The following is a 144,179-nucleotide window of genomic DNA, read 5'->3' as shown; positions in this document are numbered from 1 at the left end:
ATAGTTGGGAGTGTTATTATCATTTTTATTGTTATTGGGGGATTTTATACCTGAATTAGAGGCTGATAACCTCCTAGCTTGACTGGGGCTCGATCTTGTTTTAGGGGTTTCTGTGGGTCTATTGTAAAAATGGTTAAGAGATTGTATTAATCCATCCATCCTAGCTAGGTTGCTAGAATTGTTTTTATTAGAATTATAGTTGTGGTGCTTCTCTGTAATGCCATATTGGTTAAAACCAAGACGAAGAGTTTTTGACGAGGAGATGTGAAAAAAAGAGGGAACGATAGGATCGTATGGATTAATACTCATCAGTGCAGGTGGGGTCTGCCTGAAGGGTTTGTTGGTGGTTGGGTGGATTTTATTATTTCGGGTCGGGATTACTGGCTTGAGAGCGGAGAGGCCTAATTTAGGGGCATCGGGTACTGATAGCCCATGGCTACTTTGGTGGTTCCAGGAAAAAAATACGATTCGTATTATAATCGTCTAAATCCCGTTTAAATTTACCTATTTTGGTGGAAATGAGATCATTCTCTTGGTTCTTTGTATTTTTCTTTAAAATATCCAACCAGGATGCTGGAATTTTTTCTGAATGGTGTAGGATTTCCTCTACAATTTTTTGGATCTGTGTAATCAATTGATTATATTTCTCGATCCTATGAGATACAAGTATTCCCATCCATTTTGTTGTGCAAAAGTCTGCCACCCCTACCCATTCTTTTTTTCCCCCATCATTTAGGAAGAGGGGAGGGTTTTTCCTAACTCGTAATCCCCTAGGGGAGATCTTAGTTTCTATGTATTTTTCTAGAAAGAACCTATCTCACCATTGTGAGTTGGTCATGTGGATGGTCCTTTCTAGTTGTTTAAATTTTCCACAAAGAGTGTGGCGGATTCTTCCATTGAGATTAACTACAATGGAAAAATCCAAAGGTGATAGGTTAGAATATAGTTGATCAAGTGTGGTGTATCTATGGTGTGTAATGGCTGAAATGATATCCATTATTAACAAGAACTACAACACCACCACCAAAACATAACAAAAAAAAAAAAAAATGATATGTATAAGTGTATACGTAGACAACAGTAGTAATATTATTTGATATGCAGCACAACGGTTCCACATATATAGTACACAACAAGTAAAGGCGCAAAAATCAAGTCCCAGGAAAGTGCATTTCGTTCCTTGGATAGGAATTCAACATACAGGGCTGCCACCGCAGGGAGCTGAAACCAGGCTCCTAGACTGTTACAGAGATATAAAAGAAGAAGAAGGGGGCGCCTCTGGGTGTAGATTTTTTTAAAAGCAATTTATTCACAAGTCTAAAACAGAGATTTTGCACTCACATTTTCCATAAAATAAATGGGCATGTATAATAAGAGGGGTCATCTGATTTGTCCGTCACTTCTTCAGATGACCCCTCTTATTCTACATGCCCATTTATTTTATGGAAAATGTGAGTGCAAAATCTCTCTGTTTTAGACTTGTGAATAAATTGCTTTTAAAAAAATCTACACCCAGAGGCGCCCCCTTCTTCTTCTTCTTTTATATCTCCGTAACAGTGTAGGAGCCTGGTTTCAGCTCCCTGCGGTGGCAGCCCTGTATGTTGAATTCCTATCCAAGGAACGAAAGGCACTTTCCTGGGACTTGATAACCAAAAGATCTCATATGTACTATCATCTTATATAACTTTATACAGACAGCCTCTTTGAGTATATTATTATGTGATTTTTGCGCCTTTACTTGTTGTGTAGTTAGCTACATAGGTGGATATAGCAGTGTATGCTGGGTTCAGAGCACGCAGACAGCACGCACAATCTCCTACAACTAACTGCAAGCTCTATTTAAAAAGAGCAAGATAGTTAGCTACATAGGTGGATATAGAGGTGTATGCTGGGTTAAGAGCACGCACAATCTCCTACAACTGACTGCAAGCTCTATTTAAAAAAGAGCAAGATAGTTAGCTACATAGGTGGATATAGCGGTGTATGCTGGGGTCAGAGCATGCAGACAGCACGCAAAATCTCTTACAACTGACTGCAAGCTCTATTTAAAAAGAGCAAGATAGTTAGCTACATAGGTGGATATAGCGGTGTATGCTGGGTTCAGAGCACGCAGACAGCACGCACAATGTCCTACAACTGACTGCAAGCTCTATTTAAAAAGAGCAAGATAGTTAGCTACATAGGTGGATATAGCGGTGTATGCTGGGTTCAGAGCACGTAGACAGCACGCACAATCTCCTACAACTGACTGCAAGCTCTATTTAAAAAGAGCAAGATAGTTAGCTACATAGGTGGATATAGCGGTGTATACTGGGTTCAGAGCACGCACAATCTCCTACAACTGACTGCAAACTCTATTTAAAAAGAGCAAGATAGTTAGCTATGTAGGTGGATATAGCGGTGTATACTGGGTTCAGAGCATGCACACAGCACGCACAATCTCCTACAACTGGCTGCAAGCTCTATTTAAAAAGAGCAAGATAGTTAGCTATATGGGTGGATATAGCGGTGTATACTGGGTTCAGAGCACGCAGACAGCACGCAGAATCTCCTACAACTGATAGCAAGCTCTATTAAAAAAGAGAAATATCGCTAGCTATATAGGTGGATATTTTTTTTAATGGTTATCTGCTACCGAACATACAAATTTTTCATTACAAATCAAATATCAGTTAACATACACTTTGCAATTTAACAGATAATAAACTATACAAACAACAGGGAAAAAACAACTTACATGTCATCTTCCCCCTCCTCCTCCCCAGAAGAAAAATTTATAAGTAGAGCATCACCCCTACTGCTAGGCCCTTCTGGTGGCCCAGGATCCACCTCAGGTAACGGGGCCCTTTTTTTCTTCTTCTTCCCCTGCTTTTTCCTAATCGTGACCCAAGCCACTTCACCCTCCTCATCCGATACTTCTTTTGGGCGTTTCTGAGCCCCCTTAACCGAGACTTCCATCTCCTCCTCCCCAGACCTGTCATCCCCAGCCGAAGAATCGGATGAGGAGACAGTGACCAGACGTCTGCCCGGCCTACATCTCCGAGGAAGGGGAGTGGGAGCAGTAACCTGGGAAACAGAACCCTGTGCCCCCCCCTTATCCAAAAAGGGAGGCCCAACTACCTCCACCTGACCAATATCTGGACCGGGCACCTGAACTTCAGTGACAGGGGCCTGGGCAACATCTGCAGGCCGTACCCCCTTTTCTCTTTGAGGGACCCTACTTGCCTTTTGGGTTCGAGGTGCACCCTGTGGCTCCGCCGTAGGAGCGCTTCCCTGCCTTTCCCCTCCAGAACTCTGCCCAGCAGGAGGAGGTGCACTATCCCCTCCTGGCCCACCACCTGCTGCAGCTTCACCCCTGTAGGCTCTGGGGCATCTGCTAAAGGGATGCCCCATTTGACCGCAAAGGTTGCAGCAGATCAACCCACACGTGTCACCTGAGTGTCCAAACTTATTGCACTTAGTGCAGCGCACAACTGTGCAATCTGCACTCATGTGGGTTGGACACCCACACCTGAAACACCTACGGGGCTGGCCTGGGTAGAACACCAGGATTCTATCTCGTCCCAGGAAAGCACTTCCTGGGACATGTGCAACCGTGTTGCCAGATCTTCTCAAACGAATCCTGGTGTTCCATGCTCCAGTCCATACCCCACGCTCGTCTAAGCATTTATTTAGAGGACACTGCAACTGGCCGTGTCTCCCCAGCCAAGTTGCTATGTCCTCCGGGGGCAGGCTCTCGTTCCTTACTAACACCGTCAGGTTTTTAATCTCCTCCTGCCTACTCAAAGGAATCAGGCGGAACCCTTTCCAGGGATCAGCCCCTTTAACCAACCCAAAAGCGGTTATAAAACGCTCCATAGTCACAGCGTTGGTGAAACTGACATCAAAGTCAGGGGTGCCAGCTGGGTGGATCACAGCAAATAGCTCAGCCACCCTGAACCCCAACGCCAGGACCATGTCAACCACTTGGCCCCTCGTGGGGCACTGACCTTCACCCTCCCATCTCAGCTGGACCACATTCCTACGCTTGCGCTCCGGACCACCTGTCCCCCTAGACCAAGTACTGGCCCCAGGGGTCTGACCAGCCGGGGGTACCCGAAAGTTACTGGCCCCAAACTGGTGGTACAGGTGGTCCAGAGGCACACTGGACCCAGCCACATTGGCGTAGGAACGCCTTTCACCAAGTGCCGTCAGCAACTTTACCTCCGGTGTCCCCCTTAGTACGGGTCCCGGAGGAGGAGCCTCTGCCACAGACACTGGGGGTACAACATGAGAAGCAGCCCCCCCACTCACGGCATGGGAAGTCACACTCCCCACATCGTTTACCCCAGCCTGAACTTTAGGATAGGTCTCATCCTCAGAGCTATAAAGCAAAGCCTCCCAGGCTTCCTGCCACTCCACCTCCATATGGGCCCCGCAGGAATCCACTGACACTTGGCTCGGCCCTGATTGAGAACCCTCCAAGCCGCGAATGAACGTCATTGCAGGGTTCTCACCATCAAGCTCGCCCATTGGGCAGTCACCCCAGGCCGTAGCTTGTTCTGGCACTATACAATTAGACATTTCAACATTACTGTTACTGTTACTGTTTACACTCTCTTGACCAGAAAGCAGACCGGAAGTCCTTTGAAAACGACCCTCGGGGTCAACTTCCGGACCCGCCACCGTCACTTCCGGCCGCGGGCTATTCTCGCCATGAACCAGCTCGCGCACCGGAAGTGCGTCATCACCCCTTCCCGCGCTACTATTGGCCTCGCGGTCAGTAGCACCACCCCTCCTCCCGCGGGAAGACGGCGTTCTCTTATTCACGGCCGCCATTCCCGAACTGTCAGATGCCATGCCGCCGGCCGACACTGCACCGCTGCCCACAGCGGCAGCCAAGCTGGCTTGACTCTCATATACCCTAGTCCCCTTACCCTGAGACCGGCTTGCAGCAGTGGCAGCCGACAACGCAACTGACGGCGTGCCCTGCTTGCAACCACCGGCTGGGATCACTGGGGACTGTACAGGTAAGTCCATTTTTCCTTTGCTTACTATCCTTGCAAGCTGCACCACTGGTATCTTCTTAACAACACTCCTGTCTTTAATGTCCTTTTGCTGCCTCCTTCCCACTTCACCGGGGTCTAACCTGCCCTCTGGGGACACAGCCTCATTCATAGGCTGGCAACCCTTAGGCTTACCTGACCCCTCTGCAGGATTAGTGGAGTTAGCAGGGCTAGCAGTCTTTTCACCAGGAATGCTCTTCACATTTTCAGCCTTCACAGCACTCTCTCTCTCCAAAACTGTTTCTTTACACACCGCTGGCTTTCTTTCCACCACAGTCTTTCCCTCTGGTTTGTCACTGGCCACCTTTCTTTCCACCGCACTTTCCTTTTCTTCATGGCTGGCTTCCACAGAGGGACCCGCCATTTCCTCCTCCTGCGTTGTGTTCGGGGCTGGATACAGTCTACGGCGTCTCCCTGCCTGGGTCCCCTCGTCACACGCAATTCTCATCGCTTTGTCCACGTTAGATAGAAAGTCTTTCTCACCAGAAGCACTGTCAATCAGGTTGGATAACAGCTCACCCAATATGTTGCACTGCTTCTTCAATCCGTCTATCACCGTCTTATACTCCTGTCTCTTTACAACGCCTGATCTGTCTCTCCGGTTCCTTAGCTCCGCCAGGACCTTCATTTTCTCGCAGTAGCTGCGGGAAGCCTTTACAATTAAGCTTTTAGCTTTCTTTCTTCTGTCTGCAGATTTCTCCACATCCTCTCCTGGCTGTCTCAGAGACCAATCTGCAAGATCCAGCTGGTTCTCCAAAAACAACCTCTCCTCCTTGACGAGCTCCAGGAGCTTAGGGGCTCCACGTCCTTCATTAGGCTGAGAAACAGGCACCTGGCCTGGGCTGACTGAAGTCATCAGCTCCCTCTCTTTCTCCACCACTCTGGAAGTCCTCAGAGATCAGAGCACACAGCCAGCACGCAGAATCTCCTACAACTGATAGCAAGCTCTATTAAAAAAGAGAAATATCGCTAGCTATATAGGTGGATATAATGGTGTATACTGCGGTCAGGGCACGCAGACAACAGCCACTACAGAAGAGCAAGAACGCAAAATCGGCCGATAACGATCGGTGTATACTGTGCTTAAGGTACACAGAACACCCACTAACTCCTACAGACGCTAACATACTACACAAGGCCGCCGCGCTGGCGGCCTTATATAGTGTGGGGCATGTACTACACAGCCTGAGCTATGATTGGCCACAGGCATCCTGCCTGTGGCCAATCATGGCTCTCCTCGCTGCCGGCACTGTGATTGGTCAAGCATGCGGGGTCACAGTTCATGCTTGGTGCACGAATTTGGCGCGAACGGCCCATAACGTTCGGAATTTTCTTAACGGGTGAACAGCCGATGTTCGACTCTCGAACACGAAGCTCATCCCTAGTGAGGGGTGGGTCTGTGGGGGGGCAGCACAGCATAGTACATTACACGGGGGGGGGGGGGATGGAACAGTACATTACATGGTTGGCACAACACATTACATGGTGGATACATGGATACAGCACATTTAATGGTGGGCAAAGCACAGCAAATTACATAGTGGGCACAGCACGTTACATGGTTGGCACTGCCCAATACAGCACATTACAAGGTAGGCACAGCACATGACATGGTTGGCACAGCACTTGACATGGTTGGTACTGCACAACACAGATAATGCACAAAGTGGGCATAGGACCTAATATGGTGGGCACAGCACATGACATGGCGGGCACAGCTAAGCACATTACATGGTGGGCACTGCACATTAAAAGTTCATGGTGGGCAATGCAACTGCACATTACATGTTAGGAATGGCATATTACATGGTGGGCACTGCTGAACAGCACAGCACATTACACAGTGGGCACAACACACTACATTCTGAGCACAACACATGGCAGGGTGGGCACAGAACAGCACATGACAAGGTGGGAACTGCACATGATGTGGTGGGCACTGCATGGAACAGCACATTACATGGTGGGATCACTGCATGGCACAGCACATGACATGGTGGACACGGCAAATTATATAGTGGGCAGTGCAAGGCGCAGCATATGACATGGTGGGCACTGAATGGCACAGCACATGATATGGTGGGCATTGCACATGACATGGTGGGCACTGGGTGGCACATCACATGACATGGTGGGCACTGCATATTACATGGCAGGCACTGCATGGCACAGTACATGACATGGCGGGCACTGCATGGTACATCACATGACATGGCGGGCACAGCACATTACATAGTGGGAACAGCACATGACATGGTGGGTACTGCAAGGCACAGCACAACATAGTGGGCACTGCACATCACATGAAGAGCAATGAAATGCACAGCACATTACATGGAGGGCACTGCAATGTACAGCACATGGCATGGTGGGCACTGCTCATTACATTGTGAGCATGGCAATGCACAGCAAATTACATACTGGGCACAGCACATTACATGGGGGCACTGCAATGCACATGACATGGTGGGCACAGCATGACATGGTGGGCACTGCACATGACAAGGTGAGCAGTGCACATGACAAGGTGAGCAGTGCACATGACATGGTGGGCACTGCACATTACATAGTGGGCACTGCATTGCACAGCACATGACATGGTGGGAACTGGGTACAGGAGAGCACATGACATGGGGGGAATCAGCAGTGTATCCCCTAGCACAGTGATGGCGAACCTTTTTGAGCCCGAGTGCCCAAACTGCAAACCAAAACGACTTATTTTTTTCAAAGTGCCAACACTGCAATTAAACCTGAATAACAAGGTTTTAGTTTAGAAAAAACAATTCGTACAGTTGTCCAAACTAATTAATAGCTTTTGTTTAAAAAGAAAAACACAATAAGGCCGCGTACACACGGGCGGACTGTTCGCCCAACCTTGTTCCTCAAACAGTACGACCAACAGTCCGCTCAAAATTTGCATGAGCGGACTTGACCACACACGATGAACGAACAGTCCACTGAAAGCGTGCGCGATGACGTACGTCACGTACGACGGGACTAGAAATAGGAAGTCCAAGACACAGCAAAGCACCCTTTGGGCTCCTTCTGCTGACTTTGCGTTAGTAGAAGTTTGGTTAGAGACGATTCGCGCTTTTCAGACTTCAGCTTAATTTGTCCGTTCACTGCGGCGCAGTCTACCTGTGAGGTTTGTATCTGTCTTTCGGTACGCGTGGATCAGTTGTACCTGTTATTAGGCGCTTCTGGTCCGCTCGTTTCTGGGTTTCAGGTCGTTCTTCATAGGTCTGGCTGTTCTTCAGTGCGTTCAGTTGAGCTTGTCTGTCCAGCCGACCGTTTCAAAGCCATGGAGTGTGGACGTACTCGGGAACGAGTTCGTGCTATATTGGGGCTTGGTGTTGGGGTTAATACTTTGACCCGAGCCCAGTCTGTGAACAGGGTGAGGAGGAGTTCATGGACAAAGAATTGGTTGCGCCAGCGTGACCAATTCTCGCATATGCCTTTACTCCGTGAGATCCGTGAGAATAATCCTGATGATTTCAGGAATTATCTCAGGATGACGGACCCCGTTTTTCACCGTCTGCTGGCTTTGCTGACCCCTTATATCAGCAGACAGGATACCTGCATGCGGCAAGCCATCACTCCGGAGCAGAGGCTCGTCGCCACGTTTCGCTACTTGGCGACAGGGAGAAGCCTTCAGGACCTCAAGTTCTCGACAGGCATCTCCCCCCAGGCTCTGGGGATCATTATTCCAGAGACCTGTTCTGCCATTATTCGGGTCCTGCAGAAGGAATATATGAAGGTAAGTTTGTTCTTTTAATATTGCATTATATGCATTATATGCATTGTATGTTTGTATTCATTTCATCATGACTTTTAATATCCATGACAGGAATATGATGTGAATGTCCCCTTTATATGAATGCATGCATGCATTTTTTTTTTTTTTTTAAATGTTTTTATTTATTTTTTTATTTTTTTTTGTGTCATTTTTTTTTGAGCTTTTTACCTTTTTGTGTCCCACATGCATATTTGCTTTCATTAACGTCCTCAGCATTTTATTTCTTATCAATTTCTTGAGTTTTATTTCTTATCAATTGTTTTTATTCAATGACTAATTTTTTTTTTCCTGTGTTTGACTCCCCAGTGTCCTTCCACGCCACAGGAATGGCAGACTGTGGCTTCCCAGTTCGCTGCCCGTTGGGACTTCCCCAACTGCGGAGGGGCGATCGACGGGAAACATGTGAGGTTTGTGCACCCACCCTATTCGGGGTCCTACTATTGGAATTATAAGGGGTTCCATAGTGTGGTGCTAATGGCGGTTGTGTCGGCACAATGTGACTTTCTTTATGTGGATGTGGGGAAGAACGACCGGATGTCTGACGGAGGAGTCTTTAGGCAGACCGAGTTCTGCCACCGTCTTATCACTGGTGGCCTGGACTTGCCACCAGATGCCGAGAATGTGGAGGGGCTACCGTTTGTTTTTCTGGCTGATGAAGCGTTCGGTCTGAGTGAACATCTTATGAGACCCTTCCCCCAAAGGACCCTCACCCCGGAGAGGAGGGTTTTTAATTACCGGCTGGCCAGAGCAAGAAGGGTTGTGGAGAGTGCCTTTGGCATTATGGCCAGCCGGTTCCGTCTGTTATTGACAGCCATCAACCTTGCAGAATATAAACTGAACTATGTGATTCTGTGCTGCTGCATTCTGCACAATTTTCTACGGAAATTTTCAGATAACCAGTACCTGCAGCCTATTGGGCCTGAGGCCGGACTCATATTTCCAGAACTGACAGGGCTGGATCATGCCCTTCCTGGCTTAGCCCCCCAAACAGCACGTGAGGTGCGTGACCGCTATGTCAGCTATTTTAATGGTAGGGGGGCTATTCCAATGCCAGCTGAGCAATAAAAATTTATTTTTCTTGAAATATGTCTTGTCTGTTCAAATTTTTAAGTTTGGTTCTTGTTTGCTTTTCACGTTGCTTGTCTCCTACATTGTCCTAATTCAGGGATATGCAATTGGCATATATTGGCTCCAGCTGGTGCAAAACTACAAGTCAATCATGCCTCTGGGTCTCATGCTTGTGGCTGTCAGTCTTGCTATGCTTCATGGGACTTGTAGTTCTGCAACAGCTGGATTTCCACTAATTGCATATTCCTGTCCTAGTGCATTTGTATAGCAAAGTGGTTTTTGACAATAGGAAATAAGGCCCTTTGTGACAGAAAACACAAAATGACTTCCCAAACTGGTATTGAGTATTGAAAGAAGTAGACACACACACACACATCTTTTTTTTGATTTTTTAATAGTGCATATTCCCAGAGGCGGCCCTTTAATTAGGCAAATTAGGCAATTGCCTTAGGCCTCGCCCACAGAAAGGGCCTCGCCGTCGCGCGATTGCCTAATTTGCATTTACGGTTGTTGTGTGTGTGTTGACTCACTGACTGTCATCATAAATATGTGACTGGGCTGGCACTGGGACTCGCAAGCGGCAGGGTGAGCGGGCGGCGTGCGCTCTGCGCATGGAGAGCTGACTGATGCTTTGCCTGCCCTGGTGTGCCACCGCCGCGATCCGCGGCGGAAGACGAGGCGGGACTACAATCGATCATGGTGGATGGGTGGTGCTGGGCATGGCTCAGGCTGCCTGCATCCAATAGCAGGCTCCACTGCCACAGCACCGTCCTCTAGCCTTTCCCCAAGTCGGCGACGGCGGCCCCAATGCATGGCGGGAGTTGTAGTTCTCCAACAGAGCACAGCACACAGACTTCAATAGGGCCATCTGGTGCCTGTGCTCTGCAGAGACAGTGAGACTACAACTCCCAGATTGCACTGCAGGCAGAGAGAGAGAACATTGTGCATTGCTCCTCCCTGTCCTGCTGGCTTTAGCAGTGGACCGAGGCGAGGAGCAGGAGCAGGTGCAGGTATTCTACTATAACTATAAATTAATATTAATATATATATATATATATATATATATATATATATAGAAAGGCCAGTATGGTGGCCTGAAATTATGGGAGGAGCCCGGTGGAGTATATAACCAGCCGTCCGCCCGTCTTCCTCGTCGGTTCCGGTGCGCGATATCTGATACGTCAGAAATCAAGGGCCGACTATCCTCGAGACCTTTCAGTGAGCCGGGTTCGTGAGTTCCACGCTGTTCCGTCCGCCTTCGTGTCGACAAAGCCTTGTCGTTCGTCAGCGTCCGTCTGATTGCCGTCTGAGTCGCTATACTCAAATCGAAATTTTCCGTTGTCGTACAACACGTCTGGGCCGGCTGTCGCGGGTAGGGCTTCGGCACCCATTTCATGTCATGTGTTACAAAGTCACGTAAACTAGATTCCTGAACTCACGAACCACTCACTCTAGATTGCACGAACGTCTTAACTGTGGCACTCGTATTCGTTACTTCATGTCACTACCCCTTCTTCGAAAGAAGCCGTTATCACTTTTCGGTACATGCCGTTCGTGCCACCAGGCACTTCGTTTCGTAGCACGTCGTTGCTAAACCGAACGACTCCCCCGATCATTTCTATGTTCGAATCGATCAAACCGTTTCGAAATTACAGCCGTCTGCTTGTCACGTTAAACTGAGCACTCCGGCCAATGGCAATCTCATGTTGTTCAAAATCATGAAACGGTCGGACCGTTTCAAATCCGAATAAGTTTAAGCATTTCAATCATTTCATGCCGTTTGTACTATGTCTGTCATTTCGTTTCATTTCATTTCAATCATTTCAGTCATTTCAATCATTTCGAGTCATTTCAATCATTTCAGTCTGTTATGTCGGATCATTTCATTTCTACCATTTCTAAAGTCATTTCATCATTTCTGTCACTTACCGCGCTCCGATGCGAATCCCGTCGCATCTCCAATGCACCGGTTCGCTTCGAAGTGCCCCAGGGTTCGGCCTCATTTCTGTACATGCTCCAGAGACTGAGTCACTCGCAGGTTCAAGCACGGTCCTTGATTCTAGTCTTTGTCATGGCTTTCATTTCTGTCACTTATTACACGCCAATTCGAATCCTGTCGCATGCTGCTATGCACCGATTCGTCCTGGCGTGCCCAGCTGCTACGCCTCATTTCAGTACATGCTCCAGAGACGGATTCTTTTGTTGTAACCATCAGTCCAGTCGTTGAATCTTGTCTCTGTCATGGCATATCATTTCTGTCACTTATTACGCGCCAATTCGAATCCTGTCGCATTCTGCTATGCACCGATTCGTCCTGGCGTGCCCAGCTGCTACGCCTCATTTCGGTACATGCTCCAGAGACGGTTTCTCTGTTGCAACCATCAGTCTAGTCGTTGAAACTTGTCTCTCTCATGGCATATCATTTCTGTCACTTATTACGCGCCAAAGCGAATCCTGTCGCATTCCGTTATGCACCGATTCGTTCTGGTGTGCCCAGCTGCTACGCCTCATTTCAGTACATGCTCCAGAGACGGGTTCTTTATTGTAAACCATCAGTCCAGTCATTGAATCTTGTCTCTGTCATGGCTTATCATTTCTGTCACTTATTACGCTCCAATTCGAATCCCATCGCATTCCTTATGCATCGATTCGTTCTGGTGCGCCCAGCTGCTACGCCTCATTTCAGTACATGCTCCAGAGACGGATTCTTTTTAGTAACCATCTGTCCAGTCGTTGAAACTTGTCTCTGTCATGGGATATCATTTCAGTCACTTATTACGCTCCGATTCGAATCCTGTTGCATTTGGTTATGTACCGATTCGTTCCGGTGCGCCCAGCTGTTACGCCTCATTTCGGTACATGCTCCAAAGACAGGATTCTTCTGTTGGGTTCATGGGCTCGTCCTTTGATTCATGTCTTTGTCATGGGTTTTCATTTCATTTCACTTATCACGTTCCGGTACGAATAGTCACATCCGTGTACTAAATTCGTATCGGCGTGCCCCAGGAATGGCCTCATTTCAGTACATGCTCCAGAATCCGTTTCGTGCTCGGTCGCAAGTTGTGGCATGGCGATCCGGATCTCTGTCATGGCAGGTTCTCTCATTTCACTGTCACATACCGCTTCCCGGCTTGGGTCCAGTTGATTCTTCAATGTTTGGATGCCTGCCGGGGGGCCTTGCTCCTCGGCCTCATTTCATTATAGTTTGCCTTCAAAAGGGAAACACAGCTTCGTTTAGGCGTGTCTCGCTGTTTTCTCCACATACAAGCGTAGACTTCTTGCAATCGTTGCAAACACACATCCAAGCGTAGACTTCTTGCAATCGTTGCAAGCACGCATCCAGACATAGACTTCTCGCAATCATTACAAGCACGCATTCGAGCATAGACCTCTTGCACTTATTACTAGCACGCATTCGAGCATAGACCTCTTGCAATCATTGCAAGCACGCATTCGAGCATAGACCTCTTGCAATCATTGCAAGCACGCATTTGAGCATAGACCTTTTGCATTCATTACAAGCATGCATTCGGGCATAGACCTCTTGCAATCGCTGCAAGCACGCATTCGAGCATAGACCTCTCGCGGTCATTACAAGCACGCATTCGAGCATAGACCTCTTACACTCATTACAAGCATGCATTCAAGCATAGACCTCTTGCAATCGTTGCATGCAGGCATTCGAGCATAGACCTCTGGCGATCATTGCAAGCACGCATTCGAGCATAGACCTCTTGCACTCATTACAAGCACGCATTCGAGCATAGTTCTCTTGCAATCATGGCAAGCACGCATTTGAGCATAGACCTCTTGCAATCGTTGCAAGCAGGTGTCCAGGCACAACTTGTTGCAATCATTGCTGGCAGGCACTTCTGGCTTGCTCAATAGATTGCTTTGGGGAAGACCTGGATACCTTCCTAAATGTACGTTGTATTACGGGGTACTTATATTTATAGGTATAGTTGATCCAGGGAAAAATCCGATTGCCTCTCGAGGGGTCAGGAAGGAATTTTTTCCCCGGCTGTAGCAAATTGGCCTATGCTCTGTTGGGGTTTTTTTTCCTTCCTCTGGATCAGCTGCGGGCGTAGAATTGGGTGTGTCGGGTTGTGTGATACCTTATTTATTTTGGTTTGGTTGGACCGGATGGACTTCTGTCTTTTCCGGCCTGGCTACCCATGAAGCCTACCATAATTCCTTGCAGTCGTTGCAGGCACGAGTCCTGGCACAACTCCTTGCATTAGTTGCAGGCACGCATCCTAGCATAACATCTTGCAGTCATGGCAAGCACGCATCCTGGGTAACATCTTGCAATGCATTCAAGCACAACTCCTGTAGTCTTCGCAGTGCACATGCGGTAACACGAATGGCTCACAGTCACTACGTATACATCTCCAGTGACAAACTCCCAGGCAATTGTCGCAAGCACATGTTTAAACACAACTTTTAGTCACGCCAAGGCTCGTGACTTAGCATAACTTCTTGCAATCATTCGTTGGCAAGCACGTTCTCAGTGGCACACAAACTGGCTACACGTCATTTTCAGCAGCACTTAATTGGCCTCTCGTCTCCCGTGGCTTTCTTACAAACCACTCACTGTTGTCTGTCTATCCGTCTCTTCCTTAGGACAGTTGAGTTCAGCTTCCGTCCCGCACCAGGATCATGTTGGCACACGCAACTGGCTTCTCCCTGTAGCACGCCCAGGCTATTTCTAGCCAGCGTTCGGCATTTCTTATCCTTACAGTGCACGGAGAGCCATCTGTCGTTACGGCCCATACAGCAAGATCCCCACCTCGGGGCATCCAGAGGCATCAGCCCATAGCCAACGGCAAACGCTCGCCATCACAACTGCCATCTTTAGGGGCATATTATATCCTCGCATATTCTCCAGTCTAGTCGTCCAAAAGACACCTACAGTCCCTACACGGCATGTTGAGTTCGCTATGTGCATCATCCCTCAGGGTCGCGCCTTGTGTCGCGCCTATTGGATTTACTGTCCCTCTCACAGGATCCAGAGCAAGTCCTCAGCCTGGATCCCGCGGCAATAGCAGTCCTTGCTATGCGGGAGGAATTCCTATCGTCTGGGAATGGCATCTCCCTGTTCATTCCCTCCGTGTCTTCCCTTTCGCCCCAGGTGATGACCGACGCAGCGGCCTCCACGGGCTTGCAGCTGTTTTTTGGCCACCTCCGGCTCGCAGCTCCCTGGCCTCCCCAGTTACTGGCAATTCCTGGCTGCGCCAAGGCGTCCTCTCTGTTGATTATGTCCTTCCTACGTCAACTGGTCCAGCTCTTGTTGTTGTTTCAGTTCAACATCTATTGTTCCTTTATCCACGGTAAGTCCAATCAGGCAGCGGACGCCCTCTCCCGCTGTAACCTTGTCTCTTTTCCGATCAGGTACCCGGAGCCGGACCAACATCAGCAGCTATCCCGGACTGGTCTCAACTAACCCTGGATTAGCCCCTCACCTCCTAGCGGCTACCCAACTTATCGATCACTCCCTTTCCCGCAATACCCTCAAGGCCTATCAGTCAGCCTGGAGGGCCTTTAACCGCTTCATCACGTATCACAGCACAGTGACGTCCCGTGTCAAGCGAGTCGTAGCCTTCATTTCCTACTGCCACTCGCAGTTGGTGTTATCCGTTAATACGATCCGGCTATACCTGACCGGTGTACAACATTTCACGTCCCTCCAGGACCCTACCGTACCCTCCTTATTTTCTTACCACACCGTTCGGGCTGTTATGCGCAGTGTCCAGAAGCGCCAGCCGATGGCCGGCACCAAACCACCGCCTTTCACAGGAGACGTTCTAGAACTATGTCAGATATCCTGGCCACTTCACCTTTCGGTCTCCACATGAGTGGCATTTACAAGCAGCCATACACCTGGCCTTCTACGGCTTCTTACGGCCAAGCCAGTTTACTTGTAGTAGCCTCACAGCACGCATGCTGTACAAGCACCACCTGGTCCGATACGAAGACCATTTCATCTTACACTTAGCAGTCTCCAAAACGCAGCAGCTTGGCTCGGGTATGGACACACACTTCTATAAAACCAACAACCGCTGGTGCCCGGTCACTGTTCTCATCCGCGTGTTGACCCTTTTGGCCAACCAACCAGGAACTGGCCCGCTTCTGCCTTTTCACACGAAACCTCTCGACGCAGCCCAGTTCATGGAGCATGTCAGGATACTCCTGGGCATCCTTCACCTCAATCCTGCTCACTACTCCGGACATTCATTCCGTATCGAAGCAGCTTCTACTGCCTCCCGCCAAGGGGTCCCGGTCCATGTTATCAAGAAATTGGGTAGATGGAAGTCCTCCTGTTTTGCCCGTTACATACCCAAACTGCAAATAGAGATGGCCCAGGCCTTTGTCAAACTCACCCAGTGACAGTCTTGTCTCAACAAAGTGCAACCCCTACCTGGATGTTTTGCCCCCTTATTTTGGCATACCGTACGTTAGACCAGGGCACACTTTCAGGTCCATTTCAAGGAAGCGAGTTTATGTTAACCTTGTTTGTCATCCTTATCCGTATCGGTCTGAGGGCTCTGGACCATAAATAGAAAGGCCAGTATGGTGGCCTGAAATTATGGGAGGAGCCCGGTGGAGTATATAACCAGCCGTCCGCCCGTCTTCCTCGTCGGTTCCGGTGCGCGATACCCGCCCACCCATCCCCTTTATCAGGGCATTTCTCTAAGCATACTCCTCAAGTGAGTACTCATTTCACCCATTTCATATTCATTTCATTTTAAGGTATGCCCCCTTATTTTGGCATACCGTACGTTAGACCAGGGCACACTTTCAGGTCCATTTCAAGGAAGCGAGTTTATGTTAACCTTGTTTGTCATCCTTATCCGTATCGGTCTGAGGGCTCTGGACCATAAATATATATATATATATATATATATATATATATATATATATATATATATATATATATATAAGGAAGCACTTTGCCATGAATGCAGAAAACTATTTAAACTCCTCCAATAATTCATAATAGGACTTGTGGATTCATTGCTGTAGTTTTTTTCACACACACACACACATATATATATATATATATATATATATATATATATATATATATATATATATATATATATATATGTGTGTGTGTGTGAAAAAAACTACAGCAATGAATCCACAAGTCCTATTATGAATTATTGGAGGAGTTTAAATAGTTTTCTGCATTCATGGCAAAGTGCTTCTTTTCTGAAATGAATCATTTGAAAATGTTGACCTATTCATTCATGTATCTTTAACCACTTGAGGACCTGCTTTGCCGGGACCACGTCTATTGACGTCGTCCCGTGCACGAGTGGCCTGCGTGCCCCCTGAGGGGCGGGCGTGGCGAGCTCTGTGATCAGCAAGTCTATGAGACTCGCCTGATCACGGATCGGAGCAAGGGGTCGATCCCGACCCCTTACCACGTGATCAGCTGTCAGCCAATGACAGCTGATCATGTGATCACAACAGAGCCAGTAATCGGCTATTTTTCAGCGCGAGGAAAAAAAAAAAAAGCCGATCACCGGCAGCCGTGATCGGGACATCAGCCCTGATCACGGCCAAGTCATCAGTGCCCACCTGCCAGTGCAACCTAATTAAAGTAAAAGTGCCACCCATCAGTACCACCCCTTAGTGCCTGTAGTGCCACCCATCAGTGCCCATAGTGCAACCTAATTAAAGTAAAAGTGCCACCCATCAGTACCACCCCTTAGTGCCTGTAGTGCCACCCATCAGTGCCCATAGTGCCACCTATCAGTGCCCATAGTGCCACCTATCAGTGCTCATCAGTCCCATCTATCAGTGGTACCTATCCGTGCCCATCCGTGCCACCCATCCGTGCCATCTTATCTGTACCCATCTTTGCCCATCAGTGCCGCCTTATCTGTGCCCATTAGTGCTGCCTTTTCTGTGCCTATCAGTATCGCCTTATCTGTGCCTATCGGTGCCACCTTAACCGTGCCTATCAGTGCCCACCAGTGCAGCCTATCAGTGTCCACCAGTGCCGCCTCATCAGCGCATTTCAATGAAGGAGAAAAATGACCTGTTTGCAAAATTTTATAACAAACTATTAAACATGATTTTTTATTTATTTTTATTTAGCATTTTTTTGTTCGTTAAAAAATAAAACTCCCAGCTGTAATTAAATACCACCAAAAGAAAGCTCTATTTGTGGGAAAAAAAATTATAAAAATGTCATTTGGGTACAGTGTTGTATGCCCGCGCAATTGTCATTCAAAGCGCATCAGCGCTGAAATCTGAAAATTGGTCTGGGCAGGAGGGGGGTTTAAGTGCCCAGTAAGCAAGTGGTTAACAAGACAGTTTTATTTCCCCCCAAAAAAAAAAAAAAAATAACTTGTCATCTGCTTTACTGAGGTTTTGGTATGCCTTTTGCTAGATCAATAGAATTAGCCCTGGTGTTGCATACACACGGTCGGACAAAGTTGTTGGAAAATCTGATTGTTCAGAACGTGATGACGTTCGATCGTTGCAACAGGACTACGTTGCGGCTAGTAGCCAATAGCTTTGATCTCGTAATTTGATCTGGGCACTTTGTCCAAACGGAATTCTCTACAAACGATCGGACAAAGTCCGATCGGATCATGTTGTCGGAAAATTTTATATCCAGCTGTTAAACTTTGTTGGTTGGACATTCCGACAGAAAATCTCAGATGAAACCCACACACGGTCGGATTATCCAACAACGCAGTCCGATCGGATATTTTTAGTCGGTGTGTACAGGGGCTTAGAATAGTTCCACCATACTGAAGGTTGGTTCTCTATGAACCTTAGTAGCTAATGGGCCCATCATGGTACAAGCCATATCTTTATCCATTTCCTGTAACATGATCCACAATGTGCGAGTCAGCAAAAGCTTAGTATTAGGCCGCGTACACACGCGCGGACTGTTTGCCCAACCTTGTTCGTCAAACAGTTTCGGCAAACAGTCCGCTCAAAATTTGCATGAGCGGACTTGCCCACACACGAGCGGACTGTTTGAGCGAACTGTTTGCCAAACAGTTCGGTCAACTTTTGAAATGAACGGACTCGCCCACGTAAGGAGGAGGCAAATCCGCCCATTTCGAGCGCGTGTACAGGTAGGCGGGGCCCGCGAAGGAGACGTCGCGGGCTCCGCCGCCTGGAATGGGCTTAAAGGGGAACCCCCACGCCGAAAAAAATCGGCGTGGGGGTTCCCCCAAAGTCCACACCAGACCCTTGTCCGAGCACGCTACCCGGCCGGCCAGGAAAGGGGGGCGAGCGAGCGCGCCCCCCCTCCTGAGCCGTACCAGGCCGCGTGCCCTCAACATGGGGGGGTGCCTTGGGGAAGGGGGGGCCGCGCGGCCCCCCCACCCCAAAGCACCTTGTCCCCATGTTGATGAGGACAAGGGCCTCTTCCCGACAACCCTGGCCGTTGGTTGTCGGGGTCTGCGGGCGGGGGGCTTATCGGAATCCGGGAGCCCCCTTTAAGAAGGGGGCCCCCGGATACCGGCCCCCCACCCTATGTGAATGAGTATGGGGTACAATGTACCCCTACCCATTCACCTGTGAAATAAAGTACAAAAAAAAACACAACACAGGAAAAACATATTTTATTGCACAGCTCCGGGGGTCTTCCGTCTTCGGGGGTCTTCTCGCCGGACTCCTCCGCTATCTGTGTGTAGCTCTTTTACTAGCGGAGGAGTCCGGCTTTCTTCCTCCCCGCCGCCGGCCTCTTCTCCCGACTTCGGGGGTCTTGTCCCCCTCTTCGGTTCTTCTGCCGGGCCACCGCGCCTTCTTGTAGCTCTTTTACAGGCGGTGGCCCGGTCTTCTGTCGCCGCCGCCGCCGCCTTCCGTTCTTATTCTTCTTCTTGTTCTTCTTCTTCTTCTCCTGGAGATGTTGACTCGACAAGCTCTCCGGCCGGAATGCCAGAGCCGCGCTGTGCGGTCACTTATATAGTGACAATGGGGCGGTGTCACATGGTATATGTCACATGGGTTGGTCACATGGTGACCCCGCCCCCTTACGATGTCATAGTCCCCATGTGACATCAACCCATGTGACCAACCCATGTGACATATACCATGTGACACCGCCCCATTGTCACTATATAAGTGACCGCACAGCGCGGCTCTGGCATTCCGGCCGGAGAGCTCGTCGAGTCAACATCTCCAGGAGAAGAAGAAGAAGAACAAGAAGAAGAATAAGAACGGAAGGCGGCGGCGGCGGCGACAGAAGACCGGGCCACCGCCTGTAAAAGAGCTACAAGAAGGCGCGGTGGCCCGGCAGAAGAACCGAAGGCGGCGACAGAAGAACGGAAGGCAGCGGCGACAGAAGACCGGGCCACCGCCTGCAAAAGAGCTACAAGAAGGCGCGGTGGCCCGGCAGAAGAACCGAAGAGGGGGACAAGACCCCCGAAGTCGGGAGAAGAGGCCGGCGGCGGGGAGGAAGAAAGCCGGACTCCTCCGCTAGTAAAAGAGCTACACACAGATAGCGGAGGAGTCCGGCGAGAAGACCCCCGAAGACGGAAGACCCCCGGAGCTGTGCAATAAAATATTTTTTCCCTGTGTTGTGTTTTTTTTTGTACTTTATTTCACAGGTGAATGGGTAGGGGTACATTGTACCCCATACTCATTCACATAGGGTGGGGGGCCGGTATCCGGGGGCCCCCTTCTTAAAGGGCGCTCCCGGATTCCGATAAGCCCCCCGCCCGCAGACCCCGACAACCAACGGCCAGGGTTGTCGGGAAGAGGCCCTTGTCCTCATCAACATGGGGACAAGGTGCTTTGGGGTGGGGGGGCCGCGCGGCCCCCCCTTCCCCAAGGCACCCCCCCATGTTGAGGGCACGCGGCCTGGTACGGCTCAGGAGGGGGGGCGCGCTCGCTCGCCCCCCTTTCCTGGCCGGCCGGGTAGCGTGCTCGGACAAGGGTCTGGTGTGGACTTTGGGGGAACCCCCACGCCGATTTTTTTCGGCGTGGGGGTTCCCCTTTAAGCCCATTCCAGGCGGCGGAGCCCGCGACGTCTCCTTCGCGGGCCCCGCCTACCTGTACACGCGCTCGAAATGGGCGGACTTTCCGAGCGGGAACAGTTTGCTCATTTCGAAAGTAGCCTACACACGGGCGGACTGTTCGCTCAAACACAGTTTCAGCGGACAGTTTTTCGGAATTTCCGAAAGACTTTGTCCGTCCAACTGTCCGCTGAAACTGTCCGCTGAAAGCCCACACACGGGCGGACTGTCCGCCCAAACACTGTTCAGCGGACAAGGTTGGGCGAACAGTCCGCCCGTGTGTACGCGGCCTTATGGGTGACTCTTCCTTTCAGGATCATATTCACCTTTTCCTAACTTTCCTATCCAATACTTCCATTACTTTTTATTAACTTCCATTACACTCCATCCTTTCCGTCTTAGACATGCTGTCTGTCTGTACTGTACCCAATCTCTGTCTATTGGTCTCATCATCATTGTCTGTACTGTACCCTGTCACAGTGACAACTATTGATGGGCTCAGTGGCTGCGTTTTATGGCACAGTGGCTGCATTTGATGGCACAGTGGCTGCAATTGATGGCACAGTGGCTGCAATTGATGGCACAGTGGCTGCAATTGATGGGCACAGTGAGCCTGCAATTGCTGTTTTTTTTTCAGTTTGCGCCCCCCCCCAAAAAAAATTTTTGAGCACCAGCCACCACTGGATGGGATCATAATTGTGCCCTTCTCCTTAGGCCTCATGCACACGAGACGCAGTTAAACGCGCGTTCAGATGCAGTTGGACAGTTTTTTCAACTGCCCCTGAACTCATTCAATGTTATCCTATGTGTCTATGCACACAGTCTCGTTTTTTTCCGTTTTTATGCAGTTGCGTTTAATCTCGTTTTTCCAGAAGCAAAAAAATGCGTTCAGAAGCAAAAATTTCCACGTTTCAGACGCAAAACGCGGCAAAACGCGGTAAAACGCGGCAAAACGCTGCTACCGCGTTTAGCCGCGTTTGCGTTTATATGCGTTTTTAAAGGTGACCTTTTTTTTTACATTAAAAATCTCAAAAATGATTGCAAATGATGAAAAACCATTAGAAAAATATTTTAAACAATTGCAATTGCAAGTGGACAATCCACAACTTGTGGCAAGTGACATGGCAGGTGGCAAGTGACGTGGCAAGTGGACAATCCACAACTTGTGGCAAGTGACATGGCAGGTGGCAAGTGATGTGGCAAGTGGACAATCCACAACTTGTGGCAAGTGACGTGGCAGGTGAAGTGGCAAGTGACGTGGAAAGTGGACAATCCACAACTTGTGGCAGGTGATGTGGCAAGTGACCTGGCAGGTGACGCGGCAAGTGACCTGGCAGGTGACGTGGCAAGTGGAAAATCAACAACTTGTGGCAGGTGACTGGCATGTGACGTGGCAAGTGGACAATCCATAACTTGTGGCAAGTGACGTGGCAAGTGGACAATCCACTTGTGGCAGGGGACGTGGCAAGTGATGTAGCAAGTGGACAATCCACTTGTGGCAGGGGATGTGGCAAGTGACGTGGCGAGTGGACAATCCACAACTTGTGTCAGGTGACGTGGCAAGTGGACAATCCACAACTTGTGGCAGGTGATGTGGCAAGTGATGTGGCAAGTGGACAATCCACTTGTGGCAGGTGACGTGGCAGGGGACGTGGCAAGGGACGTGGCAAGTGGACAATCCACAACTTGTGGCAGGTGACGTGGCAGGTGACGTGGAAAGTGATGTGGCAAGTGGACAATCCACAACTTGTGGCAGGTGATGTGGCTGGTGACGTGGCAAGTGGACAATCCACATCTTGTGGCAGGTGACGTGGCAGGTGACGTGGAAAGTGGTGTGGCAAGTGGACAATCCACAACTTGTGGCAGGTGATGTGGCTGGTGACGTGGCAAGTGGACAATCCACAACTTGTGGCAGGTGGCATGGCAGGTGACGTGGAAAGTGGACAATCCACATCTTGTGGCAAGTGACGTGGCAGGTGATGTGGCAAGTGACGTGGCAAGTAGACAATCCACAACTTGTGGCAGGTGATTTGGCAAGTGACGTGGCAGGTGATGTGGCAAGTCACGTGGTAAGTGGACAATCCACAACTTGTGGCAGGTGATGTGGCTGGTGACGTGGCAAGTGGACAATCCACAGCTTGTGGCAGGTGATGTGGCAAGTGGACAATCCACTTGTGGCAGGTGACGTGGCAGGGGACGTGGCAAGGGACGTGGCAAGTGGACAATCCACAACTTGTGGCAGGTGACGTGGCAGGTGACGTGGCAAGTGGACAATCCACAACTTGTGGCAGGTGGCATGGCAGGTGACGTGGAAAGTGGACAATCCACATCTCGTGGCAAGTGACGTGGCAGGTGTTGTGGCAAGTGACGTGGCAAGTAGACAATCCACAACTTGTGGCAGGTGATGTGGCAAGTGATGTGGCAGGTGATGTGGCAAGTGACGTGGCAAGTGGACAATCCACAACTTGTGGCAGGTGATGTGGCTGGTGACGTGGCAAGTGGACAATCCACAGCTTGTGGCAGGTGGCATGGCAGATGACGTGGAAAGTGGACAATCCACATCTCGTGGCAAGTGACGTGGCAGGTGATGTGGCAAGTGACGTGGCAAGTGGACAATCCACAACTTGTGGCAGGTGACGTGGCAGGTGATGTGGCAAGTGATGTGGCAGGTGATGTGACAAGTGGACAATCCACATCTTGTGGCAAGTGACGTGGCAGCTGACGTGGCAAGTGACGTGGCAAGTGGACAATCCAAAACTTGTGGCAGGTGACGTGGCAGGTGACGTGGCAAGTGACGTGGCAAGTGGACAATCCACAGCTTGTGGCAAGTGACATGGCAGGTGGCAAGTGATGTGGCAAGTGGACAATCCACAACTTGTGACAGGTGACGTGGCAAGTGATGTGGCAGGTGATGTGGCAAGTCACGTGGCAAGTGGAAATCCACAACTTGTGGCAGGTGATGTGGCTGGTGACGTGGCAAGTGAACAATCCACAACTTGTGGCAGGTGGCATGGCAGGTGACATGGAAAGTGGACAATCCACATCTTGTGGCAAGTGACGTGGCAGGTGATGTGGCAAGTGACGTGGCAAGTGGACAATCCACAACTTGTGGCAGGTGATGTGGCAAGTGACGTGGCAGGTGATGTGGACAATCCCCAACTTGGGGCAGGTGACGTGGCAAGTGACGTGGCAAGTGGACAATCCACAACTTGTGGCAGGTGACATGGCAAGTGGACAATCCACAGCTTGTGGCAGGTGGCATGGCAGATGACGTGGAAAGTGGACAATCCACATCTCGTGGCAAGTGACGTGGCAGGTGATGTGGCAAGTGACGTGGCAAGTGGACAATCCACAACTTGTGGCAGGTGACGTGGCAGGTGATGTGGCAAGTGGACAATCCCCAACTTGTGGCAAGTGACGTGGCAAGTGACGTGGCAAGTGGACAATCCAAAACTTGTGGCAGGTGACGTGGCAAGTGACGTGGCAGGTGATGTGGCAAGTCACGTGGCAAGTGGACAATCCACAACTTGTGGCAGGTGACGTGGCAGTTGGACAATCCACAACTTGTGGCAGATGACGTGGCAAGTGACGTGGCAAGTGACGTGGCAAGTGGACAATCCACAACTTGTGGCAGGTGATGTGGCAAGTGACGTGGCAGGTGATGTGGCAAGTGACGTGGCAAGTGGACAATCCACAACTTGTGGCAGGTGATGTGGCTGGTGACGTGGCAAGTGGACAATCCACAGCTTGTGGCAGGTGGCATGGCAGATGACGTGGAAAGTGGACAATCCACATCTCGTGGCAAGTGACGTGGCAGGTGATGTGGCAAGTGGACAATCCACAACTTGTGGCAGGTGACGTGGCAGGTGATGTGGCAAGTGGACAATCCCTAACTTGTGGCAAGTGACGTGGCAAGTGACGTGGCAAGTGGACAATCCAAAACTTGTGGCAGGTGACGTGGCAAGTGACGTGGCAGGTGATGTGGCAAGTCACGTGGCAAGTGGACAATCCACAACTTGTGGCAGGTGACGTGGCAGTTGGACAATCCACAACTTGTGGCAGATGACGTGGCAAGTGACGTGGCAAGTGACGTGGCAAGTGGACAATCCACAACTTGTGGCAGGTGCCGTGGCAAGTGACACGCTAAATACAAGTACACTGCAGCTCTCACAGCTGCTGCTACTCACTCTGGTCTCACAAAATTGCTGAAATAGTTAATAATACAGTTTTTTTGAGCTGGGGAGGGTCTATGATGTTAGCTTAACTAAACGCTTCTAGACGCAAACGCGGTAAAACGCGGTAAAACGCCGCTAAATCGCGGTAAAAATCGCGGCAAAACGCGCGTTTCTAAACGCCGGTTTCAACATGTGTCCAGCAGCGTTTGCATCTGTGTCTCGTGTGCATGAAGCCTAACTTGTTAAATGACAGGCTGAGGGCATGTACATTCCAGTTGAATGCCGTTGAATGAGGCTGGCTGTCATTCAAACTGGAGGGATTATTTTCTTTTTCATTTTAATTATTTTAATTCATTATCTTGCTGCAGTTCTGCTTTCACACACATATTCACACACATATGTGAAATGTTTCCTCCACCAAAAGATTTATAATTCTGTGCAGCTATTTTTGTGATTCATCTTCCTCTGCCAGACAGTACACTTAGAATGGTGTGACAGTACCACCTTTTGTATTACAGTTAAGTAATACAGCAGTTTTATTTACCCTCTCCCTAAACCTGCTGACGATGAAGAAGCATTACACTGATAAGTTATCAATTATGCTCATTCTGTTATCATAGCCGCGCAGTCTCTGACCGTCTCCTGTATCATTGTCCGCACAGTCTCTGACCATTTCCTGTATCTTTGTGGCGTGATTGTCTGTCAGCTCCCTGTCTGTGGCTCCAACTTTTCATACTGTGTTGGCAAGGTAAGAGTTTGCTTGTCATTACCATAATAAAACTGTCTCCTGTAACATTTTCTGCACAGTCTCTGACCGTCTCCTGTATCATGGCCACACAGTCTCTGACTGTCTCCTGTATCATGGCCACACAGTCTCTGACCGTCTCCTGTATCATGGCCACACAGTCTCTGACCGTCTCCTGTATCATGGCCGCACAGTCTCTGACCGTCTCCTGTATCATGGCCGCACAGTCTCTGACCGTCTCCTGTATCATGGCCGCACAGTCACTGACCGTCTCCTGTATCATGGCCGCACAGTCAATGACCGTCTCCTGTATCATGGCCGCACAGTCTCTGACCATCTCCTGTATCATTGTCCACATACAGTCTCTGACCATCTCCTGTATCATGGCCGCACAGTCTCTGACCATCTCCTGTATCATTGTCCACATACAGTCTCTGACCATCTCCTGTATCATGGCTGCGCAGTCTCTGACCATCTCCTGTATCATTGTCCACATACAGTCTCTGACCATCTCCTGTATCATGGCTGCGCAGTCTCTGACCATCTCCTGTATCATTGTCCACATACAGTCTCTGACCATCTCCTGTATCATGGCCGCACAGTCTCTGACCATCTCCTGTATCATTGTCCACATACAGTCTCTGACCATCTCCTGTATCATGGCTGCGCAGTCTCTGACCATCTCCTGTATCATTGTCCACATACAGTCTCTGACCATCTCCTGTATCATGGCTGCGCAGTCTCTGACCATCTCCTGTATCATTGTCCACATACAGTCTCTGACCATCTCCTGTATCATGGCCGTACAGTCTCTGACCATCTCCTGTATCATTGTCCACATACAGTCTCTGACCATCTCCTGTATCATGGTTGCGCAGTCTCTGACCATCTCCTGTATAATTTTACACACAGTCTATGACCATCTCCTGCATCTTTCTGGGGTGATTGTCTGTCAGCTCCCTGTCTGTGGCTCCAACGTTTGATATTGTGTTAACCAGGTAAGAGTTTGCTTGTCATTACCATAATAATACCATCTCCTGTATCATTGTCCGCACTGACCATCGCCTGTAGCGCTGTCTGCTAAAAAATCACTTGTTGCATCCTTGTTGCATTAAACAGGTTATGTGCAAGAATAAGTTGTAAAATTTCTTTTTTTGGTTTCATAGTTTGTTGACAAATTTATTTTACATTTACAAGACAGACAACACATAGGATAATGAGTAGACAGCTGCACAATTTGATCTATATCTGTGTGCGTCCAACATTTATATATATATATATATATATATATATATATATAAAAATATAATCTATCATACCTACCCACCCACCCTATGTTTAACCACTTGCCGACCGCCGCACGACGATATACGTCGGCAGAATGGCACGGGCAGGCATAAGGGCGTATATATAAGTCCCTGCCTTCCCGCGGGTGGGGGGCCCGATCGGGCCCCCCCCCCCCGGTGCCTGCGGCAGTCGGCATTCGTTCGGGAGCGATCCCGGACGAGGGGACGGCCATTCATTCATGGCCACCCCCTCGCGATCGCTCCCGACGAATGAAAATCCTCCGTGACATCACTTCCTCTCCTGTAATGTAAACACAGGAGAGGAAGTGATGTAATCTCTCCTCCGTGTCGGTATTTTTCGTTCCGGCACCGAGGAGAGAGCATCGGTGAGTTGCACCAACACACCACACATACAGTAGAACATGCCAGGCACACTCACACCCCCCTTTTACCCCCCGATTACCCCCCCAATTACCCCTGCCCCCCCCCAGTCACAGTGACACCAATTGCATTTTTATTTTTTTTGCATTGGTGTCATTTGTGACTGTAATAACTGTTAGGGCAGTTAGGGTTAGCCCCCTTTAGTTCTAATGTACCCCCCTAACCCCCCCAATAAAGGTTTAACCCCGTGATCACCCCCCGTCGCCAGTGTCACTAAGGCTGGGTTCACATTGCAGCGGTTTATGAGAACGGATGTGATTCGCACCGCACTGCAGTGCAAATCACATCCGATCTCTGTGCGATTCGAGTTCAGCCATACAGATAGTATGGCTGAATTCGCATCACACCCGCCGCACCCGCCGCAAATTCGCACGGGACCCTTTTTTTGGTCCGCAGCAGAGTTTGCAGATTGCACTGCGATATGCGAACTGATCTGGGGGTGTCATTAACATTTCACTGACACTCCCAGCAGTTCGCATAGGGCAGTGTGAACTGCCGCCGGGAGGCATGCGATGCGGGAACCCGCCGCGGATTCGTGGCGTTCCCGCATCGCTCCAGTGTGAGCCCAGCCTAATAAGCGGTCATTTTTCTGATCGCTGTATTAGTGTCACAGGTGACGCTAGTTAGGCAGGTAGGTATTTAGGTTCGCCGCAACTTTTTATAGCGCCAGGGACCCCCATATACTACTACCCCTGATTGCCCCCTAGTTAACCCTTTCACCAGTGATCACCATATAACTGTTACAGGTGACGCTGGTTGGTTAGTTATTTTTTTATAGTTTCAGGGCACCCGCCATTTATTACCTAATAAAGGTTTAACCCCTTGACCACCCGGCGGGTGTCATTTGTGACTGTAATAACTGTTAGGGCAGTTAGGGATAGCCCCCTTTAGTTCTAAGGTACCCCCCTAACCCCCCCAATAAAGGTTTAACCCCGTGATCACCCCCCGTCGCCAATGTCACTAAGGCTGGGTTCACATTGCAGCGGTTTGAGAACGGATGTGATTCGCACCGCACTGCAGTGCAAATCACATCCGATCTCTGTGCGATTCGAGTTCAGCCATACAGATAGTATGGCTGAATTCGTGTCGCACCCGCCGCACCCGTCGCAAACTCGCACGGGACCTTTTTTGGTCCTCAGCAGAATCGGATCGCATGGGTGTTCACACCATGCGATCCGAGTTTGCAGATCGCACTGCGATATGCGAACTGATCTGGGGATGTCATTAACATTTCACTGACACTCCCAGCAGTTCGCATAGGGCAGTGTGAACTGCCGCCGGGAGGCATGCGATGCGGGAACCCGCCGCGGATTCGTGGCGTTCCTGCATCGCTCCAGTGTGAACCCAGCCTAATAAGCGATCATTTTTCTGATCGCTGTATTAGTGTCACAGGTGACGCTAGTTAGGCAGGTAGGTATTTAGGTTCGCCGCAGCTTTTTATAGCGCCAGGGACCCCCATATACTACCGCATAAAGCCCCCTGATTGCCCCCTAGTTAACCCTTTCACCAGTGATCACCATATAACGGTTACAGGTGACACTGGTTGGTTAGTTATTTTTTTATAGTTTCAGGGCACCCACCATTTATTACCTAGTCCCACTAGTGTACCCCTAAATTTAGGGGTGTCTACTTTCCAAAATGGGGTCATTTGGGGGGGGGGGGTTTGTGCCATCTTGGCATTTTATGGCCTTCAAAACTGTAACGCCCTTAGAAAGCCTGAAGGCGGTGCTTGGTTTTCGGGGCCCTGTATGCGGCTAGGCTCCCAAAAAGTCCCACATATGTGGTATCCCCGTACTCAGGAGAAGCAGCAGAATTTATTTTGGGGTGTCATTTCACATATGCCCATGGCATGCGTGAGCAATATATCATTTAGTGACAACTTTGTGAAAAAAATAAATAAAAAAAAAAGTTTGTAATTTTCCCGCAACTTGGGGCAAAATATAAAATATTCCATGGACTCAACATGCCTCTCAGCAAATAGCTTGGGGTGTCTACTTTCTAAAATGGGGTCATTTGTGGGGGTTTTGTGCCATCTTGGCATTTTATGGCCTTCAAAACTGTAATAGGTAGTGAGGAGTGAAGTCAAATATTTACGCCCTTAGAAAACCTGAAGGCGGTTCTTGGCTTTCGGGGCCCCGTACGCGGCTAGGCTCCCAAAAAATCCCACACATGTGGTATCCTCGTACTCAGGAGAAGCAGCAGAATTTATTTTGGGGTGTCATTTCACATATGCCCATGGCATGTGTGAGCAATATATCATTTAGTGACAACTTTGTGAAAAAAAAATAAAAAATTAAAGTTTGTAATTTTCCCGCAACTTGCGGCAAAATATAAAATATTCCATGGACTCAACATGCCTCTCAGCAAATAGCTTGGGGTGTCTACTTTCTAAAATGGGGTCATTTGTGGGGGTTTTGTGCCATCTTGGCATTTTATGGCCTTCAAAACTGTAATAGGTAGTGAGGAGTGAAGTCAAATATTTACGCCCTTAGAAAACCTGAAGGCGGTTCTTGGCTTTCGGGGCCCCGTACGCGGCTAGGCTCCCAAAAAATCCCACACATGTGGTATCCCCATACTCAGGAGAAGCAGCAGAATTTATTTTGGTGTGTCATTTCACATATACCCATGGCATGTGTGAGCAATATATCATTTAGTGACAACTTTGTGAAAAAAAATAAAAAAAAATTAAAGTTTGTAATTTTCCCGCAACTTGTGGCAAAATATAAAATATTCCATGGACTCAACATGCCTCTCAGCAAATAGCTTGGGGTGTCTACTTTCTAAAATGGGGTCATTTGTGGGGGTTTTGTGCCATCTTGGCATTTTATGGCCTTCAAAACTGTAATAGGTAGTGAGGAGTGAAGTCAAATATTTACGCCCTTAGAAAACCTGAAGGCGGTGCTTGGCTTTCGGGGCCCCGTACGCGGCTAGGCTCCCAAAAAATCCCACACGTGTGGTATCCCCGTACTCAGGAGAAGCAGCAGAAATTATTTTGGGGTGTCATTTCACATATGCCCATAGCATGTGTGAGCAATATATCATTTAGTGACAACTTTGTGTAAAAAAATAAAAATAATTTTTTTTTTGTCATTATTCAATCGCTTGAGGCAAAAAAATAAAATATTCAATGGGCTCAACATGCCACTTATCAATTTCCTTAGGGGGTCTACTTTCCAAAATGGGGTCATTTGGGGGGGTTTTGTACTGCCCTGCCATTTTAGCACCTCAAGAAATGAGATAGGCAGTCGTAAACTAAAAGCTGCGTAAATTCCAGAAAACGTACCTTAGTTTGTAGATGTGACAACTTTTGCGCAAACCAATAAATATACAGTTATTGACTTTTTTTTTACCAAAGACATGTGGCTGAATACATTTTGGCCTAAATGTATGACTAAAATTGAGTTTATTGGATTTTTCTAATAACAAAAAGTAGAAAATATCATTTTTTTTCAAAATTTGCGGTCTTTTTCCATTTATATCGCAAAAAATAAAAATCGCAGAGGCAATCAAATACCATCAAAAGAAAGCTCTATTTGTGGGAAGAAAAGGACGCAAATTTTGTTTGGGTACAACATTGCATGACCGCGCAATTACCAGTTAAAGCAGCGCAGTGCCAAATTGTAAAAAGACCTCTGGTCATTTACCAGCAAAATGGTCCGGTCTGAAAGTGGTTAATGATAGTTGATTAAAAAATAATTGGTTAGAGAAATTTATAGAAACTGTGAATTCATAGGATTAAAGTTAATATATGCATTTATACAGTTAATTTTTTATAGTTTTTTAAAATATTTTTGCCATTATGGGTGTGAGTGGGGCCTCATGTCTAAGTTTTGCCTAAGGCCTCACAAAGTCTAGAGCCGCCTCTGCATATTCCAACCAGTGCCTCTTTTTTAGATCGTTTTTTTTTTTTGTGTTTATATATATTTTTTTTTTTATTGTTTTTTTTTTTTTTATTGTTTTTTTTTTTTTGTAAACATAGAAATATATAGATATATCTAAAATACAATTATCACAAAAAAATAAAATAAAATAAAAGCATATTTTTAACTATTTACATAAAACAAGGGGTAAAGCCAAATTTTGAAGTTGCACACCAAAAATTGGTAATGTCAACATGTGCTATGTACCATCATGAGTGATCAATGGACGTGTTTGGTGTGTGCAATCCCTTCCTCTCACATACTAGAATGAGGAAGGGTTTGCAAACACCAAATGCGTCCATTGCGATCCTCTGATGGCACATAGCACATGTTGACACACCGTGTGCATCTTCAAAATTTGGCCTCTAAAAACTCTGTTTTTAAAACATTAAAAACGTTTTTACAAGGGAATGAAGAACATGATCGATTGGGTTTTAGGGAAAAGGGGCTTAGATTCTCCCTAAAACATCGATCATGTTCTCCATTCTCTGCCTCATAGTGACCAGTTCTCTTTGGATGTTGAGAATCTGGTTCTCCATCCGGTCAATCTGCCCATTCCAGGCCATGATGTCACCAATTAGCCTCTGGGCACTGTCCGCTGAAAATGGCTCCGCGGCTTCTCCTACCACAACCAGATCATCACCTAAAAACATGTGTAGATAAAAAATTGGTTAAAATATACAGCCATTAATTGTTTACCTTAAGCTGGGTTGTCAGACACTCACTTTGTGGGGTGTGTAACTCCACCAGCTCTTCCTCCTCCACATCTAGCCCTAGGCTCGGCTCATCCAGTGGAGCTACGGAGCTTGGTCCAGCGGAGGATACCGAGCTTGGCTGCTCCCTCTCGGACACTGGGCTGGGCAGCTCCAATACCGACGTGGGGCTGGGGCTAAGTGCCCAATCAGGCTGGCGAGGTCGGGGGGTCCTGGGCTGCTCCGCCTCTTGTCTGAGTCTTTGTTCCCCTATGAGAATGAAAAAAAAAAAAAAGATACTTTTAAGCATAGTGATATTTGAGTTCAGAAATTTGAATATGAAACATTGGTTTGAAGTGGTGTACAATTATTAGCTGGTTATTACAAGATCCTAGTTTAATACATCCTTAAAATGACTTTTTTTTAGTTAGGCTGTGTTCAGACTGCTGCGATGTGCGAACGCTGCAAATCTACTGTGGTTTCACGCATCGCATGCGCAGTTCGAACTGCCCTATGTGACCTGCTGGGAGTATCATCAGTGTAAAGTTTTATTGACACCTCCAAATTAGTTCTCATTTCACAGTGCAATCTTTAAACTCGGACAGGAATCGGACCACATGGTGTGAACACCCATGTGATCCGATTCGGCTGTGGACTAAAAAAAGGGCCATGTACAAGTTTGGGCCGGATGCGATGCGAATTCAGCCATACTATATGTATGGCTGAAATCGCATCACACAGAGATCACATGTGATTTGCACTGCAGTGCGGTGCAAATCACATTTGATCTCGTACATTGCAGCAATGTGAACCTAGCCTTTAACCAAACTGTGATACTTTATATCTTTTGTCCAAGTTTCACAGACGGACACACTCGAATCATCCCCTGGAGTACTTGTGTGTGATTATGTCAAAAAATGTTCTATGATGTCCCAAACTACACTTAAATGTTTCCCAGTCCAGATGTTGAACCAGCATTTTATCTATCTATCTCATTTTTTTAATTGAGTCTACATTGCACTGAATAAATTTATGAAACTTTAGTAAAAATGTATATCCTATAAACTGAGCGTGACAATTCAGTTTATCATGAACAATACAAAAAAATTAATAACTAATTAAAATCTAATCCAACACCAGATAAATTTACACCATACACAAATTCATGCTATTTACGCCCACATATACGAACAACCATATGCGCTCATTACATGAACTATTAACTACACGAACGATCAAATCCGCCAGATTTACATTCAATACCTACACGAACGATTACGAGCAAATCCGCCAGATTTACATACAATACCTACACGAACGATTACGAACAAATCCGCCAGATTTACATACAATACCTACACGAACGATTACGAACAAATCCGCCATATTTACATATAATACCTACACGAACGATTATGTCCGACAGTCACGAGAAACGCGGAGTTTACTCACTTTTTTTCAGGGCCTTTTTGATGCGGTGATATTGGTCCGGCTCCCTGGACTTGATGTCGGACCATCGTTTCCGGAGCTGGTCCTTGCCTCTTTGTACCCCAAATTTGTTCTGCAACGATGTCACGACCTTATCCAATATGGCGCTTTTCCGGACGTTAGGTTTGGGGTACGGGCCATGTTCCCCATCATAGTCCTCCCTTCTTAATATAGCCACCATCTCCACCATCTCTTCAAAGGCCATATTGGTGGCCTTATATCTCCTCCTTGCTCCGGAAGCATGGGGTCCATGGCTTTCCTCCGCGCTGCTCACGCTGCTAATAGAATTTGCGTCCGCCATTTTCTCCTATCATTCACCCACAGCGGAACGAGGGTAAAAGGGGCGGGGAAATACGGTCACAAGGAACGTCAGGGGCGGGCGACGCAGGCGGAGCCTGAGCGCATGCGCTGTATATAAAGCGTTACTGCGAGGCCGTACGCTTGTCCGAACGGAAGCAGCGAGTGCTACACGCGACGGTAAGATAGTTATCGTTTTATTTTCGTTTAATTTAAAGCCTGCGTTAGGAATGTGTATATTGAAATTTAATCTTATTGATGTTTAATTGATTTTTATGTGGGTTGGTGGTTGAGTGGGGTTGGTGTTTTGTGTGGTAGTGTGGGGGTGGAGGTGGGTGTATAGGGGGGTGGGGGTAGTGTGTGTGTGTGTGTGGGGGGGGTAGTGTGTGTGTGTGTGTGTGTGTGTGTGTGGGGGGGTAGTGTTTGTGTGTGTGTGTGTGTGTGGGAGGGGTAGTGTGTGTGTGGGGGGGTAGTGTTTGTGTGTGTGGGAGGGGTAGTGTGTGTGTGGGGGGTAGTGTGTGTGTGGGGGGGGGGTAGCGTGTGTGTGTGTGTGGGGGGGTAGTGTTTGTGTGTGTGGGAGGGGTAGTGTGTGTGTGTGAGGGGTAGTGTGTGTGTGGGGGGTAGTGTGTGTGTGGGGGGGTAGTGTGTGTGTGTGTGTGTGGGGGGGGGGTAGTGTTTGTGTGTGTGGGAGGGGTAGTGTGTGTGCAGGAGGGGTAGTGTGTGTGTGGGGGGTAGTGTGTGTGTGGGGGGGTAGCGTGTGTGGTAGTGTGTGTCTCGCCTACATTGTCACAATATAGTGTGCATTTGGTCTGACTTTTTTTATTTTTTTTTCAGAAAATGCAAAGGTATACCCCAGACCCCTTTAAGGAGGAGGCCTTCCTCTCAACATTTCTGGATTTAGTTGAGTCGCACAGTAGTCTTTGGGATTCAAAACACCCCCAATATTCAAGCCGTGCTGCCCGGAAGAAGACACTGGAGACAGTTTTGACGTTTGTGAAAACCCGACTCCCCCAGGCAGACACTGACTTTGTGAATGCCAAAATTAAGAACCTGCGTAGCGTGTATAGGCGGCAGCGCAGAAAGATCCTAGAGTCCCAAACATCAGGATCAGCAGCAGGTCAGGTCTATGTACCTAAGCTGTGGTATTATGACAGGCTGCGTTTTCTGGATGACACGTCAGAAGCCAGGCAGTCACTTTCGACTCTTCCGTCTACCCGTCCCTCCACCCTTCCCTCCGCCTCAGGTGAGCCATCCCTGGAAGATCCAGACCCTTCCTTGCTGGACGAAGTTGATGCGCCCAGCTGGAGCCAGGTATATTTTAGTTTCTAAAGTTTGGATTGCTCAAATATTAATGATGTAAAGTTCAATGTTTGAATTGCTTCCAAATCTAGGATTTCATCACAAATTAAATTAGATAGAAGGATACAGTAGTTTACACAAATGTGGCTCAAATCTTGGTGAACTGATGGAAAAATGATGGTGTCAAAATAATAGCCTTTTGTATTTCAACACAAATGTATTTGCAAGTGAGAACTGTAAAATTGTTAGTGATTGATGATTTCAAAATATAGACATATTTTATTTATTGATTTCTTTGTTTTTTACACAGGATGAGCTCACCCAGGAGGAGGCCGGGACCAGTGGTATGGAGGAGGAGGCCGGGACCAGCCACACACAAGAGCTAGCTGGGCCCAGCAGGAGTCGGACTGAAAGCCAGGTCCCTCCCCTCCGCCTAGCCAGCAAAAGGCCCAGGAGGATGACCCGTACAGAGGAGGAGTCCTTGGCGCTTATACGCCAAGCCACACAAGTTCTGTCCAAACCCCCCAATCCGGAGGAGGCCTATGCCACTTATCTGGCTAGTAAGCTACTTGAAATGGACAAACCACAGCGCAACTTGTGTGAAGCAATATTTTTTGATGCCATCCAACGGGGTCTGAAGGGTGAGCTCACACCCACCACCAAGCTTTACAACACAGACCCTACTGCTCCTCCTCCTCCTCCTCCTCCTACCACAACTCCACCACCAGAGGCACAGCCTCCAGCGACGCGTGGAGGGAAGGCTAGACGGAAGAGTCGCAAGTGACTGCCTGGCTTCAGTCTGCTCTGAAAGAAGACGCAGGCTGTTGTAGTACCACAGTCTGGGGACATAGATCTCATCTGCTGCTGTTCCTGGTCTTTGGGATTCTAGGACCTGGTTGTGCTCCCTATTTACATGCTACACAGGTTCGGAATTTTGGTGGCCACTCACTTGATGTGTGCCTGGGGGACAAAAGGCTTCACAAACGTCAAAATTGTCTCCAGTGTTGCCTCCCTCTTGATTTATTTTTGTTCTGAGGAAAAATAAAAATTTATTATTTCAAAAAAATCTTGTATGTTTTTTTTATTTTATTTTTTATTTATTTTTTTAATTTTGGCTTAAAAAACAAAGTTTATTTGTGAGTAGGCAGATACATGTCAAAAGACTCTGGGGGTTATTTACAAAACACACGTTCATGTAAATATGCTAACTTCAAGTGCAATTTTTAAAGCACTGCAAGTGCACTTGGAAGTGCAGTCGCTGTAAATTTGAGGCTTAACATTTGAAATGAGGGGAAGCTCTGCTGATTTTGAACATGCAATCATGTGTAAGCTAAAATGCTGGTTTGGGTATCTATCTATCTATCTATCTATCTATCTCTACTTGCATAGTCCTGCTTGGCCAAAAAAAATGCAAGTCCATCTTGTTTCAACCAAGATCCAAAAATATATAGTAATAGATAAATTCTATATTTCTTTTAAGAAGTAAATAAATAAATATATATATATATATATATATATATATATATATATATATATATATATATATATATACATTTTTGGGGGGGTTTTTATTTTATATTTTTTTTAATATATATATATATATATATATATATATATATATATTTTTTTTTTTTTTTTTATTCTTTTTTTTAGGGTTTTTTTTTATTTTTATTTTGAATATATTTTTTCGATAATTGGAAGATTAATCATAGGATGAGGATGAATAAAAACATGTGGTATAACTCTGTGTGAATATAAGCAGCAAAGCTACTTCACTTTTCTTGCATTACGAAGAAGAAAAGAACGGGCTATATTAAAAAAACACAAAATTAGCAGCATGACGAATATGCTAGCTTCAATACGAACACTAGTTTTACAAGACCGAGCGCTTCCGCCCTGTCCGCCCTGTAAATTCTTTCTGAGCATGCGCGAGACTTAGTTTGACGAACAAGCCTACACACGAGCGGACTGTCCGCTCAAACCAAGTTTCAGCGGACTGTCTAACGGGAATTCCGAAAAACTTTGTTCGTCAGACTGTCCGCTGAAACTGTCCGCTGAAGCCCACACACGAGCGGACTGTCCGCTGAAACACTGTTCAGCGGACAAAGTTGGGCGAACAGTCCGCCCGTGTGTACGCGGCCTTACAGAGCTTTCCATTAAACATTTAGTTTTTATTGAAAAAACAGTCCTACTTTTGAATGAACGGACTTGACTACACACGATGAGCAGACAGTCCGCCGAAAGCTTGCGCGATGACGTGTACGGCACGTACGACGGGACTAGAAATTCGACGTCCAATACACTGCAATGCAACCTTCGGCGTGTAAATCCTTTCTGAGCATGCGCCATACTTAGTCCGTCCAACTTGCCTACACACGAGCGGACTGTCCGCTGAAACCAAGTTTGGACGGACAAAATTACGGAAATTCCGAAAGACTTAGTCCGCCAGACTGTCCGCTGAAAAAGTCCGCTGAAGCCCACACACGAGCGGATTGTCCGCTGAAACACGTTTCAGCGGACTAAGTTGGGCAGACAATCCGCCCGTGTGTACGCGGCCTAAGGCTGAGTTCCCATCTATGCATGTTGCTTTTGAGCGTTTCTGCAGTGCCTTTTGCGGTGCTTGCCGCATTTTTGGACACACGTTTTTACCGCATTTTACTTATTTTTATTTATTTTTTACACTGTGGTTGCTTAGCAACCAGCTATATACAGTGAAAAAAAAAATTGAAGAAATGCAAATTGTGGCAAAAAACGCAGTACTTTCATGCTTAAGGTTTCATGTACAATGGGCTACATTTACTTCACAAATAACCCTATGTGTAGAGTTCTAGGTAGTTAGAGCCATTACAAGAAGTTCTTTGACAAAACTAATAATGGCTGAAAAAAAAAAATGGGTAGAGAGGTGTCCAGGTGTGGTTTGTGGGGGTTTTTTTTTATTTATTTGTTTCCAGTAAAATGGAGAAGAGTTAGACCCACTTTCAGGTTTACAGTAAAATTCTTCTTAAATTATCAATTAAAAAAATGCATAGGTTTAAAAACATGGTTAAAATGTTATCTTACAGTGAACCTTTATACCATAGAAAGGTTATCTTGTACCAGTCCAGTTGTTCCCAGCCCTATCAAGGCTCATACAGAGGGTAGATTGCGATAATCCACCCTCCAGAGATGCTGTCAGGTGTGTGCCTGCTCCAGTTTGCCTGTCCAAGATGACATGCATTTGTGTCCGTGCTTGTGTACCCACTTCTATGGCCAGCCAGCATGACACTGATGCACACCTCTGCCAGCGGCTCTGTATGGAAGATGACACTAATTCTGTATTTTAAATTATTTTCTTGGAAGTTATTTTTTTAGGATCCTTTCAAACATGTGCTTGGGTTATTTGAAGTTTTTGCTAAAAAAACAAAAAAACAAAACAAAAAAAAACACCCCACAAAATGCTGGTAAACTGCACCGCATCAGTGTGAAAGTGGCATAATAGCTGTTAGCTCCATTTTTGTTTTCTAGGTGCTATTATGTTCATTGCTAAGTATAGCTGCTTATTATGCCCAGTGATATGCTTAAGACACTGACCTGAATTTACTTTTTCTGTCGGTTATGCTGCTTGCAGGAATAATGGGCAGAGTATAGTTGATATTGCTCCGTCAGACACTGCAGCCAGCACTACCGAGTATTTTTTTTTACCTACTCGGCTGCCTGTTCTGTACATTGCTGGCATTGGCTCAGTTTCCCAAATAGTCCTGATTCTAATTGCACTGTCTTTGATGCTCTAGAGTGGTGGGGTTGGCAGCCTATGGCCTACTCTAGCAGTCACCTGTCTGCGATTGACTGACTGTTAGATCCAATACTTTCTGAAAAATACCACAATTTTTAGCTTGATTCTTCAATAAAGTTGGATTACTCCAACATCCATTTATGGACACAGTGCTTCTGTAAACGTATGTGTGGGTATCTTTCAGAGTGGCTCTACAGTGGATATCCCTGGAGACGCAATGTCTTTTTTTATTGCAGTGCACAGGTAGGCACCATGTCAAAATGTTTTCTATCTTTTTTTCCACTTTATTCAGTCTCCTTTGCTTTTTCATTGGGGTTTTATTCTATCACAGCCTTGATTCTACAATAAAGTTTAAGTGGGATTACTGCAACATACGTGCAGAGTGGTTATCCCTGGCCTTTCTGGAGATGCAATGTATTTACTGCAGTGCACAGGTAAGCACCATATGTCAAGATGTGATAGATAGAGATATAGATATAGATTATATAATTTATTTTTTCACTTGATTCAGTCTCCTTTGCATTTTCATTGGGATTTTCTACAGCTTGATTCTATTACAGCCTGTCTACATTTACACCATCAATCATCTGATGATCATTATTGATCTTGACCATGGGTCTTCAAACTGTGGCTCTTGGGGCACTATTGTTTCTACCGACAACCGTCATAAATACACTGACCCCCAACAAGGATGGGGCAACATTTTGTCCTACTGATCACAGGCTTGCACTCCAATCCTAAATTATTGCTTACCCCCAATGCTGAGACATTTTCTACTCCCCTGTGCCACAGGCAGTACACTGGAACTTTTGGAGATCTCTGGTCTAGAACAACCACATGTTATTACTTTTTCAGAGAAGAGTTAAAAGGTACTCCTTACCTGATTGGAGATTTCACTTCATTTAATCTTCTGGAGGCGCAACAATGAGTGTAAAATCCCTTTTTTATAAAGGGGTGAAAATCCATAAGTCTCCATGAGAAAATTTTAGCTGCATTACTGCATCCAATTTTTGGGGATTATCAACCAAGCAGTACTCCTTGGGCTGCCTGAAAGCTTCACAACAGTACTCGCTTGTTCTTCACAAGGCAGTATCACAACAGTACTCGCTTGTTCTTCACAAGGCAGTTCAGCAGCATATACGCGATTCCAGGAGCAAGAGTGAGCACATTGAGGCTGCAGTGAAATGCATGCAAAGAGTAATGGCTGCTCAGCCAATACAAACATGTCAGGCCGACAGCAACTGATCATGTTTTCATGTAGTCACACACCAAGGGGTGAAGTGTGTTTAAGGGCGGATGTATGATTTTGATCAAAGCTGACTGCATCCAGGTTTCAACATTGAATCTTAAGAGCAGGCAACAAAGTGCTAGCTAGGCTTTATATTACTAAAATATTATAAGTTTTCCCCAAATGTGAAAAATGGACAGCAATGAATGGCTGCAGGGACATGTGACCTAACATGTTTACACTATACATTTTACAATTTGGTTAGGGAACATGCATGTATCTTTGGGCTTCCATTGATACCTGAATATTGTTTGGGAGAATAAATTGCTTGTCTGGTATGGACTATGTAAAGTGACAGGCTGAGGCTGACCATACAGTGTACAATCTATTTGAACCCTTTCACTGTCCGGTCCATATGTCTTACAGACCTGACAGCAGGGGTTATCGCACACAATCCAGTGGCTGCAGCAGCCAGTGTATTTGGCTCCTGCCAGTGAGGGGAGAGCGGGACCAAGCAACACTGTCAATGTACAGTATGAAAATGATGCAGTTGGGCAATAAAAAGGAATGGCAAGAATCAACCATCCAAGAGATGTGCCACTGAGCAGCTTTAATGCTAATATTTGGTGAATTTAAAGTTGGTGAATTTAAAGTTGGCACACAACACAAGATGTACGAAGCCCCATCGTTTTCCAGCACTGCCATAACCATCTTAGGCATGGAGTTCACCAGAGCTTCACAGGTTGCCACAGGAGACCTTGCACTTTTCTTCCTTCCGTTTGAAGATGTTCAATAGGATTTAGGTCTGGAGACATACTTTGCAAGTCCATCATCTTTACCCTCAGCTTCTTTAGCAAGGCAGTGGACATCTTGGTGGTGTTTTTGGGGCCATTGTCCTGCTGGAATACTGCCCGGCGTCACAGTACATGTTGGCATTCATGGTTCCCTCAATGAACTGTAGCTCCCCATTGCCAGAAGATATCATGCAGTCTCAAACATGACCTTCCCACCACCACGCTTGACTGTAAGCAAGACACACTCGTCTTTGTACTCCTCACCTGGTTGCCACCGCACACGCTTGACACCATGTGAACCAAATAAATGTATCTTGGTTTCAATAATCTATGTCCTTAGTCTTCTCATCTTCAGCAAACTGTTTGCGGGCTTTCTTCCAGGATGACTGCCATGCAAACCAATTTAATGCAGTGTATGGTTGATCCCAAAGGCATAACCTCAGGATATGACGCTGAGCATGTGCATTTCTCCAGTATTGTTGCATGAAAAGATATAATAAAATATTTACAAAAATGTGACGGGTGTAATCCTCATTGTGGTGTGTAGCTGTATGTACATTATCTCACAAAAGTATTGTATACACAATGCTGACTGGATAGATAACTTAACATCTGGACCAACTGTTGGATAACAAAGTGCCCTCTTTGTCTTGTCTGATTCAAGGAATTACTATAAAAAAAGCACAGTTACCCTCCTAACACAGGATAATGACAGGTTACAGGTCCACAGGTGCCTAACAACATCCGCTACAGTGTGAGGAGCCGCTTCTTCAGAGCGCTTTGCAAGTGCTATTTTTAACGCCTCAGTGAGAAAGTAGCCTAAAACGCATGGATTTTTCTTGCATGCTGATGCTTCAAAGTTGGGTAAATGCAAAAGGGTCTTAAAATTCTTAAATATATACTCTAATGTGCCAAATTCTTCCATCTGCCCTGGGAACCCCTAATAATGGCCACAGCAGGTGTACACACCTGGAAACTCAGCACAGGGATGGTGGGAAGCCTACATAATGGGCATAGCAGTTGTAAATTGTATAGACGTGGGACACATCACCAGGATGGTGGGAACCCCTCATAATCACATCAGGTGTAAAGACCTGGTAAATCATCACAGGTTTGGTGCCAGCAGGTTTACAGAACTGGGAGCACAGCACAGGGATGGCGAGAACCCCTCATGGGTCTGTACACCTGTGCCCAAGCGCTCAGCTCAGGGATGGTGGGAACCACTCACAACTGGCACAGCAGCCAGCAGGTGTACAAACATGGGAGCCCCTCATAATGGGGAAAAAGTTATACAGACCTGGGAACACAGCACAGGGATGGTGGGAACCATTAAGAATGGGCACAGCAGGTGTACATAACTGGGAACTCAGCACAGGGATGGTTGGAACCACTCTTAATGGGCACAGCAGCCAGCAGCTGTACAGACCCAGGAGCTCAGCACAGCAACGGTAAGAACTCCTCAATGTGCACATGTCTACAGATGCGGGAACTCTGCACAGGGATGGTGAGAACCCCCTCATAATGGGGTCAGCGGGTGTACAGACTCAAGAGCTCAGCAGAGGGATGGTATGTACCACTCAATGGCCACAGCAGCCAGCAGGTGTACAGACGTGGGAACAACCAGTGTACAGATCCAGGAACAAAACACAGATCCCATGCCATTGTATATCGCTGGGGATACCCTTCAAAGCGAACTATTTCAAGAGATGATCACACTGAAGTAGTGACTACGTTAGAAGAAGGGCTGGCTCTATTACGGACATGTGACATCATTCCAGAATCTTCAACAGTTACCCCAGCTTCCACTGCTACACCGATAAATCCTGGCCAAACAGTTTCTCGCAAGCACAAAGCTAAGAAATGAAAATACACTGGTTGAACACCCTACGCTACCACTTTAATGCAATGTTTTAGTTCCCATGGCCACTTAGATGGCTAAGACATTATACTTCACCCCAAATATTGTTGGGCAGTCCTACTGCCTCAGAATTCAATTCGTAATCCCTCTTTTTACTCCTACTGTTTGGGATACAGACATTTACCTGTTTCTACTATGTTTATTTTTGCTAGTTTTGGTTTGCTTTTTTGTTTTTACTCCTCTACTCTCTCCAGGATGGACCTCAGTACCAAGCATGTTTACTTCTTGTCACTCTGCAGAACTGAACCCTCGAATATGGACTCGTGGATCTTTTATAGACGTAATCACGTCCAATACGAACGCAACTACCTATCATCCGATAGTAAGGTAAAATGTTGAACATAATCTCTTTTAACACTCACGGCTTAAATCACCCTGTGAAAAGAACTGCTCTATGGAAGGAAGCTCTGAAACTGCAGGCTGATATTTTATGCATCCAGGAGTCCCATCTGCTACCATCTGATCAGTTTCGATTAAAACATCCCAGATATCCCCAAATCTTTTTTGCTTCTGCTACACAAAAAACCAGAGGAGTTGCCATCGCCATTAGAGATACTGTTTCTTTTAAAGTACTGGAGACAATCCCGGATAAGGAAGGGAGGTATTTGATCTTAATAGGAGATATAAACAACAAAACCTACACGATCGTTTGTCTCTATGCTCCAAACTCCCACCAGATGCGTTTCCTAAAACGGCTATTAAAGAGGATATCCACTGTTAAGAAAGGGGCCTTGGTGGTTTTTGGAGATTTCAATCTTACCGCCGACTATGCAATCGACACTACCACTAAGTCCAGATGCCCTTTGTCTTCCCTTCAAACGCTCTTTCATTCGGAACAGCTCTACGATGCCTGGAGGTGTCAGCACCCAGGAGAAAGGGACTTTTCATTCCACTCTGCCAGACATAATTCCTACTCTCGTATTGACATGATTTTAGTAGATAGAGTTTTATTGCAACAGCTGTCCTCCTCCACCATCCACGACATCTCATGGTCTGACCACACTCCAGTGTCAGTCGCGGTGGCGGAGGGGAACGCTTATTTGGGAGATTTTGTGTGGAGGGCCAATTCTAATCTGCTCAGGGTACCCGAACATGCGACCTTCATATCAAACAAATTAAAGGAATATTTTGAAATGAATTCATCCTCAGTCTCTGACCCGTCAGTTCTGTGGTGTGCCCATAAGGCATACATAAGGGACATAATGATACAACTAAATTTGAGAATTAATTAACAAAAAACTAAACAACTAGATCTCCTATTACAAGAGATTAAATCACTTGAAATCCAGAATAAGGTCGCACCCATGGTTTCTCTGGCAGATAAATTGACCAAACTCCGTTGTGATCTTAGACGTATGCTTTTAGAACGCTATGATAAATATATCACAGCTATTAAGGTTAATCATTAGGCACTGGGCAATAGAGCAAGTAAATTACTGGCCTATATTTTAAAAGAACACAGAGCCCGTACCAGAATCACTTATATTAAATGCTCTGTGGGCAACGGCAGGATCATTGATCCTAAGGGTATTGCTGATGCCTTCGCTAATTATTATTCTACCCTGTACAACCTCCAGCAGGATGGAAACACCTATCAACCCTCAGAATCAGACATACAAGGTTTTTTGGAGGAGATAGCTCTCCCAGCCCTTTCCCGGGAACAACTACAATCTTTAAATGCACCAACCTCACCACTAGAAATACAGAAAGCAATCCACTCTCAACCGATTGGCAAATCCCCAGGTCCAGATGGGCTACCCAATGATTATTACAAAACATTCGCCTCCACTCTAGTGTCTCCTCTAAAAGATACATTTACTCATGCAATACACACATTTTCGTTCCCCCCCTGAAATGCTTAAAGCATACATTGTCACTATACCCAAACCGGGGAAAAGCCCTGATGAGCCCGCCAATTTCCGTCCAATTTCTCTTTTAAATACAGATGTTAAATTATACGCTAAAATAATTGCCCAGAGACTAGCCCAGTTTATTCCTCTTTTGATTAATCCTGACCAATCGGGTTTCACACCTGGTAGGCAGCCATCGGACGCAACTCGCAGGGTGGTGGATATCCTCCACTGTAAAAATTCCTGTCGGACGCCTTCTCTGCTCCTATCTTTGGATGTGGAGAAGGCGTTTGACAGGATACACTGGGAATACATGGTCCATACCCTTAAAAAGTTTGGCCTTGGGGGACCTATATTGTCAGCCATATTAGCCTTATACTCCTCACCTTCCGCACAAGTATACACATCCAATACACTATCGCGATCCTTTACAATCTCCAACGGGACTAGAGAGGGGTGCCCCCTCTCCCCTTTTATTTTCAATCTTCTTATGGAGCCTCTAGCGGAAAAAATTAGATCCCACCCAAATATCACAGGTTTCTCTTTCCCCAATCATACTCCTAAAATAAACGTATTTGCCGACGATGTTATTTTATTCCTAACCTCCCCGTCACATTCCTTAATCAATGCCCACACAGTCCTTAACGAATTTAGGAAAATCTCCTATTATAAAGTTAATTTCACCAAATCACTAATTCTCCCTATACATGTCCCACCTGCTCTTCAAAATCGACTACAACTCCAATTCCCCTACTCATGCACTGCAGAACAAATAACTTATCTTGGCCTCCAAATTACCAAAGACCCCTCTAAATTAGCAGATACTATCATGCCCTTATACAGAAATAAACCTTACAAACCGCTCGACTTGCCAAATCCGAATTAACATGGTCTGGACGCCTAGCGTCTTTTAAGATGTTGCTTCTTCCCCAAATCTTATACATCTTCCGCACCCTCCCAATACCCCTCAAGACCACCCATTTAAAAGCACTAGATTCCATACTGACAAAATATATCTGTAACTCAAAAAAAACGGAGATGTACCACAGTCATATTAGCTAAACAAAGAGGGGCAGGGGGTATGGGGTTCCCAGTCCTGCTGGACTACTACCGTGCATCTCTGCTCACTCAACTTAGAACATGGTTCCTATGTGGAGCGGACATTCCGTGGCGCAAACTAGAACAGACCCTAAGCCCCACCAGAGATCTTTCTCACCTTCTTTTCCTTGATAGTTGGAGCCATGTTCCTTTACAAAACTTACCCATGACCCTCCGGGCCTCATTAAAAGCTTGGAGGGATCTATGTGGTGCCTTAACCCCGTCGGATAAACAAATAGAAATACCAATACCCCTGGTTACAATTGAAGGTGCTATTCCAAACATTAGACTTATTAATTGGACGTCCGGGGGATTACCCAGTTAAGTGATATGTTCCATAACGACTTCCTAAAAACATTCCCACAGCTGCAAGAACAATACGGTCTTCCAAGTAGTGAACGTGACACATATGATCAGATCTCCCATCTCTTAAAACCGTTAGAGGTTCATCATTTATATATTCAAGAAGCTGCGTGGAAATGTTTCACAGTCTCTGCTGCTACCCCAAAAGGGATCTCCATTTTTTACACGCTTTTTCAACGCAAAATCACCTTTATTAAATCAGTACCATTTCAGAAATGGGAGACAGAAATGCAGACCACGTTCACATCTCAACAATGGCAAAAAGCCCTAAACACTGTGTATAAATCATCAAAGTGTGTGAATCACTGGGAATTGACTCAGAAAATCACGTTGAGATGGTACTTGACTCCATACCGTCTTCATAAGTTTTTTCCAGGTCATTCCTCTTTATGCTGGAGGGGATGTGGAGAGGTGGGTAACATTATGCACATCATGTGGACCTGTAAACATATAACTCGTTTTTGGAATGCTGTGTTTCGATTAATTTCCTCTATTACCGGGTTGATTACATATCCAAAGAACAGCTTTGCTCTATTGAACCTGGGAATTGAGGTATTTCCGCCAGATTTTCGCACGGTGGTTACACATATACTAATTGCGGCTAGATTACTTATTACTAGGAAGTGGAAAAGTGATGTTCCCAAAAACATTTCGGACATATATCCTATCATACAAACACACTACAAATGGGAAGCCTTATGGGCTGTAAAATCAGGTTCCAAGAGACAGATTGATGGTAGGTGGAAATGCTGGCTGGAAAAATTTCCACAGTAGTCCTGAGATTATACTGGTAAATACTGAAGTTTGCCCAAAAGGGTGAGTCCATTACTTTCAAGAGATAAGGCAGGAAGTTATTTATGCTGTACCATAGCGGATACATACCTATAGGCCCATACTGGAGGTCCAAATTGGTAATATAATACTCTTCAGATTATATTTTGTTAGAGGATTTGTTGCCAGACCACTTAAATCCTGGTCTTGGTTTTTCTCAGTTCTCTTTTTCTTTTTTTTTTTTTTCTATGGTCTTCTTTTTCTTTCACCTTTTCTATATATCTGCTTTCCTAACTTAGAGGCGTATATATCCTTTTACGTGTAAAGGAAAGTCTGCAACTGTTAAGTACTACATTAATCACCTGTAAAGTTTTTGAATCAATGCTGTTGACTATTGATCCAAATGTTCCATGTGTGATATATGTATACGGTCTCAAGATTTACTGCTGATTGTTGATACTATCACGACATTCTGGAATTTTATACACCTATAACGACCCCTTGTAACAAATATGTATGGAAATGTATACTTCTGTTATGTTCTGAAAATATTTCTAATAAAAACTAAACTAACAAAATAAAAAATAAATAAAAAAAAGAGGGTTGAAGGTGCCCAAAGAGATTGCCTATGGCCACATCACCCTGAAAGCGCACCATGTCATCTGATCTCGGAGACTAAGCAGTGGCGGTCCTGGTTAGTACTTGGATGGGAGACCGCCTGGGAATACCAGGTGCTCTAGGCGTCTTTTTTTTTTTTTTTTTGCCGTTGACGTGTTTTTACTTTGTTTTCCATGGTGGCAATCTTGGCGTTTGTCAAGAGGGTTGAGGGTGCCCAAAGAGATTGTCTATGGACTCATCACTCTGAAAGCGTCTGATCTCAGAGGCTAAGCAGATTCAGGCCTTCTTAGTACCTGGATGGCAGACCGCCTGGGAATACCAGGTGCCATAGGCTTCTTTTTTTTTTTTTTCCTTGTTTCCCAAGGTGACCATCTTGGCATTTGTCAAGAGGTTGAGGGTGCCCAAAGAGATAGCCTATGGCTACATCACCCTGAAAGATCCTGATCTTGGAGGCAAAGGAGGGTTGGGCCTCGTTAGTATCTGGATGATAGGTGACCATCTTGGCGTTTGTCAAAGAGGGTTGAGGATGCCCACGAGATTGCCTACGGCCATATCACCATGAAAGTGCCCAATCTCATCTGATCTACCTGGATGGAAGACCACCTGGGAATACAAGGTTTTGTAGGTTTCCTTTTTTTTTTTTGGGGCGTTGACTTGTTTTTTCCCTTGTTTCCCAAGGTGAATCTTGGTGTTTGTCAAGGGGGTTAAGGGTGTCCAAAAAGATTGGCTACGGCCACATCACCTTGAAAGAGCCCCATTTTGTCTCACCTCGGAGGCTAAGCAGGGGCTGAGCCTGGTTAATACCTGGATGGCAGACCGCCTGGGAATACCAGGCCCCTGGGCTTCTTTTTTTTTGCATTTACTTGTTTTTTTTCCCTGGTTTCCCAAGGTGACTATCTTGGCATTTGTCAAGATGGTTGAGGGCGTCCAAAGAAATTTCCTATGGCCACATCACCCTGAAAGGGACCAATCATATCTAATCTCGGAGGCTAAGCAGGGTCAGGCCTGGTTAGTACCTGGATGAGAGACTGCCTGGGAATACCAGGTGCCATAGGCTTCTCTTTTTTTTCTTTTTTTGTTTTTTTTTTCAAGAGGGTTCAGGGTGCCCAAAGCAATTGCCTACAGCCACATCTCCCTGAAAGCAACTGATCTCATCTGATTTCGGATGCTTAGCAGGGTTGGGTGTTGTTAGAACCTGGATGGGAGACCCCCTAAGAATACCAAGTGCTGTAGGTTTCTTTTTTTTTTTGTTGTTGACTTGTTTTTTTCCCCTTGTTTCCCAAGGTGACCATCTTGGCATTTGTCAAGAGGGTTTAGGGTGCCGAAAGAGATTGCCTATGGGCACATGACCCTGAAAGCGCCCGATCTCGGAGGCTTAGCAGGGTCGGGCTTGGTTAGAACCTGAATGGGAGACCCCCTAGGAATACCAAGTGCTGTAGGTTTCTTTTTTTTTTGTTGTTGACTTGTTTTTTTTCCCTTGTTTCCCAAGGTGACCATCTTGGGGTTTCTCAAGAGGGTTGAGGGTGCCGAAAGAGATTTAATATGGCCACATCACCCTGAAAGTGCCTGATCTTGTCTGATCTCGGAGGCTGAGCAGCATCTGCCCTGGTTAGTAACAAATGTGAGACCTCCTGGCAATAACCAGTCCCATTTGCTTCTTTTTTTTTTTGGCGTTTACTTGTTTTTTTCCCTACTTTCCCTAGGTGACCATCTTGGTGCTTGTCAAGAGGGTTGAGGATGCCCAAAGGTATTGCTTATGGCCACAACACCCTGAACACACCCGATCTCGTTTGATCTCAGACGCTAAGCAGGGTTGGGCCTGGTTAGTACCTGAGTGGAAGACCGCCTGGGAATACAAGGTGCCGTAATTTTTTATTTTTTTGCCGTTTGTTTGACTTGTTTTTTTCCCTTGTTTCTCAAGGTGACCATCTTGGTGTTTGTCAAAGAGGGTTGGGGATACCCAAAGAGATTGCCTACAGCCATATCACTGTGAAAGCGCCCGATCTCGTCTGATCTCGGAGGCTAAGCAGCGTCGGGCCTAGTGACCATCTTTGCATTTGTCACGAGGGATGAGGGTGCCCAAAGAGATTGCCTATGGGCAGGGTATGGCCTGGTTAGTACCTGGATGGGAGACCGCCTGGGAATACAAGGTGCTGTAGGCTTCCTTTTTTTTTTTTGCAGGGGGGGGGTGTTGACTTATTTTTTTCCCTTGTTTCCCATGTTTATTATCTTGGCGTTTGTCAAGATGGTTGAGGGCACCCAAAGAGATTTCCTATGGCCACATCACCTTGAAAGCGACCAATCTTGTCTAATCTTGGAGGCTAAGCAGGCTCAGACCTGGTTAGTACCTGGATGGGAGACTGCCTGGGAATACCAGGTAGCATAGGCTTCTTTTATTTTTATTTTTTTTGGCGTTGACTTATTTTTCCTTGTTTTCCATGGTGACTATCTTGGCATTTGTGAAGGAGGTTTAGGGTGCCCAAAGAGATTGTCTATGGCCTCATCACCCTGAAAGCTCAAAATCTCGTCTTATCTCGGAGGCTAAGCAGGGTTGGGCCTGATTATCATCTGGAGGGGAGACCGCCTGGGAATACCAGGAGCTGCAGTCTCCTTTTTTTTTTTTTTGCGTCGACTTGTTTTTTTCCCTTGTTTCCCAAGGTGACCATCTTGGCATTTGTCAAGAGGGTTGACGGTGCCCAAAGAGATTGCCTGAGGCCACATCACCCTTAAAGCCCTAACCTCGTCTGATCTCGGAGGCTAAACAGGGTCAGCCCTGGTCAGTACCTGGATGGGAGACCGCCTGAGAATAGCATGTGCTGTAGGCATCTTTTTTTTTTTTTTGCCGTTAACTTGTTTTTTTTGCCTTGTTTCCCAAGATGACCATCTTGGCGTTTGTCAAGAGGGTGGAGTGTGCCCAAAGAGATTGCCTACAGCCACATCACCCTGAAAGCACCTGATCTTGGAGGCTAAGCAGAGTCGGGCCTGGTTGGTACCTGCATGGGAGACCGTCTGGGAATACCAGGTGCTGTAGGTTTTTTTTTTTTTTGGAGTTGACCTGTTTTTTATTTCTGGTTTCCCAAGATGACCTTCTTGGCATTTCTCAAGAGGGTTTTGGGTGCCAGAAGAGATTGCCTATGGCCACTCCACTCTGAAAGCACCCAATCTCATCTGGTCTTGAAGGCTAAGCAGAGATGGGCCTGCTTAGTACCTGGATGGGAGACCGCCTTTTTTTGTGGTTCCCCAAGGTACCACAAAATCTTGGCATTTCTCAAGAGGGTATTCCCAGGCGGTCTCCCATCTAGGTACTAACCAGGCCCGTCCCTGCTTAGTATCAGATGCTTTCAGGGTGATCTTGCCATAGGCACTCACTTTTGGCACCCTCAACCCTCTTGACAAACACCAAGATGGTCACCTTGGGAAACAAGGGAAAAAAAAGAAGTCAACTATGCCATATTAGCACCTCAAGAAATGAGATAGGCAGTCATAAACTAAAAGATGCGTAAATTCCAGAAAATGTACCATTGTTTTCAGACGCTATAACATTTGCGCAAACCAATAAATATACGCTTATTAACATTACCAAAGACATGTGGCTGAATAAATCTTGACCTAAAAGTATGAATAAAATTGAGTTTATTGGATTTTTCTTATAACAAAAAGCAGAAAATATAATTTTCTTTCAATATTTTATGTGTATTTGTGTATGTGTCTCCCCCTGTGTGCGTGTGTGTGTGTGTGTCCCTGTGTGTGTGTGTCTCCCACTGTGTGTGTCTTCCCCTGTGTGTCCCCCTGTGTGTGTGTGTGTCCCCCTGTGTGTGTGTCCCCCTGTGTGTGTGTGTCCCCATGTGTGTGTGTGTGAGTGTCCCCCTTTGTGAGTGTCCCCCTTTGTGAGTGTCCCCCTGTGTGAATGTCCCCCTGTGTGTGTCTAGTGTCCCCCTGTGTGTGTCTAGTGTCCCTGTAAGTGTGTGTGTGTGTGTTCCTGTGTGTGTGCCCCCCTGTGTGTGTGTCCCTGTGTGAGTGAGTGTGCGTGTCCCCCTGTGTGTGTGCGCGTGTGTGTGAGTGTGTATCCCCCTGTGTGTGTGTGTGTGAGTGCATCCCCCTGTGTGTGTGAGAGTGTATCCCCCTGTGTGTGTGTGAGAGTGTATCCCCCTGTGTGTGTGTGTGCGAGTGTGTCCCCCTGTGTGTGTGTGTCCCCTGTGTGTGTGTGTGTCCCCCCTCTGTGTGTGTCTTCCCCTGTGTGTGTGTCCCTGTGTGTGTGTGTGTGCGAGTGTGTCCCCCTGTGTGTGTGTGTGTCCCCCCTGTGTGTGTGTGTCCCCCTGTGTTTGTGTCCCCATGTGTGTGTGTGTGTGTGTGTGTGTGTCCCTGTGTTTGTGTGAGTGTCCCCCTGTGTGAGTGTCCCCGTGTGAATTCCCCCCTGTGTGTGTCTAGTGTCCCCCTGTGTGTGTCTAGTGTCCCTGTAAGTGTGTGTGTGTGTGTGTGTGCCCCCCTGTGTGTGTGCCCCCCTGTGTGTGTCCCCCTGTGTGAGTGAGTGTGCGTGTCCCCCTGTGTGTTGCGCGTGTGTGTGAGTGTGTATCCCCCTGTGTGTGTGTGTGTGTGTGTGTGTGAGTGTATCCCCCTGTGTGTGTGAGAGTGTATCCCCCTGTGTGTGTGAGTGTATCCCCCTGTGTGTGTGTGTGAGAGTATATCCCCCTGTGTGTGTGTGTGGTGTGAGTGTGTCCCCCTGTGTGTGTGTGTGTCCCTGTGTGTGTGCCTCCCCTTGTGTGTGTCTCCGCTTGTGTGTGTGTGTGTGTGTCTCCCCCTGTGTGCGTGTGAGAGAGTCTTCCCCCTGTGTGTGTGTGTGTGTGTGAGAGAGTGTCTCCCTGTGTGAGTGTCTCTGTGTGAGTGTGTCCCCCTGTGTGGTGTGTGTGTGTCCCTGTGTGTGTGTGTCCCCGTGTGAGTGTGTGTGTCCCCCCATGTGATTGTGTGTCCCCCCGTGTGATTGTGTGTCCCCCTGTGTGAGTGTGTGTGCCCCCATGTGAGTGTGCGTGTCCCCCTGTGTGTGGTGTGTGTGTCTCCCCTGTGTGTGTGTCTCCCCCTGTGTGTATGTTTCTTCCCCTGTGTGTGTGTGTCTCCCCCTGTGTGTGTGTGTGTGTGTGTGTGTATGTTTCTTCCCCTGTGTGTGTGTGTCTCCCCCTGTGTGTGTGTGTGAGAGTATATCCCCCTGTGTGTGTGTGTGGTGTGAGTGTGTCCCCCTGTGTGTGTGTGTGTGTCCCTGTGTGTGTGCCTCCCCTTGTGTGTGTCTCCGCTTGTGTGTGTGTGTGTGTGTGTCTCCCCCTGTGTGCGTGTGAGAGAGTCTTCCCCCTGTGTGTGTGTGTGTGTGTGAGAGAGAGTGTCTCCCTGTGTGAGTGTCTCTGTGTGAGTGTGTCCCCCTGTGTGGTGTGTGTGTGTGTGTCCCTGTGTGTGTGTGTCCCCGTGTGAGTGTGTGTGTCCCCCATGTGATTGTGTGTCCCCCCGTGTGATTGTGTGTCCCCCTGTGTGAGTGTGTGTGCCCCCCATGTGAGTGTGCGTGTCCCCCTGTGTGTGGTGTGTGTGTCTCCCCTGTGTGTGTGTGTGTCTCCCCCTGTGTGTATGTTTCTTCCCCTGTGTGTGTGTGTCTCCCCCTGTGTGTGTGTGTGTGTGTGTGTATGTTTCTTCCCCTGTGTGTGTGTGTCTCCCCCTGTGTGTGTGTGTGTGTTTCTTCCCCTGTGTCTCTCCCCCTGTGTGTGTCTTTCCCCCTGTGTGCGAGTGTGTCCCCCTGTGCGTGTGTGTCCCCCTGTGTGTGTTTGTGTTTGTCTTCCCTTGTGTGCGTGTCCCCCTGTGTGCGTCAGTGTGTCCCCGTGTGTGTGTGAGTGGTTCCCCCTGTGTGTGTGTGTCCCCCTGTGTGTGTGTGCGAGTGTGTCTCCCTGTGTGTGTGTGCCCCCCTGTGTGTGTGTGTGTGTGTGTGTGTGTCCCTGTGTGTGCGTGTGCGTTCTTCCTCCAGTTTCCCCCTGTGTGCTCCCCCCGTGTCTCCCTGTGCTGGTGTGGCGCCCAAGGGGGCCCCATGAGCTTCTATTGCCTGGGGGCCCTATTAGTTGTCAGTCCGCCCCTGGTCACCGAGGACCCTTTTGGCATTCAAAGGTCAGGAGTGTGCCTTTTTTAGTCACCAAGGACCATTTTGGGCATTTAATCACTTCAGCACCGGACCATTTGGCTGGCCAAAGACCAGAGCACTTTTTGCGATTCGGCACTGCGTCGCTTTAACCACTTGCCGACCATTGCACTCTGATGTACGTCCCTACTTTGGGGACGAACAGAGGCGTCTTTAGGGGGTGGCCATAGTCTGGGACCAATAGCCCAGAGTCTCGGTCAAGAATGCAGGGAACAGGGACAGACTGAGCCATGGTTGGCTCCGGCTCCAGCTCCAGCTTTAGCTCTGCCCCGCTTCCACCCGACTTTACTCTTGGTCACTGATTGCTATAGCCGCCTGGCGGCTAGCAACCATTAACGTCACTGCCCACTGTGCCCACACTGCCCAACATTCAAAGCATAGGAGGATTGCACTTCCTCCTCCTCCGCGCTAGTGCTCGTGGGGCCTGGCGTACGACTTCTGGTCTGGATTGTCCCGCTGGAGGGAGAGAAAGGGATGACGCCGCCACCTTTGCTCCTCATGGTCCCAGCAGCTGCCTTTGCTCCTCATGGTCCCAGCAGCTGCCTTTGCTCCTCATGGTCCCAGCAGCTGCCTTCGCTACTCATGGTCCTAGCAGCTGCCTTCGCTCCTCATGGTCCCAGTAGCTGCCTTCGCTCCTCATGGTCCCAGTAGCTGCCTTTGCTCCTCATGGTCCCAGTAGCTGCCTTTGCTCCTCATGGTCCCAGTAGCTGCCTTTGCTCCTCATGGTCCCAGTAGCTGCCTTTGCTCCTCATGGTCCCAGTAGCTGCCTTCGCTCCTCATGGTCCCAGTAGCTGCCTTCGCTCCTCATGGTCCCAGTAGCTGCCTTCGCTCCTCATGGTCCCAGCAGCTGCCTCAAGGGTCCCAGCAGCTGCCTTTGCTCCTCATGGTCCCAGCAGCTGCCTTTGCTCCTCATGGTCCCAGTAGCTGCCTTTGCTCCTCATGGTCCCAGTAGCTGCCTTTGCTCCTCATGGTCCCAGTAGCTGCCTTTGCTCCTCATGGTCCCAGTAGCTGCCTTTGCTCCTCATGGTCCCAGTAGCTGCCTTTGCTCCTCATGGTCCCAGTAGCTGCCTTCGCTCCTCATGGTCCCAGTAGCTGCCTTCGCTCCTCTTGGTCCCAGTAGATGCCTTCGCTCCTCATGGTCCCAGTAGTTGCCTTCGCTCCTCATGGTCCCAGTAGCTGCCTTCGCTCCTCATGGTCCCAGTAGCTGCCTTTGCTCCTCATGGTTCCAGCAGCTGCCTCAAGGGTCCCAGCAGCTGCCTTCGCTCCTCATGGTCCCAGTAGCTGCCTTCGCTCCTCATGGTCCCAGTAGCTGCCTTCGCTCCTCATGGTCCCAGTAGCTGCCTTCGCTCCTCATGGTCCCAGCAGCTGCCTTCGCTCCTCATGGTCCCAGCAGCTGCCTCAAGGGTCCCAGCAGCTGCCTTTGCTCCTCATGGTCCCAGCAGCTGCCTCAAGGGTCCCAGCAGCTGCCTTTGCACCTCATGGTCCCAGTAGCTGCCTTCGCTCCTCATGGTCCCAGCAGCTGCCTTCGCTCCTCATGGTCCCAGCAGCTGCCTTCGCTCCTCATGGTCCCAGCAGCTGCCTCAAGGGTCCCAGCAGCTGCCTTCGCTCCTCATGGTCCCAGCAGCTGCCTTCGCTCCTCATGGTCCCAGCAGCTGCCTCAAGGGTCCCAGCAGCTGCCTTTGCTCCTCATGGTCCCAGTAGCTGCCTTCGCTCCTCATGGTCCCAGTAGCTGCCTTCGCTCCTCATGGTCCCAGCAGCTGCCTTCGCTCCTCATGGTCCCAGCAGCTGCCTTCGCTCCTCATGGTCCCAGCAGCTGCCTTCGCTCCTCATGGTCCCAGCAGCTGCCTCAAGGGTCCCAGCAGCTGCCTTCGCTCCTCATGGTCCCAGCAGCTGCCTTCGCTCCTCATGGTCCCAGCAGCTGCCTCAAGGGTCCCAGCAGCTGCCTTTGCTCCTCATGGTCCCAGCAGCTGCCTTCGCTCCTCATGGTCCCAGCAGCTGCCTCAAGGGTCCCAGCAGCTGCCTTCGCTCCTCATGGTCCCAGCAGCTGCCTTCGCTCCTCATGGTCCCAGCAGCTGCCTCAAGGGTCCCAGCAGCTGCCTTCGCTCCTCATGGTCCCAGCAGCTGCCTCAAGGGTCCCAGCAGCTGCCTTTGCTCCTCATGGTCCCAGTAGCTGCCTTCGCTCCTCATGGTCCCAGCAGCTGCCTTCGCTCCTCATGGTCCCAGCAGCTGCCTTCGCTCCTCATGGTCCCAGCAGCTGCCTCAAGGGTCCCAGCAGCTGCCTTCGCTCCTCATGGTCCCAGCAGCTGCCTTCGCTCCTCATGGTCCCAGCAGCTGCCTCAAGGGTCCCAGCAGCTGCCTTTGCTCCTCATGGTCCCAGTAGCTGCCTTCGCTCCTCATGGTCCCAGTAGCTGCCTTCGCTCCTCATGGTCCCAGCAGCTGCCTTCGCTCCTCATGGTCCCAGCAGCTGCCTTCGCTCCTCATGGTCCCAGCAGCTGCCTTCGCTCCTCATGGTCCCAGCAGCTGCCTCAAGGGTCCCAGCAGCTGCCTTCGCTCCTCATGGTCCCAGCAGCTGCCTTCGCTCCTCATGGTCCCAGCAGCTGCCTCAAGGGTCCCAGCAGCTGCCTTTGCTCCTCATGGTCCCAGCAGCTGCCTTCGCTCCTCATGGTCCCAGCAGCTGCCTCAAGGGTCCCAGCAGCTGCCTTTGCTCCTCATGGTCCCAGTAGCTGCCTTCGCTCCTCATGGTCCCAGTAGTCGCCTTCACTCCTCATGGTCCCAGCAGCTGCCTCAAGGGTCCCAGCAGCTGCCTTCGCTCCTCATGGTCCCAGCAGCTGCCTTCGCTCCTCATGGTCCCAGTAGCTGCCTTCGCTCCTCATGGTCCCAGTAGCTGCCTTCGCTCCTCATGGTCCCAGTAGCTGCCTTCGCTCCTCATGGTCCCAGTAGCTGCCTTCGCTCCTCATGGTCCCAGTAGCTGCCTTCGCTCCTCATGGTCCCAGTAGCTGCCTTCGCTCCTCATGGTCCCAGTAGCTGCCTTTGCTCCTCATGGTCCCAGTAGCTGCCTTCGCTCCTCATGGTCCCAGTAGCTGCCTTCGCTCCTCATGGTCCCAGTAGCTGCCTTCGCTCCTCATGGTCCCAGTAGCTGCCTTCGCTCCTCATGGTCCCAGTAGCTGCCTTCGCTCCTCATGGTCCCAGTAGCTGCCTTCGCTCCTCATGGTCCCAGTAGCTGCCTTCGCTCCTCATGGTCCCAGTAGCTGCCTTTGCTCCTCATGGTCCCAGTAGCTGCCTTTGCTCCTCATGGTCCCAGTAGCTGCCTTTGCTCCTCTGGGGGAATCCATAGTGGAGAAGGATCTGGGGGTTTTGGTAGATCATAAGCTCAATAATAGCATGCAATGCAAAGCTGCGGTTTCCAAAGCGAGCAAAGTCCTTTCCTGTATTAAGAGAGGTATGTACTCCAGAGAGAGAGAGATCATTTTGCCCCTGTTCAAATCATTAGTAAGACCTCATCTGGAATATGCCGTTCAGTTTTGGGCACCAGTTCTCAAAAAGGATATCAGGGAACTGGAGAAAGTGCAGAGAAGGGCAACCAAACTGATAAGAGGCATGGAGCAACTCAGCTATGAGGCAAGATTAGAGGAACTGAATTTATTCACTCTTGATAAGAGGAGATTAAGGGGGGGATTTGATCAACATGTACAAATATATAAGGGGTCCATATAGGGAACTTGGTGTCGAGTTATTCACTTTAAAGTCAACAAAGAGGACAAGGGGGCACTCTTTACATCTAGAGGAGAAGAGATTTCATCTCCAAATACGGAAAGGTTTCTTCACGGTAAGAGCTGTAAAAATGTGGAATAGACTCCCTGCAGAGGTGGTTATGGCCAGCTCAGTGGATTGCTTTAAGAAAGGCCTGGATTATTTCCTAAGTGTGGGTAATATAATAATATAAATTTATAGGTAAAGTTGATCCGGGGAAAATCCGATTGCCTCTCGGGGGATCAGGAAGGAATTTTTTCCCCTGCTTTAGCAAATTGGATCATGCTCTGCTGTTTTTTTTTTGCCTTCCTCTGGATCAACTGTGGGTATAGAATTGGGTATATGGGCTGGTATATGTATATATGTATGTATGTGTATATATATATTTTTTTTTTGGTTGAACTGGATGGACTTGTGTCTTTTTTCAACCTAACTATGTAACTATGTAACCTCGAGTCCAATCGCGGGTTCCGCAGATTCGATCACTGCAGGGATACCCACGATCGTCTCACGGGAGATGCTAAAGTAAACAAGCATCTCCTTTTTCTGCCTAGCAACAGTGACACTGATCTCTGCTCCCTGTGATTGGAGCAGAGATCAGTTATGTGTAAAACACAGCCACGCCACCCACAGATAGCAACACGCCCCTGGGACACACTTAACACCTACACTGCCAGTGTAATTTACACAGGAATCAGTGCATTTGTATAGCAATGATTGCTGTATAAATGACAATGGTCCCAAATCTGTCAAAAATGTAAAATGGGTCCGCCATAATGTCGCAGTCACAATAAAAATCGCTGATCCATTACTAGTAAAAAAAAAAAAGTAATAAAAAAGCCAGAAAGAGGCACTTTATGCGATTCTGTCAGTTTTAACAAATCGCATTAGGGATCACTAGTTCTAAGTATTGTGATTCTTTCCTTTTTTTTATGCTTATTTATTACATTTGTCTCTTACCCTGAACATCATTATGCTATAGTGGTGAGAGTCTTCCACCACCCCTTCATAAAATACGCACAACTTTTTATATACCTTCTCTTACTTTATACGGGAATATATATATCACTCACAATCTTAGTGCCTATAGAATTTATTAGCCTCCTAGGCCAATTTCCTGTCATAGTACCGCGCATCACTCCTTTATCTTTTTAAAAAAGCCAGAAAGCTATCCTTTTTGTAAACACTAATTTTTGCACAAACCAATCGCTTACTGCGAATTTTATCAAAAATATGTAGAACACTACGCATCGGCCTAAACTGGAGGGAAAAAAAAATGTTTACACATTTTTGGGGGATATAGCAAAAAGTAGAAAATGCGTTTTCAAAATTGTCGCTCTTTTTTGTTTATAGTGCAAAAAATAAAAACCGACTGAACACCACGAAAAGAAAGTTCTATTTGTGGGGAGAAAAAAGACAAATTGTCAAAAAAAAGTCAATTTGGGAGCCAAGTCGCACAAATGTGCAATTGCAAGTTAATGCGACGCAGTACCCAATTGCAAAAAGTGGTCTTTGGCCAGCAAAATGGTCTGTGGCTTATGTAGAACATCTTTTCCTCCCACAAAACAGAAGCATTGTGCATAAATATGAGTCAAAACCTCAGTCAATCTCCTTTAGCTGTAACAGGTTTCTGTGCCTGATGTCCCTCCTGCTCCTGGCTGAATTTCCAAGTTCTGACTTCCTATTTCCTTCCTTTACCAGTCCTGATACTACATGTCCCATTCATGCTTTGAGCCTCTGTAGTTTCAGGGCAGGCTTAGGGAGTAGCTTAGCAGTTCTGAGAGTTGATGTGGGTGGGTCCTAAAGTTATGGTGGGTGTTTCAAGGAGTGTATTGGAATTCTGCAGTGAACAAAGTGCTGTACAACAGGAAGTGTAACCTTACAAACTATCTCTTGAACAAGAAATTTGCCATTCTGGCTATAAAGGGCACACAAATGTAAGACTGGTCACTTTTTTCTGCTCCAATCTTATTCTTTTTAACAAAAAAACACCAAGTTGTCTTTATTGAAGGCATGATGCGCAACGTGTTAATCATACTCAGTCTCTGCTGCGTCTACCTTGTCCCTTAGTTGATCAACCATTACACAGTGCGCATTCTCAGCATGCCCAGCTTACTTAAAATTACTATGTCTTTCCAAACACCCCCATTTTATGCAGTTCAACCGCTTTTATTGAATTATGAATAGTTTGCTTGTTCCAAATTCATCCAAATATATTACCTTCAATAAAAGATGCGTCCATTGTGTATGCTTTATGAACTGTATGTAGCCCAACTATATTATGAACATAAAAAGTAGTGCAAAACAAAATTGACATACTGCAACAATCAACTCAAAACCTCATGATCTCACTGTACTTAAACAGTGTAAATACCTTTAATGAATAAAGAACAAAATGTGAAAAATAGTCTTAACTTTTAAAGCATAATATAGTTAAGCACGATTCTGGATAAAATTAAATTAAAATAGTTTGCTTCGAATAAAGATCACGATACTCGGCGCAACATTTTACTTTCTACAAAAAAAAGTGCCAACTTTAGTTTATTTTTTTAATTAGTTGAAGTAATTTTTGGGAACATTTGAAAGACTGCTGCCCAAAGACAGCGTGACAAAATATTGCAACGATTGGGATTAGTAAACCACAGACTACAATCTTGCTGGTATTGGAAGAATTTGACATTGCTATTCATTTTAGGGGCCCAGAAATCGGAGTGGTTCGGGGTAGCACTCTATTTCTCTATTACAATATGCTTTTCTGGATGGTCTTTTATAGCTGTATGAAAAAAATTCAATAAAAAAACATGAATTGATCACAAAATAATGCAACAACTGCCATTTTATTCTTTAGGATATCTGATTTATATAGATATATCCACACACACTTTTGTAAATATTTCATTTTGGGATGCACCGAAACATAGGCCGGAGGCGGCGGCTGCTGGGACCCGAGAGGAGCGGAGGCTGCTGGGACCCGAGAGGAGCGGAGGCGGCTGCTGGGACCCGAAAGGAGCGGAGGCGGCTACTGGCACCGAGAGGAGCGGAATGCGGCTACTGGCACCGAGAGGAGCGAAGGCAGCTGCTGGGACCAGTGAGGCGCGAGGCGGCTGCTGGGACCAGTGAGGCGCGAGGCGGATGCTGGGACCAGTGAGGTGCGAGGCGGCTGCTGGGACAAGTGAGACGCGAGGCGGCTGCTGGGACCAGTGAGGCGCGAGGTTGCTGCTGGGACCAGTGAGGCGCGAGGCGGCTGCTGGGAGCCTGAGGCGCGAAGCGGCTACTGGGACCCGTGAGGCGCGAGGTGGCTACTGGGACCCGTGAGGCAGCTACTGGAGATCCGTGAGGCGCGAGGCGGCTGCTGGGAGCCTGAGGCGCGAGGCGGCTACTGGGACCCGTGAGGTGCAAGGCGGCTACTGGGACCAGTGATGCGGCTACTGGAGACCCGTTAGGGGCGAGGCGGCTACTGAGATCCGTGAATCGCGAGGCAGATGCTGAAATCCGTGAGGCGCGAGACGGATACTGAGACCCGGGAGTCGCGAGGCGGATACTGAGACCCGGGAGGCGCAAAGGCAGCTGCTGGCGCGAGGCGGATACTGAGACCCGGGAGTCGCGAGGCGGATACTGAGACCCGGGAGGCGCAAAGGCAGCTGCTGGGACCATGAGGAGCAAAGGCAGCTACTGGGACCATGAGGAGCAAAGGCAGCTACTGGGACCATGAGAAGCGAAGGCAGCTACTGGGACCATGAGGAGCGAAGGCAGCTACTGGGACCATGAGGAGCGAAGGCAGCTACTGGGACCATGAGGAGCGAAGGCAGCTACTGGGACCATGAGGAGCGAAGGCAGCTACTGGGACCATGAGGAGCGAAGGCAGCTGCTGGGACCATGAGGAGCGAAGGCAGCTGCTGGGACCATGAGGAGCGAAGGCAGCTGCTGGGACCATGAGGAGCGAAGGCAGCTGCTGGGACCCTTGAGGCAGCTGCTGGGACCATGAGGAGCGAAGGCGACTACTGGGACCATGAGGAGCGAAGGCAGCTACTGGGACCATGAGGAGCGAAGGCAGCTACTGGGACCATGAGGAAAAAAGGCAGCTACTGGGACCATGAGGAAAAAAGGCAGCTACTGGGACCATGAGGAAAAAAGGCAGCTACTGGGACCATGAGGAGCGAAGGCAGCTACTGGGACCATGAGGAACGAAGGCAGCTACTGGGACCATGAGGAGCGAAGGCAGCTGCTGGGACCCTTGAGGCAGCTGCTGGGACCATGAGGAGCGAAGGCAGCTACTGGGACCATGAGGAGCGAAGGCAGCTACTGGGACCATGAGGAGCGAAGGCAGCTACTGGGACCATGAGGAGCGAAGGCAGCTACTGGGACCATGAGGAGCGAAGGCGCCTACTGGGACCATGAGGAGCGAAGGCGACTACTGGGACCATGAGGAGCGAAGGCGACTACTGGGACCATGAGGAGCGAAGGCGACTACTGGGACCATGAGGAGCGAAGGCGACTACTGGGACCATGAGGAGCGAAGGCGACTACTGGGACCATGAGGAGCGAAGGCGACTACTGGGACCATGAGGAGCGAAGGCAGCTACTGGGACCATGAGGAGCGAAGGCAGCTACTGGGACCATGAGGAGCGAAGGCAGCTACTGGGACCATGAGGAGCGAAGGCAGCTACTGGGACCATGAGGAGCGAAGGCAGCTACTGGGACCATGAGGAGCGAAGGCAGCTACTGGGACCATGAGGAGCGAAGGCAGCTACTGGGACCATGAGGAGCGAAGGCAGCTACTGGGACCATGAGGAGCGAAGGCAGCTACTGGGACCATGAGGAGCGAAGGCAGCTACTGGGACCATGAGGAGCGAAGGCGACTACTGGGACCATGAGGAGCGAAGGCGACTACTGGGACCATGAGGAGCGAAGGCGACTACTGGGACCATGAGGAGCGAAGGCGACTACTGGGACCATGAGGAGCGAAGGCGACTACTGGGACCATGAGGAGCGAAGGCGACTACTGGGACCATGAGGAGCGAAGGCGACTACTGGGACCATGAGGAGCGAAGGCGACTACTGGGACCATGAGGAGCGAAGGCGACTACTGGGACCATGAGGAGCGAAGGCAGCTACTGGGACCATGAGGAGCGAAGGCAGCTACTGGGACCATGAGGAGCGAAGGCAGCTACTGGGACCATGAGGAGCGAAGGCAGCTACTGGGACCATGAGGAGCGAAGGCAGCTACTGGGACCATGAGGAGCGAAGGCAGCTACTGGGACCATGAGGAGCGAAGGCAGCTACTGGGACCATGAGGAAAAAAGGCAGCTACTGGGACCATGGGGAGCGAAGGCAGCTGCTGGGGCCCTTGAGGCAGCTGCTGGGACCATGAGGAGCGAAGGCGACTACTGGGACCATGAGGAGCGAAGGCAGCTACTGGGACCATGAGGAGCGAAGGCAGCTACTGGGACCATGAGGAGCGAAGGCAGCTACTGAGACCATGAGGAAAAAAGGCAGCTACTGGGACCATGAGGAGCGAAGGCAGCTGCTGGGACCCTTGAGGCAGCTGCTGGGACCATGAGGAGCGAAGGCGACTACTGGGACCATGAGGAGCGAAGGCGGCTACTGGGACCATGAGGAGCAAAGGCGGCTACTGGGACCATGAGGAGCGAAGGCGGCTACTGGGACCATGCGGAGCGAAGGCGGCTACTGGGACCATGAGGAGCGAAGGCGACTACTGGGACCATGAGGAGCGAAGGCGACTACTGGGACCATGAGGAGCGAAGGCGACTACTGGGACCATGAGGAGCGAAGGCGACTACTGGGACCATGAGGAGCGAAGGCAGCTACTGGGACCCTTGAGGCAGCTGCTGGGACCATGAGGAGCAAAGGCAGCTACTGGGACCATGAGGAGCGAAGGCAGCTACTGGGACCATGAGGAGCGAAGGCAGCTACTGGGACCATGAGGAGCGAAGGCAGCTACTGGGACCATGAGGAGCGAAGGCAGCTGCTGGGACCATGAGGAGCGAAGGCAGCTGCTGGGACCATGAGGAGCGAAGGCAGCTACTGGGACCATGAGGAAAAAAGGCAGCTACTGGGACCATGAGGAAAAAAGGCAGCTACTGGGACCATGGGGAGCGAAGGCAGCTGCTGGGACCCTTGAGGCAGCTGCTGGGACCATGAGGAGCGAAGGCAGCTACTGGGACCATGAGGAGCGAAGGCAGCTACTGGGACCATGAGGAGCGAAGGCAGCTACTGGGACCATGAGGAGCGAAGGCAGCTACTGAGACCATGAGGAAAAAAGGCAGCTACTGGGACCATGAGGAGCGAAGGCAGCTGCTGGGACCCTTGAGGCAGCTGCTGGGACCATGAGGAGCGAAGGCGACTACTGGGACCATGAGGAGCGAAGGCGGCTACTGGGACCATGAGGAGCGAAGGCGGCTACTGGGACCATGAGGAGCGAAGGCGGCTACTGGGACCATGCGGAGCGAAGGCGGCTACTGGGACCATGAGGAGCGAAGGCGACTACTGGGACCATGAGGAGCGAAGGCGACTACTGGGACCATGAGGAGCGAAGGCGACTACTGGGACCATGAGGAGCGAAGGCGACTACTGGGACCATGAGGAGCGAAGGCGACTACTGGGACCATGAGGAGCGAAGGCGACTACTGGGACCATGAGGAGCGAAGGCAGCTGCTGGGACCCTTGAGGCAGCTGCTGGGACCATGAGGAGCAAAGGCAGCTACTGGGACCATGAGGAGCGAAGGCAGCTGCTGGGACCATGAGGAGCGAAGGCAGCTACTGGGACCATGAGGAGCGAAGGCAGCTACTGGGACCATGAGGAGCGAAGGCAGCTACTGGGACCATGAGGAGCGAAGGCAGCTGCTGGGACCCTTGAGGCAGCTGCTGGAACCATGAGGAGCAAAGGCAGCTACTGGGACCATGAGGAGCGAAGGCAGCTACTGGGACCATGAGGAGCGAAGGCAACTACTGGGACCATGAGGAGCGAAGGCATCTACTGGGACCAAGAGGAGCGAAGGCAGCTACTGGGACCATGAGGAGCGAAGGCAGCTACTGGGACCATGAGGAGCAAAGGCAGCTACTGGGACCATGAGGAGCAAAGGCAGCTACTGGGACCATGAGGAGCAAAGGCAGCTACTGGGACCATGAGGAGCAAAGGCAGCTACTGGGACCATGAGGAGCAAAGGCAGCTACTGGGACCATGAGGAGCAAAGGCAGCTGCTGGGACCATGAGGAGCAAAGGCAGCTGCTGGGACCCTTGAGGCAGCTGCTGGGACCATGAGGAGCGAAGGCAGCTACTGGGACCATGAGGAGCGAAGGCAGCTACTGGGACCATGAGGAGCGAAGGCAGCTACTGGGACCATGAGGAGCAAAGGCAGCTACTGGGACCATGAGGAGCAAAGGCAGCTACTGGGACCATGAGGAGCAAAGGCAGCTACTGGGACCATGAGGAGCGAAGGCAGCTACTGGGACCATGAGGAGCGAAGGCAGCTACTGGGACCATGAGGAGCAAAGGCAGCTGCTGGGACCATGAGGAGCAAAGGCAGCTGCTGGGACCATGAGGAGCAAAGGCAGCTGCTGGGACCATGAGGAGCGAAGGCAGCTACTGGGACCATGAGGAGCGAAGGCAGCTACTGGGACCATGAGGAGCGAAGGCAGCTGCTGGGACCCTTGAGGCAGCTGCTGGGACCATGAGGAGCAAAGGCAGCTACTGGGACCATGAGGAGCGAAGGCAGCTACTGGGACCATGAGGAGCAATGGCAGCTACTGGGACCATGAGGAGCGAAGGCAGCTACTGGGACCATGAGGAGCAAAGGCAGCTACTGGGACCATGAGGAGCAAAGGCAGCTACTGGGACCATGAGGAGCAAAGGCAGCTACTGGGACCATGAGGAGCAAAGGCAGCTGCTGGGACCATGAGGAGCAAAGGCAGCTGCTGGGACCCTTGAGGCAGCTACTGGGACCATGAGGAGCGAAGGCAGCTACTGGGACCATGAGGAGCGAAGGCAGCTACTGGGACCATGAGGAGCGAGGGCAGCTACTGGGACCATGAGGAGCGAAGGCAGCTACTGGGACCATGAGGAGCGAAGGCAGCTACTGGGACCATGAGGAGCGAAGGCAGCTACTGGGACCATGAGGAGCGAAGGCAGATACTGGGACCATGAGGAGCAAAGGCAGCTACTGGGACCATGAGGAGCAAAGGCAGCTACTGGGACCATGAGGAGCAAAGGCAGCTACTGGGACCATGAGGAGCAAAGGCAGCTGCTGGGACCATGAGGAGCAAAGGCAGCTGCTGGGACCCTTGAGGCAGCTACTGGGACCATGAGGAGCGAAGGCAGCTACTGGGACCATGAGGAGCGAAGGCAGCTACTGGGACCATGAGGAGCGAGGGCAGCTACTGGGACCATGAGGAGCGAAGGCAGCTACTGGGACCATGAGGAGCGAAGGCAGCTACTGGGACCATGAGGAGCGAAGGCAGCTACTGGGACCATGAGGAGCGAAGGCAGATACTGGGACCATGAGGAGCGAAGGCAGCTACTGGGACCATGAGGAGCGAAGGCAGCTACTGGGACCATGAGGAGCGAAGGCAGCTACTGGGACCATGAGGAGCGAAGGCAGCTACTGGGACCATGAGGAGCGAAGGCAGCTGCTGGGACCCTTGAGGCAGCTGCTGGGACCATGAGGAGCAAAGGCAGCTACTGGGACCATGAGGAGCGAAGGCAGCTACTGGGACCATGAGGAGCAATGGCAGCTACTGGGACCATGAGGAGCGAAGGCAGCTACTGGGACCATGAGGAGCAAAGGCAGCTACTGGGACCATGAGGAGCAAAGGCAGCTACTGGGACCATGAGGAGCAAAGGCAGCTACTGGGACCATGAGGAGCAAAGGCAGCTGCTGGGACCATGAGGAGCAAAGGCAGCTGCTGGGACCCTTGAGGCAGCTACTGGGACCATGAGGAGCGAAGGCAGCTACTGGGACCATGAGGAGCGAAGGCAGCTACTGGGACCATGAGGAGCAAAGGCAGCTACTGGGACCATGAGGAGCGAAGGCAGCTACTGGGACCATGAGGAGCGAAGGCAGCTGCTGGGACCATGAGGAGCGAAGGCAGCTGCTGGGACCCTTGAGGCAGCTGCTGGGACCATAAGGAGCAAAGGCGACTACTGGGACCATGAGGAGCGAAGGCAGCTACTGGGACCATGAGGAGCAAAGGCAGCTGCTGGGACCCTTGAGGCAGCTGCTGGGACCATGAGGAGCGAAGGCAGCTGCTGGGACCATGAGGAGCGAAGGCAGCTGCTGGGACCCTTGAGGCAGCTGCTGGGACCATGAGGAGCGAAGGCAGCTGCTGGGACCATGAGGAGCGAAGGCAGCTGCTGGGACCATGAGGAGCGAAGGCAGCTGCTGGGACCATGAGGAGCGAAGGCAGCTACTGGGACCATGAGGAGCGAAGGCAGCTACTGGGACCATGAGGAGCGAAGGCAGCTGCTGGGACCATGAGGAGCGAAGGCAGCTGCTGGGACCATGAGGAGCGAAGGCAGCTGCTGGGACCATGAGGAGCGAAGGCAGCTACTGGGACCATGAGGAGCGAAGGCAGCTGCTGGGAACCTTGAGGCAGCTGCTGGGACCATGAGGAGCGAAGGCAGCTGCTGGGACCATGAGGAGCGAAGGCAGCTGCTGGGACCATGAGGAGCGAAGGCAGCTGCTGGGACCATGAGGAGCGAAGGCAGCTACTGGGACCATGAGGAGCGAAGGCAGCTACTGGGACCATGAGGAGCGAAGGCAGCTACTGGGACCATGAGGAGCGAAGGCAGCTACTGGGACCATGAGGAGCGAAGGCAGCTACTGGGACCATGAGGAGCGAAGGCAGCTACTGGGACCATGAGGAGCGAAGGCAGCTACTGGGACCATGAGGAGCGAGGTCAGCTACTGGGACCATGAGGAGCGAAGGCAGCTACTGGGACCATGAGGAGCGAAGGCAGCTGCTGGGACCATGAGGAGCGAAGGCAGCTGCTGGAACCCTTGAGGCAGCTGCTGGGACCATAAGGAGCGAAGGCGACTACTGGGACCATGAGGAGCGAAGGCAGCTACTGGGACCATGAGGAGCAAAGGCAGCTGCTGGGACCCTTGAGGCAGCTGCTGGGACCATGAGGAGCGAAGGCAGCTGCTGGGACCATGAGGAGCGAAGGCAGCTGCTGGGACCCTTGAGGCAGGTGCTGGGACCATGAGGAGCGACGGCAGCTGCTGGGACCATGAGGAGCGAAGGCAGCTGCTGGGACCATGAGGAGCGAAGGCAGCTGCTGGGACCATGAGGAGCGATGGCAGCTGCTGGGACCATGAGGAGCGAAGGCAGCTACTGGGACCATGAGGAGCGAAGGCAGCTACTGGGAACATGAGGAGCGAAGGCAGCTACTGGGACCATGAGGAGTGAAGGCAGCTACTGGGACCATGAGGAGCGAGGGCAGCTACTGGGACCATGAGGAGCGAAGGCAGCTACTGGGACCATGAGGAGCGAAGGCAGCTGCTGGGACCATGAGGAGCGAAGGCAGCTGCTGGGACCATGAGGAGCGAAGGCAGCTACTGGGACCATGAGGAGCGAAGGCAGCTACTGGGACCATGAGGAGCGAAGGCAGCTACTGGGACCATGAGGAGCGAAGGCAGCTGCTGGGACCCTTGAGGCAGCTGCTGGGACCATGAGGAGCAAAGGCAGCTACTGGGACCATGAGGAGCGAAGGCAGCTACTGGGACCATGAGGAGCGAAGGCAGCTACTGGGACCATGAGGAGCGAAGGCAGCTACTGGGGCCATGAGGAGCGAAGGCAGCTGCTGGGACCCTTGAGGCAGCTGCTGGGACCATGAGGAGCGAAGGAAGCTACTGGGACCATGAGGAGCAAAGGCAGCTGCTGGGACCCTTGAGGCAGCTGCTGGGACCATGAGGAGCGAAGGCAGCTGCTGGGACCATGAGGAGCGAAGGCAGCTGCTGGGACCCTTGAGGCAGCTGCTGGGACCATGAGGAGCAAAGGCAGCTACTGGGACCATGAGGAGCGAAGGCAGCTACTGGGACCATGAGGAGCGAAGGCAGCTACTGGGACCATGAGGAGCGAAGGCAGCTACTGGGACCATGAGGAGCGAAGGCAGCTACCGGGACCATGAGGAGCGAAGGCAGCTGCTGGGACCATGAGGAGCGAAGGCAGCTGCTGGGACCATGAGGAGCGAAGGAAGCTGCTGGGACCCTTGAGGCAGCTGCTGGGACCATGAGGAGCGAAGGCGACTACTGGGACCATGAGGAGCGAAGGCAGCTACTGGGACCATGAGGAGCAAAGGCAGCTGCTGGGACCCTTGAGGCAGCTGCTGGGACCATGAGGAGCGAAGGCAGCTGCTGGGACCATGAGGAGCGAAGGCAGCTGCTGGGACCCTTGAGGCAGCTGCTGGGACCATGAGGAGCGAAGGCAGCTGCTGGGACCATGAGGAGCGAAGGCAGCTGCTGGGACCATGAGGAGCGAAGGTAGCTGCTGGGACCATGAGGAGTGAAGGCAGCTACTGGGACCATGAGGAGCGAAGGCAGCTACTGGGACCATGAGGAGCGAAGGCAGCTACTGGGACCATGAGGAGCAAAGGCAGCTGCTGGGACCCTTGAGGCAGCTGCTGGGACCATGAGGAGCGAAGGCAGCTGCTGGGACCATGAGGAGCGAAGCCAGCTGCTGGGACCCTTGAGGCAGCTGCTGGGACCATGAGGAGCGAAGGCAGCTGCTGGGACCATGAGGAGCGAAGGCAGCTGCTGGGACCATGAGGAGCGAAGGCAGCTGCTGGGACCATGAGGAGGGAAGGCAGCTACTGGGACCATGAGGAGCGAAGGCAGCTACTGGGACCATGAGGAGCGAAGGCAGCTACTGGGACCATGAGGAGCGAAGGCAGCTACTGGGACCATGAGGAGCGAAGGCAGCTACTGGGACCATGAGGAGCGAAGGCAGCTACTGGGACCATGAGAAGCAAAGGCAGCTACTGGGACCATGAGGAGCGAAGGCAGCTACTGGGACCATGAGGAGCGAAGGCAGCTACTGGGACCATGAGGAGCGAAGGCAGCTACTGGGACCATGAGGAGCGAAGGCAGCTACTGGGACCATGAGGAGCGAAGGCAGCTGCTGGGACCATGAGGAGCGAAGGCAGCTGCTGGGACCGTTGAGGCAGCTACTGGGACCATGAGGAGCAAAGGCAGCTACTGGGACCATGAGGAGCAAAGGCAGCTACTGGGACCATGAGGAGCAAAGGCAGCTACTGGGACCATGAGGAGCAAAGGCAGCTACTGGGACCATGAGGAGCAAAGGCAGCTACTGGGACCATGAGGAGCGAAGGCAGCTGCTGGGACCATGAGGAGCAAAGGCAGCTACTGGGACCATGAGGAGCGAAGGCAGCTGCTGGGACCATGAGGAGCGAAGGCAGCTGCTGGGACCATGAGGAGCGAAGGCAGCTGCTGGGACCATGAGGAGCAAAGGCAGCTGCTGGGACCATGAGGAGCAAAGGCAGCTGCTGGGACCATGAGGAGCAAAGGCAGCTGCTGGGACCATGAGGAGCAAAGGCAGCTGCTGGGACCCTTGAGGCAGCTGCTGGGACCATGAGGAGCGAAGGCAGCTACTGGGACCATGAGGAGCGAAGGCAGCTACTGGGACCATGAGGAGCGAAGGCAGCTACTGGGACCATGAGGAGCGAAGGCAGCTACGGGGACCATGAGGAGTGAAGGCAGCTACTGGGACCCTTGAGGCAGCTGCTGGGACCATGAGGAGCCAAGGCGACTACTGGGACCATGAGGAGCGAAGGCAGCTACTGGGACCATGAGGAGCGAAGGCAGCTACTGGGACCATGAGGAGCGAAGGCAGCTACTGGGACCATGAGGAGCGAAGGCAGCTACTGGGACCATGAGGAGCAAAGGCAGCTACTGGGACCATGAGGAGCAAAGGCAGCTGCTGGGACCCTTGAGGCAGCTGCTGGGACCATGAGGAGCGAAGGCAGCTACTGGGACCATGAGGAGCGAAGGCAGCTACTGGGACCATGAGGAGCGAAGGCAGCTACTGGGACCATGAGGAGCGAAGGCAGCTACTGGGACCATGAGGAGCGAAGGCAGCTACTGGGACCCTTGAGGCAGCTGCTGGGACCATGAGGAGCGAAGGCGACTACTGGGACCATGAGGAGCGAAGGCAGCTACTGGGACCATGAGGAGCGAAGGCAGCTACTGGGACCATGAGGAGCAAAGGCAGCTACTGGGACCATGAGGGGCGAAGGCAGCTACTGGGACCATGAGGAGCGAAGGCAGCTACTGGGACCATGAGGAGCAAAGGCAGCTACTGGGACCATGAGGAGTGAAGGCAGCTACTGGGACCATGAGGAGCGAAGGCAGCTACTGGGACCATGAGGAGCAAAGGCAGCTACTGGGACCATGAGGAGCAAAGGCAGCTACTGGGACCATGAGGAGCAAAGGCAGCTACTGGGAACATGAGGAGCAAAGGCAGCTGCTGGGACCATGAGGAGCAATGGCAGATGCTGGGACCCTTGAGGCAGCTGCTGGGACCATGAGGAGCGAAGGCAGCTACTGGGACCATGAGGAGCGAAGGCAGCTACTGGGACCATGAGGAGCAAAGGCAGCTACTGGGACCATGAGGAGCAAAGGCAGCTATTGGGACCATGAGGAGCAAAGGCAGCTACTGGGACCATGAGGAGCAAAGGCAGCTACTGGGACCATGAGGAGCAAAGGCAGCTGCTGGGACCATGAGGAGCAAAGGCAGCTGCTGGGACCCTTGAGGCAGCTGCTGGGACCATGAGGAGCGAAGGCAGCTACTGGGACCATGAGGAGCGAAGGCAGCTACTGGGACCATGAGGAGCAAAGGCAGCTACTGGGACCATGAGGAGCAAAGGCAGCTACTGGGACCATGAGGAGCAAAGGCAGCTACTGGGACCATGAGGAGCAAAGGCAGCTGCTGGGACCATGAGGAGCAAAGGCAGCTGCTGGGACCATGAGGAGCAAAGGCAGCTGCTGGGACCCTTGAGGCAGCTACTGGGACCATGAGGAGCGAAGGCAGCTACTGGGACCATGAGGAGCGAAGGCAGCTACTGGGACCATGAGGAGCGAAGGCAGCTACTGGGACCATGAGGAGCGAAGGCAGCTACTGGGACCATGAGGAGCGAAGGCAGCTACTGGGACCATGAGGAGCGAAGGCAGGGTAAAATTAAGAAAAAATGTGTACCCTTCACTTACTTTAGACGATGATTTAAATTTTTTTTACTGGTTATATGTTTTGAGTTACAGAGGAGGTCTAGGGCTAGAATTATTGCTCTCGCTCTAACGTTCGCAGCGATACCTCACATGTGTGGTTTGAACACTGTTTTCATATGTGAGCGGGACTTATGTATGCGTTCGCTTTTGCATGCGAGCACATGGGGACTGGGGCGCATTAAAAAAAAAAAAACATTTATTGTTCATTTTACTTTATTTATTTTAGTTTGACTTTTTTTCCCCAAAAATAAATTTTTTGATCACTTTTATTCCTATTACAAGGAATGTAAACATCCCTTGTAATAAGAATATGGCATGACAGGTCCTCTTTACAGTGAGATATGGGGTCAATAAGACCCCGCATCTCACCTCTAAGCTGGGAAGCCTGAAAAAAAAAAAAAGATTCTGGCTTTGATCGTATTGGCGAGTCGGTAGAAGCACCGGAGGGCGGCGGGAGGGGGGGTGTCTATGGGTATTACCGACTATGGCTGGGTATGGCTGGGTATCTCCAAGTATGGCTGGGTATCTCCGAGTATGGCTGGGTATCTCTGAGTATGACTGGGTATCTCCAAGTATGACTGGGTATCTCAGAGTATGACTGGATATCTCAGAGTATCAATGTGCTTTGGGCATCTCCAGGGATGTGTTCTGATCTTCTTTGTCCGTTATACTGCGGCAACTGACACACTTTTTTCTCTTTTATAGGGTCTCCTCTTTGTGGCAACCGTTACTAAGCCTCTGGACCAATCAAAGATAAGTACTCTAACAACATTTAACTGTAAATTAATTAATTAATTAATTCCCTTCTACCAGCGCCCCATACATAGTGGGCGGGGACAATTCTTGCCCCTCCCACTATTATTAATATTCCCATAGACACACTCCTAAACTTTGTAGACAGCCTTCCCAGAATAGTTGAAGCTGTTATAACTGCAAAGAGTGTGCCAACTAAATATTGAACCCTATGGACGAAGACTGATATTCCATTAAAGTTCGTGTGTGTTCGTGTGTAAAGGCAGGTGTCCCAATACTTTTGACAATATAGTGTATGTGTAAGGGGGCACTCTGCCACACTCTCATGCAAGGGGGAGATACTCTGCTATAAAGTGGGACTCTGATGTAAGGTGTTGTGGGTGATGCAATGGGCTTTGGGGCGATTCGATGTTCTGGGGAGATGCGATTGGGCGATGGGATTCGATGTGTTGGGGGCGAAGCGATTCGATGTGCTGATGCGATTCGATGTGCTGCAATGTGCTGGGGGCGATGTGATGTGCTGGGGGCGATTTGATGTTCTGGGGATATGTGATGCGATTGGGCGATGGGATTCTAGGTGTTGGGGTGAAGCGATTCGATGTGCTGATGCAATTCGATGTGTTGGGGGTGATGCAATGTGCTTTGGGCGATGCAATGTGCTGGGGGTGATTCAATGTGCTGGGGAGATGTGATTCGATGTGCTGGGGGAGATGCAATTCGATGTGCTGGGGGTGATGCGATTCGATGTGCTGGTGGAGATGCGATTCTATGTGCTGGGAGCAATGTGATGCGATGTGCTGGGGGCGATGCGATGTGCTGGGGCGATGCGATTCGATGTGATGTGCTGGGGGTGATGCGATTTGATGTGTTGCGGGTGATGCAATGTACTTTGGGAGATGCGATGCGCTGGGGGTGATTCAATGTGCTGGGGAGATGTGATTCGATGTGCTGGGGGAGATGCGATTCGATGTGCTGGGGGAGATGCAATTCGATGTGATGCCATGTGCTGGGGGGCGATGCGATGTGCTGGGGTGATGCGATTCGATGTGATGTGCTGGGGGCGATTCGATGTTCTCGGGAGATGTGATGCGATTGGGCGATGGGATTCGAGGTGTTGGGATGAAGCGATTCGATGTGCTGATGCGATTCGATGTGTTGGGGGTGATGCAATGTGCTTTGGGCGATGCAATGTGCTTTGGGGGATGCGTTGTGCTGGGGGTGATTCAATGTGCTGGGGGAGTTGCGATTCGATGTGCTGGGGGAGATGCGATTCTATGTGCTGGGGGAGATGCGATTCTATGTGCTGGGGGCAATGTGATGTGATATGCTGGGGGCAATGCGATGTGCTGGGGCGATGTGATTCGATGTGATGTGCTGTGGGCGATGCGATTTGATGTGTTGCGGGTGATGCAATGTGCTTTGGGGAGAGTCGATGTTCTGGGGAGATGCGATGCGATTGGGCGATGGGATTCGATGTGTTTTGGAGCGAAGCGATTCGATGTGCTGATGCGATTCGATGTTTTGGGGGTGATGCAATGTGCTTTGGGCGATGCGATGTGCTGGGGAGATGCGATTCGATGTGCTGGGGCCAATGTGATGTGCTGGGGGCGATTCGATGTGCTGGGGTGATGCAATGTGCTGGGGGTTATACAATTCGATGTTCTAGGGAGATGCGATTCGATGTGCTGGGGCGATGCGATGTGCTTGGGTGATGCGTTTCGATGCAATGTGGTGGGGCAAAGCGATTTGATGTGCTGATGTGATTCGATGTGTTGGGGGTGATGCAATGTGCTTTGGGCGATTTGATGCGCTGGGGCGATTTGATGTGCTGGGGGAGATGCAATGTGCTGGGGGAGATGCGATTCGATTTGCTGGGGAGATGTGATGTGCTGGGGGCGATGAGATGTGCTGGGGCTATGCGATTCGATGTGCTGATGCAATTTGAAGTGTTGGGGGTGATGCAATGTGCTGGGGTGATGCGATTCGATTTTCTGGGGGAGATCCGATTTGATGTCCTGGGGCGATTCAATGCGATGTGCTTGGGTGATGCGATTCGATGCGATGGGTGATGCGATTTGATGTGCTGGGGCGATGCGATGTGCTTGGGCAATTCGTTTTGATGCTATGTGGTGGGGCAAAGCGATTTGATGTGCTGATGTGATTCGATGTTTTGGGGGTGATGCAATGTGCTTTGGGCGATTTGATGTGCTGGGGCGATTAGATGTGCTGGGAGATGCAATGTGCTGGGGGAGATGCGATTCGATTTGCTGGGGCGATGCGATTCGATGTGATGATGCAATTCGAAGTGTTGGGGGTGATGCAATGTGCTGGGGTGATGTGATTCGATGTTCTGGGGGAGATGCGAATCGATGTGCTGGGGCGATTCAATGCGATGTGCTTGGGTGATGTGATTCGATGTTCTGATGCAATTTGATGTGTTGGGGTGATGCAATGTGCTTTGGGCGATGCGATGTGCTGGGGGCGATTCAATGTGCATTCTAAGGAAAGAGCAAGATCCAAAAGGCATCGGTCAGCTAGCCCTCCCAGGCAGGTAAAGATGGTAAAGAGGGAATGATGAACAGATAAACTGACAGCAACTGATGACAGCATCAGAAACCTGTTTCGCTAAACCTTTAAATTCTAATGTACTTTCATCAGCTAAAACATCTACAAATTCCATATTACTTTTCTACTCACCAAATATAAAACTCATCAGTTTTCCCGCTGTCCACCGTCTTTCAAGACTTCTGTATATCTGAAATTCTCCGGTCTTTCACAATCAATCGATCGAATTTTCTTCTAGGTTCAATATCACCCTGAATGCGCACGATCTCGTCTGATCTCGGATGCTAAGCAGGGTCGGGCCTGCTTAGTGCTTGGATGGGAGACCTCCTGGGAATACCAGGTGCCGTAGGCTTTTTTTAAATATGTTGTTAGTGTAGACGACCTGTTTTATTTTTCTGCTTGTTTGCCAAGGTTGATCATCTTGACGTTTGTCAAGAGGGTTGAGAGTGGCCAGCAAGATCGCCTATGGCTACATCACCCTGAATGCTCCCGATCTTATCTTATCTCGTCTGATCTCGAATGCTAAGCAGTGTCGGGCCTGGTTAGTACCTGGATGGAAGACCGCTTGGGAATACCAGGTGCCGTAGGCTTTTTTTTAATATGTTGTTGGTGTCGACAACCTGTTATATTTTTCTACTGATTTGCAGAAGTGACCATCTTGGCGTTTGTCAAGAGGGTTGAGAGTGGCCAGCAAGGTCGCCTACAGCCACATCACCCTGAATGCTCTTGATCTTGTCTGATCTCGGATGCAAAGCAGGGTCGGGCTTGGTTAGTACCTGGATGGGAGACCGCCTGGGAATAACAGGTGCCATAGGCTTTTTTGTAATATGTTGTTTGTGTAGACGACCAGATTAAATTTTTCTGCTTGTTTGCTGAGGTGATCATCTTGACGTTTGTCAAGAGGGTTGAGAGTGGACAAAAGTGATCAGATTTTTTTTTTTTTAAAGGGACAATGCAAAAAAAGAAAAAAAAATAAGATTTTTTTTTTAAAGCACCCCCCTCCCATCTTCGCATGCTTGCGCAGCAAAGAAAACGCTTACGTAAGTCACACCTCATATATAAATGGTGTTCAAATCACACATAAGGTATTGCCACAAACTAGATCTCCTCTGTAACTCTAACCTGGTAACCGTTACATTATTTTTAAAAGCGCTGTCTATGGAGATTTATTAAGTTCCTTAGTTTGTCGTCATTCCAGTAATGTTCACAAGCATGACATTGACATTAAGTATCTATTTACTTGGCATAACATCATCTTTTACATTATAGAAAAAAATTGGGCTAACTTTATGGGTTTTTTTTTTCATAAAAGTGTATTTTTCCCCCCAAAAATGTGTTTGAAAGAGCACTGCGCAAATATCATGAGACAAAAAAAATGATTTCAACGATCACCAATTTATTCGCTAGGGTCTATGCTAAAATATATATATATATATATATATACAGTAGGTGCCGCCATTTTCCTATAGGAGCGAGAGAGCGGCGATAATGTCTCGGGGGCATACCAGGCCCTTAGGTCCGGTAGGAATTTTAAGGGGAATCCCCTACGCCAAAAAAAGGAGTGGGGTCCCCCTCAAAATCCATACCAGACCCCTATCCGAGCACGCAGCCCGGCCGGTCAGGAAAGGGGGTGGGGACGAACGAGCGCCCCCCCCCCCCCTGAGCCATACCAGGCTCAACATGGGGGGTGCCTTGGGGAAGGGGGGGCGGCACGGCGCGGCCCCCGCACCCCAAAGCACCTTGTACCCATGTTGATGAGGACAAGGGCCTCTTCCCGACAACCCTGGCCGTTGGTTGTCGGGGTCTGCGGGCGGGGGGCTTATCGGAATCTGGGAGCCCCCTTTAATAAGGGGGCCCCCGGATAGCGTCCCCCCACCCTATGTGAATGAGTATGGGGTGCAATGTACTTTTAAGATCAGCCTAACTTCCTTATCCTTTGGATTACAAATTATAAAGGACCATCATAGCTAGCAGAAGAAAAGAAGATTAAAGAATGTTTACTATTAACAAGATCTTGCAACTAGCTATTAAAGTAGGGGGAGCTCCCTTGTGGTTTCACCTTGTAAAATTGTTGTTTTGCATTCATTGTTCTGTCATTTTACGTTAGGATGACAGTACAATTATTCTAACCACCTGTTTATCATAATTACAGTAAAGTATATTTATGGTTAAGTACTTCAATTGTGTGGAGTATTGTTTTCTCTCAGCAGGTGGAGCCATCGGGTGTCCTGGTAATAATACAGGTATATTATATTGTATTGTGGCGTTACCTCTCACCATTTCATTACACATTCATATTGCACCACAGCTGTGTCAAGGGGACTGAGTCAAGTCAAGGGGGGTTCATTAGCAAAGTGCAGGTGCAAATAAAACCAGCAGCTCCTTCAGGGGTTAGTGCTACATGGTAATGGGGGGAAAAAAATCAAGCCGTTTTTGTTCAACCCACTGGTTGAGCACAAAGAAACATTCTGATGTATGGACTGAGCTTACATGAAAGAAGAACTTAATTAAAACCAGCAACAGTTGAGACAATGAACACCTTGGTCAGGTCTATGTACAGTATATCTATGCATATTGTATAGAGTACAGGGATTAAGAGCAAGCAATAAACAAAACAGAGTACAGCAGTAAGGATAACTGCCACATTCACAACAGGGTTCTCCTTTACATCCATGTCTCTAAAGTCCCACCCAGTAGTGCACCTCAACCCTATATATTGTGGACCTATACCAGTCCTTAAGGATTAGCAGACTGTACCTCACTCAACCCAATATACTGTAGTACGCTATACCTTACCAGTCCTTAGAAGGACCTTTGTGCAAATAGTAGGTTGTGATTAGCAGACTGTACCTCAGTCCCTATACTCATAAAGGACTGCTGCAGAATAGGGCAGTAGTCAGCAGTAGTGCACCTCAATCCTATATATTGTGGACCTATACCAGTCCTTAAGGATTAGCAGACTGTACCTCACTCAACCCTATATACTGTAGTACGCTATACCTTACCAGTCCTTAGAAGGACCTTTGTGGAACTAGTAGGTTGTGATTAGCAGACTGTACCTCAGTCCCTATACTCATAAAGGACTGCTGCAGAATAGGGCAGCAGTCAGCAGTAGTGCACCTCAACCCTATATATTGTGGACCTATACCAGTCCTTAAGGATTAGCAGACTGTACCTCACTCAACCCTATATACTGTAGTACGCTATACCTTACCAGTCCTTAGAAGGACCTTTGTGCAGTGAATCTGGGATCGATAACTACAAGCATTCTTTTTTTATATGTGAAATTCTGACAATTCAGGACTCTTGAGACAATGGAGGCGAGGGAAGGTCAGGGTAGGCAAAGAAGAGGGTGCAGGAGATGATCACCAGCACCGTGATATAGAGCACTGACACCTGCACCGTGATAGAGCGATATGACACCAGCACCGTGACATAACACATGTATGAGGTGAATCTGGGATCGACAACTACAAGCATTCTTTTTTTATATGTGAAATTCTGACAATTCAGGACTCTTGAGACAATGGAGGCGAGGGAAGGTCAGGGTAGGCAAAGAAGAGGGTGCAGGAGATGATCACCAGCACCGTGATATAGAGCACTGACACCTGCACCGTGATAGAGCGATCTGACACCAGCACCGTGACATAACACATGTATGAGGTGAATCTGGGATCGACAACTACAAGCATTCTTTTTTTATATGTGAAATTCTGACAATTCAGGACTCTTGAGACAATGGAGTCGAGGGAAGGTCAGGGTAGGCAAAGAAGAGGTGCAGGAGATGATCACCAGCACCAGCACCGTGATATAGAGCACTGACACCTGCACCGTGATAGAGTGCACTGACACCAGCACCGAGATAGAGAGCACTAACAGCAGCACTGATACCAGCAACTTGCTGCTGGGCCCCAAAAATATGACACCGCTCAACCTCTTCAAACAGGAGGGTACGGGCATATAGTACGGTGTGCTTTTTAGGTTGTGATTAGCAGACTGTACCTCACTGAACCCTATATACTGTAGTACACTATACCTTACCAGTCCTTATAAGGACCTTTGTGGAACTAGTAGGTTGTGATTAGCAGACTGTACCTCAGTCCCTATACTCTTAAAGGACTGCTGCAGAATAGGGCAGCAGTCAACAGTAGTGCACCTCAACCCTATATATTGTGGACCTATACCAGTCCTTAAGGATTAGCAGACTGTACCTCACTCAACCCTATATACTGTAGTACGCGATACCTTACCAGTCCTTAGAAGGACCTTTGTGCAAATAGTAGGTTGTGATTAGCAGACTGTACCTCAGTCCCTATACTCATAAAGGACTGCTGCAGAATTGGGCAGCAGTCAGCAGTAGTGCACCTCAACCCTATATATTGTGGACCTATACCAGTCCTTAAGGATTAGCAGACTGTACCTCACTCAACCCTATATACTGTAGTACGCTATACCTTACCAGTGCTTAGAAGGACCTTTGTGGAACTAGTAGGTTGTGATTAGTAGACTGTACCTCAGTCCCTATACTCATAAAGGACTGCTGAAGAATAGGGCAGCAGTCAGCAGTAGTGCACCTCAACCCTATATATTGTGGACCTATACCAGTCCTTAAGGATTAGCAGACTGTACCTCACTCAACCCTATATACTGTATTACACTATACCTTACCAGTCCTTAGAAGGACCTTTGTGCAAATAGTAGGTTGTGATTAGCAGACTGTACCTCAGTCCCTATACTCATAAAGGACTACTGCAGAAGAAGGGCAGCAGTCAAGTATAATATTCTTTCTATATTTGGAAGAAAAATTATTATACGTGTATAAGCCTATTACCATACCAGTCCTGAAAAGATCCTTTGTGGACCTAATAGTAACAGCTACTGATTAAACTGACTGTTCCTCACTGCCACACACAGCTTCCTGCCTGTCCCTATTTAAACTGATAAAACACAGGCTCCTGCAACAATAACTTGAATAGCACTCAAAACTATATCCTTTACTACTTTACCATACCAGTCCTGAAAAGGACTTTTGTGGACCTAATAGTAACAGCTAATGATTAAACTGACTGTCCCTGCTGCACACAGCGTCCTGTCCCTCTCTCAGCCCTGACAAAAGACAATCTGCAGCAACAATGACTTGAATAGCAGTGCCTCAAACCTATATCCGTGCCACCCATCCGTGCCATCTTATCTGTGCCCATCTTTGCCCATCAGTGCCTCCTTATCTGTGCCCATCAGTACTGCCTTATCTGTGCCTATCGGTGCCACTTTATCTGTGCCTATTAGTGCCGCCTTAACTATGCATATCAGTGCCCACCAGTGCAGCCTATCAGTGCCCACCAGTGCCGCCTCATCAGTGCACTTCAATGAAGGAGAAAAATTACCTGTTTGCTAAATTTTATAACAAACTATTAAACATGATTTTTATTTTTTTTTGCATCTTTTTTTGTTTGTTTAGCAAAAAATAAAACTCCCAGCTGTAATTAAATACCACCAAAAGAAAGCTCTATTTGTGGGAAAAAAAATGATAAAAATTTCATTTGGGTACGGTGTTGTATGACCGCGCAATTGTCATTCAAAGTGCATCAGCGCTGAAAGCTGAAAATTGGTCTGGGCAGGAGGGGGGTTTAAGTGCCCAGTAAGCAAGTGGTTAAAGTGGTGCTCCGGCCAAAATTACACTTTTTAAATAAAAATACCCCTATAATACACAAGCTTAATGTATTCAGTAAAGTTTAATGGTTAATACAGCATTTTGAAAGTTTATAAACTAGCAGCAGACTGTGGCCATCTTAAGTGTGGGCATCTGAAGCCAGACCGTATTTCTTCCTGGATTTCAGCCTTGCAGATCTCGCACATGCTCAATGCTGCACAAGCAGTGTAATAAGTTTCAGGTCAGGTTTCCATGGCAACGGCAGTGTTAGAGGAAGTTGCCACCCATATCTATGCAAACCCCTCCTCCCTCCAGGAACCAGTAAATATACTGCATGTACAAGGAATATTATTCAAGAAACACACACACACACACTATATATATATATCGTGTTCTGTACATATATACACACACATATCTACACTCAGCTGATACTTTTTTCTGTACAGCTTTTCATTTAAAAAGAAAAAAAAAATAATTAAAAAAATAATAATCTCAGCAACACAATTCATTTATGCATCTAGACGTATTGAAGACGACTTTATGAAGTTCAAACTGTGCATATTAATTTTGAAAAATTGTGCTTGTGTTTTGGTGTTAGGCCACTTTCACACGGGATGGATCAGTAATGATCCGCCTCGTGATGATCCGCTTGCTCAGCGGGGATCGCTCTGTTGTCCCTGCTGAGCCGGAGGATAACAGGGCGGTCCCAGCACACTGTGCATGGACCGCCCTGTCAGCTCTCCGCTCTCCTCTATGGGGGATCGTCTGTCCGTGTTCATCCGATCCGCTCTGCAGACGGATAGAAAAATAGGATTTTCCTCCGTCTGCAGAATCGGACAATTGCGGAGGCGGACGATATCGGGTGTTTGCGGATGTTCATCCGCCGACACCCGCTATCCCATAGGAATGCATGTATGTCCGTACTTCATCCGCAAACGGATGGATGAAATACGCACATAATGTTCGCATGTGTGAATGGGGCCTTAGATGGAATGGTGGGAGTATTTAAAAAAACTGCTTATTTACAACTATTTGCACAAACAACTTTCTCTATGTTACATAGATAATCGGGTTAAAAATAAGAAAATATTCCCCCAGCACATCGCATCGCCCCCCTCCCGGTAAAATCGCATCACCTCAGCACATTGCATCACAACGCCCCCAGCACATCGAATCGCATCTCCCCCAACACTTCTCATCGCATCGCCCAAAGCACATTGCATCACCCCCGACACATCAAATCACATCAGAACATCGAATCGCCTGAGATCACCTGGCAGTGCAAGGGAAATGGGACGTCCATGTGGCGGGGGTAGTCTCCAACGTCTTAGAGCTGCGAGCAGTGTACTTAGCTCTGCTGAGTCTAAAAGAACATCTACGGCAGAAACAAGTGCTATTGCGGCTAGACAACAGAGCAGCAGTTTCATATATATAACGGCAGGGGTGAACGCACAGCATCACATTATTAAAGGAAGTAGAGCCCATTATGTTATGGGCGGAAAGAAATTTGTTGGATTTAAAGGCAGTTTACCTTCCGGGCCGTTTGAATCAGCAGGCAGATCGCCTATCACGTTGTTTTCCAGACAGCAACGAGTGGGCAGTGCACCCATCAGAGTTCAGTTGGATCATGAGTCTGCAGAAGCCACCAGAAATAGATCTCTTTGCTTCTCCAATGAATGCGAAGCTGCTGAGATTTCCATCCCATCTGCCTCATCCCCGTGCAGAAGCAGTAGATGCCCTCTGGAGTCCGTGGCGATGCGAGACCGCGTATGCGTTTCCCCCCAGACCCTTGATCGCAAAGTTTTTAATCAGATTATCGATGGAGCCAGTCAGAGTGATAGCTATTCTGCCGTACTGGCCGAAGAGGCCGTGGTTCCCTTGGGCAGGGAACCTCAGCGTGTTGTATGACCGCGCAATTGTCATTCAAAGTGCATCAGCGCTGAAAGCTGAAAATTGGTCTGGGCAGGAGGGGGGTTTAAGTGGCCAGTAAGCAAGTGGTTAAAGTGGTGCTCCGGCCAAAACTACACTTTTTAAATAAAAAGACCCCTATAATACACAAGCTTAATGTATTCAGTAAAGTTGGTCTGTAAACGAAGGTCCATTTTGTTAGGTTAATACAGCATTTTGAAAGTTTATAAACTAGCAGCAGACTGTGGCCATCTTAAGTGTGGGCATCTGAAGCCAGACCGTATTTCTTCCTGGATTTCAGCCTTGCAGATCTCGCACATGCTCAATGCTGCACAAGCAGTGTAATAAGTTTCAGGTCAGGTTTCCATGGCAACGGCAGTGTTAGAGGAAGTTGCCACCCATATCTATGCAAACCCCTCCTCCCTCCAGGATCCAGTAAATATACTGCATGTACAAGGAATATTATTCAAGAAACACACACTATATATACATCGTGTTCTGTACATATATACACACACATATCTACACTCAGTTGATACTTTTTTCTGTACTGCTTTTCATTTAAAAAGAAAAAAAAAATAATTAAAAAAATAATAATCTCAGCAACACAATTCATTTATGCATCTAGACGTATTGAAGACGACTTTATGAAGTTCAAACTGTGCATATTAATTTTGAAAAATGGTGCTTGTGTTTTGGTGTTAGGCCCCTTTCACACGGGATGGATCAGTAATGATCCACCCCGTGATGATCCGCTTGCTCTGCGGGGATCGCTCTGTTGTCCCCGCTGAGCCGGAGGATAACAGGGCGGTCCCAGCACACTGTGCAGGGACCGCCCTGTCAGCTCTCCGCTCTCCTCTACGGGGGATCGGATGAGCACGGACCGTCTGTCCGTGTTCATCCGATCCGCTCTGCAGACGGATAGAAAAATAGGATTTTCCTCCGTCTGCAGAATCGGACAATTGCGGAGGCGAAAGATATCGGGTGTTTGCGGATGTTCATCCGCCGACACCCGCTATCCCATAGGAATGCATGTATGTCCGTACTTCATCCGCAAACGGATGGATGAAATACGCACATAATGTCCGCATGTGTGAATGGGGCCTTAGATGGGATGGTGGGAGTATTTAAAAAAACTGCTTATTTACAACTATTTGCACAAACAACTTTCTCTATGTTACATAGATAATCGGGTTAAAAATAAGAAAATATTCCCCCAGCACATCGCATCGCCCCCCTCCCAGTAAAATCGCATCGCCCCAGCACATTGCATCACAACGCCCCCAGCACATCGAATCGCATCTCCCCCAACACTTCTCATCGCATCGCCCAAAGCACATTGCATCACCCCCGACACATCAAATCACATCAGAACATCGAATCGCCTGAGATCACCTGGCAGTGCAAGGGAAATGGGACGTCCCTGTGGCGGGGGTAGTCTCCAACGTCTTAGAGCTGCGAGCAGTGTACTTAGCTCTGCTGAGTCTAAAATAACATCTACGGCAGAAACAAGTGCTATTGCGGCTAGACAACAGAGCAGCAGTTTCATATATATAACGGCAGGGGTGAACGCACAGCATCACATTATTAAAGGAAGTAGAGCCCATTATGTTATGGGCGGAAAGAAATTTGTTGGATTTAAAGGCAGTTTACCTTCCGGGCCATTTGAATCAGCAGGCGGATCGCCTATCACGTTGTTTTCCAGACAGCAACGAGTGGGCAGTGCACCCATCAGAGTTTAGTTGGATCATGAGTCTGCAGAAGCCACTAGAAATAGATCTCTTTGCTTCTCCAATGAATGTGAAGCTGCCGAGATTTCCATCCCGTCTGCCTCATCCCCGTGCAGAAGCAGTAGATGCCCTCTCGAGTCCGTGGCGATGCGAGACCGCATATGCGTTTCCCCCTAGACCCTTGATCGCAAAGTTTTTAATCAGATTATTGATGGAGCCAGTCAGAGTGATAGCTATTCTGCTGTACTGGCCGAAGAGGCCGTGGTTCCCTTGGGCAGTGAACCTCAGCGTAGTCCCCGCCGGTCAAGATCCCAGTGTTCCCGCAGCTTCTCTCACAGGGGAAATTGGTGCACCCAGCTCCTCACAAACTGAATCTACATCTTTGGATCTTGAGCGGCAGAATTTCATTAGGATTCTCAGTGGTGGTGATTTCTACTCTCCTAAAGGCTAGGAAACCTTCCACGAACTTTATCTATTCTAAAATATGGAATACATTTAAAACATTTGCAGAAAGTAAGCAGTGTGACCCCACCACTCCGTCCACCTCAGTAGTTTTGGAGTTTCTGCAGAATGGTTTAGATCTGCGGCTCAGTTTAACCAGTAGAGACCCGCGCTATAGCCAAATGACGGCAACAGCGCGGACCTCCTTTGCCGGGACGATGTCTATTGACGTCGTCCCGTGCACGAGCGGCCTGCGCGCCCCCTGAGGGGCACGTGTGGCGCGCTCTGTGATCGGCGAGTCTACGAGACTCGTCACGGATCCGAGCAAGGGGTCGATCCTGACCTCTTACCACGTGATCAGCTGTCAGCCAATGACAGCTGATCATGTGATACAACGAAGCCGGTAATCGGCTATCTTTCCTCCTGGCGCTGGCAGCGCGAGGAGAAAAAAAAGAGCCGATCACCGGCGGCCGCGATCGGGACATCAGTCCCGATCACGGCCAGCTTACCAGTACCCACCTGCCCCCTGCCAGTGCCACCTCTGTAATAAAAAAGTGCCCCCCATCAGTGCCCATAGTGCCACCCAGCAGTGCCCATAGTGCCACCCAGTAGTGCCCACAGTGCCACACATCAGTGCCCACAGTGCCACCCATCAGTGCCCACAATCTGCCTCAACAACGGTGCTGCACTTCAGTGGCACATATCCGTGCTCATCAGTGTCGCCCATCAGTGCCACCTATCAGTGCCACTTATCAGTGCCCATCAGTCCCATATATCAGTGGTACCTATTAGTGCCACAGATCTGTTTGCGGATGAAGTACGGACATACATGCATTCCTATAGGATAGCGGGTGTCGGCAGATGAACATCCGCAAACACCCGATATCGTCCGCCTCCGCAATTGTCCGATTCTGCAGACGGAGGAAAATCCTATTTTTCTATCCGTCTGCAGAGTGGATCGGATGAACACGGACAGACGATCCCCCATAGAGGAGAGCGGAGAGCTGACAGGGCGGTCCATGCACAGTGTGCTGGGACCGCCCTGTTATCCTCCGGCTCAGCAGGGACAACAGAGCGATCCCCGCTGAGTAAGCGGATCATCACGGGGCGGATCATTACTGATCCATCCCGTGTGAAAGTGGCCTAACACCAAAACACAAGCACAATTTTTCAAAATTAATATGCACAGTTTGAACGTCTAGATGCATAAATGAATTGTGTTGCTGAGATTATTATTTTTTTAATTATTTTTTTTTTCTTTTTAAATGAAAAGCTGTAAACCTTGTAGACAGCCTTCCCAGAATAGTTGAAGCTGTTATAACTGCAAAGAGTGTGGCAACTAAATATTGAACCCTATGGACGAAGACTGATATTCCATTAAAGTTTGTGTGTTCGTGTGTAAAGGCAGGTGTCCCAATACTTTTGACAATATAGTGTATGTGGAAGGGGGCACTCTGCCACACTAATGCAAGGGGGCGATACTCTGCTATAAAGTGGGACTCTGATGTAAGGTGTTGTGGGTGATGCAATGGGCTTTGGGGCGATTCGATGTTCTGGGGAGATGTGATTGAGCGATGGGATTCGATGTGTTGGGGCGAAGCGATTCGATGTGCTGATGCGATTCAATATGATGCGATGTGCTGCGATGTGCTGGGGGCGATTCGATGTTCTGGGGATATGTGATGCGATTGGGCGATGGGATTCTAGGTGTTGGGGTGAAGCGATTCGATGTGCTGATGCAATTCGATGCAGCAAATCGAAACGCATCTCCCCCAGCACATTGCATCTCCCAGCACATCTAATCGCCCCAGCACATAAAATCGCCCAAAGCACATTGCATCACCCCCAAAACATCGAATCACATCAGCACATCAAATCGCTTTGCCCCACCACATAGCATCAAAACGCATTGCCCAATCGCATCGCCCCAGCACATCAAATCGCATCACCCATCGCATCGAATCGCATCACCCAAGCACATCGCATTGAATCGCCCCAGCACATCGAATCGCATCTCCCCCAGAACATCGAATCGCATCACCCCAGCACATTGCATCACCCCCAACACTTCGAATTGCATCAGCACATCGAATCGCATAGCCCCAGCACATCTCATCGCCCTCAGCACATCACATCTCCCCAGCAAATCAAATCGCATCTCCCCCAGCACAGCGCATCTCCCCCAGCGCATCAATTCGCCCAAAGCACATTGCATCACCCCCAACACATCGAATCACATCAGCACATCGAATCGCTTTGCCCCACCACATCGCATTGAAACGCATCACCCAAGCACATCGCATCGCCCCAGCACATCGAATCGCATCTCCCCAGAACATCGAATCGCATAACCCCCAGCACATTGCATCACCCCAGCACATCGAATCGCCCCCAGCACATCACATTGGCCCCAGCACAACGAATCGCATCTCCCCAGCACATCGCATCGCCCAAAGCACATTGCATCACCCCCAAAACATCGAATCGCATCAGCACATCGAATCGCTTCGCCCCAACACATCGAATCCCATCGCCCAATCGCATTGCATCTCCCCAGAACATCGACTCTCCCCAAAACACATTGCATCACCCGCAACACATCAAATCGCATCGCCCACAGCACATTACATCGAATCACATCGCCCTAGCACATCGCATCGCCCCCAGCATATCACATCACATTGCCCCGAGCACATAGAATCGCATCTCCCCCAGCACATAGAATCGCATCTCCCCAGCACATAGAATCGCATCTCCCCAGCACATCGAATCGCAACTCCCCCAGCACATTGAATCACCCCCAGCACAACGCATCGCCCAAAGCACATTGCATCGCCCAAAGCACATTGCATCACCCCCAACACATCGAATCGCATCAGCACATCGAATCGCTTCACCCCAACACCTCGAATCCCATCACCCAAATGCAGAACATCGAATCGCCCCCAGCACATCACATCGAATAGCATCACCCCAGCACATCGCATCGCCCCCAGCAGATGGCATCACATCGAATTGCATCTCCCCCAGCACATCAAATCGCATCTCCCCAGCACATGGAATCACATCTCCCCAGCACATCGAATCACCCCCAGCACATTGCATCTCCCAAAGTACATTGCATCACCCGCAACACATCGAATCGCATCGCCCCCAGCACATCAAATCGAATCGCATCGCCCCAGCACATCACATTGCTCCCAGCACATAGAATCGCATCTCCCCCAGCACATCGAATCGCATCACCCCGAGCACATCGAATTGCATCTCCCCAGCACATCGAATCACATCTCCCCAGCACATCGAATCACCCCCAGCACATCGCAACGCCCAAAGCACATTGCATCACCCCCAACACATCGAATTGCATCAGCACATCGAATCGCTTCACCCCAACACCTAGAATCCCATCGCCCAATCGCATCACATATCCCCAGAACATCGAATCGCCCCCAGCACATCACATCGCATCGCCCCCAGCACATCGCAGCACATCGCATCACATCGAATCGCATCAGCACATCGAATCGCTTCGCCCCAACACATCGAATCCCATCGCCCAATCACATCTCCCCAGAACATCGAATCGCCCCAAAGCCCATTGCATCACCCACAACACCTTACATCAGAGTCCCACTTTATAGCAGAGTATCGCCCCCTTGCATCAGAGTGTGGCAGAGTGCCCCCTTCCGCATACACTATATTGTCAAAAGTATTGGGACGCCTTTACACACGAACACACACAAACTTTAATGGAATATCAGTCTTCGTCCATAGGGTTCAATATTTAGTTGCCACACTCTTTGCAGTTATAACAGCTTCAACTATTCTGGGAAGGCTGTCTACAAGGTTTAGGAGTGTGTCTATGGGAATATTTGACCATTCTTCCAATAGTACATTTGTGAGGTCAGGCACTGATGTTGGACGAGAAAGGCCCATCTCGCAGCCTTCATTCTATTTCACCCCAAAGGTGTTCTATTGGGTTGAGGTCAGGACTCTGCATTCCAGTCACGTTCCTCCACCCCAAACACGCTCATCCATGTCTTTATGGATCTTGCTTTGTGCACTGGTCCAAATCACTTGGTGGAGGGGGATTATGGTGTGGTGTTGTTTTTCAGGGGTTGGGCTTGGCCCCTAAATTCCAGTGAAGGCAACACTTAAGGTGTCAGCATACCAAGAAATGTTGGACAATTTCATGCTCTCAACTTTGTGGGAAGTTTGAGGAAGGCCCCTTTCTGTTCCAACATGACTGTGCACCAGTGTACAAAGCATAATCCATAAAAGACATGAATGAGCGAGTTTGGGGTGGAGGAGCTTTACTGGGCTGGACAGATTCTTGACCTCAACCCAATAGAACACCTTTGGGATGAATTAGAGCAGAGAATCCCGAGCCAAGCCTACTCGTCCACATCAGTGCCTGACTTCACAAATGCTCTCCCTGAAAGAATGGTCAAACATTCCCAAAGACACACACCTAAACCTTGTGGTCAGCCTGCCCAGAAGAATTGAAGCTGTTGTAGCTGCAAAAGGGTGGGCCAACTCAATAGTGAATCCTCATTGACCACCAAGGGGAGACGTGCTGCCCATCATTGAGCACCAAGGGGAGACGTGCTGCCCATCATTGACCACCAAGGGGAGACGTGCTGCCCATCATTGACCACCAAGGGGAGACGTGCTGCCCATCATTGACCACCAAAGGGAGACAGGCTGCCCATCATTGACCACCAAGGGGAGACATGCTGCCCATCATTGACCACCCAGGGGAGACATGCTGCCCATTGACCACCAATGGGATTAACGTGCCCTGGAGTTAAAAGCTAAATGCATCTTTAAAGAAAAATAAATGTATAAAATTAAGAAAAAATGTGTACCCTTCACTTACTTTAGACGATGATTTAATTTTTTTTTACTGGTTATATGTTTTGAGTTACAGAGGAGGTCTAGGGCTAGAATTATTGCTCTCGCTCTAACGTTCGCAGCGATACCTCACATGTGTGGTTTGAACACCGTTTTCATATGTGGGCGGGACTTATGTATGTGTTCGCTTCTGCATGCGAGCACATGGGGACAGGGGCGCTTTAAAAAAAAAAAAATGTATTGTTCATTTTACTTTATTTATTTTAGTTTGACTTTTTTCCCCAAAAATACATTTTTTGATCACTTTTATTCCTATTACAAGGAATGTAAACATCCCTTGTAATAGGAATATGGCATGACAGGTCCTCTTTACAGTGAGATATGGGGTCAATAAGACCCCGCATCTCACCTCTAAGCTGGGAAGCCTGAAAAAAAAAAAAAGATTCTGGCTTTGATCGTATTGGCGAGTCGGTAGAAGCACCAGAGGGCGGCGGGAGGGGGGGTGTCTATGGGTATTACCGACTATGGCTGGGTATGGCTGGGTATCTCTGAGTATGGCTGGGTATCTCTGAGTATGGCTGGGTATCTCTGAGTATGACTTGATATCTCAGAGTATGGCGTTGCAGAGTATTGCATTGCAGAGCATTGCAGGGTATTGGTGGGTGTTGCAGAGCATTGCAGAATGTTGTAGGGTATTGGCGGGTGTTGCAGAGTATTGCCGAGTGTTGCAGGGTATTGGCGGGTGTTGCAGAACATTGCAGAGTGTTGTAGGGTATTGGCGGGTGTTGCAGAGTATTGCAGAGTTTTGCAGGGTATTGGCGGGTGTTGCAGAACATTGCAGAGTGTTGCAGGGTATTGCAGAGTGTTGCAGGGTATTGCAGAGTGTTGCAGGGTATTGCAGGGTGTTGCAGGGTATTGGCGGGTGTTGCAGAGTGTTGCAGGGTATTGGCGGGTGTTGCAGAGCATTGCAGAGTGTTGCAGAGCATTGCAGAGTGTTGCAGGGTATTGGCGGGTGTTGCAGGGTATTGCAGGGTGTTGCAGGATATTGGCGGGTGTTGCAGGGTATTGGCGGGTGTTGCAGAGCATTGCAGAGTGTTGTTGCAGGGTATTGCAGAGTGTTGTTGCAGGGTGTTGCAGGGTATTGCAGGGTGTTGCAGGGTATTGGCGGGTGTTGCAGAGTGTTGCAGGGTATTGGCGGGTGTTGCAGAGCATTGCAGAGTGTTGCAGAGTATTGGCGGGTGTTGCAGAGCATTGCAGATCATTGCAGGGTGTTGCAGAGCATTGCAGGGTGTTGCAGGGTATTGGCGGGTGTTGCAGGGTATTGGCGGGTGTCGCAGAGCATTGCAGAGTGTTGTTGCAGGGTATTGCAGAGTATTGCAGCAGAGTATTGTAGAGTATTGAAGCAGAGTATTGCAGAGTAATGGCAGGGTATGATGGGGTTAATTTTCGATGAGCAGCGATGTGGGCACTGCAGATGCAGCCCACAGCGCTGCTGACACCGATCTCTTCCCCCTCCGCTGTACCGATCGGTTTGTTTACAAGTGATCACTCCGTCATTTGATGGAGCGATCACGTGGACCCGGCAGTCAAGGATGCTCTCGAGTGCGCGCCCCAGGGGGCGCGCGAGAGCGGAATTCTGGGAGGACGTCATATGACGGCCTCCCAGAGTTAAACAACCGCCCTGTAGCCGTCATTCGGTTATGGGCTGGTTGTTAAGTGGTTAAAGACTCATTAGCAGAGCTAATTCATACACCTCCCTCCCTGCAAGACACGCTTAGGGGTCAAACGTCAGAAATGACTAACCAGGGTCAATCATCCGCGGACCCAGCAGGCACTTCTTCAACCCCGCCTCCCTTATCTGCTGGGGACAGTGCCGAGTCGGAGGATTCCTCAGATGAATCAGAACCCTCGGGGTTTAATTTTTCATTAGTACAACCTTTTGTCTTGGCGGTTAAACCAGCTATCTGCTGGGAAGAGGTGGAAGAGCCTCCTAAAAAGACAAAAACCTTTTTTCCATTTCTGAAAATGAAATTCATTTTTTTCCCTTTCTAGAAGAATTAAAGGATTTAATAGAAGGGGAATGGAAGAGGACGGATAAACGCTTCTCCCTAAATAGACTCCAGAAGTTGTACCCGCTGGCCAAGTCAGATACAGCCTTCCTGGATACACCTCCAGTAGTTGATGCAGCAGTGGTGCGTTTAACCAAGAACATCACCCTACCTATGGAGGATTCGGCCTCCTTTTAAAGATCCTCTGGACAGGCGTATAGATGGATTTGAAAAAAGCCTATCAGTTGGCTGGAGGAGCATGTAGACTGGCTGTGGCTTTAGCCTTGGTGTCTAATGCCATTAAAGTTTGGACAGAAAACATTGAAGTAGTCATCCGAGAAGATGTACCAAAGGACAACATTATAAAAGCCATGGGCAGCCGACGCAGCATCAAAACAAAACTGGTGCAAAATCCCTTTTGATGGGAAGGCACTCTTTGGAGAAAGACTGGAAAAGGCAATCTCGAGAGTGACAGGAGGGAAGTTGGGGCTACTTCCCCAGGATAGAAGGGTGAGGCATTCACGCGTGGTATCAACAAAATTCCAAGCTTCCAGGAATAGGAATTTCTCCAACTTTAGACAAGGCAGAGACCCCAAAAAGAATTGGAGGAGTACTCAGGCCACGTTTCTGAAGGCAAATAGAGAAGCCTCTCCAATACTCAGGAGGGGACAAAATCCTTTTGACAAAAGGCCACTGCAGCCAGGTTGAAGAGGTTTGCGGAGGTATCGGGCAGTCGTTGCGAAGATCCGTGGGTGGTCTCTACAGTCCGTTTTACCCATTTTTGGACCTTCCAAGATGTGCCCCCACAAGACTCGTTAGTTCTAACAAAAAGTCCAACTTCACAGCAGAAAGCGGAAGCTCTGCAGAAATATCTTCACCTTCTTGTAGTACAACAGGCAGTTTTACCGGTCCCTCCCTCCGAGAGATTCATGGCATTCTATTCTCCTCTCTTCCTCATCCCCAAGAAGAGTGGAGAGTGGAGACCAGTGGTGGATCTGAAGAGGTTAAATCGTTTCATACAGCTCGACTCGTTCAAGATGGAATCCTTGCAGACGATCATCCAGATGGTCCAACCAGGAGACTGCTTGCTATCGGTAGACTTCCAAGATGCTTATTTCCATGTTCCCGTGTTACCAGCGTTCCAAAGATTTTTGAGAGTGGCAATAGGCTCAACACATCTCCAGTTTCAATGCCTGCCTTTTGGCCTATGCACATCACCAAGGATATTCTCAAAAGTTCTAATTTCAGCCCTGGCACCTTCGAGTCTTTCACTTTTTGGATGACATTCTACTGCTAGCGTCTGATCAAGCCCAGCTACGGGACCACAAGGAGATTCTTCTGAGGACTCTGAGAGAGTTTGGATGGTTAGTAAATACAGAGAAGAGCCTCCTAACCCCAACTCAGGTGATGATTTACCTGGGTGCTCTATTCAATACCAAGGCTGGTACAGTGCTCCTCCCTCCCCAGAAGGTGAAGGCGATTGTTCAGAAGATGGTCCACGTCAGATCTCTCTCCCACCTGTCAGCCTCGAATTGCTTGAGTTTAATCGGGACCATGGCGGCTTGCCTTTCCAATGTTACCTTGGGCTCATTGGCATCTGAGGACTCTTCAATGGGGCTTTTTGACGCAGTGGAGGAAGAAGTCCCTATGTCAGAGAATATCAATTTCAGCTTCTATGAAGAGAAGTCTCCTCTGGGGGTCGAAGGAAGACCTCATTTCAAAGCCTCGGCTCCTGCAATGCCCTTCCTGGACCATTCTTACCACCGACGCAAGTTCGAAAGGGTGGGGAGCACACTGAGATCACCTGGCAGTGCAAGGGAAATGGGACGTCCCTGTGGCGGGGGTAGTCTCCAACGTCTTAGAGCTGCGAGCAGTGTATTTAGCTCTGCTGAGTCTAAAAGAACATCTACATCTAAGAACATCTCAGCGTATGCCCCGCCGGTCAAGATCCCAGTGTTCCCGCAGCTTCTCTCACAGGAGAAATTGGTGCACCCAGCTCTTCACAAACTGAATCTACATCTTTGGATCTTGAGCGGCAGAATTTCCAGTCATTAGGATTCTCAGTGGGGGTGATTTCTACTCTCCTAAAGGCTAGGAAACCTTCCACAACTTTTATCTATTCTAAAATATGGAATACATTTAAAACATTTGCAGAAAGTAAGCAGTGGGACCCCACCATTCCGTCCACCTCAGTAGTTTTGGAGTTTCTGCAGAATGGTTTAGATCTGCGGCTCAGTTTAACCAGTAGAGACCCGCGCTATAGCCAAATGACGGCTACAGCGCGGACCTCCTTTGCCGGGACGACGTCTATCGACATCGTCCCGTGCACGAGCGCCCTGCCCGTTTATGAGACTCGCCTGATCACAGATCCAAGCAAGGGGTCGATCCCGACCCCTTACCATGTGATCAGCTGTCAGCCAATGACAGCTGATCATGTGATACAACGAAGCCGGTAATCGGCTATCTTTCCTCCTCGCGCTGACAGCGCGAGGAGAAAAAAAAAGAGCCGATCACCGGCGGCCGTGATCGGGACATCAGTCCCGATCACGGCCAGCTTACCAGTACCCACCTGCCCCCTGCCAATGCCACCTCTGTAATAAAAAAGTGCCCCCAATCAGTGCCACCCAGCAGTGCCCATAGTGCCACCCAGCAGTGCCCACAGTGCCACACATCAGTGCCCACAGTGCCACACATCAGTGCCCACAATCTGCCTCAACAACGGAGCTGCACCCCAGTGCCACATATCCGTGCCCATCAGTGTCATCTACCAGTGCCCATCAGCGCCGCCCATCAGTGCCCAGCAGTGCCACCTATCAGAGCCACCTATCAGTGCCACTTATCAGTGCCCATCAGTCCCATCTATCAGTGGTACCTATTAGTGCCACCCATCCTGAACTACACCTATACCATACCAGTTCTTAAAATAACTTTTGTGGACCTAATAGCTAGCGATTTGGGTCACTGCAGTCTCTCCCTGCTCCAAAGGAAGACTTATGAACCGAAAGCTTCTGTCGAAAGGCTTCATCATAAGAGAACCAAGCTAAACCTGGAACATTTTTATAAGCTTCTAAAATTATTTCAACATGATGAAACATACCGCTACATAACTCAGGATGACATTCGCCCATTACACTAGCATAAATACAAAAAGATTGTAACCAATTATTAAAATTGCGTGTGCCTAAACGTCTCCTGTCATCATCAGATTTCTCACCATATTTTTTATCAAACCTATATTCTTTAAATGACGGCAATAAGGAAAGCAATTCAATATAATCCCCTTTCCAAATCTTTTCTTTAACTGAAATAGGTAAGTGAAAACCTAATGGAGACAATTCACACGTAAGTACTTCTTTAATGTAAGGTTCAAGAACATTAGAAACAGTAGCACAAGAGGGAACTAATGATAAACCAGAGGAAGTCAAATCAACATTAAGTAAAACAGAAGAATTTGAAGCAGTATGAACACTATCTTTTGAAACTGACATAAGAGCAGCGTCATCAGCAGAGCGAGAAGAAGCAGTTTTAGGCAATAAATTTGATAAAAGTTGTGACATTAATCATAAAGTTTTGCAGAATAGAGGCATCAATCGACTCACCTCCATTTAAACGTGAAACTTCTTGAGCAGTAGGAACAGCTGCCTGCTGAAATCCTTCAGAAATGGAGCAATCTGCAGCCATTACAGGAGCTCTGTCATTCACTCAGGGGCGGATCCAGAGTCTAATCTCGGGAGGGGCACTGCTATAAAATATGTTTTTTTGGGGGCAATTTATATGGGAAATGGCTGGTATTTGTGCTTCAATCATTACGGCACCATGGTTGTTATGGTGTCAGGATGATTGAAGTGCATTATTTCTATTAATACATTGTAATATAAAATTAAATGGTTCAACTCACCATAATGCAGAATCAGTGGGAGCCCTGAGGATGTCACTTGCCATGTCGCCTGCCACCAAATGTGGATTGTCACTTGCCACGTCACTTGTCACCAAATGCGGATTGTTACTTGCCACGTCACCTGCCACACATTGTGGATTGTCACTTGCCACGTTGCCTGCCACACATTGCGGATTGTCACTTGCCACCTCGCCTGCCACCAGATGCGGATTGCCACGTAGCCTGCCACACATTGCGGATTGCCACTTGCCACGTCACCTGCCACACATTGCGGATTGTCACTTGCCACGTTGCCTGCCACACATTGCGGATTGCCACTTGCCACATCACCTGCCACACATTGCGGATTGTCACTTGCCACGTTGCCTGCCACACATTGCGGATTGCCACTTGCCACGTAGCCTGCCACACATTGCGGATTGTCACTTGCCACATTGCCTGCCACACATTGCGGATTGCCACTTGCCACGTCACCTGCCACACATTGCGGATTGTCACTTGCCACGTTGCCTGCCACACATTGCGGATTGTCACTTGCCATGTCACCTGCCACAGATTGCGGATTGCCACTTGCCACGTAGTCTGCCACACATTGCGGATTTTTTCTTTTTCTTCAAACAAGCAGACCCAGTACCTTTTTTGTTTTGCAGGGGTGAATCCACCGATTCAAATCTTCGCGGTCTCCTTCTCGTTTTTTTCCGGGCAGCCCGATGGTCCACTGCACCTGCGCCGTCCTCGGAGATCGGAGAATAGGCCAAACAGCTGCGGACATCTCCGAAAGGTTCTTGCGTCACCGTGTCAAGAGGAGGGACCGACCGGGAGGAAGAGGAAGCCGCCGAAACCGGAAGATCCTGGGGTACCCGAGAGAATGCACTGAGGAAATCAAACTGCTCCACCAGAGGGACATCCACAGACGGAACACTACCAGAACCAGCCACCGGATAAGCCGACAGACAGGAACGAAGCCACCGCTCTCCATCCACGGCACCAGCCTGTTCGATCACCTGTCGCAGTAAGGACTCCATAACGAAACAGCAGGGATGTGTTCTGATCTTCTTTGTCCGTTATACTGCGGCAACTGACACACTTTTTTCTCTTTTATAGGGTCTCCTGTTTGTGGCAACCGTTACTAAGCCTCTGGACCAATCAAAGGTAAGTACTCTAACAACATTTAACTGTAAATTAATTAATTCCCTTCTACCAGCGATGCGATGTGCTTGGGTGATGTGTTTCGATGCGATGTGGTGGGGCAAAGCGATTTGATGTGCTGATGTGATTCGATGTTTTGGGGGTGATGCAATGTGCTTTGGGCGATTTGATGTGCTGGGGCGATTAGATGTGCTGGGAGATACAATGTGCTGGGGGAGATGCGATTCGATTTGCTGGGGCGATGCGATTCGATGTGATGATGCAATTCGAAGTGTTGGGGGTGATGCAATGTGCTGGGGTGATGTGATTCGATGTTCTGGGGGAGATGCGATTCGATGTGCTGGGGCCATTCAATGCAATGTGAAAACTATTAACCAACAATACTGCGCAAAACGAGCAAAAGAAAAAAGGTTGATTGTAAACAAAGAAAGATGTGATAAGCTGTAAGCTGCTGACACGCTAAAATTAGGGATCTTTTAGCTAAGAAAATATGTCAAGGGTAAAGTGTAAGCGCTCAACTTGTGTGTTTTTAGTAGTCATACATATTCCTGTGTCTCAAAGTACATATAAGGTGATCCCAAAATAAAGGGAAAAATGTTACAGTTTAGTGACAAAGAAAATGACTATGAAATTAAAATATATATGTGAAGACCACAAAATAGAAACTATGTGGATAAAACTTATCCCAGTGAAAAAGAAGCCAAACAATGACTATAATTAAATACAAACATTGCTAGTAATAAATATAAAAAGTCCATAAACAGAGGTATAGTCCATGCGGGAATGTGCAAAGTATCAATCCAAACGTGTTGTGCTGACAACCAAAGTTCAGTGATGTTTAAACAGGAGGAGATATTATTTCACCCTGTGTCGGTCCCACCACCTTATAAGGTACAGGCTTACCGGAACTAGATGACCCTAGCAGACATACGTCTCAGGGGTCAATCAAAGCTTATGGTCCTAGCCAAGGATTGGATGTATCAATCGTGCCGTATGCGATCACCACAAACGATTAGATGTAATCACAGTTCTTCATATGTATATGTAAATCCGACAACAACTCAGGCATGGAAGATGAAGAAACAAAGCCAACATGGCATAATAACGTTTTTAAAAAAAACCTTTAATAAAAAATGTTCTAAAACTCACATTTCCAGAGTAGATAATAAAGCATGTCAGAGAGACAAAGGTGGCAGTAGCGGAGTCCTCCCGACGCGTTTCGACCTACAGGTCATCATCTGGGGTGGGCTCCTGCTACTGTCATGCTGCCTTATATAGGTACTTGTACAATAAACCAATGCATTTACCCCAAGTGTCATAATCAAGCCCACTTCCGGTTTTCAAAATGGCGGACGGGCGTGCGTTCCACGCCTCTGTTGTTATGCGTTCCACCCATATCACCATTCTGTTTAAGCACCAAAGGTCATAATTAGAAATGGTAATCAGTCAACTTCCGGTTATGGCGGAAATGGCGGTGTGGCGTGCGTTCCACGCCTCAACAGGCATGCGTTCCACCCATTCACAGTGAGCTGTGCTAAAAAAAGTAAAGAAGGGTACTTATTTAGAGAAATGATATGGCCACTAACAGGAAAGTAGGGCCATCCCCTTATGTATACATCCGTTTATTCAGACTAGGATAGGAGGGCATGGGAGTATGTTAAACTCATTATAAATCCCAACACAAAAACCGGAAGTGTGCGTCTATGATCACACAGGAACCGGAAGTAGGTAAACATCACTTCCGGTACGGAACGAAAACGGAAACGAGGCTTGAATATGTAAACAACATCATCTCCCTCTGATACTGCTATAAATGTGCCACAATGGCACCTAGTGGCCAAAAAGTAGAATAAAACTTAACAATAATAAAAGAGCTATACTTAACATATATCGCATTATACATGATGTGTATCGCATGATATAGATATATAGTCATGTAGTTTAAACACACTGTCTTGACACTGAAAATATACATGTATAAAACTAGTATAGTATAGTATAAACTTTTTGGATCTATGAGCTCCAATCCCACTCTCCACTCGGTATGAATGTAGAGTGGGATATTAATGCTTTTATAGATGACTCATAGATGCCATGCGCAATACGTAATCTGGTATCACAAAATTTATTTGCCGGTATATTTTACTAAGCAGTCTGTATGTAGTTTCATTTTAATTTTTATCTTATTTTATTTCATGTTCCCCTTTTTTGGGTTTTGGCTATACTAGTTTTATACATGTATATTTTCAGTGTCAAGACAGTGTGTTTAAACTACATGACTATATATCTATATCATGCGATACACATCATGTATAATGCGATATATGTTAAGTATAGCTCTTTTATTATTGTTAAGTTTTATTCTACTTTTTGGCCACTAGGTGCCATTGTGGCACATTTATAGCAGTATCAGAGGGAGATGATGTTGTTTACATATTCAAGCCTCGTTTCCGTTTTCGTTCCGTACCGGAAGTGATGTTTACCTACTTCCGGTTCCTGTGTGATCATAGACGCACACTTCCGGTTTTTGTGTTGGGATTTATAATGAGTTTAACATACTCCCATGCCCTCCTATCCTAGTCTGAATAAACGGATGTATACATAAGGGGATGGCCCTACTTTCCTGTTAGTGGCCATATCATTTCTCTAAATAAGTACCCTTCTTTTCTTTTTTTAGCACAGCTCACTGTGAATGGGTGGAACGCATGCCTGTTGAGGCGTGGAACGCACGCCACACCGCCATTTCCGCCATAACCGGAAGTTGACTGATTACCATTTCTAATTATGACCTTTGGTGCTTAAACAGAATGGTGATATGGGTGGAACGCATAACAACAGAGGCGTGGAACGCACGCCCGTCCGCCATTTTGAAAACCGGAAGTGGGCTTGATTATGACACTTGGGGTAAATGCATTGGTTTATTGTACAAGTACCTATATAAGGCAGCATGACAGTAGCAGGAGCCCACCCCAGATGATGACCTGTAGGTCGAAACGCGTTGGGAGGACTCCGCTACTGCCACCTTTGTCTCTCTGACATGCTTTATTATCTACTCTGGAAATGTGAGTTTTAGAACATTTTTTATTAAAGGTTTTTTTTAAAAACGTTATTATGCCATGTTGGCTTTGTTTCTTCATCTTCCATGCCTGAGTTGTTGTCGGATTTACATATACATATGAAGAACTGTGATTACATCTAATCGTTTGTGGTGATCGCATACGGCACGATTGATACATCCAATCCTTGGCTAGGACCATAAGCTTTGATTGACCCCTGAGACGTATGTCTGCTAGGGTCATCTAGTTCCGGTAAGCCTGTACCTTATAAGGTGGTGGGACCGACACAGGGTGAAATAATATCTCCTCCTGTTTAAACATCACTGAACTTTGGTTGTCAGCACAACACGTTTGGATTGATACTTTGCACATTCCCGCATGGACTATACCTCTGTTTATGGACTTTTTATATTTATTACTAGCAATGTTTGTATTTAATTATAGTCATTGTTTGGCTTCTTTTTCACTGGGATAAGTTTTATCCACATAGTTTCTATTTTGTGGTCTTCACATATATATTTTAATTTCATAGTCATTTTCTTTGTCACTAAACTGTAACATTGTTCCCTTTATTTTGGGATCACCTTATATGTACTTTGAGACACAGGAATATGTATGACTACTAAAAACACACAAGTTGAGCGCTTACACTTTACCCTTGACACATTCAATGCAATGTGCTTGGGTGATGTGATTCGATGCGATGTGTTGAGGGCGGCGCGATTCGATTTTCTGATGCGATTTGATGTGTTGGCGTGATGCAATGTGCTTTGGGCGATTCGATGTGCTGGGGGAGATGTGATTCGATGTTCTGGGGAGATTCGATTCGATGTGCTGAGGCGATGCGATGTGCTTGGGTGATGCATTTTGATGCGATAAGGTGGGGCGAAGCAATTCGATGTGCTGATGCGATTCGATGTGTTGTAGGTGATGCAATGTACTTTGGGCATTTCGATGCGCTGGGGGTGATGCAATGTGCTGGGGCAGATGCAATGTGATGGGGGAGATGCAATTCGATTTGCTGGGGCGATGAGATGTGTTGGGGCGATACGATTCGATGTGCTGATGCAATTCGAAGTGTTGGGGGTGATGCAATGTGCTGGGGGTGATGCGATTCGATGTTCTGGGGGAGATGCGATGCGATGTGCTTGGGTGTTGTGATTTGATGTTCTGGGAGAGATGCGATTCAATGTGCTGGGGCGATTTAATGCGATGTGCTTGGGTGATGCGATTTGATGCGATCTGTTGAGGGCGATGCGATTCGATGTTCTGATGTGATTTGATGTGTCGGGGGTGATGCAATGTGCTTTGGGCAATGCGATGAGAAGTGTTGGGGGAGATGCGATTCGATGTGCTGGGGGCGTTGTGATGCAATGTGCTGGGGCGATGCGTTTTTACGGGGAGGGGGGCGATGCGATGTGCTGGGGGAATATTTTCTTATTTTTAACCCGATTATCTATGTAACATAGAGAAAGTTGTTTGTGCAAATAGTTGTAAATAAGCAGTTTTTTTAAATACTCCCACCATCCCATCTAAGGCCCCATTCACACATGCGGACATTATGTGCGTATTTCATCCATCCGTTTGCGGATGAAGTACGGACATACATGCATTCCTATGGGATAGCGGGTGTCGGCGGATGAACATCCGCAAACACCCGATATCGTCCGCCTCCGCAATTGTCGGATTCTGCAGACGGAGGAAAATCCTATTTTTCAATCCGTCTGCAGAGCGGATCGGATGAACACGGACAGACGATCCCCCATAGAGGAGAGCGGAGAGCTGACAGGGCGGTCCATGCACAGTGTGCTGGGACCGCCCTGTTATCCTCCGGCTCAGCGGGGACAACAGAGCGATCCCCGCTGAGCAAGCGGATCATCACGGGGCGGATCATTACTGATCCATCCCGTGTGAAAGGGGCCTAACACCAAAACACAAGCACAATTTTTCAAAATTAATATGCACAGTTTGAACTTCATAAAGTCGTCTTCAATACGTCTAGATGCATAAATGAATTGTGTTGCTGTGATTATTATTTTTTTAATTATTATTTTTTTCTTTTTAAATGAAAAGCTGTACAGAAAAAAGTATCAGCTGAGTGTAGATATAGTGTGTGTGTGTGTTTCTTGAATAATATTCCTTGTACATGCAGTATATTTACTGGTTCCTGGAGGGAGGAGGGGTTTGCATAGATATGGGTGGCAACTTCCTCTAACACTGCCGTTGCCATGGAAACCTGACCTGAAACTTATTACACTGCTTGTGCAGCATTGAGCATGTGCGAGATCTGCAAGGCTGAAATCCAGGAAGAAATACAGTCTGGCTTCAGATGCCCACACTTCAGATGGTCACAGTCTGCTGCTAGTTTATAAACTTTCAAAATGCTGTAATAACCTAACAAAACAGACCTTAGTTTACAGACCAACTTTACTGAATACATTAAGCTTGTGTATTATAGGGGTATTTTTATTTAAAAAGTGTAATTTTGGCCGGAGCACCACTTTAACCACTTGCTTACTGGGCACTTAAACCCCCCTCCTGCCCAGACCAATTTTCAGCTTTCAGCGCTGATGCACTAATTCTAGCACTAGACCTCCTCTGAAACTCTAACCTGGTAACCGTAAAAAAATGTTTAAAGCGTCGCCTATTGAGATTTTTAGGTACCGTACTTTGTCGTCAATCCACAAGTGCGTGCAATTATAAAGTGTGGCATGTTTGGTATCTATTTACTCGGCGTAACATTATCTTTCACATTATGCAAAAAAAAAAAAATGGGATAATTTTACTGTTTTTTTTTTTTTTATTCATGAAAGTGTCCCTTTTCCCAAAAAGTTGCATTTAAAACACCGCTGAGCAAATACCGTGTGACATAAAATATTGCAACAATCGCCGTTTTATTCTCTAGAGTCTCTGTTAAAAAAAATATATATATATAATGTTTGGGGGTTCCAAGTAATTTTCTAGCAAAAAATATGGATTTTAACTTGTAAACACCAAATGCCAAAAATAGGCTTAGTCATGAATGGGTTAAGCCAGGTTTAACCATGAAGTAAGCATTTTAGGTTAACAGTAAAAAAAATATATATCGTGCCATGGTTTCGATTTTGTATTTTTAACCCAAACCTCAGATTTCATTATCTCTGGATAAGTAAGCATAATGCCATTGTAAATTTTCTCTTTTTCATGACTGTTTGATAAGCCATGAAATCTTCAAGCAAGATGGGAAGCTATGATCTCTCAAAGCAAGATGGGAAGCCAGGCACACTCCAAGCAAGACGGAATCCCTTTTCTGCTTCTGCAGCATTAGCAGATGGTGGGTACCTACATAAAAATCATGGATGATGATAAAATAAATTTTCTAAATGTACCATTTCAGAATGTATTCCCAGGGGGTCTTCCATCCAGGCTCTAACCAGGCCCGACCCTGGTTAGTATCCGAGATCAGACGAGATCAGGCGCATTCAGGGTGATGTGGCCGTAGGCGATCTTTTTGGCCACTCTCAACCCTCTTGAAAAACACCAAGATGGTCACCTCGGCAAAAAAGCAGAAAAATAAAAGAGGTTGTCGACATCAACAACATATTAAAAAAAAGCCTACAGCTCCTGGTATTCCCATGCGGTGTACTATCCAGGTACTAACCAGGTTCGACCCTGCTTAGCATCCGAGATCAGATGAGATCGGGCGCATTCAGGGTGATGTACAGTAAGCGATCTTTCTGGCCACTCTCAACCCTCTTGACAAACGCCAACATATTCACCTTGGCAAACAACCAGCAAAATAAAACAGGTCGTCGACGCCAACAACATATTAAGAAAAAGTCTACGGCACCTGGAATTCCCAGGCGGAATCCCACCCAGGTACTAAACAGGCCCGACCCTGCTTAGCATCCAAAATCAAATGAGATCTGGCAAATTCAGGCTGATTTGGTCGTAGGCGATCTTTATTTATTTGCAATGGACACCCCCATCAAGTCTGTATTTAACATTTCAAAGGGTATTCCCTTCCACACCAGTAACATTATCATGGGTCATATGTGTAGTTACAAAAATCAATCCCTTAACAACACCATAAGTGAACTTACTACATACAGGAACACAACCTCTGGGATACTTGTGAGTAAACTTGTTAGTGCTGCATTTGAGGCTGGAACTGAGCCCCAACGTAGTTCTCTAAGAAGTTTTTCATTGGGAAACAATACATATGTATGCTGTGCTAAAATTTGTTACCCATGGATCCCCGCAGGAGTGAAAGGATGGTGTTATTTAGCACAGTTGGTACCAGTCATGTCAGCCCTAGGCCAGAATCAGGAACATCACATACAAGTGACTTCAAGTCCAGTACATAGGTTAACTTATAAATACAAGAGAGAAACCCCACCTATGTTTTCTACTTCAGATAAGTCATGGACATGGTTTCCATCCTGGACAGGATGGGGCATAACCATGATGGACAAATTAAATAACTACACTAGTTTAATAAATGATGTTATGGAAAAAAACTCCCAAGATATAGGACTACTCAATGTCGAGCTCAAAGCAATTAGAAGACAACTAGAGTTACACGAATTGGCTATTGAAAGCATGAGTGCAGCTCTGACAGGTTTATGCGAAATGACCCAAGATTATGAATGTTGTACATGGTTTCACAATACCAGCCTGGAAATCCCAGACTACTATGATGTTATTAGTCAACACCGAACACAGGTAAATGAATTAATGAAACAAGCAAGGGACATAGGTAATTATGGATGGAACCCCTTTTCTAGTTTGGGTTTAGGTGGAATGTTTTCATGGTTAAAGGACATAGTGATTATAATTATCATAGTACTATTGTTAGGATTGATAGGCTACCTGATTTTCAAGCTTATTCTACTTTATTTACCCCCCCCCCGCTAAACAAGATTTTAAAAATAAGGGTTATTATCGGTGGTTGGCAGCATAACCCCCCCCCCCCCCCCCAGACAAGATTTTTTTTTTAAAGGGTTATTATTAATAACCCTTTTTTTAAAGCTTTTTGGGGGGGGGTTTTTGCTGCCGGCCACCGATAACACTTTTTCTTTAAATCTTTTTTAGCAGGGGGGGGTGAAGGGGGTTGGGGTATGCTGCCGAGTGCGACCACCATAGTAACCCTGTGGATGTGGAGGGGATACCGGCGGCGGCTCTGAATAAATAATAACGAATTTGTAAGCTGCCATGCGGCAGCCCCTTACCTGATCCTCTCAGGCGGGCAGAACAGAAAAGTGCTGTGCCAAAGTCACTTCCTTGAGTGACGTCGGAAGCACCGCCCACCCAAAGTGCAAGTCTTTTTTTTTTTTGGGTGACTTGTTATTTTCCCTTGTTTACCAAGGTTAACATCTTGGCGTTTTTCAAGAGGATTGCGAGTGCCCAATGCGATTGAATACGGCCACATCTCCCTGAAAGCAACCAATCTCATCTGATCTCGGAGGCTTAGCAGGGTCAGGCCTGGTAAGAGCCTGGATGGGAGACCCCCTGGGAATACCAGGTGCCGTAGGCTTTTTTTAATATGTTGTTGGCGTTGACGACCTGTTTTATTTTTCTGCTTGTTTGCCGAGGTGACCATCTTGGCATTTGTCAAGAGGGTTGAGAGTGACCAGTGATGTGGTGATGTGGCAATCTTGCTGACCCCTCTCAACCCTTTTGACAAACGCTAAGATGGTCCCCTCGGCAAACAAGCAGAAAAATAAAACAGGTCGTCGACGCCAACAACATATTAAAAAAAAGCTTACAGCACATGGTATTCCCAGGCGGTCTCCCATCCAGGTACTAAGCAGGCCCAACGATGCTTAGCATCCGAGATCAGACGAGATCAGGTGCATTCAGGGTGATGTGGCCGTAGGCAAACTTTCCGTCCACTCTAAATCCTCTTCACAAACGCCAAGATGGTCACCTCGGTAAACAAGCAAAAAAATAAAACAGGTCGTTGACGCCAACAACATATTAAATAAAAAGCCTACGGCACCTGGTGTTCACGAGCGGTCTCCCATCAAGGTACTAACCAGGCCCGACCCTGCTTAGCATCTGAGATCAGACGAGATCAGGCATATTTCGGGTGTTGGGGCTGTAGGCAATATTGCTGGCCACTCTCAACCCTCTTGACAAACGCCAAGATGGTCACCTGGATTATGGATTATGCTTTGTACACTGGTGCACAGTCATGTTGGAACAGAAAGGGGCCTTCCTCAAACTTCCCACAAAGTTGAGAGCATGAAATTGTCCAACATTTCTTGGTATGCTGACACCTTAAGTGTTGCCTTCACTGGAATTTAGGGGCCAAGCCCAACCCCTGAAAAACAACACCACACCATAATCCCCCTCCACCAAGTGATTTGGACCAGTGCACAAAGCAAGATCCATAAAGACATGGATGAGCGTGTTTGGGGTGGAGGAACGTGACTGGAATGCAGAGTCCTGACCTCAACCCAATAGAACACCTTTGGGGTGAAATAGAGTGAAGGCTGCGAGATGGGCCTTTCTCGTCCAACATCAGTGCCTGACCTCACAAATGTACTATTGGAAGAATGGTCAAATATTCCCCTAAACAAACTCCTAAACCTTGTAGACGGCCTTCCCAGAATAGTTGAAGCTGTTACAACTGCAAAGAGTGTGGCAACTAAATATTGAACTCTATGGACAAAGACTGATATTCCATTAAAGTTTGTGTGTGTTCGTGTATAAAGGCAAGTGTCCCAATACTTTTGACAATATAGTGTATGTGGAAGGGGGCACTCTGCCACACTCTGATGCAAGGGGGCGATACTCTGCTATAAAGTGGGACACTGATGTAAGGTGTTGTGGGTGATGCAATGGGCTTTGGGGCGATTCGATGTTCTGGGGAGATGTGATTGGGCGATAGGATTCGATGTGTTGGGGTGAAGCGTTTCGATGTGCTGATGCGATTCGATGTGATGCGATGTGCTGCGATGTGCTGGGGCGATGCGATGTGATGTGCTGGGGGCGATTCGATGTTCTGGGGATATGTGATGCGATTGGGCGATGGGATTCTAGGTGTTGGGGTGAAGCGGTTCGATGTGCTGATGCAATTCGATGTGTTGGGGGTGATGCAATGTGCTTTGGGCGTTGCGATGTGCTGGGGGTGATTCGATGTGCTGGGAGATGTGATTCGATGTGCTGGGGGAGATGCAATTCGTGTGCTGGGGGTGATGCGATTCGATGTGCTGGGGGAGATGCGATTCTATGTGCTGGGAGCAATGTGATGTGCTGGGGCGATGCGATTCGATTTGATGTGCTGAGGGCGATGCGATTCGATGTGTTGCGGGTGATGCAATGTACTTTGGGAGATGCGATGCGCTGGGGGTGATTCGATGTCATGGGGAGATGTGATTCGATGTGCTGGGGAGATGCGATTCGATGTGCTGGGGGAGATGCAATTCGATGTGATGCCATGTGCTGGGGGGCGATGCGATGTGCTGGGGTGATGCGATTCGATGTGATGTGCTGGGGGCGATTCGATGTTCTGCGTTTGGGCGATGGGATTCAAAGGTGTTGGGGTGAAGCGATTCGATGTGCTGATGCGATTCGATGTGTTGGGGGTCATGCAATGTGCTTTGGGCGATGCAATGTGCTTTGGGCGATGCGTTGTGCTGGGGGAGATGCGATTCTATGTGCTGGGGGCAATGTGATGTGATATGCTGGGGGCGATGCGATGTGCTGGGGCGATGTGATTCGATGTGATGTGCTGTGGGCGATGCGATTTGATGTGTTGCGGGTGATGCAATGTGTTTTGGGGAGAGTCGATGTTCTGGGGAGATGCAATGCGATTGGGCGATGGGATTCGATGTGTTGGGGCGAAGCGATTCGATGTGCTGATGCGATTCGATGTTTTGGGGGTGATGCAATGTGCTTTGGGCGATGCGATGTGCTGGAGAGATGCGATTCGTTGTGCTGGGGCCAATGTGATGTTCTGGGGGCGATTCGATGTGCTGGGGTGATGCAATGTGCTGGGGGTTATGCGATTCGATGTTCTGGGCAGATGCGATTCGATGTGCTGGGGCGATGCAATGTGCTTGGGTGATGCGTTTCGATGCGATGTGGTGGGGCAAAGCGATTCGATGTGCTGATGTGATTCGATGTGTTGGGGGTGATGCAATGTGCTTTGGGCGAATTGATGCGCTGGGGTGATTCGATGTGCTGGGGGAGATGCAATGTGCTGGGGGAGATGCGATTCGATTTGCTGGGGAGATGTGATGTGCTGGGGGCGATGAGATGTGCTGGGGCTATGCGATTCGATGTGCTGATGCAATTCGAAGTGTTGGGGGTGATGCAATGTGCTGGGGTGATGCGATTCGATGTTCTGGGGGAGATGCCATTCGATGTGCTGGGGCGATTCAATGCGATGTGCTTGGGTGATGCGATTCGAAGCGATGGGTGATGCGATTTGATGTGCTGGGGCGATGCGATGTGCTTGGGCAATGCGTTTTGATGCTATGTGGTGGGGCAAACCGATTTGATGTGCTGATGTGATTCGATGTTTTGGGGGTGATGCAATGTGCTTTGGGCGATTCAATGTGCTGAGGCGATTCGATGTGCTGGGAGATGCAATGTGCTGGGGGAGATGCGTTTCGATTTGCTGGGGCGATGCGATTCGATGTGATGATGCAATTCGAAGTGTTGGGGGTGATACAATGTGCTGGGGTGATGTGATTCGATGTTCTGGGGAGATGCAATTTGATGTGCTGGGGCGATTCAATGCGATGTGCTTGGGTGATGTGATTCGATGCGATGTGTTGGGGCGGCGCGATTCTATCTTCTGATGCGATTTGATGTGTTAGGGTAATGCAATGTGCTTTGGGCGATGCGATGTGCTGGGGGCGATTCGATGTGCTGGGGGAGATGCGATTCGATGTTCTGGGGAGATGCGGTTTGATGTGCTGAGGCGATGCGATGTGCTTGGGCAATGCGTTTTGATGCTATGTGGTGGGGCAAACCGATTTGATGTGCGATGTGATTCGATGTTTTGGGGGTGATGCAATGTGCTTTGGGCGATTCGATGTGCTGGGGCGATTCGATGTGCTGGGAGATGCAATGTGCTGGGGGAGATGCGTTTCGATTTGCTGGGGCGATGCGATTCGATGTGTTGGGGGTGATACAATGTGCTGGGGTGATGTGATTCGATGTTCTGGGGAGATGAAATTTGATGTGCTGGGGCGATTCAATGCGATGTGCTTGGGTTATGTGATTCGATGAGATGTGTTGGGGGCGGCGCGATTCGATGTTCTAATGCGATTTGATGTGTTGGGGTGATGCAATGTGCTTTGGGCGATGCGATGTGCTGGGGGCGATTCGATGTGCTGGGGGAGATGCGATTCGATGTTCTGGGGAGATGCGGTTCGATGTGCTGAGGCGATGCGATGTGCTTGAGCGATGCATTTCGATGCGATATGGTGGGGCAAAGCGATTCGATGTGCTGATGCGATTCGATGTGTTGTAGGTGATGCAATGTGCTTTGGGCATTTCGATGCGCTGGGGGTTATGCAATGTGCTGGGGGAGATGCAATGTGATGGGGGAGATGCGATTCGATTTGCTGGGGAGATGAGATGTGCTGGGGCGATGCGATTCGATGTGCTGATGCAATTCGAAGTGTTGGGGGGTGATGCAATGTGCTGGGGGTGATGCGATTCGATGTTCTGGGGGAGATGTGATGCGCTTGGGTGTTTTGCGATTTGATGTTCTGGGAGAGATGCGATTCAATGTGCTGGGGCGATTCAATGCGATGTGCTTGGGTGATGCGATTTGATGCGATCTGTTGGGGGCGACGCGATTCGATGTTCTGATGCGATTTGATGTGTCGGGGGTGATGCAATGTGCTTTGGGCGATGCGATGAGAAGTGTTGGGGGAGATGCGATTCGATGTGCTGGGGCGTTGTGATGCAATGTGCTGGGGCGATGCGATTTTACGGGGAGGGGGATCGATGTGCTGGGGGAATATTTTCTTATTTTTAACCCGATTATCTATGTAACATAGAGAAAGTTGTTTGTGCAAATAGTTGTAAATAAGCAGTTTTTTTTTAATACTCCCACCATCCCATCTAAGGCCCCATTCACACATGCGGACATTATGTGCGTATTTCATCCACCCTGCTTAGCATCCGAGATCAAACGAGCTTGAGTGCATTCAGGGTGATGTGGCCATAGGCTATCTTGCTCGCCAATCTCAACCCTCTTGACAAATGCCAAGATGGTCACCTCGGCAAACAAGCAATAAGATAAAACAGGTCGTCGACGCCATCAACATATTAAAAAAAAGCCTAAGGCACCTGGTATTTCCAAAGGTCTCCCATCCAGGGACTAACCAGGCCCGACCCTGCTTAGCATCTGAGATCAAACGATATCTGGCGCATTCAGGGTGATGTGGCATTAGGCGATCTTGTTTGCCACTCTCAACCCTCTTGATAAACTCCAAGATGGTCACCTTGGCAAACAAGCAGTAAAATAAAACAGGTCGTCGATGCCAACAACATATTAAAAAAAAAGCCTACGGCACCTGATATTCCCAGGCGGTCTCCTATTCAGTTACTGACCAGGCCTGACCCTGCTTAGCATCCGAGTTCAGATGATAGCTGGCGCATTCAGGGTGATATGACTATAGGCAATTTTGCTCGCCACTCTCAACCCTCTTGACAAACGCCAAGATGGTCACCTCGGCAAACAAGCAGAAAAATAAAACATGTCCTCGACGCCAGCAACATATTAGAAAGACGCCTACGGCAACTGGTATTCCCAGGCGGTCTCACATCCAGCTACTAACCAGGCCCGACCCTGCTTAGCATCTGAGATCAGATGAGATCGGGCGCATTCAGGGTGATGAAGCCGTAGGCAATCTTGCTGGCCACTCTCAACCCTCTTGACAAATGCCAAGATGGTCACCTCGGCAAACAAGCAGAAAAAAAAAACAGGTCGTCGACGCCAACAACATATTAAAAAAAAGCCTACGGCACCTGGTATTCCCAGGCGGTCTCCCATCCAGGTATTAACCAGGCCCGACCCTGCTTAGCATCCGAAATCAGACAAGAACGGACGCATTCAGGGTGATGAGGCCATAAGTGACCTTCCTTACTACTCTCAATCCTCTTGACAAAGGCCAAGATGGTCACCTCGGCAAACAAGCAGAAAAAAAAACAAGTCGTCGATGTCAACAACATATTTAAAAAAAAGCCTACAGCACCTGTTATTGCCTGACGGTGTCCCATCTGGGTACTAACCAGGCCCGTCCCCGCTTAGCATCCAAGATCAGACAAGATCGGGCTCATTCAGGGTGATGTGGCCATAGGCTATCTTGCTGGCCAATCTCAACCCTCTTAACAAATGCCAAGATGGTCACCATGGCAAACAAGCAGAAAAATAAAACAGGTCGTCGACGCCAACAACATGTTAAAAAAGCCGACGGCACCTGGTATTCCCAGGAGGTCTCCCATCCAGGTACTAACCAGGCCCGACCCTGCTTAGCATCTGAGATCAGACGAGATCGGACGCATTCAGGGTGATGAGGCCATAAGCGATCTTCCTTACTACTCTCAATCCTCTTGACAAAGACCAAGATGGTCACCTCGGCAAACAAGCAGAAAAATAAAACAGTTCGTTGTTGCCAACAACATATTAAAAAAAGCCTACAGCACCTGGTACTCCCGAGCGGTCTCCCATCCAGTTACTAACCAGGCCTGACGCTGCCTAACATCTGAAATCAGGCGCATTGAGGGTGATGTTGCCGTATGCGATCTTGGTGGCCACTCTCAACCCTCTTGACAAACGCCAAGATGGGCACCTCGGCAAACAAGCAGAAAAATTAAACAGGACGTCGACGCCAACAACATATTAAAAAAAGCCTATGGCACCTGGTATTCCCAGCTGGTCTCCCATCCAGGTGTTAACCAGGCCTGACGCTGCTTAGCATCCGAGATCAGATGAGATCGAGCACTTTCAGGGTGACGTGGTTGTAGGCGATCTTGCTGGCCACTCTCAACTCTCTTGACAAATGCCAATATGGTCCCCTCGGCAAACAAGCAGAAAAATAAAACAGGTCGTCGACGCCAACAACATATTAAAAAAAAGCCTATGGCACCTGGTGTTCCCAGGCGGTCTCTCATTCAGGTACTAAGCAGGCCCGACGCTGCTTAGCATCCGAGATCAAACGAGCTTGAGTGCATTCAGGGTGATGCGATCTTGGAGGCCACTCTCAACCCTCTTGACAAGATGGGCACCTCGGCAAACAAGCAGAAAAATTAAACAGGACATCGATGACAACAACATATTTAAAAAAGCCCACGGCATCTGGTACTCCCAAGCGTTCTCCCATCCAGGTACTAACCAGGACCGACCCTGCTTATCATCTGAAATCAGATGAGATGGGGCGCATTCAGGGTGATATGGCCGTAGGCCATCTTGCTGGCCACTCTCAACCCTCTTGACAAACGCCAAGGTGGTCACCTCGGAAAACAAGCAGAAAAATAAAACAGGACGCCAACAACATATTAAAAAAAAATTTGGGTGTGGAGGAGGTCACTTCTGGTTTCAGGAAATGGCAGTTAGCTATGCAGTTTCTTGGCTTTTTAAACATGAAATCCAGTCACTTTTCACCCCTCTGGTCCATTCTTGTAAGACCGCCTTGGAATACCAGGTGCCGTAGGCTTTTTTCTTAATATGTTGTTGGCGTCGACGATTTGTTTTATTTTTCTGCTTGTTTGCCGAGGTGACCATCTTGGCGTTTGTCAAGAGGCTTGAGGGTGGCCAGCAAGAATGCCTACTGCTGCATCACCCTGAATGCACCCGATCTCATCTGATCTCGGATGCTAAGCAGGGTCCGGCCTGGTTATTATCTGGAAGGTGGACCGCCTGGGTAGACCATCTTGGCATTTGTCAAGAGGGTTGAGAGAGGTAATGAAGAACCCTTAAGGCCTCATCACCCTGAATGCGCCCAATCTCGTCTGATTTCGGATGATAAGCAGGGTCGGGCCTGGTTAGTACCTGGGTTGGAGACTGCTTGGGAGTACCAGGTGCCGTCGGCTTTTTTTTATATGTTGTTGGCGTCGATGACCTGTTTCATTTTTCTGCTTGTTTGTCGAGGTGACCATCTTGGCGTTTGTCAAGAGGGTTGAGAGTAGCCAGAAAGATACCCTACGGCCATATCACCCTGAATGCGCCCAATCACATCTGATTTCAGATGATAAGCAGGGACGGTCCTGGTTAGTACCTGGATGGGAGACCGCTTGGGAGTACCAGGTGTAGTAGGCTTTTTTAAATATGTTGCTGTCGTCGACGTCCTGTTTAATTTTTCTGCTTGTTTGCAGAGGTGCCCATCTTGGCGTCTGTCAAGAGGGTTGAGAGTGGCCACCAAGATCGCATATGGCCACATCACCCTGAATGCACTATAGCTTGTTTAATCTCGGATGCTAAGCAGGGTCGTACCTGGATGGGAGACCGCCTGGGAACACCAGGTGCCATAGGCTTTTTTTTTATATGTTGTTGGCGTCCTGTTTTATTTTTCTGCTTGTTTGCCAAGGTGACCATCTTGGCGTTTGTCAGGAGGGTTGAGAGTGGCCTGCAAGATCGCCTACGGCCACATCTCCCTGAATGCGCTCGATCTTGTTTGATCTCGGATGCTAAGCAGGGTCGGACCTGGTTAGTACCTGGATGGGAGACCACATGGGAATACCAAGTGCCATAGGCTTTTTTTTAATATGTTGTTGGCATTGACGACCTGTTTTAATTTATTGCTTGTTTGCCAAGATAACCATCTTGGCGTTTGTCAAGAGAGTTGAGAGCGGCCAGCAAGATCGCCTACGGCCACATCACCCTGAATGCGCCTGATTTCAGATGTTAGGCAGGGTCGGGCCTTGTTAGTAACTGGATGGGAGACTGCTCGGGAGTAACAGGTGCTGTAGGTTTTTTTAATATGTTGTTGGCATCGACAACCTGTTTTATTTTTCTGCTTCTTTGTCGAGGTGACCTTCTTGGCATTTGTCAAGAGGGTTGAGAGTGGCCAGCAAGATGCCCTACAGCCATATCACCCTGAATGTGCCCAATCACATCTGATTTCAGATGATAAGCAGGGACAGTCCTGTTTAGTACCTAGATGGGAGATCGCTTGGGAGTACCAGGTGTAGTAGGCTTTTTTAAATATGTTGCTGTCGTCGACGTCCTGTTTAATTTTTCTGCTTGTTTGCCGAGGTGCCCATCTTGGCGTTTGTCAAGAGGGTTGAGAGTGGCCACCAAGATCGCATATGGCCACATCACCCTGAATGCACTCAAGCTTGTTTGAGCTCGGATGCTAAGCAGGGTCGGACCTGGATGATAGACCGCCTGGGAACACCAGGTGCCATAGGCTTTTTTTAATATGTTGTTGGCGTCCTGTTTTATTTTTCTGCTTGTTTGCCAAGGTGACCATCTTGGCGTTTGTCAGGAGGGTTGAGATTGGCCTGCAAGGTCGCCTACGGCCACATCTCCCTGAATGCGCTCGATCTTGTTTGATCTCGGATGCTAAGCAGGGTCGGACCTGGTTAGTACCTGGATGGGAGACCGCATGGGAATACCAAGTGCCATAGGCTTTTTTTTAATATGTTCTTGGCACTGACGACCTGTTTTAATTTATTGCTTGTTTGCCAAGATAACCATCTTGGCATTTGTCAAGAGGGTTGAGAGCAGCCAGCAAGATCACCTACGGCCACATCACCCTGAATGCGCCTGATTTCAGATGTTAGGCAGGGTCGGGCCTTGTTAGTAACTGGATGGGAGACTGCTCGGGACTACCAGGTGCTGTAGGCTTTTTTTAATATGTTGTTGGCATCGACGATCTGTTTTATTTTTCTGCTTGTTTGCCGAGGTGACCATCTTGGCTTTTGTCTAGAGGGTTGAGAGTGGCAAGCAAAATTGGCTATGGTCATATCACCCTGAATGCGCCAGCTATCATCTGATTTCGGATGCTAATCAGGGTCGGGCCTGGTTAGTAACTGAATGGTAGACCGCCTGGGAATATCAGGTACCGTAGGCTTTTTTTAATATGTTGTTGGCATCGACGACCTGTTTTATTTTACTGCTTGTTTGCCGAGGTGACCATCTTGGCATTTGTCAAGAGTGTTAAGAGTGGACAGCAACACCTCTTACGGCCACATTACCCTGAATGTTCCCGATCTCGTCTGATCTCGGATGCTAAGCAGGTTTGGGCCTGGTTAGTACCTGGATGGGAGACCTCCTGGGAATACCAGGTGCCGTAGGCTTTTTTTAATATGTTGTTGGCGTAGACGACCTGTTTTATTTTTCTGCTTGTTTGCCGAGGTGACCATCTTGGCATTTGTCAAGAGGGTTGAGATTGGCCAGCAAGATTGCCTATGGCCACATCACCCTGAATGCGCCCGATCTTGTCTGATCTCGGATGCCAAGTAGGGTTGGGTCTGGTTAGTACCTGGGTGGGAGACCGCTTGGGAGTACCAGGTGCCGTAGGCTTTTTATAATATGTTGTTGGCGTCGACGACCTGTTTTATTTTTTACTTGTTTGCCGAGGTGACCATCTTAGGGTTTGTCAAGAGGGGTGAGAGTGGCCAGCAAAAACACTTACAGCCACATCACCCTGAATGCGCTCGATCTCCTCTGATCTCAGATGCTAAGCAGGTTTGGGCCTGGTTAGTATCTGGATGGGAGACCTTCTGGGAATACCAGGTGCCGTAGGCTTTATTTCAATATGTTGTTGGCGTCGACGACCTGTTTTTTTTCTGCTTGTTTGCCGAGGTGACCATCTTGGCGTTTGTCAAGAGGGTTGAGAGTGGCCAGCTAGATCGCCTACAGCCACTTCACCCTGAACGTGCTTGATCTCCTCTGATTTCGGATGTTAAGCAGGGTTGGGCCTGTTTAGTACCTGGATGGGAGACTGCTTGGGAGTACCTGGTGCCGTAGGCTTTTTAAAAATATGTTGTTGGCGTCGACGACCTGTTTTATTTTTCTGCTTGTTTGCCGAGGTGACCATCTTGGCCTTTGTCAAGAGGGTTGAGAGTGGTAAGGAAGATCGCCTACTGCCACATCACCCTGAATGCGTCCGATCTCGTCTGATCTTGGATAATAAGCAGGGTCGGCCTGGATAGTACCTGGATGGGACACCGCCTGGGAATACCAGGTGCTGTAGGCGTTTTTTAATATGTTGTTGTCGAAGACCTGTTTTATTTTTCTGCTTGTTTGCCGAGCTGACCATCTTGGCGTTTGTCAAGAGGGTTGAGAGTGGCCGGCAAGAACACCTACAGCCACATCACACTCAATGCGCCTGATCTCGTCTGATCTCGGATGCTAAGCAGGGATGGGCCTGGTTATACCTGGATGGGAGGCCGCCTGGGAATAACAGGTGCCACAGGCATTTTTTTAATATGTTGTTGGCGTCGACGACCTGTTTTATTTTTCTGCTTGTTTGCCAAGGTGACTATCTTGGCATTTGTCAAGAGGATTGAGAGTGGCCAACAAGTTCACCTACAGCCACATCACCCTGAATGCGTCCGTTCTTGTCTGATCTCAGAAGCTAAGCAGGATTGGATCTGGTTAGTACCTGGATGGGAGACCGCCTGGGAATTCCAGGTGCCGTAGGCTTTTTTTTAATATGTTGTTGGCGTCGATTAGCTGTTTTATTTTTCTGCTTGTTTGCCGAGGTGACCATCTTGGTGTTTGTCAAGAGGGTTGAGAGAGGCCAGCAAGATCGACTTTGGCCACATCACCCTGAATGTTCCTGATCTCGGATGCTAAGCAGGGTCGGGCCTGGATCGGAGACCACCTGGGAATACCGAGGTGACCATCTTAGCGTTTGTCAAGAGGGTTGAGAGTGGCAAGCAAGATCGCCTAAGGCCACATCACCCTGAATGCGCTAGATATCATCTGATCTCGGATTCTAAGCAGGGTCAGGCCTGGTTAGTACCTGGATGGGAGACAGCCTGGGAATACCAGGTGCCGTAGGCTTTTTTTAATATGTTGTTGGTGTCGACGACCTGTTTTATTTTCTGCTTGTTTGTCGAGGTGACCATCTTGGCATTTGTCAAGAGGGTTGAGAGTGGCCAGCAAGATTACCTATGGCCATATCACCCTGAATGTGTAATACGGATATATATATTTGGTTATAATGTTTGTTGTAAAATGTATTTATATGCATTAAGTTATGTTGTATCTAAGAATTTTGTATTTTCATATGCTGATAAGAAAAAGGCTGCTATGGCCATTCGACTCCAAAGAGAATGTGTCGTCTGGTCAATCATAAGTTATTTAAGACAAAGGTATAGGTTGTTTTTTTTGGGGAGCCTCACAAAATAGGCACATCCCTTAGTCATGAAACTTTTCTCTAATCGACTTCTCTCAAACCGGCTTGTTGGAAGGTTTTACTTTCAATAAGTGCTGATTAGTTTATTTTGACAGTGGGGTCATCTCCCCTTTTGTCAGAATACAATAACCCAGAAAGAAGGATTTCTCTATCGACCCCACTTGTGTCAATGTGATAATCGGTTCAGTTGTTTTTTTTTTTTTTTTTTGATCAGCCAACTTTAAAAAAAACTTCCATGTATGGCAAGCCTTAGAGTAACTAAAGATGAATTTGGATCCATGTGTGGCCACTGTGGTTGAACAGAAGTCAGGATATTCCCAATCAATCAGGGCTGTAGGCTGGAGAGATGATCTGTATATTTTGACAGAAAGGTAGCCTTCCTGCTGTCAGAATTCAATAATACAGTGGAGAGGATTCCAGCACCCACATTGAGTGTGTGGATGGAGGAATCCAGTCAGGTGTTGTTTTTTAAATTTAACCCACTAGCTGAATGAAAAAAACTGACATGTGCATGGCCAGCTTTAGAGATTCAGGGGTTAAGTGACCTGGAGATATTGAAGCACAGTGGTTTGGGCAGCACAGTGGTGTAGTGGTTAGCACTCTCATCTAGCAGTAAGAAGGGTTGCTGGTTCAAATCCCAACCATAATCCTACCTGTCTGCAGTTTGCATGTTCTCCCTGTGCCTGTCTATATTCAACCTCATTATTAAGCCAGGTTTAACCATGAAGTAAGCATTTTAGGTTAACAGTAAAAACAAAATTATATCGTGCCATGGATTCGATTGTGTATTTTTAACCCAAACCTCAGATTTCATTATCTCTGGATAAGAAAGCATAATGCCATTGTAAATTTTCTCTTTTTCATGAAGGTTTGATAAGCCATGAAATCTTCAAGCAAGATGGGAAGCTATGATCTCTCAAAGCAAGATGGGAAGCCAGGCACACTCCAAGCAAGACGGAATCCCTTTTCTGCTTCTGCAGCATTAGCAGATGGTGGGTACCTACATAAAAATCATGGATAATGATAAAATAAATTTTCTAACATGCTATAGAAGCAGTGTCAGAGTTATGAGCTTTAATCATAACTCATTGCTTGGGTTAACCACTCAATTTTGTGGACTCAAAAATATTGCTAGACTGAGTTAGGAATGAAAAAGTATGTAGCTCAATCAACAGCAGTGTTCAGGCGCAATGCACATAGATTTTTTGCTGCCCATTTCTTGCAGCTAGGCTTTAGACAGGACCCCCCTCCCAAGCCCACTGTAGCCATGAAATCTTCAAGCAAGATGGGAAGCCATGATATCTTCACGCAAGATGGGAAACCATGAAAACTTCAAGCAAGATGGGAAGCCATTAAATCTTCAAGCAAGATAGGAAGCCATTAAATCTTCAAGCAAGATGGCAAGCCATGATCTCTTCAAGCAAGATGGCAAGCCATGATCTCTTCAAGCAAGATGGAATCCCTTTTCTGCTCCTGCAGCATTAGCAGATGGTGGGTACCTACATAAAACTCATTAACCACATCAGCCCCGGACCAATTGTCAGCCTAAGGACCAGAGGTCTTTTTACAATTTCGCACTGCACTGCTTTAACTGGTAATTACGCGGTCATGCAATGTTGTACCCAAACAAAATTTGCGTCCTTTTCTTCACACAAATAGAGCTTTCTTTTGATGGTATTTGATTGCCTCTGCGATTTTTATTTTTTGCGATATAAATGGAAAAAGACCGAAAATTTTCGAGAAAAAATTGAAAATTTATATCAAATACTTACCGTAATTTTCCTTTCCTGATAGGCTCCATGGCAGCATACGCGTGGGTATCCCTGCCTCCACGATTACCCAATAGGACCCAACTCTCATAAATCTTTGCTCCCGGCTACAATCAGTGTTCCGTAACTAGCCTACTTCAGACATTTGGGAGGGAACTCCTGCTGCCATGGAGCCTATCAGGAAAGGAAAATTACGGTAAGTATTTGATATACATTTTTCATTTTCCTGAAAGGCTCCATGGCAGCATACGTGTGGGAAATAACTCGCCAAACACACCCGGGTGGGCAAAATGTCGAGCAAAGAACAAAAGTTTATTTAGCATTGTCAACCGACAAAACTTAAAAACCAAAATTAACAGAAGACAGAGCCGCTGGCTCTACACAATAATGAGAAACAAAGGTATTAATGGAGGACCAAGAGGCCGCTCTGCAAATAACTTCAGGCGCAACATGACGAGAAGCTGCCCACGACGTTAAAATACTTGGCGTTGAATGAGCCGTTAATGCCTCAGGAGGAGCCAAGCCCTTTGCTCTGTATGCCCTCTGAATGATCTGAACGATCCAGGTAGAGATAGATCTAGCCGAAGCTCGCAATCCTTTATTCTTGCCATGAGGGAGAACAAAAAGAAATTTTGTTTGCCTAAAAGGAGCTGTGACTTCCAAATATTGCTTTAGCGCGTGTCCTACGTCCAGAGGATGAACATCCTGACTCTCTGAGTTTTTGAAAGTGGGAAGCACAATTTCCTGATTCTCATGGAAGACCGAGGTTACTTTGGGATTCGATCCCAACATGGGAATCAATACTGCCCTGTCTGGAAAGAAAGTCAGAAAAGGTTCCTCCGAACCTAGATTCCTAATCTCAGAAACTCTCTTGGCTGAGGTTATAGCTACCAAGAAGATGGTCTTGAGAGTGAGATCCCTTATGGACAGAGGCTCTGTAGGATCCTTTCCAAGGTTCGAAAGAAAATCCAGCACTAAAGGGAGGTCCCATTTAGGAAACCTTGGTTTTCTTTGGGGTCTGAGCCTGATAGCTCCCTTGAAGAATTGTCGTACCAGTGCATGGTTTGCCCAGGAAATACCCGTAAAGGCTGAAATAGCCGACACTTGGACTCTCAATGAACTGATAGCTAAAGGTAAATCAAGGCCTGTTTGGAGAAAGCTTAGTATGTCTTGTACTGTTGGAGAACTGCAAGAATTTTCTCTGGAGGACATATGGACTGAAAACTTGGACCATATGCGCTCATATACCCTGTTAGTACTCCCTCGTCTGGAATTGAGAAGTGTTGGAATAGCTTCTTCCGGACAACCAAGAGCTTCTAGCCTTTCCCTCTCAAAAACCATACCCTGAGGTGCAGACATGATGGGCATGGATGTAACCTTGTGCCTTGAGATAGCAAATCTGGCCTGAGATGCAGGGGAACTGGCTCTTGATAACTGAGGAGCAGCGGTAGAGGGAACCAAGGCCTGTTGGGCCAGAATGGAATCACTGCAAGAATCTCCACCTTCTCTATCCTGAGCCTCCGAAGGAACTGTAGGATCACCGGAACTGGGGGGAAGGCATAAGCTGTCTGAAACTTCCAATGTTCTGTGAGGGCATCTATCCCATATGCCTGAGGATCCCTGAACCTTGAGTAATATTTTGGAAGCTTCCGATTGCACGGGGAAGCGAACAAGTCGACCTCCAGGGACAATCCTAAGGTCAGGAGCCAATCGAATACTTCCCTGTGTAGGGACCATTTGTTGTTGTCCAACTCGACACGCGATAGGAAGTCCGCCTGAACATTCTGCACACCTGGGATGTAGACCGCAGAAAGGTTGGACAAATTCTTCTGAGCCCAATTCATTATTGGCTCCACCTCCTGTAACAGAGACCAGCTGCGAGTTCCCCCTTGCTTCTTTACGTAAGCCACTGCGGTTGTGTTGTCCAACCTTAACATGACCGAGGCATTCGCTATCAGATGGTGGAATGACCGAAGCGCCTGGAAGGCCGCCCTCAAATCCAGAACATTGGAGACGACTCTTTGTGATGGAAATGTCCACCTGCCCTGAGCGACATCCGAAAGGCAGTGAGCACCCCATCCTCTGTTGCTGGCATTGAATGGTGGTTGCGCAGGTTCTTCCCCTGCAGCCACCAAAGAAGAGACGTCCTCATCGCTGGAGTGAGGAATATGCGCTGTGTCTGGCTGGATAAGTCCCACTGTTGTAGAAACCCCTTCTGAAAGGGACGAATGTGCCACTGGGCCCACTTTACCATGGGAATGGTGGCTGACATTGTGCCAATCTCCTTCAGACACTGGAGAGCCGAGAGATGGGATGACGCAAGGGCTGCATGAATCCTGTCTCGTATGACTCCCACCTTCTCTTCTGGAAGGGCGATAGTACCTTCCACCGTGTTGAACTGTGCTCCTAGAAAAACGAGAGACTGAGTTGGATCTAGGTGATTCTTTTCTAGGTTCAGAAGCCACCCAAACTCTTGCAGAGTGGAGATGACTAGATCTTTGTGCTTCAAGAGCTGCTCTCTGTTCTGAGATAGCAGAAGTAGGTCGTCGAGATAGTGGTGGAGACGAACACATTTGACTCTGAGAAAGGCCACAACTGCCAAAAGAACTTTGGAGAAGACCCGTGGGGACGTTGTTAACCCAAAGGGAAGACATGTAAATTGAAGATGTTGATTGCCTACCGCAAAGCGGAGGTACTGTTGAAACTCCTTTGCTACGGGTACATGGAAGTAAGCATCCTTCAAGTCGACTGATATCATCCAGTCCCCCAGATGCACTGACTGCTGGATGGTAATCAGAGATTCCATCTTGAACTTCTCTTTGTAAATGAAGGAATTGAGATGGGTCAAATCTATTACCGGCCTCCATGTGCCATTTTTCTTTTGAACCAAAAACAGAGGGGAATACATGCCCTCTCCACGTTCTTCTTCTGGAACAGGAACGGCTGCGCCTTGATCCAGTAAAGAGTTCACGTAGGTCAATAGGACTTGTTTCTTCTCTTCTGATTCTGGAAGATTTGTGGGAATAAATCTTAGCCTTGGGGTGCTGATAAAACACCACTTGTTACCTGAGGAAACTGTTTTTACTGTCCAAAAATCTCGAATTGAGGCCGCCCAAACATGCCTGAAGTGGAGAAGATGAGCCCCCACCTGACAAGTTTGAGCGGGCCCAATTTCTAAAGGATTTCGCTGAATCCTGCTTGCCGGACGAACCACCTTTTGAGGTATTTTTGAAAGAAGACTGCCTGGATCTCCATGACCTTGAGAATTCTCGACCAGGTCTATAGCTCCGCGCCTCCCTAGCACGATCAGGGCCTTGTCTTCTAGGAAATGGACGCTTTTGATTTTGAAGACGTCTGTCCTGGGGAAGAAACCCAGATTTCTCACCTGTAGCCCGGGATATGGCAGTATCCAGCTTGTTACCAAACAAAGATGTCCCCTCAAAAGGAATACGGCACCAGGCCTGTTTGGATGCTGGATCCGCCAGCCATGGACGGAGCCATAACGCACGGCGTGCTGAGACCACTGCTAACATATCCCGAGATATCAGGCGAATAACATCAATAGATGCCTCCCCCAAAAAGGCAGATGCCATCCTGATTTCTTGAATAGGGGAGTCTTTGGCTGTTTCAATAGAAATACCCCTCAGGAATTCTTCTACGGAATCAGCCCCGGATTCTATGGCCTTAGATACCGCTGCCATTGCAAGCACTGGTTTGCAAGCCATTCCAGAAGTCAGGTATATCCTTTTTAGGTCTGAGTCGATCCGCCTCTCCAAAGGATCTTTAAAAGATACCGTATCCTCTAAAGGTAGAGGATTTATGGCGGTGTGATCTTGATGATCCACTGCGTCTAGAGGTATTAAGCTGTGGATCAGACCCAGAAGGGCTGTAAAGACAAAACAGACAGAGAGAGAAAAAGAAACAGTCAATCCTACCTATGCAAAACTCTCTCCATTAAAATACCATAAATGCTAGCAACCTACCTAACATGAGCGGGCTGGCCACTAGGAGGCAGTAAGGCGTCCATATCCAAACAAACCAACAGATCAAAGAAGTACTGCAAACCAAAGAAAAAGAAAAATGCATTTTTTTTATTATTTTTTTTAAGAGTAAGCATTTCCCTAGCCTAAGGGGCATGCTCTTACCTTAAACAGCCAAACTGTCAGCCCCGGGAAGTCGCTGCGACCACTGCAAACATTCCCAGGGTTCTGACAGCTTTAAAAGCCTTTTAAAAGTGGCGCCCGTGACGTCATTACCGACGTCAGATGCGAGGCGCTCGCGCGCATGCGCGGGAACCAAGCCTCGGTTTCACACCGGGTTCGCACATGCGCAGAAAGCCTGCATAACATGGAACTAGGAGAGAGAGGTTTGCTGGAAAGCGGAAGCGACCGCAAACAGCATAGAGAAGACCGCTAGACAAAACAGAAAAGGAGAAAATACACACAAATACATTGCTGCCATGGATAGACAAAAGGCTCACCACTCCACTAACGATCACCTGGCCGAACGGACTGGGACACACACACTGCACCTCCAAGCAGATAATGGTCACCCATAGCAACGGGACACAGACCGGTAGGGAATCCTCTCTTCAGCGCTACTCTGCAAATACACTCCATACCCTGCTTAACAGTCAGGGCCTATCGGAGGAAAAATTCTCAGTCAATCAGCCAATCGATCGTCGTGAAGTTTTGTTTCCAGGAAAGAAACCATCTGGTCCTACTGGGGAAGACAAAAAAGGAACACTGATAGTAGATGGGAGCAAAGATTTATGGGAGTTGGGTCCTATTGGGTAATCGTGGAGGCGGGGCTACCCACACGTATGCTGCCATGGAGTCTTTCAGGAAAAATATATTTTCGACTTTTTGTTACAAGTAAAATCGAATAAACTCAATTTTAGTCATACATTTAGAGCAAAATTTATTCAGCCACATGTCTTTAGTAAAAAAAAATGTCAATAAGCGTATATTTATTGGTTTGCGCAAAAGTTATAGTGTCTACAAACTAGAGTAAATTTTCTGGAATTTACACAGCTTTTAATTTATGACTGCCTATCTCATTTCTTGAGGTGCTAAAATGGCAGGGCAGTACAACCCCCCCCCCCCAAATGACCCCATTTTGGAAAGTAGACACCCCAAGGAAATTGCTGAGGGGCATGTTGAGCACATTGAATATTTTTTTTTCTCCCAAGTGATTGAATATTGACACAAAAAAAAAGTTTACAAAAAGTTGTCACTAAAAGATATATTGCTTACACATGCCATAGTTATATGTGGAATTGCACCCCAAAATATATTCTGCTGCTTCTCCTGAGTATGGGGATACCACATATGTGGGACTTTTTGGGAGTCTAGCCACGTACGGCACCCCGAAATCCAATCACTGCCTTCAGGATTTCTAAGGGTGCAAATTTTTGATTTCACTCCTCACTACCTATCACAGTTTCGAAGGTCATAAAATGCCAAAATAGCACAAAAAAACAAAAAAAAGGCATGTTGAGTCCATGAAATATTTTATATTTTGCCACAAGTTGCAGGAATATTACAATTGTTTTTTTTTGCACAAAGTTGTCACTAAATGATATATTGCTCACACATGCTATGGGCATAAGTGAAATTACACCCCAAAATAAATTCTGCTGCTTCTCCCGAGTACGGGGATACCGCATTTGGGGGAATTTTTGGGAGCCTAGCCACGTACGGGACCCTGAAAACCAAGCACTGCCTTCCGGATTTAAATGTAAAACGCTACCAAAAAAAACTGTTAGCAATCGCAGGGATCAGGCCTGACTCTGCGAACGTTGCAGTTATGTGTTTAGTGTTTTGTAAGTGACAGTGATCGATCGATACTGCACTTGGGTAGGCTGGGCGGAGGGGCAAAACGCAGGTCCTAGCAGGTATCTGGGCTGATCCCGCTAACAATGCGTTTTTTTGGAACCCTAAACTGCTGGGGACGCTAGTATAGATCTGAACAGTCAGATATTGATCTGTTCAGATTCTATACCACTACGGGAGGTTTATGCTTTGCGCGTAGGTGTTAGCGGTACTGGCACTAACCTAGCGCTGCCTGGAGCGATGCAGACCCTGACCCTAAAACCTAATTGATATCACCCGCCGGGTGATCAGGGGGTTAAACCTTTATTGGGTAATAAATGGTGGGTGCCCTGATGCTAGAAAAAGCAAACTAACTAACCAGAGTCACCCATAACACTTATACGGTGATCACTGGTTAAAGGGTTAACTAGGGGCAATCAGGGGGTTAAAATCTTTATTAGGTAGTATATGGGGGTCCCTGGCGCTATATAAAAACCTGACGGGGAACCTAAATAACTAACTGGCTAACCAGCGCCACCAGTGACACTTATATGATGATCGCTAGTGAAAGGGTTAACTAGGGGCAATCAGGGGGTTAAAACCATTATTGGGTAGTATATCGGGGTACCTAGCGCTATAAAAACCTGGTGGTGAACCTAAAAAAATAACTAGCTACCTAGCGACACTAGTGACACTAATGCAGCGATCAGAAAAATGATCGCTTAGTGACACTGGCAAAAGGGGGTGAAAGGGTTAACTAGGGGCAATCAGGGGGTTAAAACCATTATTGGGTAGTATATCGGGGTACCTAGCGCTATAAAAACCCGGCGGTGAACCTAAAAAAATAACTAGCTACCTGACGGCACCAGTGACACTACTGCAACGATCAGAAAAACTATTGCTTAGTGATACTGGTAAAAGGGGGTGAAAGGGTTAACTAGGGGCAATCAGGGGGTTAAAACCGTTATTGGATAGTATATCGGGGTACCTAGCGCTATAAAAACCTGGCGGTGAACCTAAAAAAAACTAGCTACTTAGCGGCACCAGTGACACTAATGCAGCGATCAGAAAAACGATCGCTTAGTGACACTGGCAAAAGGGGGTGAAAGGGTTAACTCTAGGGGCAATCAGGGGGTTAAACCTTTATTGGGGCCTAACACTAACTGCCCTGACAGTTTTTACTGTCACAGCTGACACTAAATGCAGTGATCAATAAATAAATGATCACTGCAATCAGTGACACTGTGACTGGGAGGGGGAGGGGGGGTTTGTGTGCCTATGTGTGCCTACATGTCAGTGTAGTGTTGGTGCACACTTACTTTCACTGTTCTCCTCGTAGTCTGGTCAATAAGACCGCCCCGAGGAGAATGACATCACTTCCACCCTGCCTGTGTTTACTATACACAGCGGGAGAAGCTTCTCATTCGCCAGGAGCGATTGAGAGGGGATGGCCAGAAACCAACGGCCATCCCCTCATCCTGGATCGCTCCTGAAGCGAAACGGACCGCCGCATCCAGCGGGAGGGGGGTCCGATTGGACCCCCCACCCGCTGGAAGGCGAGCACGTACATGTACATGCTTTCATAGTTTCATAGTTAGTTAGGTTGAAAAATGACACCAGTCCATCCAGTGTGAGTGTCTACAATTGTCCCTATTCCTGTACATTGCACACTCACATTGGTCCCTACCCTCAAGGAGCCCACAATCCAAGGTCCCCATGCATATACTAGGGCCAATTTTGGACAGAGGCCAATTAACCTACCTGCATGTCTTTGGATTGTGGGAGGAAACCAGATTACCTGGAGGAAACCCACGCAGGCACTGGGAGAACATGCAAACTCCAGGCTGGTAGTGTTGGGGTTGGGATTAGGGATTTGAACCAGTGACCCTTCTTACTGCTAGGTGAGAGTGCTAACCACTACACCACTGTGCTGCCCTTGTGCCTGTCGGTGCCATTGCACCGACGTACATTGCCATGCGGCGGTCCTTAGGTGGTTAAGGATGATAAAATAAATTGTCTAACATGCTATAAAAGCTGTGTCAGAGTTATGAGCTTTAATCATAACTCATTGCTTGGGTTCATCACTGAATTTTCTGGACCCAAAAATATTGCTTGACTGCGTTAGGAATGAAAAAGTATATAGCTCAATCAACTGCCTGAGTTATGAGCTTTAATCAGAACTCATTGCTTGGGTTTACCCACTGAATTTTGTGGACCCAAAAATATTGCTGGATGGAGTTAGGAATAAGAAAGAGCAGGGATTTCAGTCTGATCCCTCTTGGGAAAGTCTACAGAGAGCCCCCGCTCTCTGGAAGTAAAGGGCAGCTGTTGGAAGACCATCTTACATTTCAATTGTAAGCTATAATTAAGCCTCTAGTCTGGTTGCTAGGTTGTTCTGAAGTAGAAGGCTGAGGGACTGGGTCAATCTCAGTTCGTGCTGGACTGGCGGAAGAGTGCTCATTCCTCTGAGAAGGCCGGGCTAGATCTGATTCAGTCTCTCTTCCAACTGCTTCCAGGGCAACATGGCAGGCAGTCCAAATGTTTGGTTATGGCTTATGAAGCGAATGGCAGATCCTATTCTAACTGTTCATCCTTTCTTCCTGGGAATTCTGTGTTTTGATCTTGGAATGGTTCTTAGCTTTTCTTGGTTAGAGTATGAGGGCACCATACTACAGCCAACAAACTTTGGCCAGGCCAAAATCAACGTGCCCTATTCTTGGTTCAGACTTTAGGGACTGGGTCAAGATGTCTTCTCTCCATAGGGGAAAAGGTATGACACATGCCATTCCCACACAAATAGGTTTAAACGTCCATAATTTAAACCATATGAAAGTTTTCAATGAAAACTATTCATTAATGTCCATGTATAGTGTAGCCAGTAGCAAGCAAAAACAGAGTAGGGTTCAGGCACAATGCACGTAGATATCACTTGCTGCCCATTTGCTAGAGCAGGATTTAGACAGGACCCCCTCCCAAGCCCACTGTAGCATTGTTTGTATATAATGCTGTTAACTACCCGTTTGCTGCTCATTAGTATGCCCACCTTGGAGCAGTGTAGAATGCATTGCCAGTGATTTCCCCTTGCGCATATGCTCTATGGTCCCAACAGAGCAGATTTCATAGGCAATGTAAATAGTAAATGGCTGCTCTACTAGAGCCGGTGCCACATCACCAGGTGGCACCAGGAATACCAGGTGCCGCAGGCTTTTTTTAATTTGTGTTTTATTTTTCTGCTTGTTTGCCGAGGTGACCATCTTGCCGTTTGTCAAGAGGGTTGAGAGTGGCAAGCAAGGTCGCCTAAGGCCACATCACCCTGAATGCGCTAGATATCATCTGATCTCGGATCCTAAGCAGGGTCAGGCCTGGTTAGTACCTGGATGGGAGACCTCCTGGGAATACCAGGTGCCGTTGGCTTTTTTAAATATGTTGTTGGCGTCGACGACCTGTTTTATTTTTCTGCTTGTTTGCCGAGGTGACCATCTTGGCATTTGTCAAGAGGGTTGAGATTGGCCAGCAAGACTGCCTATGGCCACATCACCCTGAATGCACCCGATCTTGTCTGATCTCGGATGCTAAGCAGGGTTGGGTCTGGTTAGTACCTGGGTGGGAGACCGCTTGGGAGTACCAGGTGCCATAGGCTTTTCATAATATGTTGTTGGCGTCGACGACCTGTTTTATTTTTTTGCTTATTTGCCGAGGTGACCATCTTGGGGTTTGTCAAGAGGGGTGAGAGTGGCCAACAAAATTGCCTACGGCCACTCTCACCCTGAATGCGCTTGATCTCATTTGATCTCGGAAGCTAACTCTGGGTAGGACGTTCATTTTCAGTATCACCGACCTCCCAAACCAGGAGAATTTTTCTGGGGACCATTTGGTTAAGTTATTAGAGATACCTTTTAATAACGGGGTGTAGTTTAGTGCATACAAGTCGGATAGTGCAGCTGGCAATTGGATTCCCAGGTAGGTTAATGAACGGGTATTCCAATGAAATGGGAAGTTTGTTTGACAATATGTTGTTGGCGTCGACAACCTGTTTTATTTTTCGGCTTGTTTGCTGAGGTGACCATCTTGGTGTTTGTCAAGAGGATTGAGAGTGGCCAGCAAGATTGCCTACGGCCACATCACCCATAATGCTCTCGATCTTGTCTTATCTCGTCTGATCTCGGATGCCAAGCAGGGTCGGGCCTGATTAGTACCTGGATGGGAAACCGTCTGGGAATAACAGGTGCCGTAGGCTTTTTGTAATATGTTGTTGGCGTCGACGAAGTTTTAATTTTCTGCTTGTTTGCCGAGGTGACCATCTTAGCGTTTGTCAAGAGGGTTGAGAGTGGCCAGAAAGATCACCAAAGGCCATATCACCCTGAATGCGCACGATCTCGTCTGATCTTAGATGCTAAGCAGGGTCGGGCCTGCTTAGTGTCTGGATGGGAGACCTCTTGGGAGTACCAGGTGCCATAGGCTTTTCATAATATGTTGTTGGCGTCGACGACCTGTTTTATTTTTTTGCTTATTTGCCGAGGTGACCATCTTGGGGTTTGTCAAGAGGGGTGAGAGTGGCCAACAAAATTGCCTACGGCCACTCTCACCCTGAATGCGCTTGATCTCATTTGATCTCGGAAGCTAAGCCGGGTCGGGTCTGGATGGGATACCGTCAGAATATAACAGGTGCTGTCGTTTTTTTTTTTAATAAGTTGTTGGCGTCGACAACCTGTTTTATTTTTCTGCTTGTTTGCCGAGGTGACCATCTTGGCAATGGTCAAGAGGGTTGAGAGGGGTAATGAAGAACCCCTAAGGCCTCATCACCCTGAATGTGCCCAATCTCGTCTGATTTCGGATGATAAGCAGGGTCGGGCCTGGTTAGTACCTGGGTTGGAGACTGCTTGGGAGTACCAGGTGCCGTAGGGTTTTTTTTAATATGTTGTTGGCGTCGACGAACTGTTTTATTTTTCTGCTTGTTTGCCGAGGTGACCATCTTGGCGTTTGTCAAGAAGGTTGAGAGTGGCCAGCAAGATCGCCTACAGCCACATCACCCTTAGTGCGCCTGATCTCGTCTGATCTCGCATGCTAAGCAGGGTCACGCCTGATTAGTACCTGGATGGGAGACCGCCTGGGAAAACCAGGTGCCATAGGCTTTTTTCTAATATGTTACTGGCGTCAATGTCCTGTTTTATTTTTATTTTTCAAGAAGAACCCATGCTTTTTGTTTGGAATGAATATTCCAATAGATTATTCGTGATAAGTGGCAAGCGTGGTAATATTTCTGTATGTCCGGGAGGCCAATGCCCCCTTTCAATTTAGGGGCGGTCAGTCTATGAAAGCTTAGTCCAAGGTGTCGATCGGCCCACAGGAATTGTGTACACATCTTTTCGATATAGTGCAAAGAATGTCCGGGGAAGTTTAATCGGGATAGTCTGAAGGGTGTATAGAACTCTGGGTAGGACGTTCATTTTCAGTATCACCGACCTCCCAAACCAGGAGAATTTTTCTGGGGACCATTTGGTTAAGTTATTAGAGATACCTTTTAATAACGGGGTGTAGTTTAGTGCATACAAGTCGGATAGTGCAGCTGGCAATTGGATTCCCAGGTAGGTTAATGAACGGGTATTCCAATGAAATGGGAAGTTTGTTTGACAATATGTTGTTGGCGTCGACAACCTGTTTTATTTTTCGGCTTGTTTGCTGAGGTGACCATCTTGGTGTTTGTCAAGAGGATTGAGAGTGGCCAGCAAGATTGCCTACGGCCACATCACCCATAATGCTCTCGATCTTGTCTTATCTCGTCTGATCTCGGATGCCAAGCAGGGTCGGGCCTGATTAGTACCTGGATGGGAAACCGTCTGGGAATAACAGGTGCCGTAGGCTTTTTGTAATATGTTGTTGGCGTCGACGAAGTTTTAATTTTCTGCTTGTTTGCCGAGGTGACCATCTTAGCGTTTGTCAAGAGGGTTGAGAGTGGCCAGAAAGATCACCAAAGGCCATATCACCCTGAATGCGCACGATCTCGTCTGATCTTAGATGCTAAGCAGGGTCGGGCCTGCTTAGTGTCTGGATGGGAGACCTCATGGGAATACCAGGGGCCATAGGCTTTTTTTTATATGTTGTTAGCGTCGACAACCTGTTATATTTTTCTACTGATTTGCCGAAGTGGCCATCTTGGCGTTTGTCAAGAGGGTTGAGAGTGGCCAGCAAGGTCGCCTACAGCCACATCACCGTAAATGCTCTTGATCTTGTCTGATCTTTTATAACAAACTATTAAACGTGATTTTTTTTTTTTGCATCTTTTTTTGTTTGTCTAGCAAAAAATAAAACTCCCAGCTGTAATTAAATACCACCAAAAGAAAGCTCTGTTTGTGGGGAAAAAATGATAAAAATTTCATTTGGGTACGGTGTTTTATGACCGCGCAATTGTCATTCAAAGTGCATCAGCGCTGAAAGCTGAAAATTGGTCTGGGCAGGAGGGGGGTTTAAGTGCCCAGTAAGCAAGTGGTTAAAGTGGTGCTCCGGCCAAAATTACACTTTTTAAATAAAAATACCCCTATAATACACAAGCTTAATGTATTCAGTAAAGTTGGTCTGTAAACTAAGGTCTGTTTTGTTAGGTTATTACAGCATTTTGAAAGTTTATAAACTAGCAGCAGACTGTGACCATCTGAAGTGTGGGCATCTGAAGCCAGACTGTATTTCTTCCTGGATTTCAGCCTTGCAGATCTCGCACATGCTCAATGCTGCACAAGCAGTGTAATAAGTTTCAGGTCAGGTTTCCATGGCAACGGCAGTGTTTGAGGAAGTTGCCACCCATATCTATGCAAACCCCTCCTCCCTCCAGGAACCAGTAAATATACTGCATGTACAAGGAATATTATTCAAGAAACACACACACACACACTATATATATATTGTGTTCTGTACATATATACACACACATATATACACTCAGCTGATACTTTTTTCTGTACAGCTTTTCATTTAAAAAAAAAAAAATAATTAAAAAAATAATAATCTCAGCAACACAATTCATTTATGCATCTAGACGTATTGAAGACGACTTTATGAAGTTCAAACTGTGCATATTAATTTTGAAAAATTGTGCTTGTGTTTTGGTGTTAGGCCCCTTTCACACGGGATGGATCAGTAATGATCCGCCCCGTGATGATCCGCTTGCTCAGCGGGGATCGCTCTGTTGTCCCCGCTGAGCCGGAGGATAACAGGGCGGTCCCAGTACACTGTGCATGGACCGCCCTGTCAGCTCTCCGCTCTCCTCTATGAGGGATCGTCTGTCCGTGTTCATCCGATCCACTCTGCAGACGGATAGAAAAATAGGATTTCCTCCGTCTGCAGAATCGGACAATTGCGGAGGCGGACGATATCGGGTGTTTGCGGATGTTCATCCGCCGACACCCGCTATCCCATAGGAATGCATGTATGTCCGTACTTCATCCGCAAACGGATGGATGAAATACGCACATAATGTCCGCATGTGTGAATGGGGCCTTAGATGGGATGGTGGGAGTATTTAAAAAAACTGCTTATTTACAACTATTTGCACAAACAACTTTCTCTATGTTACATAGATAATCGGGTTAAAAATAAGAAAATATTCCCCCAGCACATCGCATCGCCCCCCTCCCCGTAAAATCGCATCGCCCCAGCACATTGCATCACAACGCCCCCAGCACATCGAATCGCATCTCCCCCAACACTTCTCATCGCATCGCCCAAAGCACATTGCATCACCCCCGACACATCAAATCACATCAGAGCATCGAATCGCATCACCCCCAAAAGATCGCATCAAATCGCATCACCCAAGCACATCTCATTAAATTTCCCCAGCACATTGAATCGCATCTCTCCCAGAACATCAAATCGCAACACCCAAGCGCATCGCATCTCCCCCAGAACATCGAATCGCATCACCCCCAGCACATTGCATCACCCCCAACACTTCGAATTGCATCAGCACATCGAATCGTATCGCCCCAGCACATCTCTTCGCCCCAGCAAATCGAATTGCATCTCCCCCATCACATTGCATCTGCCCCAGCACATTGCATTACCCCCAGCGCATCGAAATGCCCAAAGCACATTGCATCACCTACAACACATCGAATCGCATCAGCACATCGAATCGTTTCGCCCCACCATATCGCATCGAAATGCATCGCCCAAGCACATCGCATCGCCTCAGCACATCGAATCGCATCTCCCCAGAACATCGAATCACATCTCCCCCAGCACATCGAATCGCCCCCAGCACATCGCATCTCCCCCTCCCCGTAAAAAACGCATCGCCCCAGCACATTGCATCACAACGCCCCCAGCACATCGAATCGCATCTCCCCCAACACTTCTCATTGCATCGCCCAAAGCACATTGCATCACCCCCGACACATCAAATCACATCAGAGCATCGAATCGCGTCGCCCCCAACAGATCGCATCAAATCGCATCACCCAAGCACATCGCATTGAATCGCCCCAGCACATTGAATCGCATCTCTTCCAGAACATCAAATCGCAACACCCAAGCACATCGCATCTCCCCCAGAACATCCAATCGCATCACCCCCAGCACATTGCATCACCCCTAACACTTCGAATTGCATCAGCACATCGAATCGCATCGCCCCAGCACATCTCATCACCCCAGCAAATCGAATCACATCTCCCCCATCACATTGCATCTCCCCCAGCACATTGCATCGAAATGCCCAAAGCACATTGCATCACCTACAACACATCGAATCACATCAGCACATCGAATCGCTTCGCCCCACCATATCGCATCGAAATGCATCGCCCAAGCACATCGCATCTCCCCCAGCACATCGAATCGCCCCCAGCACATCGCATCGCCCCCAGCACATCGCATCACCGCAACACATCAAATCGCATCAGAACATCGAATCGCGCTGCCCCCAACACATCGCATCGAATCACATCACCCAAGCACATCGCATTGAATCGCCCCAGCACATCGAATCGCATCTCCCCCAGAACATTGAATCACATCACCCCAGCACATTGCATCACCCCCAACACTTCGAATTGCATCATCACATCGAATCGCATTGCCCCAGCAAATCGAATCGCATCTCCCCCAGCACATTGCATCTCCCAGCACATCTAATCGCCCCAGCACATCAAATCGCCCAAAGCACATTGCATCACCCCCAAAACATCGAATCACATCAGCACATCAAATCGCTTTGCCCCACCACATTGCATCGAAACGCATCACCCAAGCACATCGCATTGCCCCAGCACATCGAATCGCATCTCCCTAGAACATCGAATCGCATAACCCCCAGCACATTGCATCACCCCAGCACATCGAATCGCCCCCAGCACATCACATTGGCCCCAGCACATCGAATTGCTTCTCCCCAGCACATCGCATTGCCCAAAGCACATTGCATCACCCCCAAAACATCGAATCGCATCAGCACATCGAATCGCTTCGCCCCAACACATCGAATCCCATCGCCCAATCGCATCGCATCTCCCCAGAACATCGACTCTCCCCAAAGCACATTGAATCACCCGCAACACATCAAATCACATCGCCCCAGCACATCGCATCGCCCCCAGCATATCACATCACATTGCCTCCAGCACATAGAATCGCATCTCCCCCAGCACATCGAATCGCAACTCCCCCAGCACATTGAATCACCCCCAGCACAACGCATCGCCCAAAGCACATTGCATCGCCCAAAGCACATTGCATCACCCCCAACACATCGAATCGCATCAGCACATCGAATCGCTTCACCCCAACACCTCGAATCCCAATCGCATCACATCTCCCCAGAACATCAAATCACCCCCAGCACATCACATCGAATCGCATCACCCCAGCACATCGCATCGCCCCCCAGCACATGGCATCACATCGAATTGCATCTCCCCAACACATCGAATCGCATCTCCCCCAGCACATCGGATCACATCTCCCCAGCACATTGAATCCCCCCCAGCGCATCGCATCTCCCAAAGTACATTGCATCACCCGCAACACATCGAATCGCATCGCCCCCCAGCACATCACATTGAATCGCATCGCCCCAGCACATCGCATCGCCCCCAGCACATCGCATCACATTGCTCCCAGGACATAGAATCGCATCTCCACCAGCACATCGAATCGCATCACCCCCATCGAATCTCCCCAAAGCCCATTGCATCACCCACAACACCTTACATCAGAGTCCCACTTTATAGCAGAGTATCGCCCCCTTGCATCAGAGTGTGGCAGAGTGCCCCCTTACACATACACTATATTGTCAAAAGTATTGGGACACCTGCCTTTACACACGAACTTTAATGGAATATCAGTCTTCGTCCATAGGGTTCTATATTTCGTTGGCACACTCTTTGCAGTTATAACAGTTCAACTATTCTGGGAAGGCTGTCTACAAGGTTTAGGAGTGTGTCTATGGGAATATTAAAAATAGTGGGAGGGGCAAGAATTGTCCCCGCCCACTATGTATGGGGCGCTGGTAGAAGGGAATTAATTAATTAATTTACAGTTGTTGGAAGTGAATAAGAAGTAATGTTATATATCTAAAGTTCTACACATTTGTTGGTATAGCCGAACTCAGCCATGTTGATGTTTGCATGACACATGTTTAGAATGTGTAGAGGAATGTGGCAGAATCTGCATATCAAAGGAGTTACCTTCAGCCCAACTGGTGCACACAAGCTTCAAAGAGATTGATGACAAAGACGGCCCAGGGCACATCAGATGCATACTGGCCACAAAAGCCAAGTATGGCAGGACAGTCAGTAATATTAGGAGGGCTGTCATGTGAACACTGATTGGTCCAAACCAAATGGGACTGGCAGTAGGGTGTGGTATGGCTGAGGTATGTTTTAACAAAAAGGTTTGCAACCATGAGGTCTCTCTCTGTCTCTTTATTCCATCATGAGGTGTAGCGGCGAAGGTCGGATAAGTATGGCTTATATTATACTTTGATTGTATGATATGTATTATCGTAACTTCTATTGATACCTTATGCACGCTGTATTATTTCCTTGGGAAATAAATGAGATTTAATTGACCGTAGACCGTGTATTGATTTCATAGCCAACGGTGGTAGCATTGTGGTATTAACAATAACATGTGCTCGGCGTAATAGATTGATAGATTAGCTAAACTATAGGGACTAGACAAAGGAATACATAACTGATAATAATAAGACTAGACTGAATTGATCAGTTACTTCATTTGGCACCCCAGAAGGCGTGTAAAACTTATTTTTACACAGAATCCACAAAAATCTAAGGTATTTTTGTTTGAGTCCCTGTAAGCACAGATGCTCAGACACCCAGAACTGAAAGTCATCTCTAGTGTGGACAATATTGGCGCTGGCTCGCAAATTCTGAAACCACGCTTGGATGAGCAGGAAAATTCTGTGAGATATTTCACTGGTATAAACGCACGCGTAAAACCTGGTGAGAATTGTGACTGATATATATATATATATGTACATTATTGTTGTGTTTGCTGCAGAAACTGTAACCAGAGGGCAAATTGGCGCACTGGCGAGATAAGGGACTGCTCATCCCTGGTTATGTGATATAACCGCAGATTGACAGGATAAATCATACAATTTTGAGGGAAAAGTGGAAATATCCACGTGATTGTGAAAAAGCGTTCTGTCCCAAAAGAAATTCCCTATGACCTGCTATCGGGTAGAAGGACATTGAATAAGAGTGTGTTCTCCTAAAGAAATTCGTGGGTAAACGAATTTGTATTTGTTTTTTTTGTTTTTTTTTGTCTGTATGTGCAGTGGGACTACAGGTCAAAGCTAGCTTCTAAACAGCTTCCTCTGTGTCTTTGTGTGTTTGGTATCTGATTGTTTAGTGTATTGCTAATGCACAGTGTTGGTTAGAGAGTGGCAGGAATTACCATACATCTTTGAGGAAAAAGTGGGGGAAATATAGGTTTTTATTTCTACACACGTGAGAGTGAAATAGCTCTGGTCCAATAGAAGACCAAGGCATTGATTAAGAGTGTGCTTTGTGTCTTGTATGCTGTAGAACCACAAGTCACTGTAGATTTAAACGTTCGTATCTGTTTTTTTTTTTTTTGTTTTTAGTTTTTTGGTAGGAGTAGGGGGGGTTGTCCATTTGTTATCTGTTTTCTTTTGTCTAAGCAACTGGTTGAGCAATCTTGTGTGGATAGGCTAATTAGCATATCAATGGAAGCCATTGAAGGTTTCATTAGCAAGCATGGTGGGATTCGATTTCAATTTACTCACGAAGGTAAATTAACATATCAGTTTAATGAAATTTTAAAACAATGTAATACACATAACAGTCGCATATTTAATAGATCAAAAAAAGGCAGGAAACAGAGAATGGCCAATGCCTTATGCATGTTAATGAGAATGAAAGAAATTGCGGAACAAAAAGAATTAGAATGGTTTGCTGATAGAGAAAAAGTGATGGAACAGGTAAGTGATATATCAATCAGGATTGAAAAGGCTGATGCGGATGCTTGTAGTCGGATTGAACAATTAGTGGCTGAGAAATGTGTATTGCAAAAGAGATTAGATGAATTAGAACAAACGTGTAAATTGAGAGAAAGTTGCATTGCCTCTTTGAATCAAAGGGAGGCTGAGAATTTGCAGGTTATCACAAGGCTTAAGGCACAAGCAGCCATAATGGAATTATCCTCCAAGTGTGCAATAGTGGAGGTACCCTCCACACATGCTCAGTGTATAGAAAAGCCAGAAGTGAAATATGAAGAAAACCCGTATGCTATTATCACTGCAAATGATAGTACTGTGATGGGAATCGATGTGGAAGAAGCAAATAAAGGTGGGATAACTGCACTTGAAATTGACTCAGGAGTTGACACTTCGGATGACTCCTCAGACAACGAAAGTGTAAAGTCTGTGCATTCCAATCGCAGTAATATTATCCAGCAATGTGGGTTTCCAGCGCCATATGCTAAAAAAATGGCCTATGCAGGGAAACCAGAACTAAAATGTTTTTTGTGTAAAAGGGGGGGTCACACTTCAAAATATTGTCGGGCGGCGAATAATGATATCGAAAGGAAATTATACCCGAAAACGACCCCAAGGCTTCATGTGTGTTATTCAGCCAGGTGGGGTAGCCATCCACAGCACGGAACCCATAGTAATCAAACCCATTTCCCGTGTAAAACGCAAATGCGGGGTCTAGAAACTAAAAAGCAATATGTAGGACAGTTGCTTAGAGTCAAAATGGAGATAGACGCATGGTTACTCAAATATAGCACTGGGGGAAACAATGTTAGCAGAACTTAGTGAGCTGCAAGCATGGTAAGAATATTCTGGTCAATGTTTCCCGGCTATGAAAAAGGTTTGATGTAAGTTTCAAGTTCAGAATATGATAGAGGACCTGGATATAGATATACATTTTTTTTGTTTTGTACTTTTAGGGATAAACCCCTGAATTGGTATTGTGGTTTTTCTTTTGTGTGGTTAAAAGATGTTTCTGTTATGAGTTTTTTTTAATCTTGTGTTTCTTTACTCTTCTCTTATTGTCAGTCTTTGTAAACTTTTCCTGAGTAGTATCCAATACTGCTGATTAACATAAGAATTGTGTGTAATCACTTGTGTGTTCCTTTTTCCAGAGACCAGGAAGAAGCTAATCTGGTTCGTATACGGACATTTGCATTTGTTTGCAGGTCTCTCAAAGTAACAACAGTGGTAAAATATAGCAGAACATGGGTTAGGTTATTGTAAATGCATAATCGATTATCACATGGTACCATGAGCTCATTAGTTAGTAATTGTTTGCAAACAATGAAAAATAATAGTACTAAAAAGAGTTACAAATGAAGCTAAAATGTTGTGATGATACATATGCTTTGTTGTGTTTTTTGTTTTCCCCAGTAACTAATTGTATTTCAGATTGGAATGAGCACGCTCCTCAGGAGAAAAGTCCATGGATGTTGTCAACTAAAAGTTGAGTGTTTGTCATTGTTGTATGATGGTTGTCTTGTCATGTTATTTGTGTGATCATGGCCAGATTTTTAAGTTTTTTTTTACATTTTTTTTTTTTTTTATTTTTTTTTTTTTATTTATTTTTTTTATTTTTTTTTTTTCTTCTAAAAAAAAATTTTTTTTTTTGATATTGGTTTAGTCCTCTATGTTAGTTATATTTTTATTCAGGTGGAAAAGTAGTAGGTCTAATCCACCTGAAAGGGGGGGAATTGACAATGCCCTCAGTTAGAACCAGTCACCTGAAAAGGGGTAGTGCATACATCGTAAAGATACAGATAGATGCATTGTTTTTTTTAGTTTGTAAAATCTGAAGTTTTTGAGAAGCAACACTGACGTTCAGTTTTAAACGTTTTTTGATCATACCATGGGGATCCATTTTACAGTGGGTGTAGCCTAAAGAGGTCATGGTTGTTTGGATAGTTTGGTCAGAGTTGCAGAAGCCAGGAATACTGAGGTCCTGGGCTCCAAGGAGGGAACTATAAGTAAACATGGTAAGCGAGCAGATATTGTGGATAAGAAGTTGATACTGCTCTTGTTTTTCACTTCCAGAATCCAAGTGGAGCGAGAATTGGAGAGGCTTCTGGAACATGGATGACAGATGATCATCTGGTTGGCAGTTTGTCTGTGCCACACCATACCATAAATTAGTTCCAATACACATCAGGAGAGAAGGAAAACTGAAAGATTCAGATTAATACCTGTTTTTTTTCGTATGGACAATTTGGTGCTAATGCTGAATCTGAAAGACTGTGCCTAGCAAGAGAACTTGTGAAATATTTTTGCTGAAGTCTCTCCTGATGAATGCAAACATGTTATTTATACATGTGCAATGGGTTGGAGGTTGGGGAAGAATTATGACACATCCAATCCGTCAAAACATGAAAATGTAAAATATGTGTTGTTTTTGTTGGAAGGAGGAATTGAAAGAAGAAAGGTTTTAATGTATTACATGTATTAATGTAACGGAGACAATATGGTGCAGGTACCCAGGAGGTATACTGGCGCTTATGCATAATAAGGTGGCTGTTGGTCAGACTAAAGGGTGCCAGGTGATACATCAATGGGGTGAAAACTTCCTCGTAGGGGTGGTGTCTCAATCCTAGCGGTCCTAGAGAGAAGCTTTCGGTTACAGGATATGCGGGACACCAGAACTAGACACGAGGAAGATACGCCCGGTTGGTGTCTCACCTGAGAGGTTGAAACCCTGCACAGATAATGCCAGTGAATACACACAGGAGCATGCTCTGTTAAAATAAAGGGAACAAACGCTGGCTACCAGGGTACCGTAGGACTTCACCACATGGTGCTGCAACATCTCATGGTGGTTGACAAAAACCTATCACCCTATATGTGCTGAGTATACACTGAATCAGGTGCGGTTATTGTACCAGTGACTTACTCCCAGAGATGAGAATGAGGTCCATGCAGGATGCTTATTTCTGAGGAGTAACCCGAAAGAGGAGGGATGTATTCAGCACTATATTGGGGGGGAACAATAGCTGGGATGGGTGTTGTTAATGGAGGGGACATCAGCCTTCTGAGGAACAAACTCACAGCCATAGCTTCAGAGAAGGAGCGTGACTTTGTTACCCTGGGAGATTGGTGGTATCCTTGATAACATTCAATGAAGTCACAGAAACACTCAGGTTAGAGTGGCTCCGGATTTTGTCAACCATGTTGAGAGGTTGGTAGGGAAGACAGAAACCTGTCATTGGCTCTGGCGCGCACTCTGTGGCAGGTGGAAATATCAGCCAACATCAAGCTGATTGTACTGTCTCTGTATGAGGGGCAGTAGCCTGATGAGTTAGCGTCACCGCTCAGTAAGATTTTGCCAAAACACGTTGCTTACACTAATCCAAAATAGTGGTCGAATGCCTGTATGGGTGGTACTAAGTTGGATTGTGAAAGGTGTTATGCTGTATGTTCTCATATACAGAAGTGCAGACTTGGTCTGTATATTTGGTGGCATCAATGGGCTTACTGACTGGGGACTCTAGCTTGTTGCATTTGAGGCTATATCACACATGTGATCAGAGAAGATGAACGCTGGAGGCAGGTTGATATTTCCCTTTGTCGGAAGCATGACCATGATGTCCTTTGTAGGCCAGGTCAATACATGGGGATGAACGAATAATGTTGGGAAGTTATTTCTCTCTGTATTCTGGATGGAGAGGTCATTGCTGGGAAGAAGGCACCCAGGTATTATTTAGGACATAGGCGAGTTTTGTTTCTTTGTCCTAAAGAATACCGGTGTAGTGTTAGTCATGGGACTCGAGGGTTCCTTGAACCTAACCGTAGGTAGAGGTGCATGGTACACAATGGGCATGATCTCTGAAATCCAGGCACAGGGGTGGAATTGTGTGGGTTTGGTAATTGTTGTAAACTTATATGTGTAGTTAAGCGATATTTATCTAGAAGGGTCTCCCATTTGTCTATGCAAGTTGAGGGACGATTTGACGGTGAGCTCTCTGTGTACAAATTGGAGACATTGCTGCCAAGTCAGAGCCCTGCAACGCCGCTGCGAGCAAGCCTGCCTAATCCCGACCCGTAGTTACAGTAAAAGGTTATAGGAGGTTGGGAGCGGGGTGCGTAATACATATATATGTATACATATTATGGTAATAAGTTGATTTATGTTTGCGGTAGAATGTGACCTATGGGTATTGTAGGCTAGTAAAGGCCCTCCTCAAGAATCTGGGTCTGAAAGCTGGGTGATATGTTGCTCTGAATGGGTACTGGTGAATGGTGAATGAATGGGCACCCCTTGCCTGTACTGCCGTCCTGAAGATACCCAAGATGCAGAATGGTGACATGGAAGCTGTCGCTGAAGAGTGGTGGAGGTGTGTCACTCAGTGGCAAAGCGGCACGTGTTGGGAGACATCACATGGTAAAACAATTATGGACTGCTCCATAGGACCTGCTTCGGCACACGTTGAAAACACAGCGTGGTAAGACAATTGTGTACTGTTCCATGAGAGATGTCTCTGGAGCGCTCGTTGAAAACAACCATGCGTTACACGAGCTAAGGACTGTGCTACAGGTACTGGTTCGGAAGCACATGTTGGGGAACCACACACGTTGAGACAGTTATGGATTGTTCAGAAGGAGCCGTGTCTAAAGAAGGGTGGTATGCGCCTTTTAGGCGCAAAGCGGCATATGTTGGAAGTGAATAAGAAGTAATGTTATATATCTAAAGTTCTACACATTTGTTGGTATAGCCGAACTCAGCCATGTTGATGTTTGCATGACACATGTTTAGAATGTGTAGAGGAATGTGGCAGAATCTGCATATCAAAGGAGTTACCTTCAGCCCAACTGGTGCACACAAGCTTCAAAGAGATTGATGACAAAGACGGCCCAGGGCACATCAGATGCATACTGGCCACAAAAGCCAAGTATGGCAGGACAGTCAGTAATATTAGGAGGGCTGTCATGTGAACACTGATTGGTCCAAACCAAATGGGACTGGCAGTAGGGTGTGGTATGGCTGAGGTATGTTTTAACAAAAAGGTTTGCAACCATGAGGTCTCTCTCTGTCTCTTTATTCCATCATGAGGTGTAGCGGCGAAGGTCGGATAAGTATGGCTTATATTATACTTTGATTGTATGCTATGTATTATCGTAACTTCTATTGATACCTTATGCACGCTGTATTATTTCCTTGGGAAATAAATGAGATTTAATTGACCTTGGACCGTGTATTGATTTCATAGCCAACGGTGGTAGCATTGTGGTATTAACAATAACATGTGCTCGGCGTAATAGATTGATAGATTAGCTAAACTATAGGGACTAGACAAAGGAATACATAACTGATAATAATAAGACTAGACTGAATTGATCAGTTACTTCAACAGTTAAATGTTGTTAGAGTACTTACCTTTGATTGGTCCAGAGGCTTAGTAACGGTTGCCACAAACAGGAGACCCTATAAAAGAGAAAAAAGTGTGTCAGTTGCTGCAGTATAACGGACAAAGAAGATCAGAACACATCCCTGCTGTTTCGTTATGGAGTCCTTACTGCGACAGGTGATCGAACGGGCTGGTGCCGTGGATGGAGAGCGGTGGCTTCGTTCCTGTCTGTCGGCTTATCCGGTGGCTGGTTCTGGTAGTGTTCCGTCTGTGGATGTCCCTCTGGTGGAACAGTTTGATTTCCTCAGTGCATTCTCTCGGGTACCCCAGGATCTTCCGGTTTCGGCGGCTTCCTCTTCCTCCCGGTCGGTCCCTCCTCTTGACACGGTGACGCAAGAACCTTTCGGAGATGTCCGCTGCTGATCGGCCTATTCTCCGATCTCCGAGGATGCCGCAGGTGCAGTGGACCATCGGGCTGCCCGGAAAAAAACGAGAAGGAGACCGCGAAGATTTGAATCGGTGGATTCACCCCTGCAAAACAAAAAAGGTACTGGGTCTGCTTGTTTGAAGAAAAAGAAGAAATCGAATCATTTGAATGTTACTGGGCATACTGTCACTGCTAGGGACAATGTCTATAGTGCTTTACATGTATCTGATGCGGTGGCTGCTACAGTTGATAATGCTTCACTGGTGCTTGACAACGTTGCCATGGTGAATGACAGAGCTCCTGTAATGGCTGCAGATTGCTCCATTTCTGAAGGATTTCAGCAGGCAGCTGTTCCTACTGCTCAAGAAGTTTCACGTTTAAATGGAGGTGAGTCGATTGATGCCTCTATTCTGCAAAACTTTATGATTAATATGTCACAACTTTTATGTAATGTATTGCCTAAAACTGCTTCTTCTCGCTCTGCTGATGACGCTGCTCTTATGTCAGTTTCGAAAGATAGTGTTCATACTGCTTCAAATTCTTCTGTTTTACTTAATGTCGATTTGACTTCCTCTGGTTTATCATTAGTTCCCTCTTGTGCTACTGTTTCTAATGTTCCTGAACCTTACATTAAAGAAGTACTTACGTGTGAATTGTCTCCATTAGGTTTTCACTTACCTATTTCAGTTAAAGAAAAGATTTGGAAAGGGGGTTATATTGAATTGCTTTCCTTATTGCCGTCATTTAAAGAATATAGGTTTGATAAAAAATATAGTGAGAAATCTGATGTTGACAGGAGACGTTTAGGCACGCGCAATTTTAATAATTGGTTACAATCTTTTTGTATTTATGCTAGTGTAATGGGCGAATGTCATCCTGAGTTATGTAGCGGTATGTTTCATCATGTTGAAATAATTTTAGAAGCTTATAAAAATTTTCCAGGTTTAGCTTGGTTCTCTTATGATGAAGCCTTTCGACAGAAGCTTTCGGTTCATAAGTCTTCCTTTGGAGCAGGGAGAAACTGCAGTGACCCAAATCGCTAGCTATTAGGTCCACAAAAGTTATTTTAAGGACTGGTATGGTATAGGTGTAGTTCAGGATGGGTGGCACTAATAGGT

At 47.8% G+C, this 144,179-nt stretch overlaps 1 long non-coding RNA gene, 1 other non-coding gene and 31 pseudogenes across 2 annotated transcripts; 24 read left to right on the top strand and 9 right to left on the bottom strand.

Annotated features, from left to right (window-relative positions):
• Positions 1-49,404: 49,404 nt before the first annotated feature.
• LOC143959083 (5S ribosomal RNA) lies at positions 49,405-49,523 on the top strand (annotated as a pseudogene).
• A 1,054-nt stretch (positions 49,524-50,577) lies between these two features.
• On the top strand, positions 50,578-50,686 carry LOC143959034 (5S ribosomal RNA; annotated as a pseudogene).
• Positions 50,687-75,376: 24,690 nt separating this feature from the next.
• On the top strand, positions 75,377-75,496 carry LOC143958992 (5S ribosomal RNA; annotated as a pseudogene).
• A 109-nt stretch (positions 75,497-75,605) lies between these two features.
• On the top strand, positions 75,606-75,734 carry LOC143958970 (5S ribosomal RNA; annotated as a pseudogene).
• Positions 75,735-75,842: 108 nt separating this feature from the next.
• On the top strand, positions 75,843-75,961 carry LOC143959092 (5S ribosomal RNA; annotated as a pseudogene).
• Positions 75,962-96,444: 20,483 nt separating this feature from the next.
• LOC143958954 (uncharacterized) lies at positions 96,445-103,482 on the top strand. The gene is made up of 3 exons (XR_013270164.1): positions 96,445-96,691; positions 96,784-96,831; positions 103,084-103,482. It is a non-coding gene; the product is annotated as an uncharacterized LOC143958954 (long non-coding RNA).
• Positions 103,476-103,593, bottom strand: LOC143958974 (5S ribosomal RNA; annotated as a pseudogene).
• A 2,031-nt stretch (positions 103,594-105,624) lies between these two features.
• On the bottom strand, positions 105,625-105,743 carry LOC143959080 (5S ribosomal RNA; annotated as a pseudogene).
• Positions 105,744-105,852: 109 nt separating this feature from the next.
• Positions 105,853-105,971, bottom strand: LOC143958995 (5S ribosomal RNA; annotated as a pseudogene).
• A 4,197-nt stretch (positions 105,972-110,168) lies between these two features.
• LOC143959051 (5S ribosomal RNA) lies at positions 110,169-110,286 on the bottom strand (annotated as a pseudogene).
• A 336-nt stretch (positions 110,287-110,622) lies between these two features.
• LOC143959090 (5S ribosomal RNA) lies at positions 110,623-110,741 on the bottom strand (annotated as a pseudogene).
• A 108-nt stretch (positions 110,742-110,849) lies between these two features.
• LOC143958997 (5S ribosomal RNA) lies at positions 110,850-110,968 on the bottom strand (annotated as a pseudogene).
• A 108-nt stretch (positions 110,969-111,076) lies between these two features.
• LOC143959048 (5S ribosomal RNA) lies at positions 111,077-111,195 on the bottom strand (annotated as a pseudogene).
• Positions 111,196-111,301: 106 nt separating this feature from the next.
• LOC143959069 (5S ribosomal RNA) lies at positions 111,302-111,420 on the bottom strand (annotated as a pseudogene).
• Positions 111,421-112,179: 759 nt separating this feature from the next.
• LOC143959033 (5S ribosomal RNA) lies at positions 112,180-112,298 on the bottom strand (annotated as a pseudogene).
• A 734-nt stretch (positions 112,299-113,032) lies between these two features.
• LOC143959017 (5S ribosomal RNA) lies at positions 113,033-113,151 on the top strand (annotated as a pseudogene).
• Positions 113,152-113,468: 317 nt separating this feature from the next.
• On the top strand, positions 113,469-113,587 carry LOC143959073 (5S ribosomal RNA; annotated as a pseudogene).
• Positions 113,588-114,345: 758 nt separating this feature from the next.
• On the top strand, positions 114,346-114,464 carry LOC143959075 (5S ribosomal RNA; annotated as a pseudogene).
• Positions 114,465-115,014: 550 nt separating this feature from the next.
• On the top strand, positions 115,015-115,133 carry LOC143959079 (5S ribosomal RNA; annotated as a pseudogene).
• A 107-nt stretch (positions 115,134-115,240) lies between these two features.
• On the top strand, positions 115,241-115,359 carry LOC143959068 (5S ribosomal RNA; annotated as a pseudogene).
• Positions 115,360-115,465: 106 nt separating this feature from the next.
• On the top strand, positions 115,466-115,584 carry LOC143959102 (5S ribosomal RNA; annotated as a pseudogene).
• Positions 115,585-115,690: 106 nt separating this feature from the next.
• On the top strand, positions 115,691-115,809 carry LOC143958968 (5S ribosomal RNA; annotated as a pseudogene).
• A 108-nt stretch (positions 115,810-115,917) lies between these two features.
• LOC143959006 (5S ribosomal RNA) lies at positions 115,918-116,035 on the top strand (annotated as a pseudogene).
• A 330-nt stretch (positions 116,036-116,365) lies between these two features.
• Positions 116,366-116,484, top strand: LOC143959005 (5S ribosomal RNA; annotated as a pseudogene).
• A 244-nt stretch (positions 116,485-116,728) lies between these two features.
• On the top strand, positions 116,729-116,847 carry LOC143959038 (5S ribosomal RNA; annotated as a pseudogene).
• An 11,232-nt stretch (positions 116,848-128,079) lies between these two features.
• Positions 128,080-128,198, top strand: LOC143959007 (5S ribosomal RNA; annotated as a pseudogene).
• Positions 128,199-128,305: 107 nt separating this feature from the next.
• Positions 128,306-128,424, top strand: LOC143958958 (5S ribosomal RNA). Its single transcript, XR_013270167.1, has one exon. It is a non-coding gene; the product is annotated as a 5S ribosomal RNA (ribosomal RNA).
• A 468-nt stretch (positions 128,425-128,892) lies between these two features.
• LOC143958986 (5S ribosomal RNA) lies at positions 128,893-129,021 on the top strand (annotated as a pseudogene).
• Positions 129,022-129,126: 105 nt separating this feature from the next.
• LOC143959040 (5S ribosomal RNA) lies at positions 129,127-129,245 on the top strand (annotated as a pseudogene).
• Positions 129,246-129,570: 325 nt separating this feature from the next.
• Positions 129,571-129,689, top strand: LOC143959008 (5S ribosomal RNA; annotated as a pseudogene).
• A 108-nt stretch (positions 129,690-129,797) lies between these two features.
• Positions 129,798-129,916, top strand: LOC143958996 (5S ribosomal RNA; annotated as a pseudogene).
• Positions 129,917-130,517: 601 nt separating this feature from the next.
• Positions 130,518-130,646, top strand: LOC143958985 (5S ribosomal RNA; annotated as a pseudogene).
• A 105-nt stretch (positions 130,647-130,751) lies between these two features.
• LOC143959062 (5S ribosomal RNA) lies at positions 130,752-130,870 on the top strand (annotated as a pseudogene).
• Positions 130,871-144,179: the final 13,309 nt, after the last annotated feature.

Source organism: Lithobates pipiens, unplaced genomic scaffold (genome assembly GCF_037356315.1).
Source record: "Lithobates pipiens isolate NorthernLeopardFrog02 unplaced genomic scaffold, aLitPip1_a1.2 Scaffold_66, whole genome shotgun sequence".
Classification (NCBI taxonomy): Eukaryota; Metazoa; Chordata; class Amphibia; order Anura; family Ranidae; genus Lithobates; species Lithobates pipiens.
Note: the sequence above shows the minus strand (reverse complement) of the source record. Positions and strands in the feature narration are given on the sequence as shown.